At 37.6% G+C, this 144,179-nt stretch overlaps 4 protein-coding genes across 5 annotated transcripts in view; 2 read left to right on the top strand and 2 right to left on the bottom strand.

The window, feature by feature from the left end:
* The window catches only part of LOC150083367 (solute carrier family 12 member 2-like), a 451,471-nt gene extending 435,914 nt beyond the window's left edge, over nucleotides 1-15,557 (top strand). Inside the window, exon 25 of the mRNA XM_090377993.1 lies at nucleotides 15,529-15,557. The gene's annotated coding sequence lies outside the window, so the exon portion shown is untranslated. The remainder of the gene's footprint in view (nucleotides 1-15,528) is intronic.
* Nucleotides 15,558-32,895: 17,338 nt separating this feature from the next.
* On the bottom strand, nucleotides 32,896-71,779 carry LOC150083366 (uncharacterized). 2 transcript variants are annotated; one of them, XM_090377216.1, is made up of 3 exons: nucleotides 71,315-71,779; nucleotides 48,972-49,138; nucleotides 32,896-33,126 (listed from the first exon to the last, which is right to left on the bottom strand). In XM_090377216.1, exons 1-2 carry the CDS (start codon nucleotides 71,659-71,661, stop codon nucleotides 48,994-48,996), a joined length of 492 nt encoding a protein of 163 aa, XP_090233342.1. In that variant the 5' UTR covers nucleotides 71,662-71,779; the 3' UTR covers nucleotides 32,896-33,126; nucleotides 48,972-48,993. The 2 variants fall into 2 exon arrangements, with proteins under 2 accessions (XP_090233342.1, XP_090233343.1); XM_090377217.1 differs by lacking the exon at nucleotides 32,896-33,126 and adding an exon at nucleotides 35,173-35,308.
* Nucleotides 71,780-87,863: 16,084 nt separating this feature from the next.
* LOC150083365 (polyamine-modulated factor 1-like) lies at nucleotides 87,864-122,686 on the bottom strand. Its single transcript, XM_090378487.1, has 4 exons — nucleotides 122,423-122,686; nucleotides 116,054-116,263; nucleotides 106,161-106,359; nucleotides 87,864-87,971 (listed from the first exon to the last, which is right to left on the bottom strand). Exons 1-4 carry the CDS (start codon nucleotides 122,599-122,601, stop codon nucleotides 87,864-87,866), a joined length of 696 nt encoding a protein of 231 aa, XP_090234613.1. The 5' UTR covers nucleotides 122,602-122,686.
* Nucleotides 122,687-140,658: 17,972 nt separating this feature from the next.
* The window catches only part of LOC150083364 (ribitol 5-phosphate transferase FKRP), a 14,580-nt gene continuing 11,059 nt past the window's right edge, over nucleotides 140,659-144,179 (top strand). Inside the window, exon 1 of the mRNA XM_090378486.1 lies at nucleotides 140,659-141,684. Coding sequence (XP_090234612.1) covers nucleotides 140,890-141,684 — 795 coding nt within the window. The 5' untranslated portion in view covers nucleotides 140,659-140,889. The remainder of the gene's footprint in view (nucleotides 141,685-144,179) is intronic.

Raw genomic sequence — 144,179 nt, 5'->3', positions numbered from 1 at the left:
TATGACAGATATAAGGGACATTTATAGGGGTTGTATAAGAATTACCAAAAAAAAAAAAAAATCACATAGCAAATCGATACAAGATGCTTAGAAATGTGGTCATATGGCATCAGTATGGCATATGATCCCCCTTCAACAGCTAAACGGGCCTGACAGCAGTGAACCATGCTCGATATAAGGATGTCTATAAGATTCTGTGGCAACAAATCCCACTCTTCCACCAGCACAGACCTTAGCTCACCAAGTGACCAAAAAGTTGACTGTCGGTATCCAATGCGATGCCCAAGGGCATCACACACATGTTCAATTAGATTTAAGTCTGGTGATCATGCTGGCCATGGCAGTCATTGAATATCTTCCTTGAGCTCAATGTGCAGTGGAGTCGTGCATGAAAGAAAGTCTTGGCCAAACACACCCCTAAAATGTTGCACATAGGGTTCGGGGTCTCTGTACAGTTATAGTACTGCTATCAAAAACATAAAGGGTGCAGCCGATGTTCCGCCCCACATGAGAATGCCTCCACCATAAGTGTCACTTTTTTTTCTGATGTTGGAGGGATGGTACCACATGAAATAATGTCTAGAATCTGTTTTTGGGCTAAAATGGGACTCATCAGAGAACAGAACTATACTCCATTTGTCAGGCCTCTAAATCACATGTTCGTGGCACCAGTCTCGACGAGTTCTGTGGTAGTTTGGGGTTAATGGGATACAAACCACTGGCTTTCTTGCATAGAGACCACTTGAATTGAGCCTTCTTAACACAGTCTGTTGAAAATGTTTTCACCAGTGGCTGCATAATCTCAGGAGACAGCTGATGACAGGACATCATAGGGTTCCACCTTGCTGTTAGAGCCAGATAGCAGTCTGTTTTGATTGATGTAGCCATCAGGTGACCTTGGTCAGCTCTTCTTGTAATGGTTCCTGTCTCCTGAAACTGCTTCCATAGTGCCAAGACAACACTGCGTGACACATTAAGCCAGCGTTCCACCTCCACCTGTCCGGCTTCAAGTAGTCTAACAGCCCCACCGTCTCAAAGAATCATCTAAACGACTGCTATCCCAAGTGCTGGAGATGTGACTATCCCGCCGAGCAAGCCAAAAAATGGAAGTGAAGTGATGTGGTTGCAATCTGTTTTTATAGGCGTGAATAATTTGCATAATGTGAAGTTCTGTAAGGTGTTGGATCGATTTCTATTGGCTACTTGGAATTTTCATGCTAGGATGCTTATAATATCAAATATTCACCATTACTACTACTACTATCAAAAATAGTAGTAGTAGTAATGGAAACATGTGATGCCAGAAAGCAAGCATATGAGCTTGTAGCAACAGCCAAAAAAAAAAACAATTTCACACATCCATTCCCTCTAACAGTTTCAGTTCCACCTTGAATTTATTTAAGCTATCAACTTCCACAATAACACATGGAAGTTTGTTCCAGCCATTAACCACCCGCTGGCTAAAGGCAAATTTTGGCTCATCTATTCTACAACTCTCTTTCCTCAGTTTGAATTTATGCACCCTCAGGTTCATAAGCTGAATAATCCTATCAGAATTCAGCAGGCTCAACCCATTCAAGGCCTTATACGCCTCAATCAGATCACCTAGTCTCCGGCCGCTGCAATTTGCAGAACTTAAGCCTTTCTTGGTAAGAAGACTGCTTTGTTCCCCTCACCGATCTTGTTGCCCTTCTCTGTACATGCTCAAGCAACTCTACATCATTCCTAAAATGAGGCCTCCAGACCGGTATGCAGTACTCAAAGCATGGCCTGACCATTGCCTTATACAAAGGGATAATCACCTCCTTTTCCCTACAAGCAAAATTCCTGAATATCATTTAACCTCAAGGACTTACATCTGGTGAGTATGGTTGAATGAGCTGCATTGCTACAATTTTCTCACAAGAAATGCGACCGAATACCAATGATACTTAATGTAGATTTCAACATTAATTTTGAAGATACTCAATCCAAACCTTTGATTAATTTCTTAGAAAATAAATTTGGACTAATGTTAAATATCTTTAGATCTGTATCAACTACTAATCATGGAACTATAATTGATGCTGTGTTTCAAAGACATTTACACTCTTTACAATCTCAAGTGTATCATATTTTAGCTATCACAAACCCGTTGTAAGTAAATTACCTGTTGAACATTTATTGCAACCTCAAATTTATGAAACTCGAAAAAAAAAAAAAAAATGGTTTAAAATGTTAAACATGTTTGGATTCTTTTCATACTAAACCCCTTTAACCTCGTCCAAGCCAAGGATGTTTTCACATAAAATAAAACTAAAACATCTTTTGTGCACACCCTGTGTACACAGTTTTTTTTTTTTTTTTTTTCATCGAGTTCTTTGTAACCACATCATAGTATCCAATCAAATTGGTCAGCCAAGTCTTTCCCTTAACAAACCCATGCTGTGTCTGAATTATTACGGTAGAAAGTCAGTTATCTCGAATAATTTGAAAGGCTGATCTTTCTTCTTTTTTTTTTTACTCTAATACAGGAAGCTCCGGTTGTAGTGATCACGTTTGCAAATTGAATTTTGATTATAATAAGCGAAAGATCGAGTTTACTACCTGTTTATAACAGATTGTACAAACAAAAAGCACAATAAACTGAAAACTGCAAATTTTATGGTTGTAACCTTCAGAATAGAAAAATATCGGACTCCTGGGTTTTCTCGGAAACCATGAGTGAATTTCAGATTAATTTAGCTAGTAAGAATAATATGGCCTGAACTATAAGATTTATTATTTTTCTCAGCTTTTTGCAGTAAAATGCAAACGAAAAGAAAACGCGTAGTTTTAACATTGCAACAAAAAACAGAAATTATTAATAGAATTAGAAAAGATGAAAATTTAGGAAATCTCTCCAAAGAGTTTAATGTGGGGACTAAAACAATTTACATCAAGAAAAATTCCAATGCTATAAGAGAATTTGTGTCGATTATAGCAATGGAAACAGTGAAAGGAGTGAAGGTGGAGTTGGGTTTCTGGTCCATAAAGATTTAAAAAACAACATTTTGGAATTCAAAAGTACATCACCAAGGGTGTTAAGACTAATACTTAAGACTTCTAAGAGGTACAAGCTAAAGGTTATAATGATTTATGCACCAACATCGAGCCATGATGATGAAGAAATGTACACTGAAATTGAGAGGCTTCTAGATGAGCAGAAAACCCACTACACTATTATTATTATGGGGGACTTCAATGCTAAGGTTGGAAAAAGACAAAACAGCACAGAAAGGGGAACTATAGGAAATTTTGGAATTGGTAAAAGAAATGAAAGAGGCGAAAGACTTGTGGAATTTGCAGAATCTCAAGGATCGTCAGTAATGAACACTTTTTTTCAAGAAAAGGGTGAACAGAAAGTGGACATGGAAGAGTCCAAATGGATTAATAACTAATGAAATCGACTTCATCCTCACTAACATAAGATATATTGTGAATGATGTTACCGTCCTGAATAAAGTAAATGTTGGAAGTGATCACAGAATGGTAAGATGTACACTTGATATAGATGTAGGAAAGGAAAAAACTGACTCGAGTAAATAATACAAAGGTCTTTGAAATAACAGAAGAGGAGAAAAAGCAGTACGTACTGGAACTTAAGAACAAATTCGAGCTTCTGCAGACTGGTCAGGACAAAGATATCGACGGGGAATATTACAACTTTCTGGAAGTGATAAAGCCCAAGAAACCTATAGGGAAAAAGAAATCCAAAGAAGAAAAATTTAGTCAAGAAACACTTATGATGAACCGAAGGTGAAAAATGAAGAGCAAGATAAACACTGACAAGCATAAAATTGAGCATACTTAGTTATGCAAAGCCATTAGAATCAGACTCAGAGAGGACATAAGAAGATTTAACACAAGAAAAGTAGAACAAGCATTAAGGGAAAACAAAGGATTTAAATCAGCAGCCATGAGCAGTAATACAGAAAGACAAATGATACTAAAACTGAAGAATAGTGATGGTGTACTTATAAACAGCAGAGAAGGCATAATTCAAATAGCAGAAGACTACTATAGAGAATTATACAAGGAGCAAGGGAATGATGCCAGCAATGGGGAAGATGGATTGCAAATTAGCAACACATATTAGCATTAGCATTAGTAGAGGCATTTGATGCAAGAAAGCAAGCTTATGCAACATCAGCCAAAAAAAAAAAAAAAAAAACCACTTCCACTTCACCCCTCTGTTCGTTCAAAATACCTGTCCAGCTGAGCCTTAAACTTATTTAGGCTATCAACTTCCACGACAAGGGATGGAAGTCTGTTCCACCAACCAACCACTCGCTGGCTAAAGGCAAATTTCCGCACACCCATCCTACATCTGTCCTTCCTCTATTTGAATTTATGACCTCTCAGGTGATTATTCTCAGCGAGAGGAAGAATCCCATCAGCATTGCTCAAACCATTCAATGCTTTATACACCTCTATCAGATCACCTCCCTGGTGCCTAGTCTCCAGACACTGTAATTTGCAAAACTTAAGCCTTTCTTCGTAAGAGCACCCCTTTGTTCCATTCACTAATCTTGTTGCCCTTCTCTGTACTCGTTCCAGCAGCTCTACATCCTTCTTGAAATGAGGCCTCCAGACCTGTATACAGTACTCTAGGTGTGGCCTGACCATTGCCTTATACAAGGGAATAATCACCTCCTTATCCCCGCTAGAAAAATTCCTATATATCATTGACAATACACCATGAGCTACTCTTGCAGCCCGTCTGCACTGCTCAGAGAACTTCATATCTGCCTGCACAACCACCCCCAGGTCCCTTTCATTCTCTACCACTGTCAGTGTAGTACCACAGAGTTGATACGTTGCTCTGGGGTTGCTGTTTCCCATGTGTAGTACTTTACATTTGTCAATGTTAAACTTCATTTGCCACCTCTCAGCCCATCTGCTCAACCTTTCCAGATCCTGTTGCAGCAGCATAGTGTCAGTAGTGTCCTTGACAACCCTGCCTACCTTTGTATCGTCTGCAAACTTCGACATTAAGCTTGATATACCATCATCAATATCATTTATGAATACAGAAAACAATAATGGACCCAACACTGAGCCCTGAGGGACTCCACTAATAACATTAGTCCACGACGAGCAGTGTCCATTGATTACCACTCTCTGTCTTCTCCCCCTCAGCCACCCCTTTATCCACAGCAGCAATTTGCCTCCAATGTCACACTGCTCCAATTTGTGCAGCAGTCTTCCATGTGCAACAGTATCAAAAGCCTTTCTAAGATCCAAGTATATAATATCAAAGTTATTCCCTGCATCCAGTTCCTTTGTGACTGCATCATAGTATCCAATCAAATTGGTCATGCAAGACTTCCCCTTAACAAAACCATGCTGTGTCCGAGCTATAACTGAAGTCTTGTCTAAATGATCCTGCAGGGCTTCTTTAACTAGTGCCTCCATTAATTTTCCTGGAACAGAAGTTAAACTCACAGGTCTATAATTGCTTGTGTCAGCCTTTGATTCTTCTTTGTGAATTGGAGTCACATTTGCATTTAAGGGAAAACAAAGGAACTCCCTGAGTCCAAGGAAGCTCTCATAATTATGGCTAAGGGTTTGCTTACTTCCTCTGCTGCCTCCTTTAATATAACTGGATAGATCCCATCCACCCCGGGTGCCTTTCTTGTGTTTATCTTCAACTATTTCTCCTCCACTTTACTCTCAGTTATTACAAGATTCTCTAGCTTACTGCTAGAGCTGAATACACCTCTAGCTTTCCCCTCGCTAAATAACTCATGTGTGAATGTCGAAGCAAAATATTCATTTAGTTTGTTAGCTACCTGAGCAGGATCATCAACAGTTGACCCATCGATATCAAGTGGACCAATCTGATTCATCCCCTTCCTTCTAGAGTTTACATAAGTAAAGAACTCTTTGCTGTTTTTCTTTGCATCCCTTGCCAAAGATTTCTCGTAATCTGCCTTCGCCTGCCTAACCTCCTTTGTAACTTGGTTACAGATCAACTTGTATCTATCATAGGATTCTGTGTCATGTGTTAATTTGTATGTATCCCATGCATGTTTCTTCTCTGCCATATGCCTCATCAGTTCATCTGACATCCATTTAGGCCTAAACCTTGAACAATATTTCTTAGTTGGTATGTAAAGCCTAGTAGCTTCCAAGATAAGTTCTTTGAATGCTTCCCATTTTGCATTTGCTGTTGGTAACATCATCAGTTGGTCCCACTGTATAGAATTTAAATACTGTCTCAGTCCATCGTAGTCGCCTTTACGAAAGCAATAACCCTTCCCTTTACCCCTAATGGTAGTTACCTCTTTGAGTAAATCCCACTTCAGCACACTGTGATCACTGCCACCTAGTGGTTCATTTATCTGCAGATTCTTAATGCATGAAGAATCACTGCTGATAATCAAATCAAGAGTATTCCTCCCTCTAGTTGCCTCCCGAACATGCTGATGTAGAAAACAATCATCCAATAAATCCACAAAAGCCTTGCTAGTGTGTGAGTGACCAGCCCCCAAATTCCAGTCAATATCTGGGAAATTAAAATCTCCCATTATAAGACTCTCTGATTTACTGGCCCACTCTATTTCCCTGTACAGTTTCTTATTATACTCATCAGAGTCATTAGGCCTATAGCACACTCCTACTCTCAATTTTGATCTCCCAATGCTTATGTCACACCAAACTCACTCGACACTGCACTGTCCAGCGATGTCCACTGGCTTCACTTCCTTGGATTTTATGTATTTCTTAACTAATAGCATAACCCCTCCTAATAGATAACTAATAGATATCCCAACAATATCTGCCTTTGATGTTTTGAGCAATACCTCAAATTCATCAAATTTATTTACTAAACTCCTAGCATTGGTGTACACGCAAGTATATACAGGGTGTTTCAGTTAAACGTTTCAGAACTTCTAAGAGGGGTAGGGTACATCCTGACAACTCGAAATAATATAGCAATGTGGGGTCGGAAATGCTTTCCTGAAGCGGTGTTGTACACAGAAGCACCATAAAGAAAAGAGACCGTAAGTGAGAAATCGTTTTAATAATACATGAAAAGAAGCAAAAGGTACATGGATTAAAGTAAGTGCTCGAAGTTTCTTCCGCGGGCTACAATGCACGCCTCACATCTCCGACGCATGGACATCTGAACATTCTGGAATACTCCAGGCGAATTTCGAATTTCTTCGGCAGCTACTGCGATTCTTGCAACCAGCTCCTCAGCATTGTCAACAGGGGTGTCATAAACTAGCGATTTCATATGACCCCAGAAATAAAAATCAAGACATGATAGGTCGGGTGACCGAGCAGACCAACGCACGGGACCACCACGTCCGATCCACTGTTGACCAAATGTGACATCCAGGTAGTTACGAACATCTCCGCTATAATGGGCAGGGGCTCCATCGTGTTGGAACCACATTGTCTGTTGCGTCGATGCAGAAATCTGTTCATCTCTCAAAAGTTGTGGCAATACTTGCTGCAGAAAGATCAAGTAGATAGGTCCGGTTAGACGACACGGTAACAGGTAAGGTCCGATGAGGTGATCTCCCATAATACCGGCCCATACATTGACCGAAAATCGAATCTGTGCTGCACGACGTCGTATTGCATGCGGGTTCTCGACCGCCCAGATATGGTCGTTATGCGTGTTGAAAATTCCTTCCCTTGTGAAGGATGCCTCATCGGAAAACAACACTTCAGCAGGAAAAAGGGGATTTGTAGCACATTTTCCAAGGTACCACTGTGCGAAAGCAATACGAGGTGCATAATCCTCCGGTTGCTGTGTCTGGACACGCTGCACGTGAAACGGATGCATGTCTTGTTCTCGGAGAATCCTCCAGACGCTGCAATGGGAAACCCCGACTGCGTTTGCTAGACTTCGTGTACTCGTTCTTGGATTCCCCTGTACATGCTGCGGCAGATTCTGTTCGACGGCTGGAGTCCGTGCTGTTCTTACCCTGTCCCTGTCAGCTCTTTCAAATGAACCTCTCTCAGCTAACCTCTGGTGCAGTCTTGCAAAGAAATTATGACTGGGAATACGCCTCGTCGGATATCGTTCCGCGTACAAACGCTGTGCGGCTGGCCCACTACAATTTGCAGCCCCGTACGCCAAATGCATATCGGCTAACTCTGCGTTCGTGTAATCATCCATCCTACAAACTTGGCGTTCTTGTTCAAGAAATTTGAAATTCGCCTGGAGTATTCCAGAATGTTCGGATGTCCATGCGTCGGAGATGTGAGGCGTGCATTGTAGCCCGTGGAAGAAACCTCGAACACTTACTTTAATCCATGTACCTTTTGCTTCTTTTCATGTATTATTAAAACGATTTCTCACTTACGGTCTGTTTTCTTTATGGTGCTTCTGTGTACAACACCGCTTCAGAAAAGCATTTCCGACCCCACATTGCTATATAATTTCGAGTTGTCAGGATGTACCCTACCCCTCTTAGAAGTTCTGAAACGTTTAACTGAAACACCCTGTATGCACCTATTTCTATTCTTAGCTACCCTAACACAACCCATGTGTTTACTTGTACCGCAATGACTCCCAGCAGTCTCTGAAATATCCTGAATCTTGTTTTTCAGGCTTCTGCTCATTCCAATAGAAGCAGTGCAAGAATCTCTTTCACCTCTGCCAGTGGCTACTGTTAATCTATTTGTCTTTGTATCCCCCCAAGCTAGCAGTTTTCCGACCCACCTAACACTGCCTCGATAGCATCAGCAAATATTCTTGCACCCTTTCTATTTAAGTGTATCCCATCCCTGTAGAAGCAATCTCTCCTGTTAACAAGTACAGTCCAGGCTGAAAAAAATTCTACCCCTTGAGCCTTGCACAATCTTTCCAGGGCCGAATTGATCGACAAGGCTCTCATCATATACTCCCTCCTATCATGTCTGGACAGAATTGCAGACACTTTCAAATTTCACCATATTTCACGGCTTTTTTTCAACAGTGACCTGTACTTGTTAAGCAATTCTGCCGGTCTCCTACTCTTGATATCGTTAGTGCCAACGTGTACAACTATATCACCTTTTGTGCCCTTAAAAGATGATATCTGCTCTACAACGTCATCAACCTTTGCCCCTGGCAGACATACCCTGGACCTATATGACATACCTATATTCTTCCTGATGAGGTAGAACATGCATTGAAGAAAATGAAGAATCAGAAAGCCCCGGGGTAAGATGAAGTTACTGTAGAGTTGTTAAAATTGGGAGGAAGAGACATAACACAAAAACTGGCAAGGCTCTTCACAAAGTGCATTAGAAAAGGTGTGATGCCTAAGCAGTGGAATAATGCAATCATAGTTTTGCTGCATAAGAAAGGAGATAAATCAGAAATTGGAAATTATAGACCAATTAGCTTGTTATCCCAAATCTACAAGTTGTTCACAAGGGTCATTACTAACAGATTAGAAAGAATACTTGATGAGAATCAACCGAAAGAGCAAGCTGGCTTTAGGACAGGATTCTCAACTATGGATCACCTTCACATAATATCACAGCTAATGGAGAAAGCAAATGAATATAAAACACCATTATGCCTAGCATTTGTGGATTATGAAAAGGCATTTGACTCCATACAGCATAAGGCAATGTTTCGGGCACTGGAAAGACAAGGCATAGATACCCCATATATTATGATTTTGAAGAAAATATATGAGAATACTACCTCCTTTATTAGATTAGACTAGACAAAGACAGTAGGAAATTTAAAATCGAGAAAGGAGTTCGACAAGGAGACACAATATCTCCAAAGCTGTTTACTGCTGCCCTTGAGGAAGCTTTCAGAAGATTAGACTGGTCGCAGCAAGGAGTCAATGTGAACGGAGAGTACCTAAACCATTTACGATTTGCAGATGACATTGTGGTCATAAGCCACAATCCCAAAGAATTGGGGGAAAATCTTAATCAGTTATGCACAGTTAGTAAGGATTTTGGACTAAAGATGAATATGGCTAAAACAAAAGTAATGATGAACAAGTATGCCACAGAAAGGGAAATAATGATTGAAGGAGCAGTAATTGAAAAGGTGGAGTCATATACTTATCTGGGACAAGTTATTAGCTGTAATAATGATAAATGGCTGGAAGTCAAGAGAAGAATAAATTTTGGATGGATAGCATAACTTGGGCACTCACCAAAAGAATGGAAGAGAAGCTGAGAACTACACAGCAAAGAATGGAACGAATTATATTGGGAATCAGACTGCTAGATAAAAAGAGAAACACATTGATCAGGCAGCAAACTCAAGTAAAGGACATTCTTATCACAACTAAAGAACTAAAATGGTCCTGGGCAGGACACATAGCTCGAAGAAATGATGACAGATGAACTAAGAAAATAACAGAATGGTACCCAAGAGGAGCTAGAAGAAAACCTGGAAGACACAGGCGGAGATGGATAGATGAAATTCATGAGTTTGTGGGTAGTAAATGGATGGCCAGTGCTCAAAACAGAAGGAACTGGAAAGTTGCTGGAGAGGACTTCATCCTGCAGTGGATTGAAAACGGCTGATGATGATGGATAGTGAAGGAGGGTCTAGCAGGAAAAAGGTGATGTCAAAACCTGAAAATGCCACTTTAGAGGTTTTTTTTTTTTTTTTTTAGTTGTTGGCGCATCAGCTTCTGTGGCCATATTGCACCTCCCAAACTTTTTGCATTTTGTACTCTTATCCAAGCCCGAGGCGGGATTCAAACCCACGACCTTGGGTTGCCAGGCAGGCACTTTACCCACTCGGCAACTTTAGAGAGTGCACTCACTTTATTTTATTTTTTTTCAGAGTGAAGTTAAGTTGAACCAATGTCGTGTAAAAAAGCATTGGATTTTAATCAAAATTTAATAGGTAATGAAGTTTTTAAGGTAATCAGGTTGGCTGAAAAGCTTTAAACTGAGACTTGGTATACGTGAACTAGATATTCAAGGCGAGAAACTTTCTTCAAATTGCAGCAGTGTCCTTTGAAAAGTAAGTTTGCTTCAGTTATAGCAAATTAAGAGAAAGAAAACGTTTATAATGTTGTTGAGACAGGAATATTACGGAATGCATTACCGAGAAAAACGGTAGCCACTAAAAGAGAAACGCCTGCACCAAGTTTTATGATGAGAAAAGAGTGAGTTACAATTGCTATGTGCGCAAATGTCACTGGGACGCACAGATTGTCCGTGCTTGTTATTGGTAAATCGAAAAAACCAAGAGCATTTAAAAATCTTTCTCTAATTTTCTTGTTTTGTATAAAAATGCCTGGATGAATGTTTCTGTTTTCTGTGATTGGTTTATAATTTTTTTAATTTAATTAATCATATTTAATTTAATCTTTCAAGAAAAATTATCTGGAAAATCTACCAGTTCGATTATCCGGAAAATTTGGCTATCCTGAAGAGGTCTGACAGCCATTATTCCGGATAACTGACTACTGTACTGCAGTCTTGTCTAGATGATCCTGCAATGTATCTTTAACCTGAGACTCCATTATTTTCCCTGAAACAGAAGTTAAAGTAACAGGTCTGTAATTATTCGTGTCACCCTTAGATTCCCCTTTGTGAATATGTTTGCACATCTCCATCCCAGGTGGAAGTCCTGAGTCCAAGTAAAAAAAAAAAAAAAGTAGAAAGTGCAGCCATTATCAACCCACTGCAGGATAGAAGCCTCCTCAACAATTCATACTGAGGGAAATGGACCATAATCTGCCACGCTGGTCCAGTGCAGGTTGGCAGATCGACCGTATTCAGCAGTCAGGGGCTTGAACCCTGGTCTACTCAAAGAGCGTGTGCTACTGCACTCCCGCTCCTGACCACTTGGCTACCGAGGCCGTAGTATGCTCTCATACTGAGAGCAGAGCTCTTGGCTACTGAGTCCAAGTACTCTCTCATAAATATGGCTAAGGGTTTGCTTACTTCCTTTAATATAACTGGATAGTCCCATCCACCCCAAGTGCCTTTCTTATGTTTAACTTCGCTTCTCCTCCACTTTGCTGTTATTACAAAATCATTAAGCACCCTGTTACAGTTTGATAAACTTCTGGCATTTTTCTCCTTTAACTCCTCATGTGTGAATATAGATGCAAAATACTCATTCAGATTATCAGCTATCTGAGTAGGATCATCAATATCAAGTGGACCAATCTGATTCATTCCCTTCCTTCTAGAGTTTAAGAAATCCTTGCTGTTTTTCTTGGCAGCCAAAGATTTTTCGCAATCTGCGTTCACTTGCCTAACTTCCTTTATGACTTGATTACAGACTAGTTTATATCTGCCATAGGCTTCTGTCACCTGGTAATTTATATGCATCCCATGCATTTTTCTTCTCTGCCACGAGTCTCATTAGTTCATCTGACATCCATTTAGGCCTAAACCTTGAATAATATTTCTTAATCAGTATTAAAAGTCCAGTAGCTTCCACGATTAGTTCCTCAAATGCTTCCCACTTAGAACTTGTTGTTGGTGACATCATCAGTTGGTCCCACTGTACAGAAATAAAAACCTTCTGAGACCACTGTAGTCACCTTATGGAAGCAAAAACCCTTCCCTTTACCCCTGATGGTAATTTTATCTTTAAGTAAATCTACATCGGTACACTGTGATCACTGCCACCTATTGGTTCCCTTATCTCCAATTCTTTATACATGATTTACTGGCCCATTCTGTTTCTCTGTACAATTGTTCATTGTATTCATTAGACCTATAACACACTCCTACTCTCATTTTTGGTTTCCCAGTGCTTGTCACACCAAATTGACTCAACACTGCACACCTATGTCAACTGGATGCACTTCCTTAGATTTTACGTTTTTCTTAACAGCATAACCCCTCCTATCCTGTCTGTACACACTGTACTCCCCAAATTCCAATTCTGCATCCCTTATATCTGTGACACCATGTCTCTGAATCCCAACAATATCTGCTTTTGGTGTCTTGACCAACACTTCAAATTCATCAAAGTTATTTACTATACTTCTAGCATTGGTGTATATGCAAGTATACATGCACCTATTTTTATTCTTGGCACCTCTGTAGCCAGGTGGGCAGGAGCAGTAGTGCGAAGCACATGCTTCTTGATTAGACCGGGGTTCGAACCTGTGACCACCAAATACGGAGGATGCAAAAAGGTCAGTGAATGACCACCGCATATCCCCGGAGCAATATGGCCTTAGTTGCTAATGCTCCTAAAAACCAAATAACAACATTCTTAGTTACCCTAACACAGCCCATGTACAGGCAGTTTCCGCTTTACAAGTTCCCCCCCCCCCCAAATATCAACAAAATCGAAAATATAAAGATTAATTGCAAAAAATGAATGTTAATCATTCATAAATCCCACATTTCAAACCACACAACGTAGCTATACAATATAGTGCACCCCACTTTACAATATTAATCCATTCCAGGGAGGCCATCGTATCGTGAACCGAATAACACATTGTTCTTTATTCATTCCAAGACCTCGGAAGTTGAAATTTTTGCCGTATGACTAAGCTATTTCTCTCTGTAAAAGGTCATTTTATAATGTTAATTATATTAGTTACCAATTCAAATCATTAAATGCTCTACTTTCATCGTTATCATATGTCCTGTTATAAGAATCAGTTTTGAATTGCTTTGTGATATTTTTCTAAAGCTAATTTCTGGAAGTTGCCATAAAACAAAAACAATTTGCCCTTTCCATTTTATTGGGCTTTTCTGTTGAGTGCAATAAATTATAAATGGGTAGGTAGTAAACTCGATGTTATTGTATTTGTGAAAATACTGATAGCTGGAATTGTATGGGTTTTTACGTTATTAAGGTGAAATGTGTTTCCCCTTCACTGCAATCGGCAATCATATAAAAAAAAATTTTCAGAATCTCCCCTTTTTTTTTTTTAAGCTTCATAAACTTGTTACTCTTTGCAAATTATGTTAGTTGCAATCTCACGCGTATCTTGTTAGTTATTTGCAATTTGTGCATGCCGTTAAAAAATGCTTATGCATGCTATCGTGAAATTTAAAAAGAAAAGAGAAGATTATTTTGGAAATAAACGCCTCTCAAAGCATTTCTGAAGACTCCTCCTTGCGCAACAAATGAATAACGAGTGCCGAGCATCAACAAGTGTGCATTTAGTCGATGATGAAGAATAAAAACATTCTTTAACTAATTCTTAAATAATTTCTTTAAATTATAATTTACTTGGGTTTTACAGGCTATATTTTCATTGTTGAGAATGTAAATAGACAATGTTAAAAACATTGTCTATGGGAAAAAATTCCCGCTTTACGAGCACACACTAGAAACGAATTAACTCTTAATTGGGAACTACCTGTATTTATTTGTTTCAAGATGACTCCCACCATTCCCTCCACGCTGCTGCTCATTCTATTAGAAGCAGTGCAAGAATCACTTTCATCTCTGCCTGCGGCTACTATTAACCTTTTAGTCTGTGAATCCCTCCAAGCTAGCAGTTTTCCGACCCACATAACCTTGCCTCGATAGCATCAGCAAATATTCTTGCACCCTTTCTTTTTATGTGTACCCCATCCCCGTAGAAGCATTCTCTCTCCTGTTAACAAGCACAGACCACACTGAGAAAAATTCTACCCCATGAGCCTTGCACAATTGCTCCAAGGCTGAAATGATTGACAAGGCTCTCATCATATACTCTCTCCTATCTTTTTTTTTTTTTCGGTAGTTGTTGGCGCATAGGCTTCATAAGCCATAATGCACCTCCCAAGGTTTTTGCAGTACTTTGATCCAAGCCCGAGGCAGGAATCGAACCCGCGACCTTTTGGTTGCCAGGCAGGCACTTTACCCATCCGGCTAGCCCGGTCGGCTCTCTCCTATCATGTCTTGGCGGAATTGCACACTCTTTCAAATTTAACCCTAACTCAAACTTTTTTTCAGCATTGACCTGTACTTCTTAAGTAAATCTGCAGATCTCCTACTCTTATTGTCATTAGTGCCACCGTGTAGAACAATATCACCCTTTGTGCCCTTAAAAGATATCTGTTCTACAACAACATCAACTTCTGATCCTGGCAGACATACCCTGGTCCTATTCCACCCGTCTCCCTGACAATAACTCCTGTGGGACCAGTGCCTTGAAGATTGCCGCTGCATTGCCTGATGCACAATAATGTAATGAGTGATTGAAATTGTGGAAAATCTTTGTTAATACAATATTGGTTTATAGAAAGTTCTCCTTTATATAAACCAATTTCATTCATAAATCATTCCTATTTAAAAGGAATAGGCATTCTCAAGTTAAAATATTTGTTTAATACAAAATAAAGTTAATATGTATTATAAAATTATACATTTTACACCACGGGTAGTATAACTATACATTTCCATCTGCTGAATGTACAGTTAGTTTAAATGCTGATCACAAAGCAATACCTAACTGTCAAGGTTGCTTTGTCATTTCAGGAGAAAGGGAGGTCTTATCTGTCAGTTTAGTTTGAAATATGAGAGAAGTTACACGAGTCACATAATTCATGCCCCAGCTGTTTGGGAATTGGCATAATAAAATTAATTTTCTGCTTGTTTTTCAGGACGACCACACCACAGTCATTTAAGCATGTGTACTTTCTAAAGTCAAGTTATTCTATGCAAGTGAGATTTCCACATTTTATATTACTATTATTTTTTAGTTAAATAACCATTTGGGTTTGTGCCAAAAGGAAAATTACCCCTGTTCAACATGGATACAAAGCAAAAATGAAAAATGTTACACTTGGATACTAAATCCGACATCATTGAAGAAGTTAAGATGGAAAAATAATTTAATATTCTGTTATCAATGGTGTTAAAAAAAAAAAAAATACTTCTGAAGCTAGAATGGCACTAAAAAGAAGAAAAGGCATACATGTTGCAAAGCATAAAGATCTTGAAGAAAGAATACTGCAATGGTTCCACTTGATGTGGCATCGAATTTGCCAACATCGGGTCTCCTACAACAAAAGGCTGAATGTTTTGCACTGAGCCTTGGTAGCAATGGTTGGCTGCAGCACTTTAGAGTGAAACAACTTAGTCTCACTTGATATCCACAGTGAATCTGCAGCAATTTCTTGGTGAATATGAAATACATTTTTAATGTGGATGAAACAGCAATGTTTTACAATTTGCTCCCCAATAAAAAAAACACTTGCTGCTCATGGTGAAATCTGCCAACACAGATTAACTGTGCTGCTGTGTACTAATGCAGATGGCACTACAAAGCTTCACACCCCTACTCATCAGCAAGTCTTCTCGGGCAAGCTATTGTAGAGGAGTGATCACTCTACCCTGTGAGTATGAATCAAATAAGACAGCTTGGATTTCCACTAAAATTTTCCATTCATGCATTATAAAATTAGAGGAATGCTCAGGCAGGAAAGGAAAATTCTGATTACCCTGGATTGTTGTGCTGCACCTTCTATTGGGGTGCTCTTTCTGCCTTCAAATACCACAAGTCTCATACAGCCACTGGATCATTCATAGCTTGAAGAAAGTCTACAGATTGCACCTTGTGCATTATTTAATCCACCACCTTGAGATTAAAACAGCTTGTCCCAAAAATGTAAAGTGGCTTTATCAAGAAGAATGTAGACCCTCTTCGAGAAGATGAACCTGGCCATCAACTGAATGAATGGGAGGAAACAGAAACCTCCAAGAAGAATTTCAAAACCATATTCGTGAGGATGACTCTGTTGCCACCACTGTTGACTCTGTTGCTACACCATCAAAAGATGATCTACTAAACACTCAGTACGTTGACAGAAGTGAAAATTAATTAATGAAGTTATACAAGAAGATAATAATGTAGAAGCTGTGCATACATTACCTAAAAACTCCAATGTCTAAAATGCATTGAACATGATTTAAAATGTACTGGTTTGCAGTGATGTTAGCAGTAAGGTGCTAGTAGGCTTTGATCACATTTATAATACAGTAGAGCATCAGTTACCCGGAATAATTAATGTCAGACCTCTTCCGGATAGCAAAATTTTCCAGATAATTGAACATAAGGTAAAATGAAATAAATTCTGTTATAATATATTAAGGTAAAAGAAAAATACTTAATAATAATTTATAAATAAAAATTTCCACATTTACATGTTTATTCAGATAGGTATTTTACTGCAAATTTTATGTGGAAAAAATTTAAGTAATTTTTTTAAAATAACATTCGATCATTTTTTGTTATGACCTTTTTTTTTTATCTGTGAAATCTCTCAAGTTTCTTAATATCAATTTGATTATATCGTATTCTTCCCGATTTTCTGCCCATTTCAGTGCTATTTCTTTTCGTTGAAATTTTACTGTAAAAAAACGGAGAAAAATAAATCGCAGTTATTATTCTGATAATATTCTTACCGAATCTGGAGCTAAACTAAACATAATATGAAATGAAGAGAACAAAATATGTAATGGAAAATTGGGTTCATGGAAGTGAATGACTAAATTCTATCACTCGTGGTTTCCACGAAAACCCCCATTAGTCCTAATAAAGCATTTCACCAGATATACACGTAGAAACAGAAATAAATATTCTTGTAGCATAATAAACATTTGTCTTAAATACTACCATTAATAAAAAAAATAAAAAGAAAAATCAGCCTTTCAAATTATTCCAGATAACCGACGTTCTACTGTACTGTTAAAAGAAGTTATAAAACAAAGTATTCAAAAGAAGTTGAATTGTTCTTTTTAAGACAATGTAAAGCTATTTAGTTAATTTAAATATTGAAACATATAAGTTAACCAGTGTATTAACTGATGAACAAGTACTAGTATGATTTTCTCGTAACTAAACTAATTTTTATTTTTTACAATTCAAAATTACGAGTACCTTTTACTGCTTGCTCAATCCTTTAAATCCTTTATTTTATATGAATCCTTAATGTTTATTACTGAAAACCTTGACCATTTTAATTAATTTTTTTGATGTAGTCATTAATTATGAATTCAATTAAATATTTCATTTCTTTCAAGTATTAAGTTTTATTTTTATATTCTTGAATATACTAAAATGTGTAATATTGCAACTGAAGGTTTAATTAAATTAAATTATGAAATAAATTAGAAAGCTGATTTTGACATGTCATTTCACAAACCTTATTACAAAGTGAGAAAACTTAGGTCCCTTGAAGTTTGTATTAACGAGGTTTTCCTGTATATTGAGTAAGTCACAATGAAGAGAGTAGGAGGGGGGAGGAAAAGACGTTTATTCATAATCATAACTAATTTTCCACAGGTTACTGATGTGGTGCATACCAGTGCCTGAGCTGCACAAAATATAACACTCTACTATGTGAAGAGTAACTTTAAAACAACTATTCCAGTTACAAATACATTTTCCTCCCCCTCATCTCTTGTATTATCTCATAATAAATGTTAGTTATTACCATACAAGTGTTTTAGAATTATAAAGAAATGAAACACATTCAAAATTATTTTATGCACATTTTATAAAAATTTGTGCTTTAAATTTCATCTACACAGTGTTAATATATTACACATTGCATTTTTACTTAAATTCTTTTCCCTGGAAAAATTTTCAGCATTACTAATATTCAGTATAATAAAAAAAGTAAATTTTTTATACTGATATTAAGTTTAACAAATGAAATTTATAAATATAATATAACAAACAGTTATCTCTCATGACTAGAATAATTCAAACAAATTATTTTTGAAGCTGTGAACTTGAAAAGAAAGGATCATCTCTCTCTAGTTGTACACACAAAAATATCCCAGATTTTTTTTTTCCATAATAATGCAAATCTGTATTTTGAAAAGAATCATTTTTAAATAATCGTATCATTTTTTTTACATTATTATTAAATCAATTATAAAAGAGAAGCTCAGCCTGTTGAAACTGTGCAATCATTTAGAGCAATCAGTATCATCACAAACATTGTTTCATACATGTAGATACCACAAAACGCTTCATGTTTAGTATTTACTCATGCAAAAGATGGAAAAAACAGAGCAGTAAAAGTTTGTCTATTAGAAGAGGACTGCAAAATTTTTATGGTGAATTAGTATAGCTGCATTAAATATATTTATTTACTTAAAATGAGATATTTATATTTAAATAAATATATATAATTATAAATAATTTAAAAATCCATCATTCAGTTAAGAAAGATGCACTCTTGCTTTTACTCTCACCATTTTAAACAAATAGTCAGTATATTAATGACACATTATGAGCTAAAATTCAAGCAACTGCTATTTAACCTGTAATTCTATAAAACCCCAATTAAAAAATTTTAAAAATCAAAGACCACTGAAGGGTATTTTTCATACATTTTTATGCTTTATAAAATTTACACAGTTGTTTTATAATAGTTTGTCTTTCCAGCCTTGTGATTACTAATAAAACAGCACACCTATTTACATCTCTCCTTTGAATGACACTAAGTTATATGAGAAACAGAATGATTCACACACAGTGCATTGTGAAATATAAAGACTAATTTTAATTACGTGAAAAAAAATATATATATAATATATTTATATGAAATCACAATGGAAACAGACATTGTCTGAATGTTTCTGCTGGATGTGCTAATGAATGTCCCACACAGGTGACACTGTAGTAGGAATAAAATAGGTTTGTTGCTATTTGGTGAGGATGAGAACTAAGAATGGCAGGCAGAAACTTTCAGTGAACCTGTTTGATTCACTGTGATTACATTTTTGTAACTATAAATTAAAATCCCTTTTTTTTCTTTTCTTTAGTTTACACAATGCTAAACAAGTGAAATTATTCTATTTCTTGTTGAAAGTCTGTCATATTATACACAGCTTACATTCCTGAAAACACATTCTATCAAGACTTGAAATATTGCAATGGCAATGATGATAATCATCCATTCATACATGAAAAATATGCATTTAGTATGTTCCTCTTATAATGAGCCTAGGTTCAACATACATGGAATACTTATTAGTAGGAGCAGCATAAGGTTCAGAAGATTATATTATATTTTCCAAGAAATGGAAAATTTGTTAGTGTTATAATATCAGTTTTGATCTTAGAAAAGATCAAAACTGATATTACAAATAAAATATTTAAAGTGTCTATGAGAAATGTTTTCATCAATAGTTTAAAGTTGAGGAGTTTCCAGAGAAGGGATCCCTTTCATCACACTGCATCACCCCATAGGGTATGCTAGTTTCATGATCTTTAACAACATGTGTTGTCTTTACAAGTGCATGTTCATAGAATAATTTGCATGTCACATGGGCTGATAAGTCCAGAATACCTTATTGGTGGAGAATCCCACTCCTTTTGCTTGAGTTTAGCTAACTACAGCTATAAATAAAAAGACCTTTAAGAAATTTTTCAGTCTCCAACAGGTTCTGAACCCAAATCTGTTCAAATAAGCAACAAGCTCAGTATTATCAGAGAGAAAAACAGTTTAAGGTTTGTTTTATGTAAGAGTAATGTATATGATAAAATAATGTTTTTAATGACAAAAAGTCTTAATGTTTCCTCCCCTCCCAGAGAAGATAACAAAATGGGACATACATGAAATACTTATGATTAGTAGGACCAGCACAAGGACAACTGGAAATTTCACAAAGATGCCTCTTAACTTTTAATTAAAAGATAAAGCCCAAAAACCTTAATATCAATTATATGATTAAAAATTCAAAATTAGCTTAGTAATAGCCTTTCAAAAAATAAAATTCAAAAATGAGATAAATCTCAGCTTCTCAGGGGAAATGAAAAGTGAAAAGGATAGTTAATAATGAAGGAAACCATAGTATATATGTACTTTGGTTTCCTTCCAAACCATTAAACTTTGGTAAGTTTAATGGTTTGAAAAGATATGAAATTTGAAATTGTAATTTTAAACTAACAAAAGTTTACTTCAACTGTGGATCCAGGGGTAGGGGATTTGGAGGTGATTATGCCAAGGACATTTCTTGCATGCTCTACTTTGCATTATCTGTAAACAATTTTCCTAAGCCATTACCTTCCCTTCAAAATACAAAAGCAGGATCTGACTTTGGTAAGCTTAAAGACATGAAGTTATTCTCACTGGTACCACTGTTGTATACAAATAATTATTCTGGAGAGCAGCCCTACACAGAATAGATAGATTATATAATGTAATCTCTCTTCAGTACAAAGTTGTAATTAATGCAGCACATGACAACAAACATATAAAGCAACAATAATGATTATGGAGTATTATCTATTAGACTGCATTATGTGCAGTCTAACATAATACTCAAATTAGTATCCAGACAGAACTACAGAGTGACCCAAATCATTTTGTAGTACCCAGTCTGGATGCTTATCGGAATATTTATTTAATAACTGAGTAGATATCTCTCTCTACTATTATATTCAAACCAATCATGTCAAACAAAAATTTTTGTTCAGATAGTTAAAACATTTTATAAAGATGCACCTTGAATTATGAAAGACATTTCTGTACAAAACAAAACTTTTATAAAGTACAGTAATCTTCTGATTTATAAATATCTGATCTTACAAGAATTTTTGACAAATTAAACTTAACAAACTTCTCAGCTTCAACTCCACAGTAATGAAATACTTTATATAATAAAAGAATCAAACTGATGAAATACCTTAAACATTTGTGTATTTAACCTGTTTTTATACAGACATGTACAATACATTATGGAAAAATTTTGTTTTGTAAACAGTGTTACTTCTATATTTGCTTTCTTTTTAATCTAGCATTAAAGGCTGGCATAAACTTTTGTGATATAAGAGCATGAAAATTCATAAGACCATAAATAATTTAAGTGTTTATTAGTTTTATTTAATTTGTAAGTATAATCACTTTTGTGCAAGGCCAAGGATAACTGCTTCCTTTGTTGCATTATTCTGTTGGCTGTCTAACATAGAAAATACTTTCCTGATATTCACATGTAACACATAGCATATTATATCATTACAACTGAAAAATTAATACAGTATAAATTCTCAAATCCAGCACTCTACAGGACAGAGTATTGCCTGATTTCAGGATGAAACCTTAAACATCTCTTATATTGCCTTACTGATCACAGTGCAATATATCTGTATACTGTGACAGTACTGTGTTATATAAAGAAAATGAAGTACACCATATGCATTAAGCAAATAGTAAGAATGATTATTAAAAAAAAAAAGGCAAAAAGCAATGCATTTTATATCAAACCAAGAGCATTTCATTTCTGTGCATCCACCATACTGTCCAATCATCCCTCCAATCAGCAGTGACAACAAACATATCTAGTGTTTCAACCAATATATAGTATATGAATAGTCTGTGACATGTATGACAAAAAGCAACAATAATTGCTGGATTTCTATTGGTCTAATTTTAGTGAAATTTGGGATGGCTTGAGAAATTGTTCTAAAAAGATCCAAATATAAAATTTCATAAAAATCCATCCACGAGAGCAAAGTTATTACATTCAGATGAACAGACAGACAAAGAAATAATTGCCAGATTTCTACTGGTCGAATTTTAATAAAATTTGGGAAGGCTCGAGAGATCATTCTAACAGGGCCAAATATAAAATTTTATGAAAATTCTAGAAGCTGAGTTATTACAAGTGTACAAAGAGATGGATGGGCAGACATGGTGAAGAAAATGGGCACTTTACACATATGATAACACAACTAAAAATGCATCAATCAGTGGCTTCACTGCATCATTTAGCCACTAATACTAATAATACAGTTCTCAAATGAATTCTTAGTATTAGAGTTGTTAATTATTACCTAAAAACTCCAATTGTTAAAGTTTTTAATAATACAATTTAAAAATTGTATGAACCATATTTTGTCCAACCAGTATTTTATTTCTACTCTGGTTTGCTTGATTGCTGTCTTAATCAAAATAATGGTTGGCTGTTGTTCCAAACCTGCACTTTATTATTGTGAGTCCCTGGTTTTTTCAACTTTGAAGCATGTAGCAATTTTAAAAAGATCTTTTCAGGACAGGAGGAAGAAACATTTCTTTTGATAAAATATCTTATAATTAGATTTCAAAAATTAAGTTCTTTTTGCAAAATCAGTTCCAGTATATTATTGGAATGTTAGGAATCTATACAGCAAATTGTAGTATTTTGCTATCTTGGCTAAGGCTTCCTATTATTTGTTATTTTCCAGAAACTTGGTCGAAGCCTAACAGTTGATTATGCAGTTGTGAATCATTTTAGTTAAAACTGTGTTACACAATGTTGAAAGGCAAAAACACTGGGGAAGAGACAGAGTGATTTTTCAAGTCCACTAGATGAATTCACACAGTAGGGGAAAACTGGATTGTTTATATGTTCTTTGTTAAAATGTTTAAATATACTTTAACTATTATTTTGGCCAATTTTGCATCCACCAGTTGTTTACATTTTAACTTTTTATTCAGTGGCTCTATTTTTATCTTTCTTCCACCCCCCAACAAAGTTATTCTTTTGGACAATTTTAATCTGGAATCAGTGGAGCTTACTTTTGCAAGATCTGAACTTGACCGATTTAACTGGCTATTTCCACCACCAACGCACAGAATCAAGTAGAACAATTCAATAGGTTATTTTCCAATATTCTTATTAAAAATACCGCATTACTAATTTTTTCTCAATCAAGTCATTTGCCATCAGTATTTGACCTTGTTCTCCCCCAACACTCTTATTATTCACAATTTTCAGAAGATAGTTAAACTCCAAATATTTAATATGCTAGCTGCATTATCCCTTTTTCATCTCTACCCTTGGAATGTATTTTCTAAATCTTTCTGTAAGACTTGGGAGGGGAAAAAAAAAATTGTTTTTCAAGTTTCACAAGAAATATCCTTCAGATTTTTCTAGACAAATATATTTTATGGACAGAAATGACTTCAATTCTTACCAAGAATAATGTCATTCACTTATGTCTCACAACATACCAGACTAAGTAAGCATGATTCATGTCAAATAAAATTTGAGTGGCTCTATTTTTATCTTGCTCCCCGCCCCCAACAAAGTGATTCTTTTGGGCAATTTTAAAAATAGTCACTCATATTATAAAGTATACTCCTTTTGAGATTGTTAGTGATTGCAGAACTTTGAAATCAGTAATTCAATCTTAAAAGGATGAATCAGCTATTCCTCATGACTGTAATCAGAATTCTTGTTTAAAGACAGTCTAGTTTTTACTGGTTATTCATGATATATTTTACTGTGGGTAGTTTTTGCCTGAATAATCCATTTATTTTGCAATTCCTGTTCAAAAAAAAGAAAAATGTAAAATAGTCTCCAAATTTAGGCCCATCTCAGTTTCCTCACCTTTCTTGAAAATTTTGGAGAAATTGTCTCAACAAGTCATTTTTTGTTTCAGATTACAAACCATTCACTACAGCATAGTTTCAGATATTGAAAACATCTGAAAATCAGTGAATGGCCAGGATCTATGGCACTCAGCAAAATAAGATTGGACTTTGTTATATTTTTTGACATCAGTATTACTTTTGATGCAGTTCACACTGAAAACATTTACTGTCCTCACTTAAGTATTACCACCTATCTGGTTCTTTTTTTCTCTTTGCTGAAACTGTTTATGACACGAGTAATGTTCAAGATAAACATGTACCATCTGAGGTGTGTGCATTGGTATTCCTCAGCAGAGCTGGGACCAGATACTTCCATAACCAGAGCAAACAACATAAACGTACCTCTGAACAAATTCAGTATAATTTAAAATATAAATGCAGATTTACATTGGCATGTGACTGTGGTTTGATTTGTTACAAGCCTATAATCTGAAACACTTCAGATTATAGGCTTCCATTTGAAACAGTTATCTACAAAGGATAACTACAACTGCCTATCAGATACCACACTGAAAAACTGTGCCTACATTGTCAGTGAACTACAGTGCAAACAGTTTAAACTATTCCACAAACCAAAGTGAATATTCAGAAATGAATAGTAGTTTCCCCCCCCAAATGGAGGTAAAAAATTCTATAAGTTTTGATGATAATGAGATTAAAATGAATAACTTATCAGATGCAAACTATATCCAACCAAGAACTGAGAATGAAATAAGAAAGTAGTGACAGTGAATTTAATAATGAAAATACACTATCATGATTTAAACAAAATATCAACAACTTATTGAAAAAATACTATAAGTTAATGTTTGGAAGAATGGCCAGCTTCAGTTAAATGTTTCTTTGTTCAAAGGTGACTGCAACCTACATGCTGACATGGAATACAATTTATATTTCAGATTTCTTTTCCCAAAATGCAACACACTATTGAATACAGCAAGAATTCTGTTCAACCATGACTACAAAACACTAACTTTATGAAGAATGATATCAGAGAGTTCTTAGGGTAAACCTTCTGTTTCTTATCCAATTACCATCATATTAAAAATGAGGTGTACAAAACTAATCTTTAGGGTTCAGGAACTGTTACCTCTATTTCAATGATTCAACATAAACTGGAGAGAGAGATATGAATATAACAAATAGTACAGGACAGTGTGATTAGTAACATGAGCTGGTCTTAATACCTGGTTTTCCTAAGAATAACAGCTTTTTACAGATGAGCAAATTGTACCTGCAAGAGATATACACAACTAGAGTAATACAACCTGGGGTTGGGGGAGAGAAGAATCATAGTTATAAAATATTCATTAATAATGAAGTTTCTACCTTCAGAACTAATGACACTTGGCTTGGATGCACAATTTATTTAGGAATAAGAAGTAATGTTATCATCCAGTTGATTCAATTTGTCATATGAATCACAGTTTTTTTTTTTTTTTGTTTGTTTACACTTGACAACTATACTTCACAAAAGAGAACATTCTAACACTGGAAACTACATTTATTTGCATAATAATAGAATAATTCTCAAGAATAATCTTTTAGAAAATGTTTCAGAATATTTTACATTTGGAGACTAATGAAAATATTCTCTATACGCATCACTAGATCTGCAAGTGTTAGCTTCCATTTAAAAAGGAAATTAAGCAGTGCAAATGTCATTCATGCACTAAGAGACAATGGATGAACAACATGATATGATTATAAGACGAGAAAAATAATGAAAATTTTCATTTGGGTTATCATGTGATCTGTTGTCATTATTTGAAAAATAATGATAACAGATCACATCATAACTCAAATGAAATGAAGAAACATTTTTTGTTTCCAAACAGAAACAAAAGATAATTTTTTTCCACTCTGATTCAAATAAAGTAATCATAAAGAATGAACCAAAGTTGTTATAATCATCAAAATGGCAATTTCAGTCTTATGAAACAGTTTAATATTTATAATTGCTATAACTGCTATTTTGAAAAACCAAGTTTTAATTAAGCATATCTGTATTTCTTAGCCAATATGATGTCTAACTAGCTAGAATCAGTTCTACAAATCCAATAAATAGTTGCTCTATTATCACTCCTCCACACATATACACACACATAAAATATGCAATATAACTAAGATAAAGCAACTCAGCTCAGTTGCAATAAAACTGCATTTAAAAAAAAAATACATACATTTTTGAGATAGCTTTACCCCCCTCCTTTAAACCTATCCCTACATGACACGAACTAACCAGCACTACAAAAATCAAGTTTTTCCCATTATCAAGAGGATTTAAAATTAATGACTAAGCAATGGAAGCACAAAAAGAAAATCTTAAGAATGATTTACATCGTTCACTGTCTGAATTCTTCAACGTTGCAAAAATTTATAGGTTATAAGATTTCATTAATAATAAAACAATGACAAAACATTTATTACTGCAAAGCAAATTAAGATAAATAAAATTAAAAAATTATTATTTTATGGCATCTAAGTATTTTAGTATTATTTAAAAAAATTGTCTTTAAAGGTTTCACCTATTAATAAAAAAACTTCATTTGCCAAAATGCATACATTACATATACAGCAGACTCTCAATTTACAGGGATCAGATTAACAGGGACACTTCTATGTTTTGCAAGTCATAAATAAGCGACAAGAAGCGGCGTTATAAGTCATCATTGGGAGATTAGTGTACCTAATAGTGTTGTTGTTATTTGGTTTTTAGGAACATTAGCAACTAAGGCCATATTGCTCCGGGAATATGCGGTGGTCATTCCCTGACCTTTCCGCATCCTCCGTATACCTAATAGTATAACGTATTACCTTTGATCCCCCACTGTTTTCACAGTGGGGGATCAAAGGCATCAATAGTGCATCGTTGATTGTTGTGTTCCGTCACACCACAAAAGGGCAAATTTTGTTTCATTATTTATGTCAGGGATGTCGGAATTTTTTTTTTTAGAGTAACTTTTTTTTCTATTTTTGTTTAGAAATCGCGAAAATGATGGGTAAACGTAAGAATTGTACTTTCAAAAACTCAAAATTATTCAAAAGTTTGAAAACGGTGTATCCATTAAATCTCTAAAGAACCATTATAATGTTGGTGAACAAACCACACGTGACATTGTAAAAAATAAAGAAAAGCATCATATTGAAGATGCAAGTAGTGCATGGTAAGCTTTTTTTTTGTTTTTATCTATCGCCATACTTTTTTATATAGATTGCTGAACATTTTTCGATACAATAAGTCACCGACTTACGTAACTTCAGATTTACGTTAATGTTATTTATATATTTTTTATTATGACTGAATATTTCAGTGAAAGGGACACACATTTCACCATAATAACGTAAAAACCCACAGAATTCCAGCTATCGGTATTATCACAAATGGAATAAGATCGAGTTTACTACTAGTTTATAATGAATTTCACTAACAGAAAAGCCCAATAACCAGCAAAGTGCGCACAAACTGTTTTTATTGTTTTATGGCAATGTGCTTTAGTAAAATGTGAACTTACGTGGGATGATATAGTGAGTTTTTGCCTTAACCCCGTGAAGTTCTTTCCAGAAAATTTTATTTTGACTGTTTTGACGGTGCTGACTAAGGAAAATATGTGACAGCGGTACTAGTAAGTCTTTTTTTTTTTTTTTTTTTTTTTTTTTGTGTTTTTGTATGGACAGCTCCTAGAACAAAAGTTCATCTCCACCTCATTGCTCTGTTCAGTTTTTAGACTGTCAAGGTAAGGCCAGTGTGTAGCGTGTAAAAAAAAAAAAAAAAAAAAATTTTTTTTTTTTTTTTCATTCCACAGGAATATCCCATGCTGGATAACAATAGATGAAAAGGAAGGAGAAAGAGAGTTTGAAAGTTTTTCATCTCGCACGGGAGAAAGTGATAGGAAAGCAAAACTGTTTGTGAGCTTATGTGTGTGTTCTGTAGTGGGATGCTGTGTTTTGGCCACCTGAAAGCAGTGAGAACCTGGACGACTTCCTCCAGGTACTCGTCCCTCCTCCCTGGGGAATGAGTTTCCCCGGAGAGGAAAGAAAAAATCTTATATAAGATGAAGAGAGGAAAGGAGAAAAGAAGAGAAGGACTATCAAGAAAAGGAAAGCGATTAAGATGGATCAGAAAATTAAAATAATAAGAATGTACAAAAATGGCCAAACATTAACTAGTATTGCGCGGAATTCAGATTTGTCAGTGGCAACGGTGAACACAATAAAGGAGAAAGGCAGAATACGAGAAGCGCTGAAGCGATCAGCACCAATGAAGTCAACTATAATAACTAAGGCTATGAAATACATATCAGTTTTTACAGTACAGTATAACATGCATTTTTTCTTCCTTTTATGTTTTCTTTTCTTATGTGCCACTTCACCGCTGTCCCCAGATAAAGTTTTTAATTGAACTAATTAAAAATACATAACTATTTTTCTTCATTCTTCTGAGGATATTATGTGGTTTTTGTAATTTTGGCATATCAGGGATATAGCAGAAATATTTTATTAGTCATTCCCGAGTTACATAAAACTCGACTTACGTAATAAGTCCTGAAATGTATCTCTTATGTATGTCAGGTACTTACTGTATTTTTGGATTAACCGGAAAATCGATTATCCGGGATTTTTTTTTACCATCTATCCCGGAAAATAGAGTCTACTGTATACATAATTGCATATAAAATAAGTATACAAAACAATTAACAGTGTTATTCAATTAATTCTATGCTAATATTTTTAGTAAACACTAATAAACAAACTTTCTCTGTTGAAATTTGTTTTTGCTGAAAGCACTGTGTGCATTGCAAAAATTTGCATAATATAATTTAACCTTTCTCAAGTTTCTGCCTCACCATTAAGTACAAGTAATATTTTGATTTATCCAAATATTCTTATTTAATTCCAAACACCTTCCTGTCTCCTCTATCTAAAAATGAATGTTCTTTTTAAAGACCTCAATGTATATATATGCTAACACCCACACCTGGGTGTTAGCATATATATACATCCCTTTTTCATTGATTTGATCAAATCAATACATTTACACAACTGTATAAATATGGACATTCCTAGTGAAGTCAAGCTGGTCAGTTGCCCTCACCCCTGAAAATTATCACTTGCATCAGTAATAGATGAAAATCACTGGTAGAAACACCTTTCTATAAACCAATTAAATTAGATACTATAGTCAGCTACAGTTTGGATTGACAACTTTAACTGAAAAAAAAAAAAAAAAAAGGAAATGGGGTGATTTTTGGGGAAGGGAAGATGCTTTTGACATGCAACATATTCTGACCTTTAAAACTGTGGCAAAACATGGTTTGGTAATTTCTGCCTCAAATGTTCGTTAAAATTTTTTTTTTTTTTTTTTTTTAAATAAAACCCATACCATCCAGGGTACTATAACTTATCAAAAGTTATCATGCTAAAGCTTTGGCCAACACTGCAAAATACTGGAAGAAAATTACTCCCAAATATGGCTGGCTAAACTCCCCCCCCATGACCCCTCCCTCACTCAGATGCACAAAAAGCCCAATTCCTTTTTGCCCACACTATATTTATACTAAATTGGGAACAAAACTTCAATTGTTCATTTAGTTGAATCTAGTTGCTAAAGGAGTTGACTGTAGTCCTAAAGTTTACATTTATACTTACAAAAACCTTCCTGGCAGTCAAATTCAACTACAGGAACCACTAGTATTATCACAGTTTCCAATTTAAGCATAAGGCAACGATCTTATTATTAATGCTATGGCTAGAATAGCAATATCACCCCTTGCAGATAACAGTAGAGATATAATAGCACTCATTCTTTTGTTTACTCTATTGTTTATCCCAAAATTTTTATTTCAGTTTTATATATATATTCTTGCACTTATTTTCTTATACTTTTACTTCACCTTGAAACATTACTACAGTATTTGGTATACATTACTACAGTATTTGGTATATTTGGTTGAATCTATAGTTGAAACAATAGATTCAACTATTGTTTGCACCACCATAATATGCTCTGTTACATCCTCATTGCTGCTTGTGCATGTTGGTGACAGTAACCTAAACCAGTGGTTCCCAAACTGCACTCCCGCATATACCAAGGGATCCATGAAGACATTTCTGTAATGGCTACTTTGAATTTTACTTATTTTTTTAATTAAAGGAATAATGTTTAGTTAAAAATTATCAAAACTTCTTTAATTAACAATCTTTATTTTGCATGACCATTAGTATATCTAGTTAAAAAACCCCTGTGCCGACAAAACAAGCAAACAATTAGTTTAAGGTGAAATCATGTAATGCATTGTTACATATGCTGCTGATATATATTCTTAGCTATCTGATTACAAAGTATGTTGCATGTGGACACAAAGGAAATATACATGTTAAATTAACAAACTTGCATTTTTGCACCTGCTACAGATTTTAATAATCTCTAGCTGTGACATCCACTACCATGGATCACCAGTTCAGTTCAGTTGTAGCTCATATAGCATAAATACAAGGGAAGTGAAGTAATTATTTTTATTAGCTGCAGTGGTGTCAGTGAAATAACATGCAGTAACAATAATGTCAATTTGTTTTTTTATTTATCATGGATCAGAGGCTAAAAAGAGGTAGTTTAAGTATGCAATCAAGTACTATTACAGTAAGTACAGGTGTAACCATGTTGTAATTTTACATCGCCATCCAGTATCGATGGTACCAGAACTGCAGAAAGTAGTAAAAAAACAGAAGTAAAATGATTCCTCTTTGTCTCTGGGGTTTACATATACAGATGATGAAATTGCGACTGAATGCCCTATGTGTGTTGTGCAATAAAGTGTTATCAAACAGTTCTACGTTACCTGCCAAACTTTGTAGACACTGTGATACTAATCACCCTAAATATAAAGGACAACGATATTAATTTTTTCAAGCATAAGCTTGAGGCACTAAACTGTCAGAGCCTTATGGTGAAAAGTTCAAAAACTGATAATGAAAGTGCTACCAAGGCCTACAACAGGATAAGTTACCATATTGCACTTTCAGGAGACACCCACACAATTCCAGAAACCCTAATTAAGCCATGAGCAGCAATGGCAACTTTTGTGCTTGGTGAGCAGTCGAAAAAGAAACTTGAAACAGTTCAGTTATCTAATAACTGTTAAACATTGCATTCAAGATCTGTCAACAATTGGTGTGGCAACTTAAATCAAACTTTGCTTTTTCGTTGCAACTTGACAAATCAACAGACGTCTCAGGACTAGCAGTATTACTTGTTCCAGAACAAAATATAGGAAGATTTACTACTCTGTGAATCTCTTGAAAGTTGTATGACTGGAGAAGAAATGTTTAATGTCATAAATAGTTATATGATAGAACATGAAATCGGTTGGAAAAAGTGTGATGTGTGCACTGATGGGACCAGAGCAATGACAGGAAAAATGGCTGGGGTGGTGGCACATATGAAAGAGTTGGTGCCATACTGTTCGAGTAGTTACCACATTAATACCACAGACACATCATATCAGTGGGGATACCATAAATTATTTTCATGTCGCATGATCGTAATAAAATGCAAAACTTTAAATCACAAACCACTGCTTTCTCTCTAAAATTAAGAGCAATTGGGAAAATTAAACTATTATTTTAAGCCATAAAAGTTCAGTTTTGCTTTAAAACTCACGATCGTTAAAGCCTGTCTCTGTATTAATGCTATTTATTAGTTCATATAACACACAAGGAAAAGAACTTTAGCTGCAGTTTGGAAAATCATTACTGGAAAGCAGAGTTGGCAATTGCACACAATTTGACTGCCATGATCTAACTAATAATGTAACACCCAATTAAAAACAAAACCTCATGGTTATTTACAATTTGCAATCTTATGCACAAAGCGGACAATTTTACAGCTTTGTGCATGTAAATTTAATTATTGTGTTTTCTTTTATATCTCATTAGCAAATAATAGAGGAAAATTAATTATATGTCAGAGGAAAAAAAATTGCACTTTTTTGCAGACAACAGCTTTTCCGATGCAATCAAGTACTATTACAGTAAGTACAGGTGTAACCATGTTGTAATTTTACGTCGCCATCGCCATCCAGTATCGATGGTACCAGAACTGCAGAAAGTAGTGAAAAAAACAGAAGTAAAATTAAAGACAAGAATGAATGCACTTTCACAAATATAGGTAGAAACGAATGTGTTAAACAACTGCCATTGCACTTAAGCACAGCATGAAAAACTACAATCACAGTATTTTGAACTTTAATATTTAATATTCTTCATGTGCATACTGGTTTAACCAATTCATTATAAACGACAAAAATAAAACTGTCACAATTCCACAGTGACAGGAACTAAATAATTATTAAACAAAATCCCTGTTCAGAAAAATTGAAACAAAAAAGCATATGATTCAGTTTCCTAAACACAAAGCTTTATATATAATGCATAATTCCATTTTAAGGTTATATCAAAAAGTTATACGAACTTTTTTTACTTCCTTATCTCAATGAATTAGAATTTTCTGTGTGATGCAACATTTTTACACATACATGTATATACATACATACATTACCTTCAAGTAGCATTCTACTTATATTTTATAATGGGTAATTTATTTCGGTCTTCCTGATTGCAAAACCTGTACTTATTTTGAAAATGAAGTATGAACATTAGGTTACAGTTTATGATATGCTACCAGCAGCATTTACAAAAATATTAAAACCTACTGTTCATAATCTAATGTCATCTTCATCCCAGATTTACAAATTATATTCAAAAGATGAAACAAGATATAGTGAAAACTATCACAGTTTGGCACAGGTCCCATGTTCAACCCTGACCCTAAAAAAAAAAAAAAAATTAATTAATAAATAAAACGAAACAAATTCCATATGCATTTATACAACACTAATATGTACAAAGTACAATGTAACATTTCTGTGATTGTCAACAATGAACTATCCTGAACAGTTGTTTTATCGATATAAACAGAAAAAGCAAATAAAAAGCAAACTACAGTAGTATTCATCAAAACATAATGCAATATAGATATATAAATCAAGAAACAATTAAGAACAAACACGATAATTTCCATTTCAACTTTTAATTTATAACATTAAATTTTAATCTACAATAAAAAGCCATAAATAATCTACATAATTATTTATACTGTACTTCAATGAAAATTATAATATTTAATACAGTAATACCCCGAAGTTACGCGATAGGTGGGTCCGACGAAAATCGCTTAAGTCGAATTCGCGTAAGTCGGGGTATAACTTTGCATATAAATACATATAAATTTTGTTTAATTAGGACTAAGGACTAACAAAAACACTAGTTTAGAAGAAAAATATTTAATAAAATTGCAGTTCTTTATACATATTAATACAAAATATGTATTAAAAAAATAAATGAGTTACGTAAAAAGTTATTTCGATGTCGATGGCTTCATAAAATCTAACAAATTCGTCTGACGACACAACGCCTTTTTTTCCGCAGAATTTCTTCGTAGCAAGCTAATAATTTTTTTATTCCTTGCTTTGTAGCTATAACGCATTCTTCGTTGGAGTCTATGTTTTCTAAAATTTTTAAGGCCTTTTCAATTGAGCTGAGACCTTCTGTCAAGCTTGCAATTGTCATGTGCTTTTCTGGTGGAACTGGGTCTGAAGTGTCGGATACTTCAGTGACGTTTTGCTCACGCATCTCTATGAGCTCATTGACATCATCACCATTGACTTCCAAATCTAATTGCCTGGCAAGATTAACAACTTCTATCACATGAGCGACATGATCAGTTTCTGGCGTTGTTTTCATCTCGTTTTTGAAAAAAAATGGACAAAGTTTCTTCCAGACACCATTCAATGTTTTTTTGTGAATTTCATCCCAAGATTCTTCAATGATTCTTATGGCATCTAAAACATTGAATTGTTTCCAAAAGTCTTTAACAGATATCTCACTATTTTGTCTCATAGCTTCAATCAGACGTGCAAACGAACGCCTCGTGTAGTAAGCCTTCAATGTTTTGATGACTCCCTGGTCCATCGGTTGAAGCAAGCTGGTTGTGTTTGGAGGCAAAAACACAGCTTTAACACGTGGGTCGAAATTAATTAGGGTGGCAGGAGGGTGACTGGGTGCATTGTCAATAAGAAGCATCACTTTAAATGAAATCTGTTTAGACTTGCAATAACATTCGACTTTGGGTATGAAGTGGTGACCAAACCAGTCCTCAAAAACGGAAGCTGTCACCCAAGCTTTATGATTTGATTTCCAAATCACCGGTAAGCTAATTTTAGATATACACCAAACGAAAAAATCAAGAACCGCGTAACTCCGAGTTCGCGTAAGTCGGGGTATTACTGTATAATATAATATAATATAATATAAATACAATACAGTATAATATAATATTTATTTAATATAATATAACAAGTTTAATATAGTATTTATGTTACTCTTTATTTTGCATTGTATAACTTCTACATCGGTACCTCCCGCGCATTAATACTCTCACTTATAGGAATATATATACAAGGCGATTTTTTATTTATTATACCATTTTATTCATCTGATATTGTTTGGAAATAGACATTAACACGAACTACACTTAACAGTGTTGGGAAATCCATGCCACAACATGTTCATTGCATCCTCTGTGTTTATCAATAATGTGACACAGTTGGAGTGCAAAGTTGTGAAGAACATGCTCCAATGTTTCCTCTGACGCACAAAAAATTTCATCTTCAATTGTTTTTTTCAGCATGGAAATGGTTTGTAGATTCTTCTGAAACACTATCTTTGCAATAATCCCAGACACAAAAAGCACATGGATTTAAATTCAGGTGACTTAAGAAACCACACCCATCCTTTGCCATACAATTCAGGATAGCATAAATTACCATGTCAAAAATTTCATCCAGGAACTCCACAACAATTCCTGCAGTATTCATTGTTGCCAACAAAATCTCCCAGCCTTTTTCTACACAGTAATGGTGTTAATATGAAAAATGTAAAGCTTGCAAAACTGCAAAGAAAAGAAATATTGTGATATTACACACACACACACACACACACACACACACACACACACACTACATTAAGCAAGATGGGAAACTATTTTTCAGTCTACTTACATTCATATTTCCATAATTAAAAGTAAGGTATTATTTCAATATGAAATAAAAAAATTAATATGCAAAATTTTATATATACACACACTACCTGAGTTATCTTTGCATTAGCAACACTTACTTATGTAAGAATCAACTGGTCAGTGATGGCTGATATAAGATTCTAGTTTGCACACATAGCAATCAGTCTGCTTGTCTGCAAGGAATAATGGGTCAGTGTCAAGATCTTTCAGATTTTGAATGTGGAACGATTGTGTGGAGCAAAATGTGCAAGTACCAGTACCTGAATAACAGCCAACATGGCTAAGTGCTCCTATTATGTAGCACCATGAGTCTACTGTGAATGGCTCAACAATGGTCAAACAACCAGCCAAAGTTGCACATGGAACAGCTATATATGGCCGATGCCCATGGTGGGTATTAAGTATATCATCTTGTAACACAGCAGCAACTGGCCCAGCTAACCACAATACAACGTAGGAATAGCAAGACCAGTATACAATTGGACTATGCACCACACATTAGCTCGTACAGGCTATGGCAGTCGATGGCCATCACACTGCACATGCTCACTGCAAGACAAGAAACACCTTGCATGGGTACATCAGCACCAACAGTGGCCCACCAACATGTAGAAATATGTCATGTGGTCTGATGAATTCCAAATCTATCATGATGATGGACTTATCTATATTTCAAGAAAGTAACATGAGGACATGGCACCTGGAAGCACTGTTGGTGTTCAGCAGGGCTAGAGGTGGTGGTTTTATGGTTTGGGGACTGTTTTCTTGGCATGCCCTGGGTCCTCTGATCACCATTACTCAAAGACAATGCCTACCTTTCATCACCAACCAAGTACACCCCTTCACGATGATAGAAACGTGACAATGAATTCTCTGTCCCCCTACGGTTGTCCAACTCACCCAATTGTGCAGGTTTGGCATCTACTGGAAAAGGACATTTGATGCTATGATCAATCCCCCCCCCCAAAACATGTAAGAATTACTGGACACATTGTGCAATGCATGGATAGCATTACCACAGGAGACCCTGCAACACCTTGTGGAGTCTGCAACATTAACTTTTAATTTTAAAAAAAATGGGGAGGAAAAAAAAGCTAGGTACCTTCTTATGCTATTGGTAAAAATTTTACTTATGATCTCACCATTACTGTCAAATACAGTGGACTACAAAAATTTGCCACGAAACATGGCCATAACACATGTGGAGAGAAAGCAAACTCTGATAGTAAGAAAAAAAAGCATGCTTGACTTTCACATGTAAAACAGCTCTAATTGAAAATAAAAAGTAGTCTCCTCCTATTTTGAAATTTTTTTTTTTTTTTTTAACAACAACCCTGCATACAGAAATAAACGTTAAAAGCTAGATCTCCTCTTATACCATTGGTAAACAAACTTCTTAAATGATGTGACAACAAAAAGGGGAAATATAGGCATAGCTGATGTAGTGGGAGAATGAGTTCTAATGGCAGATAAAATCCAGATCCATTTGGAAATTTACACATTTGCTGAATGAAGTGACATCTTTAGTAAATATAAAGAAATGTCACTTATGGCATCAACACACTAGCCTATAAACAGATAAAATCATACAAAAGATGACAGTCAACTCTGATATGATTTAGAGATGGGCAATGCAACACTACTCTCCCCAATGGGCAAGTAACAGGAAACCAAATACAATTAAGCAGTATCTCTTATTCAGATTGTACCACAAAACCACTTTAGAAAGCAGTAAAGATTTAACTAATATAAAGATTAATAACTGCTGACAGAGAAGGCAGCCTTTACTAAATTAACAAGGGAGAAACAGTTTTGGTTCACATTTTTAAATTTAATTCTATTGACAACACAGTTAGAATTGTCAGGTGTATTTATCTGCTTTGAAAATTAATCTTTACTAATATAAATTTTTTATTAAAGACCAATGAGAGAGGAGTATAAATGTCATAAACATCACTTAGGTTGATAGATAACAAAAAATATTTTACCCTAAGTGTTTTTACATACAGTGAAGGTAGGCTATATTTATATGTAATTTTGAAAAAATAATAAACAATTAAATGTACAAGTTAGTGCATTTGCATCATTTCTGTACATAGCCAACTACATAAGTAGTTATAAATTGGCATCAGTAAGTATATCTCATTGTGAATACCTTCATGAGTTGCCATGATATTGCATTACCTCGATTAAGTAACGCTTCACCATAGAAGACTATTGTTACTTATTCTCAGCGGATACTATTACCCATACAGCACTGTTTCGGAGCTTATTGGTTGTAATCTAAATTACTCCACACCATCAGGCATCTCTCATATTGTGGATTTATACTTCGCAACTGAGTTGTCATCACTGCAACACCAGGGTACCTGCCCACCCACTGATGAGGAGTCAATAAGCTCCGAAACAGTGCTGTATGGGTGATGGTATCCGCTGAGAATAAGTAACAATAATCTTCTCCTATGGTGAAGTGTTACTTATTCGAGGTAGTGCAATATCATGGAAACTCGTTGTGAAGGTATTCACAATATGAGATATGCTTAATGATGCCAATTTATAACTACTTATGTAGTTGACTATGTATAGAAATGATGCAAATGCACCAACTTGTACATTAGTTAAACTATTTACGTAACTCGAGGCTTTAGCCCTAAACTATACTGTAACAATTAAATGTAAAATTAATTGTTACGGTATAGTTTAGGTGAGCTGCAGACTTTCTATCATGAGTAAGACCATAGTTTGTTTACTTTTTTTTTAATGAAAACCCCAAACATGGGTATTAGAACCTACAGTACTTAACACCGTGCATGGGTTGAAGGTTGAGAAGATGAAAGAAGAAACTTGTTGATATTAGACTTGAACTTCTGTAGATTGCAATTTTCAATAAATACATGACAGAAGGTTGGTCCAGAAAAAGGAAGTTGAATGCATAAACGATGAAGAAGAAAAGTTGGTTCTGTGAGTTTGAAGTTGGACAGTAAAAGGATGCTGACTGGTTGCGGCAAGTGTTCGAAATGCTTTGGAAGAGAGAGTGGGAATTACAGAAGCCAACTCAGAAGAAACAGTGCTCATGGAAGTATCTACAGAAGAGGCATATAACAGATACAGAATGTCTATGAGACAGGGAGTGAAGAGACTGTTAGAGATCACTCATTAATTGGTCAACTGCCCTCTTTTGAATGGAACCTAGAAACTTGAGGTTTTGGGAGCACTGCCCCAGATGTCGGAACAATATTCCAAGGTAAGGCAGATTTGCAGAGTGAACACCTGTTTGGAAGAACAGGAACACCGACAGCGAAAGAGAAAACCAGTTTTTTAGATGCAGAGGATCCAATATTTGTAAGGTGCTTATACCAAGTGAGATTAGAAGTCAAGATAATCCCAAATAGAGATAGTTGATCTTGCGTAGAAATCAGAGTGTCATCGAAGGTAAGCATAGGAACAGAAGAATCCTTTTTACACAATATAATACAGGACTAAGTTTTAGAAGGACTGAAATCAACTAAGTTATCTTTGCCCCACTGGAGAATTACCTGGAGATCAGCATTTAAGGAATTGGTAGTAGATATTCAAGAAGTTAAAGCTGTTTGTGCAGGGCAAGGTTTCTCAAACTGGAAGATGGAATGCAATGTGCTATCATCAGCAAAACTATGGATAGGATTTCCAGTCAATGGAAGGTCATTAATATACAAGAGGAAAAGAGTGGGAGAGAGAACTGAACCTTGGGGAATATCAGCATTAATGGAGAAGTTAGAAGACAGTCATCTCCAATCATCCATGGTGAGCAGTCAGAGAGAAAACTGGATACCCAATTACAAAAAACAGTTGGCAAAAATTAAGAAGGAAGCTTATTTAGAAGACCTTTATGTGAAACTAGATCAAAAGTCTTTCAAATGCCAAGAGCAACTGCTTAAAGTTTGAAACCAAACTTTACCACTGAATTTGTCCACAGATGGGTAACATAAGCCAGAATATCAGCAGATCGACACTGACAGAATCCATACTGGTGATCATTGAACAGATGGTAGGTTTCTAGATAGTTTAAGAGTTGGTGGTTAACTGATTTCTCCATTACTTTAGAAAGAGTAGAAGTAAGTGCAATGGGACAATAAATGGATGGGAGGGATTTGTTACCCTTTTTAGAAACTGGCTGGATAGGAGCAAATTTCCATGCAGAAGGAAAAACACCTTGGGAGTAAGAAAGCAAAAAAAGGTGACACAGAACAGGAGTAAGTTCAGGAGCACAGGTTTTGAGAACAAGTAGAGAAATACTATCAGGACCTGGAGCTTTCTTAACTTCTAGATTGTTCAAAATCCTTTTGACTGAAGACCATAGGAGGCAATGAATGGAGTGTACTGGGAATTCTAGGAGGTGGTTTACCAAGATCATCAATACACGAGTTGGAAGAAAAGGATGCCAGCAGGTCAGCTTTTTCTTTGGCTGAAATGGCAATAGAACCATCTGGTTTTGACAGAAGTTGGTGCAAAGTTGCAGCCAAAAGCTTTGGCATGAGACCAGAATGATCGGCTACCATTTGGGCAAGAAGAAAGTTTTCAACTGTTACTGTTTGAAATCTAGTTTGGATTGATAACTGCTTTACAATTGGTGAGAGATTTGGTATAGGCAGAAAATGAACCTTGGATACAAGCCAGTTCTGATATACAGAGTGTCTCAAAAGTACACGGCATAACTTCAGGAATGAGTTCCTCATATGTAGACAATAAAAAATATTTTATATCAACATAGTTCCGGAAATGCTTGGTTTCCGAGTTTTGAAGGTCTGTCTATGACACTTAACTGTTCACATCACCTTATAGTAATTGCTGAAAATGTCCACCTTCTGCCTGAATACAGGCCTCACATCAACGTCTCATGGACTCGCGAAGACAATGCCAAATTCTTGGCATGTTTCATATTGTCTCACAACCTGCCACAATTCGATTGCGGAGAGTTTCCACATCAGCTACCGGAGTCGAATACACCAATGACTTTAAAAGGCCCCACAAGAAGAAATCTAGTGGGTTTAAATCAGTGAATGTGGAGGCCAGGCAGTTGGTCCACCTCTACCTATCCACCAACCAGGAAACCTTGGATTCTGGTAATTACGGGCTAGGCTGAAATGTGCTGGAGCGCCATCGTGCACAAAGTGTGCTTGTTGACGAATGATCAGTAGCGTGTCTTCCAAGAAATCAGGCATGTTGTTTTCCAGAAAGTTTCTGTACGCCTGCCCTGTGAGTTTGTTTGGAAATACATGGGACCCAAATAACTTATCACCAAAAACACCTGCCCAGATGTTGAGGCTGAACCGCTGTTGATGTGAGGGAAGAATTGCATGTGAGTTTTTTTCAGCCCATACATGCTGATTGTGAAAGTTTTGGATTGTGTCTTGTGTGAACTGTGCTTCATCTGTGAATATCACTAAGGCAGGAAAGTGAGGAGTTGTACCACACTGCTGCAAGAACCACTGGCAGAACATTACTGGTGCAGGATAATCTGCTGGTGACAAAGCCTGTACCCGTTGCAGATGGTAAGGATACAGTTGGTGTTCTCGCAACACTCTCCAAATAGTCGAACATTGAACAGCCAGTTGCATTGCTATTCTGTGTATGCTGATTCCAGGAGTGGCATGCACAACATCCAAAATCTCCTCCTCTACTTCAGGAGTCGCAGATCTTGGTCATCCTCTGTCGGCAGCACGAGGTGTAAAGGTCCCATGTTAACAAAGGCGGCGATGGCTACCTTCAAATGTTTTCCTGTCTGGACAACTTCGTTCTGGGAACCTTTCGTGGTACAAACGACAAGCTTCCAGAGTGTCCGCCAAACTGTACATAAAGTGCATATCCGCTTGCTCCTGATTTGAGTACATGGTCGGAATGGAAAACAACCAGATTCTGTCAGTACCTTGTGATGAAGGAAATCACCTGCGGGAGATAAGACATTCCGGTTAATAACTTGGGAACCAAGCATTTCCGGAACTACGTTGATATAAAATATTTTTTTGTCTACATATGAGTAACTCATTCCTGAAGTTATGACGTGTATTTTTGAGACACCCTGTATATAACATTCTTATCGTGAACAGCCTTAGCTAGCACATTTATTGGAAAACCATGGTTTATATAAAGGACGAGATTTTAAGGTGGAGTGTGGAATAAAGGATTCCATCCCTACATGAATAATTTCGCTAACACAATCTGGGCAAACGATAACATTATTATTATTAGCCATATGGTGCAAGGAATCCTGAGACTTATGCTGCACCAGCCAAAAAAAAAAAAAATTCCCACATTACCCTGAGAGAGAGAGAGAGAGAGAGAGAGAGAGAGAGAGAGAGAATCACCAAGAAAGAGAAGAATGATGATATCAAGCTCAGAACCGTGGGTTTGCCAAGCCCATACTCACCGGATGTGAGACCCTGGGGTAGGAAAAGTGTTGAAAGAGTAATCTAAACAAGGAAAAAAAAAGTCTCCAGAACATCTCATTTTGCATTCTTGTAATGCCAAACAATACAAGGTTGAGATATGCAGTGCCCAAGCATGTTGGCTGCATGCTTAGGATTGTCTGGTATTCTGATAGCCAAATGAACAATCTGCACAAGGCCATTAGTAATCGCAAAAGCCTCACATCTTTACCAGCTGGGGGTCGTCTGACTAGAAAATGGAAGCCAGCTGGAGCTGGAACATTTAAATCACCAAGGAAAATTACCTCACTGTTAGGAAAGTGCGACTGGAGAAAGTTAAGTTTTGAAGAGAGGAAGTCAGAGTTCCAAGCGATTAGCGAAGTTGGGGGAATGATAGAGGCAACAGATGAATTTAACAGAATGTGGTAGAGAAATTTTAAACCAGACAAGGTCAAAATGAGGAGATTCCAAATTACACATTACTAAGTCTCTCACAGGGAATGTCAGAACGAATATAAGCACAAGCACAATGTTAAGCAAAAGGATCATACAGCAAATAATTCAGACACCTGAGATGAGCAGTGGTTGAATCATCCAGTAAATCGGATTCTGTCAGAAAAAGTGGAATTGGACATCATTGAGATTAGAACTGAGATCAAATATATTTGTGAAATGAATGAGGAGGTGTTTGGGAGTTCAGATCTTTTTGCAAATAAGTTTGTTCTACTGGTTTTGCAAATCATGGAGTATTCAGTAGTAAGAAAGGGTAGGAGGGAGGAGGACATGCTGTATGACGTAATGAAATTTTTGGATATAGCATACGAATGGTAAGAATATACCCAGCTCCTTGACATAACGTAGCCTCCATATGCCCCCACATACACACTACTCTGACTCACTCCAGTCACTACTTGGCAGAGTAGAGACAGCAAGATTATACACTAGCTGATCCAGAAGCCTCCCAGAGAATTACCAATAGGATCAGTCCAGTGGACTATTTAGCAGCTGGCGTGCAAACACCGTTTTACGGCTGCACCATCGAAATATAAGGAAGGTTGGGTTTCATCATGATGTCTATCATAACCTCAAAAGGCATCACTCATACTGCATGATGGAAGAGATGGGGGAGTGTTTACCAGAACTTTGCTCTGGAGACTAAACATGGGTTCCACTACTTCAAGCCTCCAATAAGCAAAGTGGTGGCATTGCACTGGTTGATTAGAATCATATACCACCTAGTATTTCCTGGTAACACAGAGAGGCAGCATTCCTTGGCTATGCTCAATTACCAGGTAATTTTTTTAACTGGTAATTAAGCATAGCTGTTTTTACAAGAGGTGATGAATCTGAAAGCAATTCGACTTTTGTGAAATTTTGGAACGAAATATATATAAGGAAAACTAATTATTCATGTTCAATTTTTACTAATAGCCAGTTTTTTTTAGAAATGATAGCAGGTGATGAAAGAGCGCTCTGGACCCTGGGTGTGCCAAGCTCATACTCACCAGCTGTGAGCCCCTGGGGTAATATCTGGGGTTTTGTTAGAATTAAGCTTCCATCACAACTCACCACTTGCTAAACTCTGCTAATAAATAACCTTGATGTTTACGCAGACCAGTGGTCACAAAACTGAGTAGAGGCAGTTTCATTTGAGAAACGTGTTCATATAAGTTGTGAATTGTGCTTTCTGTGGGAGGCTTCTTTTTTAAAAATAATCTATATAAAAGGATTTACAGATGAAAACAAAATTGTTGGCAGCTTTATCAACCAGAGTAATAATAAAATGCTCAGGTAACTCTTTCAAATGAGCTTTAATTTTAGCCAAAATTATAATGCTTTTAAGCATTATAATTTGGCTAAAAGTAAAGCTAAATCATGAACCCTATATGAACCTAAAGGGTTCATGATTTAGATATACAGAGTAGATATTAGAAAAGTGATATAAAAGATCTGCAAGGGCAACAGTGAGCCACATATGGAGAAGGCTTCAACATGGATATTATTTTTATACAACACAGATATACAAAAATGTTTCATCTCTATTAAGAATAAAAAGGATGAAATTTGGTTTTATTTTATTGTTTCTTAGGGTATACAGTTTTTGAGTGTGATTGTATTCCCCCTCCCAGGAAAAATAATTTCTTAATTCAAAAAGCAGAGAGGTAAAATGGATGAATTACTTTAAAATTCATATGTAATGATAAATACTTTAATATCATGTTTCAGCTATACATGCATTTTCAGTTTATCACATATTAGTACATATTAATGGACCTGGTAACTTAATATATTCTTTTAATAAATCCACTTGCAATTGTGACATATTATAAGCCTCTACAGTGAAAGACTAAAAAACTGCATCCTTTTACAGTCAACATTCCCAAATAATAATCCTCTTTAATATTCAAAGTTAAATACATAAGATCCTCCAGGAGGTTCCAGAACAGACCAACAAAACCTTTACATATTAGCATTAGTAGAGGCATATGATGCAAGAAAGCAAGCTTATGCAGCATCAGCCAAAAAAAAAAAAAAACTTCCACTTCACCCCTCCCCGTTCGTTTGAAATACCTGTCCAGCTGAGCCTTAAATTTATTTAGGCTATCAACTTCCACAACAAGGGATGGAAGTCTGTTCCACCAGCCAACCACCCACTGGCTAAAGGCAAATTTCCGCACATCTATCTCATATCTGTTTTTCCTCAATTTGAATTTATGCCCTCTCAGGTGATTATTCTGAGCAAGAGGCAGAATCCCATCAGCATTGAGCATGCTCAAACCATTCAAGGCTTTATACACCTCTATCAGATCACCTTGCCGGTGCCTAGTCTCCAAACACTGTAATTTGCAAAACTTAAGCCTTTCTTCGTAAGAGCAACCCTTTGTTCCATTCACTAATCTTGTTGCCCTTCTCTGTACTCATTCCAACATCTCTACATCCTTCTTGAAATGAGGCCTCCAGACCTGTATACAGTACTCAAGGTGTGGCCTGACAATTGCCTTATACAAGGGAATAATCACCTCCTTAACCCTGCTAGAAAAATTCCTGTATATCATTGATAAGACACCATGAGCTACTCTTGCAGCTCGTCTCCACTGCTCAGAGAACTTCATATCTGCCTGCACAATTACCCCCAGGTCTTTTTCATTCTCTACCACTGTCAGTGTAGTACCACAGAGTTGATATGTTACTCTGGGGTTGCTGTTTCCCATATGTAGTACTTTACATTTGTCAATGTTATACTTCATTTGCCACCTCTCAGCCTATCTGCTCAACTTTTCCAGATCCTGTTGCAGCAGCATAGCATCAGTAGTGTCATTAACAACCCTGCCAACTTCTGTATCGTCTGCAAACTTGGACATTAAGCTCGATATACCATCATCAATATTATTTATAAATACAGAAAACAATAACGGACCCAACACTGACCCTGAGGGACTCCACTGATAACAATAGTCCATGATGAGCAGTGTCCATTGATTACCACTCTGTCTTCTCCCCCTCAATCACCCCTTTATTCATAGCAGCAATTTGCCTCCAATGCCACACTGCTCCAATTTGTGCAGCAGTCTTCCATGTGTAACAGTATCAAAAACGTTTCTAAGATCCAAGTATATAATATCAAAGTTATTCCCTGCATCCAGTTCTTTTGTGACTGCATCATAGTATCCAATCAAATTGGTCAGGCAAGACTTCCCCTTAACAAAACCATGCTGTGTCCGAGCTATAACTGAAGTCTTGTCTAGATGATCCTGCAGTGCTTCTTTAACCAGTGCCTCCATTAATTTTCCTCGAACAGAAGTTAAACTCACAGGTCTATAATTACTTGTGTCAGCCTTTGATCCTCCTTTGTGAATTGGGGTCATAATTGCACATCTCCAGTCTACGGGTACCTCCCCTGAGTCCAAGGAAGCTCTCATAATTATGGCTAAGGGTTCGCTTACTTCCTTTGCTGCCTCCTTTAATATAACTGGATAGATCCCATCCACCCCAGGTGCCTTTCTTGTTTTTATCTACAACAATTTCTTCTCCACTTTACTCTCAGTTATTACAAGATTATCTAGCTTACTGCCAGAGTTGAATACACCTCTGGAATTCCCCTTGCTGAATAACTCCTCATGTGTGAATGTCGATGCAAAATATTCATTTAGTTTGTTAGCTACCTGAGCAGGATCATCAACAGTTGAACCATTGATACCTGATATCAATGGTTCAACTGATGATGATCTGATTTATCCCCTTCCTTCTAAAGTTTACATAAGTAAAGAACTCTTTGCTGTTTTTCTTTGCATTCCTTGCCAAAGATTTCTCGTAATCTGCCTTCGCCTGCCTAACCTCCTTTGTAACTTGGTTACAGATCAAATTATATCTATCATCGGCTTCTGTGTCACGTGTTAATTTATATGTATCCCATGCATTTTTCTTCTCTGCCATATGTCTCATTAGTTCATCTGACATCCATTTAGGCCAAAACCTTGAACAATATTTCTTAGTTGGCATGTACCGCCTAGTAGCTCCCAAGATAAGTTCTTTGAATGCTTCCCATTTTGAATTTGCTGTTGGTAACATCATCAGTTGGTCCCACTGTATAGAATTTAAATACTGTCTCAGACCATCGCAGTCACCTTTACGAAAGCAATAACCCTTCCCTTTACCCCTGATGGTAGTTACCTCTTTGAGTAAATCCCACTTCAGCACACTGTGATCACCACCACCTAGTGGTTCCTCTATCTGCAGATTCTTAATGCATGAAGAATCACTACTGATAATCAAATCAAGAGTATTACTCCCTCTAGTTGCCTCCCGAACATTCTGATGTAGAAAACAATCATCCAATAAATCCACAAGAGCCTTGCTAGTGCGTGAGTGACCAACCCACAAATTCCAGTCAATATCTGGGAAATTAAAATCCCCCATTATAAGACTCTCTGATTTACTAACCCACTCTATTTCCCTGTACAGTTTCTTATTATACTCATCAGAGTCATTAGGCCTATAGCACACTCCTACTCTCAATTTTGATCTCCCAATGCTTATGTCACACCAAACTGACTCGACACTACACTCTCCAGCGATGTCAACTGGCTTCACTTCCTTGGATTTTATGTGTTTCTTAACTAATAGCATAACCCCTCCTCCCTTCTATCCTGTCTATCCTTTCTGTAGAAGTTGTACTCCCCAAATTCCAGTTCTGCATTCGTTATATCTGTGTGACACCACGTCTCGGATATCCCAACAATATCTGCCTTTGATGCTTTGAGCAATAACTCAAATTCATCAAATTTATTTACCAAACTCCTAGCATTGGTGTACACGCAAGTATACATGCACCTGTTCTTTTTCTTGGCTACCCTAACACAACCCATGTGTTTACCTGCACCGCAACGACTCCCAGCAGTCCCTGAATCATCCTGCATCTTATTTTCCAAGCTGCTGCTCAGTGCAAGAATCACCTTCACCTCTGCCAGTGGCTACTGTTAATCTATTAGTCCTTGTATTCCCCCAAGCTAGCAATTTTCCGACCCACCTAACACTGCCTCGATAGCATCAGCAAATATTCTTGCACCCTTTCTATTTAAGTGTATCCCATCCCTGTAGAAGCAGTCCCTTCTGTTAACAAGTACAGACAAGGCTGGAAAAAATTCTACCCCTTGAGCCTTGCACAATCTTTCTAGGGCCGAATTGATCGACAAGGCTCTCATCATATACTCCCTCCTATCGTGTCTGGGCAGAATTTCAGACACTTTCAAATTCAACCCTAATTCACGGCTTTTTTTCAACAGTGACCTGTACTTGTTAAGTAATTCTGCCGGTCTCCTACTCTTAATATCATTAATGCCAACGTGTACAACTATATCACCTTTTGTGCCCTTAAAAGATGATATCCGCTCTACAACGTCATCAACCTTTGCCCCTGGCAGACATACCCTGGTCCTGTTCCACCTATCCTTTTTACAAAGCATGTTCCCCGTTTCCCTGACAATAGAGTCACCAACAACTACTAGTTCCTGTGGGACCAGCGGATTCTGCCTTGGGGGTTGCCGCTGTGTTGCGTGATGACCAAGTGCAAGCTCTGGCGTTGATGTGGGCAGCTGAGAGCTTGATGGACCCCTCTCTTTAGATTCTTAATATAATGAAATAAAGATATAATGAAAGGCAACAATTAGAGGTTCAAATTATTACTTTAAGTTTACAGAAAGCACAATTCACAACTCATATGAACATGTGTTTCTCAAACAAATCTGCCTCTACTCTATTCTGTGACCACTGGTCTGCATAAACATCAAGGTTATTTATTAGCAGAGTTTGGCAAGTGGTGAGTTCTGATGGAAGCTTAATTCTAACAAAATCCCAGATATTACCCCAGGGGCTCACATCTGGTGATTATGGACTTGGCACACCCAGGGTCCAGAGCTGGTTAACATCATTCTTCCCTTCCACTTCTCTCTCTCTCTCTCTCTCTCTCTCTCTCTCTCTCTCTCTCTCTCTCTCTCTCTCTCTCTCTCTCTCTCTCTCTCTCTCTCTCTCTCTCTCTCTCTGTGTGTGTGTGTGTGTGTGTGTGTGTGTTCATTCAGAATTTTTTTTTGGCTGGTGCAGCATAAGCCTCAGGCTTACTTGCACCATATGGCTAATAATAATAATATTAAAATGATTAATTCTCCTGTCACTTGTTTCACCACAAAATTAATCTTACTTATAAAGTAGTGTACAAGAGGGGAAAAATTAAATCCCTCAAGTAAAAAAAAAGTGAAATCTTCATGGTGTACAGTGAAACTCAACCACATACTCAACCAAGATTTGGCACTTTTAGGGAATTTGCGGGTGCCAAATAAGAGCTTGATGGATTTGGGAGGTTCCACTGTACAAACAATTTGATTTTAACACTTTAAAGCTTGCTTAATTTGTAAGTTTGTAAGAAAAATAAGTGTCTAAATGTTAATATAATCAAATAAAAATAATGAAATTCTGTTGTTTCCATATATCTCTTAATCTAATAGTAACTTACTGTATAAATTGCTGTTAGCCTAAGTCAGATGCCAGCATGAAAACAGACAAGTTTCATCATCTAAAACCACTACATTAGAGGATGGCGGGAAATTTCTTTAAAAAAATATGAAGCAAGAACTTACACTGATAAAAATCCTCTAAATGTTACTTCATTCTGTATTTATGATTACGGGCATCAAACAAAGTGGTATCTTCCTCTTCATCATCTCCTTTTCCTAAAGGTTCCATCTCTAGATCTGTAGATGTTATTACTCCATATTTACGTGTTTTACTTTTTCTCTGCCGAACTCTAAGAAAAATTCACACATTATACATTGAAACTATTTTTCAAATGTATTTTTATCTTTATATAAACCATCTATTTTACTTTAATCCTATGTAAGTCTAGTAGAAATCATGACACCAAAACCTGTATTTATGTAAAATAAGGAGGGTTATCAGTGACAACCACTCCCACTTGTACCTACTTTTGTTTTGCTTCTCCTAAATAGTCAATATGTATTTGGTTTTCAAGAAGCCAAATACCACTATTTTAGACAAGCAGTTATAAAAATCATTACCTTTTAGCTATAGTTAACACAATGAAATTCAGAAGTAAAACTTGGTGAATTAACTATCTCAGGATTACATCACTCTGTGTGAACAGTAATAGAAAGAAATTTAAATACTCAACAACCACAGTATATTCAGAGTATATTGTGGCTCTTTCATATTTAAACAATGGTTCAGCCAACAATTTTAATTATCCCATTTGCTCATTCATTTTCAATCTCAAAATAGATTTACCAAATAACTTCATGAAAGGCATTCGCATTTCAAGTGTGAAAAAGCCACTTTTGCATATATGTTCATCAATGGCTACACCGATGATCCCAAACATTATAACCAGTGAGTTATTATGCAAATTGAAGCAACTGCAGGTGAATTACGGCTTGTGCACGGGTCAGGACACGGTATAAAAAAACACCTGATACTGAGCTCCATTAATCAGTGCTACTCTTGTTCTTCATATGCGAAAGGCAGCGGACTTAAACGAATTTGACAAAGGCCAAATTGTAATGGCCAGACAACTGGGTCAGAGCATATCCTATCAGAGCATGCTCACAGTCAGCCATAGTTAATACCTACCGAAAGTGGTCAGAGGAGGGAAAACCCACGAATCACTGGCAAGGTGTTGGACGACCACTGCTCATCGATGCTATGTGAGCTATGCTCTCCTGGATAGTATATGGCAACAGAAGGGCAACTGGCACAACTCGCCAGTAATTGGAATGCTGGTGATGGGAGTAATGTGTCACAATACACAGTACATCGAACCCTGCTGAAAATGGGGCTGCATAGCTGCAGGCCACTCCGAGTGCTTTCGTTTTTTCGTTTTTTTTTTTTTTCGGAGCATTAGCAACTAAGGCCATATTGCTCTGGGATATGCGGTGGTCATTTCCTGACCTTTCCGTATCCTCCGTATTTGGTGGTGACGGGCTCGAACCCCGGTCTAATCAAGAAGCGTGTGCTACGCACTACTGCTCCTTCCCACCTGGCTACGGAGGCGCCACACTCCGAGTGTCCATGCTAACAACAGCTCACTGGCGGCAGCGCCTACAATGGGCACGCAAGCATTGAAACTGAACCTTGAGTGATTGGCAGAAGGTCGTCTGGTCCGATGAATCACATTTCCTGTTGCACCATGTGGACGGCTGGGTACATATGCATCGTTTACCTGGGGAAGTGATGGCACCCGGATGCACCATGGGACGGACGAAAACAAGCCAGTGGCAGCAGTGTCGTGCTTTGGGTGATGTTCTGCTGAGATACCCTGGGTCCAGTCATCCATGTGCCAGGCACTCTGACATCTACCACCTACCTAAACATTACACCAGAGAGGTGGCACTACTGTTCCTTCTCTGTGCTGATGCTATTTTAACTGCTCTCGTAAAAGCTGGATAATACTTCGGATTACTGAGACCTCGGACTGCGTGGACCATACCAGTGGATGTAGCATTGCTTTCCTTACCTCCAGGTAAATTTTCATAATTTTTGGATGTGGGAAGGCCATATTACTAGCGAGCAGATTTATCATTATTTGCACTATGGAAATCCACGTGGTAACCATAACGAAAACGTTATAAGGCAGTGAAGTCATATTTAACGCCGCTGCTCTTGTAAAATCGAAAATTTTACTGGGATTGGTGTTTGCCTTAGAAACTCTTGACTGGGTACCTCACATATATGTTTATTTAGACTTGGGTGTTAGAATTGCCTAGATATAAACCATGTGTTTTGCCAGTATCCTTTGTTCACTGTCATATTGCTTTCTACTAGTTGCTCTAAATATTTATTTCTGAGAATAGTTTTGGGGCCCTCTGCATTCTAGTTGCTTTGGAGGAAAACTACAAACTCGACTTCTACTTCGCATGATGAGATTTTGACACTTGATAACACTGCCTCAACGCTGGACAGTGACCATGGCCCAACTATTCCCACCAAACAATGTAATTTACTGGAAACAATGAAATCTCTGTTCTCCCCACCTCCTCTACCATAAGCTGACCATAGTGAGAAGCTGTTCTCTGTTCCTCTGTTAATTTCAGCAAAAACAATGCCTCCAACTTCTTTGCCACCATAAAAAACTCCCACAAGAAATTAACCCTGTTCTCCTAGGGGGATTTTCATACTTGGCTGTTTCCCCCCCAAAGTGTCAGTGGGGATAGTATAAAAATACTAAGGCACACCAGAAGCCTTCAAATTACACCACGAACTTTTGGCAGGCACCATTCGCCAGCTTTTTCACAGCTATATCCGGCCATCACAAATTAAACCCGATAATCCAAACTTTCCCGGTTATCCGGAATACAAGTATGGAAAGAAGAGCTGAAAAATCTAAGGACTCCCAGGAACTAAATGACGATCCAGTCACAACGGACCCCCAGAACGAAGTGGAGGATCCCCGTTCTGGATCCCAACCTAGCAAGCAAAAAAATCGCAAACAGGACGGTCCCAAGTCGGAGCGGGAAACATGCTCTCAGACGATGACCAGGGAACACACAGAAATCACTGTATCCAAAAAGGATACAAATGAAGATAAGCAGCAGGGCCCAGCCCTTGACCCTGCCATACCAGAGGGCTCTATATATGAGCCCTCAAAACTGCACTGGAAAATATATTCAAAGAAAATTCAAATCGAGTGTCAACCAGCCTGAGGTTGCAAATTGTGACCATTTTTCACAAAATGGAAACAATTCTCCACGACATGTATCTCGACAGTAAGAGAGCAATCACACGACTATAAGCCTATAAGGAATGTGGGACAAACCAAATGCCACAGCGTGCGCCCACATACTCCCACAAAAGTCAAACTGCTGTAGAACTAAAGAAGCAAGTCATCACCAAACTCCAAGACAAACTTTAAAACACACGAATAAGAGCGGTCAGGAAGACCAGGAATGCTGGAGTCCTGATTGAGACTGAAACAAGAGAAGAGGCGGTAAAAATAATACAAAATGCCAAGATGCCTGACTTAGGACTGTCTGCAACTTCCCCGAAAAAGAAAGGACCGGCTATAGTGATCTATGACCTGGAAAAAGATGCAACTCGAGACCAAATCGTAGAAGAGATATACCAACGGAACCTTGTGCACACCTAGCAGGCCAAGATCCTGAAACACTGCTCACTCCCAAATACAGTACGCCATCGAAAAACCCATCCAGAGTAAACTGGATATTAGACCTCACCCCGGGGGCTTGGCAGTCTCTTGCCAGACAGCCCAGGATCTTTATCAATTGGAGCAGTCTCCGCTTTCAGGAACAGGTGGTGATCCCCAAATGTTTTAGGTGTTGCAAATTTGGGCATAGCACCCACAACAAACTGACCTGTAGCCACTGTGCTACCAAAGGGCACTCCTTTGCCAATTGCCCAAACAAAACTGAAGAACCTGCAACAACTGTAAAAGTCTCAAAATGGATGCCAAACACTCACTCAGGGACAATAAATGTCCAGTGTACCAAAAAGTCAAGAATCTCTACCAAGCCCAACTAGACTATGGGGACACACAATAGAGCATACAACAGGTCACCTTTCTGCAAATTAATGCACAAAGAGCCAGAGCAGTGGCTGATCAGGTCAGAGTAAAAGCGGATGAGGAGAATATTGACATCCTCATCCTATAAGAGAGCCATATACTGCTTTCAAGGCAGTCAGAGGATACCCCCTGAACTATAAAATTATTCAAACGGAAGATGACACCCCATGGGCCACAATAGTGGTCAGGAACCCAGACATAACTGCAACAAGGATCACACATCTCTGCACAGCTTGGGCGGCCTGTGCCCACATACTCACCGCTCTGGGCTCCTACTACATCGTTGCTTTATACTGCCATCCTGGGGAAGATATCACCTTTGTGGTCAGGTACCTCCAAACAGTCCTGGACACTGCCAGGAACACTGATTATTTGCACTGATGCAAACTGCAAGTCGCCAGTTTGGCACAGCCATACAGCAGACCGACGGGGAACCAGAAACGGACAAAGGCTGGAGGAGTTCCTGGCAAACTCCCCATCACGGTCCTGAATAAGCCTAACAACCTCCCAACCTTTTGTAACACCATGGGAGAGACAACCATAGATGTGACAATGGCTACCAGAAACATAGCAAGTAATATTAATGGGTGGACAGTGCATGATGCATGGACCACCTCAGACCATCGAGCTATCACCTTCCATCTCAACACAGTTAACCAACCTCCTCTCACAATGCAGATTCAAAGATTCTCCATCCTGAAGACAAACTGGGAGACCTTCATGGCAACACTGACTGCTTAACAACAGAAACATCGCAAAGAACTACTGACCGAACAGGACTCCAACATATTACAAAGAAGAATCACAGCACTGATCACACGAGCTGGCAAAGCGGCAATACCTAAGAAAACTGTGGAGTGGGAACTGCAGCGACTTAGGAAGGAGACCCAAACCAGACGAAAGGCTTTCCAAAGGGCAAAAAGAACCTGGCCGGCTGCGGAAGTAGAGACCATGAGGCAAAATTACAGGACCTCAAGAAACACATACACTGCCCAGATACGAAGAGCCAAACAGGAATGCTGGGAGCACTTCGTTCAGACCACCGGAAATGGCAACCCTTGGGAAATTGTGCACAAAGTTACTACAAACAAACTCCCCAGGGGTGAGGTAGTTGCTGCAACCCGACTCCCAAGTGGAGACACAACTACATGGGCGTGTTCAATAACAAACATCCTAAACACAATCTTCCACCCTGCAGTCCCACTGATAACCCAGGAGCAGAAGCATCAGTGCCAACAAAACAATGCCTATCAGACCCAGGAAGCAGAACCATACTTCACTGAATAGGAACTCACTGATAAAATCAAACAAATGCCCAGGACTAGACCTGCTTGAACCAGAAATGATTAAAGAAGTGGTCGAGATCGCCCCAGACCTGCTCCTCAATCTCTATAACAACTGCCTTTAAACAGGAACCTTCCCAACAGATTGGAAGAAGGCTAACGTAAAATTAATCTTAAAGAACTATTCCAAACCTCCAGGCCCATACAGGCCTATCACCCTTCTCACTGTAGTAAGCAAACTACTAGAACGCCTTCTATACTCCCGACTCTTGAAACATTATAACAGGGCTGGGCTTTCCTCCACGAACCAGTTTGGTTTCAGATGGGGGTCCTCAGCACCTACTGGATAAAGTAGCCACATGCAACAAAAAATACTTCCTCATGATCTCTGTGGAATTCGCCAGGGCATTCGACTCCCTTTGGTGGCCGAGCATCCTGGCGAGGTTCAGGGCTGCTAGTGTTCTGGGAAACCTCTACAATCTCATCCAAAGCTACCTCTCAAACAGAGAAATCACAGTGAAAGCCCGCTTCCAAACACTGACTAGGAACATTTACAGAGGCTGCCCACAGGGCTCAGTCCTGGGCCCTGTGGGCAGCTCAGTACTGTGGAACATCGTACTGGACGGCTTCCTTACCTTAGCGAGGTCAAAACTCAGGTTTTTGCCGATGACCTCATCATTACCATTACGGCAAATTCACAAGCAGAACTGGAAAGCATGGCCAACAACTCCCTGGACAAACTGCAGCAATGGGCTCGACACAATCAGCAGCACATCTCCCCAGCAAAGACCAACTCAATGTTACTCAAAGGCACCTTACAAATCAGACGGCCCCCACAAATAAAGATAAACAATACAACCATTAAATACTCTGCACAGATCAAATATTTGGGTGTGATCCTACACACCAAACTAACCTTCAGGGAGCATATAAAATACATCCGCAAAAAAATCAGATCCTACTCAGCCATGATTGCGAGAGTCACCCGAAAGGATTGGGGCCTCACCCAGCGCACGCTCCATCTTTTCTACAAGGCAGTGTACATCCTCATCATAACGTATGCCGCGGGAGTGTGGTTGCAAAAGGCCACACTCGCTTCCAACAAGCGACTAATAGACTCCACCCAACGAACCATCTACTGTCCATCACCCGTGCGTGCAATACTGTCAGTACCCACGCTCTCCAAGTCATTGCAGGAGTACTCCCACTGGACCTGGAAATAGTCAGATGAGGACTTCTATACCACAATACCAAGGGCATCTCAAAAACCTGCCTGGACTTCACAACAGACCCAGACGCTAATCAGAAAACAGAGAAGAGACTGAACGCGCATCTAATACAGGTGTGGCAGGAGGGATGGCAAAACTCCAGTACTGGGGACATCACGAGAAAATCCATACCTAATGTGACTCATGTATACCCCACATCACCCAACTGGTTCTCCCCTGGCTTACAATCAACTTATCTATTCACAGACCTTGGGGCCATTAATGCAAAGTTATCACTCCTTCGGATCCAAGACGACCCCACCTGTGTTTGCCGAGGATTAGAGAGCTGGCAGCACCTCATGTATGACTGCCAGCTCTATGACGACCTACGCATCACCCTAATCACCAAGATCAGATACCAACCAAGAGGCCTTGAACAACACCTCCTGGACACCAAAGATGAGTACCTAGCGTTCACTGATTTTGCCCAGAAATTGTTTGCAAGACAGAGAGCCAACTACGCCATTGCCCAAAACTGACAACACTCCCAGGATAAATTCAATCCTGACTAAAGTAACTGGATCAGGATAAATCTAAGCCCCAAGGCACATACCTTGACAGTAACCAACGAGAAAAGCCTGGAACTAATAAGGTGAAATGAAAAGGAAACCCCAGTGTCCTATCACAGACGAGACCCCGACTGAGGACAAATGTCAATTCACGAAGTAGGCGAACAGCCTTCTACTATAAACACAACAAAAGAACAGATAAACACTCGGGGATTGCCTGAACGGATGAGACCCCGACTAAAAACAAACTGGATTGGACCATAGGTACATCGACTGTAACAATGAAGAAGGAAAAACAAGAACACCCACGAAGTACACGACTAGTCGCCTACAACCACAAGCAGAACCTGAGGACATCCACGTAGCTGGAACAAAGGGATCCTTGCTCCTGTTCCAGGACAAATACCGGACCGACAACTTGGACAGAGCTGACGTGTGTGACATGCAGCCCAGCTGCTGATGCCACATGGGGATCTGAGCCAGGCAACCTAGCCCAACTCTCTTTAAATTCTAGTGTGGAAGGGCCCCACCCCTCCTTTCCTTCTGGTGAGGCATGTGCATGCCTCACTGATCTACTGGGGTCACCTACTCTATTATCCCCATACTTCTGCCTTACTCCCCAAGTCTACAGTCTCCTCCCCTTCTATCTTTACGCAAGCGTATGCCCCCACACCAAAACATTAAACAACTCCAAATTAACTACGCCCACTTTCGGCCTTTTTACATCTAAGTGATATTTTCTCATGCAATTGAAGACACGCATATATGTACATATTATACACACATATATATTTTATATGTGCGTGTGTATATGTATATATTTTTATATATATATATATATATATATATATATTTTTTTTTTTTTAGGTCCTAGCCACTGAAATCTCAGGAAATTAGGCAGCAGGACCTGCCAGAGTAAAATTAGTCTACTAGGTTCCTGGTCTGCCTCCATGGGGCATAAGTGGCACAATGTTGGGCCTCAGCAGGGGTCTAGCGGCTAAACGACCAGATGAACAACAGTACACGACATAACACAAATTCAATACCCACACACTTTTAAATCTCTGGCTTTCCCAGCAAACTGGCACACCCACAATGTAAGCAATGCAGAGATGGGGGAAACCCCTGGTGCCACTAGATAACACACTTTACCCTTTACCTAAACATCATTGCTGACCAGATACACCCTTTCATGGCAACGGTCTTCCCCTCTGGCGGTGCTGTCTTTCAGCAGGATAATGCGCCATGCTACACCACCCAGATTGTTCGAGACTGGTTCGCAGAACATGAGGAAGACTTCCAGGTATTGCCCTGGCCTCCAAATTCCCCAGACATCAATCCCATCAAGCATCTGTGGTTTGTGTTGGAACAACAACTCCAATCTGCGGCATCTCAACCATGGACCTTACAGGAGTTAAAGGATCTGCTGGTTACATGTTGGTACCAGATGCCACAAGACACATTTAGAAATCTTGTAGCGTCCGTGCCTCACTGGATACGAGCTGCTTTAGCTGCACTTGGAAGACCAACATCATATTAGGTAGGTGGTCATAATGTTTTGGCTCATTGGTGTATACTAAAAAACTAAGGATGGCAGCTAGGCAGGGCACACATTTCCTTCACTTCTAACTATAAGTGGTCTTAGTGGTGCCAATTTTGAATGCAACCAATGTGTCACCTGCAGAGCATCCTATGGGCTAAAAGTAAAATTTCACAGAATTACTTTGGAGCCCAAATGAAATTTTATTTTTATTTATTTATTATTTTTACAAATTCCTAAACACAAAATGGTATTTACAGCTTAGTGCTATGCATGGGTTGAAGGTAGGGGGGAAAATATCGTTCACATTGGACATGAATCTCAGTAGATTGTAATTTTCAGGAAATACATGTAAAAGAAGGTTGTTTCAGCAAGCAAAAGCAGAAAAGACAAATGAGGAAGAGAAATTGTTAGTTCTGTGAGTTTGGAGTTGCACAGTGAATGCATCCTGACTGGATGCAACATGGGTTTGGACAAATTTGGATGAGAGTGGGAAAATTACAGATGTCAATTCAGAAAAACAGTGCCCATGGAGGTATCCATAGAAAAGGCATGTGGCAGAAACTGAGAGCAGAGCATGGAAGACAGAGCAAGAGAGATTAGTCATTAATTAACTTGACTACTCTCTTCTGAATAGAGACCAGAAGTTTAGGGAGCACCACTCCAGATGTGGGAACAGTATTCCACGGTACAGCAGCAGTTGTTTAGAAGAAAAGTAAAGCCATGAGCAAAAAAGATAACCCAGCTTTTTTTAATGCAGAGGAAGCAATATTTGTGATGTTCTTATGCCAGGAAAGGTTAGAAGTCAGGGTAATTCCTAATAGAGATAACTGATCTAGAAATCTGAGTGTCATCAAAGGTAACCATAGAAGCAGTTGACTCTTTATAAGAGAAAAAAAAGACAGGACTGAGTTTTAGGATTAAAGTTAAACTTTCTTTGCCCCACTATAAAATTACCTCCAGTTTTCCATTTTGCGAATTAGTGGTCAATATTTGAAGTTGAGACCATTGGTGCAGGCAAGGCTTCTCAAATTGAAAGGTGGATTGTAGAGTGCTATCGCCAGAAATCAGCAAATAGGATTTCCAGTGTGGAAGATCATTAATATACAAGAAGAAAAGAGTGGGAGAAAGAACTGAACCTCAGGGAACACCAGCATTAGTGAAGAAGACAGAGAGAGAGAGAGAGAGAGAGAGAGAGAGAGAGAGAGAGCCATATACCATCACCAGCAAATGATCAGTCAGAAAAAAAACTGGATATTCAATTGCAATAAACAAATGAGTAAGCCAAAAGATGGGAGCTTGTTTAGAAAACCTTTAAGTAAAACACAATCAAAAGCCTTAGAAATGTTATGGTAACTGCTTGAGTTTCAAACTCTGAATTTGTCAAAAGATGAGTAACTTAAGCCAACATCACCAGTAGATCAAAACTGATAAAATTTATATTGGCAATTAATCAGATTGAAGGATGAGACAGGGTAAGTCGGTGATTGGATATCTCTTGTTACTTTGGAAATGTAAAAGTGCAATGGGGCAATAACTGTGCAGGAAAGATTTGTCACCCTTTTTTGCAATACGAGCAAATTTCCAAGTAGAAGAAAAAAACACCAGTAGAATAAGAAAGTGTAAAAAAAGAGTGACATGGAACAGGAGCAAGCTGAAGTGCACGGTTTTGAAAACAAGTGGAGAGATGCCATCAGGAGCTGGAGCTTTCTTCACACCAAGATTATTCCAAATTCTTCTTACATCCTTCTGTTCAAAAGATCATAGAAGGCATAGAATGCGGTGTACTGGTATGGCAGGGGGCTTGTTTACCAGAATCATCAATACACAAGTTAGTAGAAAAGCATGACTGCTATTGAGTCAGCTTTATATTTAGCTGAGGATGCAATAGAGCCATCAAGTTGTAACAGAGGTGGAAATATAGATGGACAGGAGTTGCAGACAGTAGCTTTGGTAAGGGTCCAGAATGTTTGACTACTATTTTGAAAGTGATCAAAACCTGATCAAAATCAAGTTTAGAGTGATAAAAATGTTTTTCAATTGTTGTGAGCTTTAGTGCAAGCAGAAAATGAAATTAGAGATTTGGATGCAAACCAGATGCAGTATACAACATTATCTTGAACAGCCTTGCCTCATTTATTTGAAAACCAGGGTTTAGATAAAGGACGAGATTTTAGGGTTGATGCAGAATAAAGGATCTCATTCCTACAAGAATAATTTCCCTGACACAATCTGAGCAAAAACTGGATCAGATTTAAAACAGTAATCCAATCAAGGAATAAAAGAATAGAAACCACACAGACAGATCATCTCATTTTTCATTACTATAATGCCAAATAACATAAGGTTGAAGATGCCACAAGAGAAAAAAGTTCCACAGGAGAAGAGACCAACAAGCTGTGATCTGAGGTACCTAGAAGACTAACACTGACCATGTACTTTGAAGAAATGCTGGTGAGAAAAAGGATGAAGATTGTTAGGCATATGGTTATGACTACCTGGTATTCTGGAATAAGCCTCAGCATTTTAAACAGATGGATCTGTTTAATTTTGAAAAGAAAACAAGACAGCTGCTGTTATAAACATTAAAATCAGCAAGTAAAATTACCTCACTGTTAGGAAAGTTATACTGAGAAAGTAATTTCAAAGAAAGGAAGTCAGAGTGAATATGGAAGAATGATAGAAGCAAAAGATGAATTTGACAGAATGGAGTAGCAAGAGTTAAAGTCAGAGGTGATCAAAAAGATAGTTTCAAATCAGGAAGTCTCTGACAAGGAACAGAGTGGACATATACACAAGTACCACCTTTGAAACAAAGGAATCATGGAGCAAATAATTAAGAAAACAGATGTGTAATGGTTACGGAAACTAACAACTGGAATTTTGTCAGAAAAGTAAGTGAGGCTTGGCAGATTGTAGACAGAAATAGACATCACTGAGACAACATATATATTTGTGAAAAAAATTAGGAAGTTGTTGGGAAGCACAGATCTTTTTTGCAGATAAGTTTGTTCTATTAGTTTGATTATTCATGATGCAATAGTAGATAGAGTGAATATGCATGATTCAAAAAATTTTTGGATATGGCATATAGACGGAAAGAATATACCAAACTCCATGACAATGATGCCTCTCACATACAAACTAGTCAGACTTCTCTTATCATTAGCTGTCCAAGTAGAGGCAGTGAGCTGATCTAGATGCCTCCAGATTCAGTCCAGTGGGTTATCTGCTGGTAAGCCTGTGAAAACTGTTTTAAAGCTGTACCCTCAAAATGTAAGGAATACTGGATCCTACCACATGATGCTTACCATAACCTCAAAGGACATCACTCTTATTACAAGATGGAAGAGTTATGGGTTGCCAGACAGACTATACTTTGCTCTGGAGACTAAACATCGGTTTCACCACTTCAAGCCTACAATGGGCAAAGTGGTAGTATTGCACCAACTGATGAGAGTCATCTACAACTTAGTATTGTCTATAACACAGAAGGGGAGGCATTCCTCTGGTGTAGATGCCAGATCTTTGACTGCTGCTTATACTGGTTTAACATTTGGGTAGTTGCCTCCAAAATATACTAGGTGAAGTGTGCAGAATGACCAGATTTCCCCAAAATTTGGTCCACCTGACTCACAAATGGCACCCAAATATCAGTTTCCTCAGTGTTTTAGGTTACCAGGTAGCAAGCTGTAGCTGCCATAGCCTGTATCATAGTGGACTATCTGCATTGCACTCTCCACCGATCTAGTTCAAGGATGCTATGTCATTTTCAATTCTAGTTAATCTAACTTCGCAATTTTGAGAACTTTGTTCTTTAGGAGATACATATAACAAGTTATTAACACATTCAGAAACTCAATGGTGAAGTTTATACTGGACAACTGATTGAATATTGAAATTTTGTGAAATATTTTTTGATGGCACTATTTCTGTAAAGAAGTAAAGCCTAAAAAAAGCACTAAAATTTACTGAAAAATTTTTGAACTGCCATTAAGTGAATGCTTATTTCCATGTTATGCATAGTATACTTGGCATATTCAATAAGAAAACACTAAAACTTGAATATTCCAAAAATTGCATAAGAGGTCACGAGTTACATGGATTAGACAATCGAAATTATGAAATTATGCATTGGAAAACTGTTCCCTCAATTGCTTGCACTTCAACAATCACATTCTGGATTAAAAAATGAAATCATAAAAGGATGAAATAAACTGATGTGCAATAAATGACTTTTAAATGCTTAGAAAAATTGAACCATTGAATAAATTTGAATAAACAAAACAAGATGCTTTTAGAAATACAGTAAACTCTTGCTAAACCAGATTAATTTGGGGGGGGGGGAAGTCATTCGGATTAATAAAGCAAAAGATAGCCCTAAAAGACAAAAAAAAAACTTAGAATACAAATAAATGGAAACTAAATTAGCAGTACTGATGAAAATAAATAAAAAGAATATATCACTGTAGAACCTTTATTTAAAAACTATAAAAAGACAATACATTTATCCATCAATAGATGACTCAGACGTACTTGTTTTTGGAAGTAATAATGCAGGTTTGAAGAAACTGTCAAGTTTTGTCTGAACAGACCTTTGCTGCTGTTCTTTAATTAGAATCTCCCTCACAGTTCTTAGGTGTTCATAATACCCCTGCAATTTTGATTTGTTGAAAAGTCCACAAAATTGATTACTGAATCAATGCCATTTCTTGAAGAGCTAAGAATTTTCTTCTTAATTGTAGATTCTTGTAGTTCATTCTGGATGAACCCTTCTCCTTCCATAGCAGAATCCTGCAGCAATTTCTTCCTCTCTCCAGGATCTCCTTCTAGTTCAAGCCAATCTTGGATATTTTCTTGCATTATTTTAGTCTCGCCAGCTACCCTCAACGTAGTCTGAAAACCCCCTGGCTCTAATCCCTTAAAGTCAATATCATCTGTATTTTGTAAGTTTTTTCCAGCCATTCACTAAAGTTTCCCCTTTTAGTGTCCCTCCATGCATTGGCCCAGTTGAAGATTGCAGACCTAATACTGTATAATTTGATATTTTTGCTCTGGATTTCCAGCATCCTTCTTCATCTTGTGTCATTATCTTCATCCATTCTGTCTTCCAACACTACCATCACCTCATCAAGGAACTTTGTGCTTGGTGCTTGTAGAGCCTCTTGCAGGCCATAATATGTTATTTGGTTTTTAGGAGCATTAGCAACTAAGGCCATATTGCTCCGGGATATTCGGTGGTCATTCCCTGACCTTCTGCATCTTCCGTATTTGGTGGTGACGGGCTCGAACCCCAGTCTAATCAAGAGGAGTGTGCTACGCACTGCTGCTCCTTCCCACCTGGCTATGAGGCACCTAGGCCATAATAATCCCTTGGTCCATGGGCTATATTAAGGCAGTTGTGTTTGCAGCAAAGCCAAGCACTTTATTTTGCCATCCTTACTGGACATATTTTTGATATCCGGATGTGCAGGGCATTGTCAAGGATTAGAAGTGCTTTAATCTGGTAATCTGAAAATTTCAACCCTTCTTTCTGTTTGGGTATGAAGTGGTCATGGAACCAATTCTTTTAATTTCTTGTGTGAACCAAGCATTTTGGCAATATGCACATACAGTTTTTTAGTGCCCTTGAATTCTTAGCCTTGCAAACCACAGCAGACTTCAGCTAATGAGTGCCATCTGCACTGGCACAAAAGTGCTGAAAACTTCTTGCTCTTTTTCCACCCTGGTGTTGACTGCTCTGCTTTTTTTTTTTTTTTTTTTTTTGTTTTTTTGGTTTTTTAGGAGCATTAGCAGCTAAGGCCATATTGCTCCAGGAAATGCGGTGGTCATTCCCTGACCTTTCCGCATCCTCCGTATTTGGTGGTGACAGGCTCGAACCCCTGTCTAATCAAGAAGCGTGTGCTACACACTGCTGCTCCTTCCCACCTGGCTACGGAGGCACCTGACTGCTCTGCACGTGGCTTGTGTATTTTCTGGTAGACCATGCCAAAACAGTCCCATTTCATCAGCTTATATATTTGAGAATAACAAAGACCTGATTGTATTATTATTTCATTTCATTTTTTTCTAAATGGCTCATCAGCACTTAGGGCTACACCACAAATTTTTATATTAGTGATACTTTGCCTTTGTCTAAATTGCCACAGCCATCCTGAACTGCAAGTAAAATTGTGTAGCCTGCAAATGTTTTGCAAACTTTTCTGCTGCTGCCTTTAGCTCAACACTACACATGCCAATGCCACTTGATCATTGATGTGAATACCACTTCTTTTGGCTTTTTTAATGTCTATCTATTTGATACACTGCTTTTATCACTCCAACATCGAATTTTAACACAAATGCCTTTATAGATTGTTTTTTAATATCTAACACAGTCTGTTGGCCAATACCAAATTCTTCAGCAATATTTTTTCCAGGTAACCCATTTTCAAGTTGTTCTATCACTTCGAGCTTGTTAATGATAGTAAAAGTAATGTGTTTTCTTTTTATTCTACTTTTCAATTCTTTAGAACCCATAATTATATGTATAAAAATATATTAACTTACATACTTATATATGTACAGTATAAAGAAGTATGCAAATGAAGCGATATAAGCAGTCTCTCTCTCTGTGCACAGTCAGAGTGACTCATCTACTTCCTAAATCCTGTGTTTTTCAAAGTACTCAACTATGAACAGAATTTTGCATATTTCGATCTGGATTATCCGACATCCGGATTAACAGTAACCAGATTAGCAAGGGTTTACTGTATGTATAAAGATGTTACTAATATGGGATTTCAAACTGGCAAAGACTTAGTTTTGTTTTAAAATTATTTAAGAAAGGCTGAAACGGGAATGACAACCGGTTTAATATATCTTGTTACAGTTGGTGGTGGTTGTTTTAAAAGTTTTTATTTCAAGAGTAGACCTTTGAAAGTGAATGGCTTTTTTGTTTACCATTTCACACACAATTGAAATGATGAAGGAATTTGGAAATTAATGTTAGGTGGCCAGATGAACAAAACCATCTGTATAAAAACCATTACTATAAATTTAATGTGTAAATATTTTCATAAGGTAAATCAATAGGCATATGATTTTTTATTTTTATTTTATTTTCCAAATTCATATCAATTGTGTCATGCTTTTTTATAACATTCCAGTGTAATTATATTATTTTGCATCATTTCTTTGATAGCACAAATGGCATCACAAAACATTTTTCTTAAAAACAATGCAGTTTTAGAGGGGGAAAAAAAAAAAAAGAAAACAATATTTGATTCCTTTTGATGTCAAAAACCCACCCACTACAGAATAGTGATATGCAATTTTGAATCACCCTGTGTGTTCATGGGTAAAATGAAACTGCATATATATCAATGCTTTATAATAAATAATATAGGTCAGCAATGGCAAACTTTTTCCAGCCTGCATGGCAAAAATATACTGAAAAAAATAATTTTTTTAACAAAACACGGAAAAAAGATAAATAAATAAAACTCACTAAATAGTCTTTACTGATATTACAGAAAGGTAACAATCTTGCAAGTTTCTAAATGAGAACTTTGCTCTTGCATAGTTTTTCACAATTTCTACTTATGGTTTTCACTGCTAAATGTGACAGACAAACTACATACTTGGCTTCAAATACAAAGCACTTTTTTATGGTATAAATTATTTATACAAGTGGCCCATGTGACAGTCATGTGTTCCTAAGCATACCACAAGTGCTGACTATTAGTTCGCCATTGCTGACATAAGTAATGGTAAGGTCATATAATAGATAACATAGGTAATGGTAAGTGAAATAAACAAATACACAGCAACTCTACAAACAAGATTGAAGTTGCCTTGACAACAAAACCATACTACACAGAACAAAACTGTTTAGTTACTGTGAATGCATTTTGTTGCTCAGCATAAGCTAATAATGAACATCCTCATTGCAACTCCCACCCAGATTCATTCTATCAGACAAATTCCAGATTCATTCTATTGTGAATGTGTTGTGTTGCTCAGCATAAGCTAATAATGAGCATCCTCATTACAACTCCCACCCAGGTTCATTCTATCAGAAAAATTAAATGTTATGTTTAAATTACTGACATTCATCAGTAGTTAACAGAAACTTATGGAGAAAATGTATGAATTTCCAGAGTGTAGCAAAGTGGTGCATGCATTTTACAAAGGGAGGATTTAGCATCCACAATAAAAATTGAATTGTAAGACCATATGTTATTGATGAACCTGATTCAGAGAACTGATGAAAGAATGCAGGAGGTGAACAATTCCTGATCTTAACAACGTTTCTCCAATATTTCAAGGTCACTGCTTCATTGAATTGTAAAATACCACCTAAATTGCCACAAATTGTGTGTCAGAAGAAAATGTTAACTGATGCTTACAAAGTAAACAAGGGACAAGCACATTAGATTTCCACAGCATTACATAGAGAGTGATTCTTTGTTAGAATAATGACCAGCAACTGAAACCTGGGTCAGCCATTGCACCCTAGTGAGTAAATACCAATCACTACCAATCAGAAGCAAACAGACTCACCTAGAACAAAGAAATTCAAACAATTTCGGGGAAAAATATTATGGCTACTATTTTCAGGGACAGATGTTTCATGGGTTGGATTTATGCCACAAAATTAAATAACAAACATTAACACACAGTATTTATGAAAAGCTATTCAGAAAAAAATCTGCAAGGGCTGGGAGTTTCCACTTTATTATTATGTACTGTGAATGTTAGAGTCCTAATGAAGTGACCACTCAGTGTGGATATATGTATTACACACACTATATGCTCAAAAGTATTTGGACACAAAGATAAACACACAGGTGGGTGCAGAAAGAGAGCTTTAATTAAAAAACCCAACACAAGGCAGGGCCATCTTTGTCCAGTGTAATAGCCTCAATCCTCTTAGGCATACTTTCTACCGACTTCTGGTAGTGTCAGTTGGAATAAGACTCCCATTTGGGACTAAACCTAATCCAGTGCTTCAATTCATCCCACAGGTGTTCAAGTGCATTAGAGGACCACGCTCTGAGCTGGCCACTCCAACTTTCTGATGTCACTGTCCATAAACCAGTCCTCTGAGGTTCACACTACATGAAATAGTAAGTTTTTGTACTGAAAATGAGCAGGGCCTATATCCATAGTACTGCTCACACTGTAGCAGTACTATATCCATAGCACTCTACAGTATGAGCAGTGCATAATTATTAAACATCCAAGTAGGTTGCAGATAAGCACATAATTGCTCAAAACATCCAAGCACTAGCACAAAGTCCAATCTGTCCAAAACACTTCCAAAGCATCAGACCACCTCCAAACTTCACGGCCAATACACTCCGACAAGAAGTGCTCTCCAAACTATCTTCATACCCAAAAACACTGCACAGAATGAATTGTGTAACGAGATTCATTATTCCATAACACCAGCCACTATTAGAGATCACATGAATATCAAGAATGACCACTCCAAATAGCATTCTGCACTGGTGACTGTGACATATGGCTTATGTACAGATGCCCTACTGGTGAACAATGAAGCTCTAGAGATGGATGTTCCTGTGGCCTATCAGACTTGCTCTGTGATCTTTCCTGCAGATGACATACGTGATTCATGAACTAACCTCTTTATGGGTGCTAAATATTCTGTAAGTTTGTGAGGCTGTCTAGACGTTTTATTTTTATTTTGGTATTGTCCATCTTCCAAAAAAAAAAATATATGGAACAAGTTACAAACTCAGAGCTGATGGGAAAAGACAGATACATCAGCCCTCCCTATTGATAAAATACAATATACAAAAGCTTAAGTTCGTTTGCCTGATTTGGTTTGGCTTACAAAACACAACCTAATATCTGCTACAGTAGATTTCGGAAGGTTTGGATGAGTTGCAGTTACACAGATGTGATTGATTCTGCATTGAGCCACCACCCCAAACTGAATCTATGGCCCATACTAGCTTCTAACCTACTGCTATTGCACAGGCAGTCCCAGGAGATTTATAATGGTAGATTTGAGCAGAGCAAATGTGCATGCACTAGGGACTTTGAACAGCACACTATTCAGGGTTGGTGGGGGTTTTCCAAATACTGTATATATACGTGCACACACAAGAAAGTAAATGATATTCAAAGTGCACAGTTCCAGATTTCTTGACATGTTGCTAACAATACCAAATAATGTACCCACTTGTGTATTTCAGTACGAGAGTTACATCAGCAAGCAAGCTTATACATGAAGTGTCATTATAAAGGAGAAAAATATACGGAATAAGTTACAAACTCGGAGCTGATGGAAAAAGACAGGTACATCAGCCCTATTGATAAAATACAATATACAAAAGCTTAACGTAGGCCTGACGTAGCCCAGTGGTCAGGAGCGAGAGTGCATAGCACGCGTTCCTTGAGTGGACCGGGGTTCAAGCCCGTGACTACTAAATACGATAAATATTTGTATTGACGATTTATTGTAAACTCTACTGACTTGGTTGTCGTGCCGGAGTATAAACAGAAAATTTATTTATTTATTTTTATTAAGTTGGTTGCCTGATAATAAGCTTACAAAACACAACCGAACAAACCTACACAACCCAAAATAATCTGTAGAATCCTCCAAAACAAAGTAGGTATGGGCTCTGATTGGGTGGAGATAAATACACAGCACAACCCTAGTATCCAGTAACAAGAGTCAATTCCTGGCCTCTAAGCTGTGTTGGGACTGAGTGTGTATGTGGGGAAATGTAGTGATATTAGTTACAGATGAGCATGACTGTTGCAGACCACTATCCCAGCAGATCTCCTGGGGAATACTCTCTACTGCTGGACTTCCTTATGATGAATTGGTGTTTCAGCTGCTGCCCCACCAAGGATGGGAGGGAATACTCCTGTTATTGGAATATTCCATTGGATTCCCAGGAACTCCAGAGAGCGTTTATGTTGCTGGTAGTCTGTCTGTCTTCTTCTGTGGTGGCTGGATGAAGACAGTCAACTGGGGTGGGGGAAATGACATTTAAATTTATTTCAGTTGAATTCGAGGAGAGGCTGGATTGCATCCACCAGGCCTGCACAAACTTCCCAAATTTTTTTTTTTTTGTTATTGATGACTGCTAAAATGTTGGTGTTATGGGTGTCGGCTGCATATTGTTCAAAGATGTGGTGGTTTGTAATGTCAATGACTTCCAGGTCCTTCAGTGTGAGAGCCACAGTGTTCTTACATGTGCAATTCTAAGTGTTGATTAAACTACCTGATGTAAGCTTTCCCACAGTGGCAGTCCATCTGGTAAACAAAATCCCAGGATTGTAGTGGGGTGGAGAAAACTTGCCTGCTTCTTATTTCTAGTAAAGTGAATTTTTTTGTGTTATAGTTTCCAGCCACCTTGGTGATTTTCTCCTCAATTAGAAAGGAGAAAAATCACCAAGGGTGGAAGAACAAAATTAAGGGGGAAGGGTATTATGATGGACTGCCATTGTGAAAACTTACATTGAGTAATCCTATCACTACAAAGAATTGAACATACAAAAACACTCCAGGACCCTCAGATTGGGAGACCTAGAAGCCAGTGACATACACCACATTTCTGAACATGCAGCTGATGCCCATAACCCAAACTTCCTAACAGTCATCTGCAACAAAAATTGCATGGATTTTGTGGACACCTAGTGGATGTCACCCCCTCCTTGAGCTTCTACAGAAATAAAGACATAATACCACACAAACTGGCAAGTTATTTTCAAGAAAGCATTAAACGTTCTCCTAACAACAGAAAGAGAATACAGACAAGAAACCACTCCCTCCAGAGGTCCCAGATCTCCCCCAATGGAATGCTTCCACAATAGAAATGCTCTCCTTCCAAGGGGAGGCAACAACAGCAGCATCATCAATCCATAAGAAGGGCTGTATAATACAGAGGGTCTCCCTCACACACATACACAACAAATTGAAGCTCCCCACCCCAGATCTGCCAGGATAATGAACTATAATAATTGAGATCATCCAAAACTGACATCACCAGACTACCCCCCCCCCTCAATTCCAACAGCTCCAATTCTATAAATCAGCTATTACTACTGAGTTCTAGGACTGTCTAGGTTTGTACACCCAAGTGTCAATAGGGGTTGTATTTTGTAAGCCTGTTAATCAGGAAAACCAGGTAATCATCTGAATATTTTATCAGCAGGGCCCACTTATCTGACCTTTTCCTAAATAAGTCCTAAATAATTTCCTCTTTCTAGATACTTATATTTTCCTGTTATTTTCTTTCATACTTCAGCCTAGAAGAATCCTCTCTTCTTTCTTTGTCTCTTTCCTATTCTAACTTGTGCACTTCTTATACTCTTCAACATTCACACTGCTGAAGTGTATAACCCCGGGGGCTCACATCTGGTGAGTATGGGCTTGGCACACCCAGGGTCCTGAGCTGGATATCATCATTCTTCTCTTTCTTGGTGATTCCCTTCTACTTTTGACTCTCTCTCTCTCTCTCTCTCTCAGGGTTACCCGGGAACTTTTTTTTTTTTCCTGGTGCAGCATAAGCCTCAGGCTTCCTTGCATCATATGGATATTAATAATAATAATAATAATTAGTACTAGGGGGAATAAATTAAAATTAAGAAAAGACAGATGTAGAACAGATGTGCGGAAATTTGCCTTTAGCCAGTGGGTGGTGAATTGCTGGAACAAACTTCCATCTGTCATTGTGGAAGTTGATAGGTTAAATAAATTTAAGGAGGAACTGGACAGGCATTTGGAGGGAATGGTGTGATTTTTTTTTTTTTTTTTTGGCTGATGCTGCATAAGCTCATACACTTGCTTTCTTGCATCACATGCCACTACTACTACTTGGCAAGAAGAGTTAAACTTGCAGTGCTACACAGTAGATCTCTAGCCTGGCTCCATATGCCAGGAATGGTAATTAGTCTGTTTCAGCTGGCTGGAGTGGACTAGGCGAAGTAGCCAGTCCATTCCAGCATAACCCAACACCACACTATATTGATTGGTCTTTATGTTTATGGTATCTACACATAATAACATGGAGTTGCCAAAGTTCGGCCGCATACACCAATAAATATATAAAGCCCGGAAAAATGAGAGAGGTGGCCCTCAAATCATCGACTAAACCACATCCGCAAAACAATGTTTTATAAACAAAAAAAAACAGGAATTTCTTTACATAAAAAAATTTTTTCGACGATGCGACTTTTTTCTTATTGGAACATTTCAGAAAATCGGTATTTTCTTCCCTAAATATGCAAACATTTCTGCTCAAATTAATATAAGGGTACAGGCCAAACAAGCAACAGTATTAATTCTGATTTCAGAATTAAATAGCTAAACTTCTTATCCTATGATGTCTGTCTTCTTAACTCTTATCAGTCCATTACAGAGGCCACGAAACAAAAAACAGAAGGAACAGAAGATAATAATATGGCTTGCAATGATAACTGCAATTCGAAATAATAAAATAACGCTAGTCAACGTGCCGGACTACTCTACACCGTACCAGCTGCAAACGACTCGTCATAAAGACGAATTTTTCATAATTTCAATTTTAAAATGAAAGTTTATATATATATATATATATATATATATATATATATATATATATATATATATATACACACACACACACACACAACTGTAGCACTGAGCCAGCCCATTTGCCAAAAAACACCCACTGAATAAATATTAATATACTATGTTTGCAAACATTTCAGTTTGAAAGGGATAAACAAATCAGTGTTTTATATATCAGATCAACGTTTTATATTTCTACAGCGAAAAATTTTACCTCACGGCTTTAATTACAAAGTACAGAACGACGACTGACATGACAGAAACAATGACATAAAACGTCCGTTTAACTGCACCGTTGTTCAAATTTGACATCCAGGCCGGAGACTGACGCATTAATCTGTCTTCGGAAGACCCTGTAACATTGACATGAGAATCGTTCCTTCCTGAACTTGTATCAGTTTCTTCTGCACTAACCGATAAAACATTATAAATGGATTTTGGAGTTTTTTCAATTGAAGGAGTTGTGGACGGTGACGCAATTGCAGATTCGCTCGAATTTGCCTTACCCGATAGTGCAGTTTCTAGGAAAATAAACAACAAAACTATTAAGCCGTGGAGCATTTCAAAAACTTTTGTATGAAGCAAGCTAGAACAGAACAAAACCTAAAGGCGAACTGCAAAACATAATCTCTGGATTACAATCATACGAGAATTCACAGCATTACTTGCGCAACATCAAAGCAATCATAATCTCAAATGCAGCTGCTCGAGCAGAGGACTCAATACGCATGACATAGGGGTTCGTGGTGACTGGGGGGGGGGAAGAATAATTGGGCGCCACTAAACGGAAATTTTAAAAATTAAGAGTTAAAAAACAATGTCCAGATACTAGGGTGTTTATAGGATATGATATTATTTCAGATCATTTTTTAGTGGCTTCAAAAATAGAGTTATGGGCTAAATGGAAGAAGAGAAAATCTATTAAAGAGGGGAAGGAGGAGTTGGATTATAAAGTATATCTACTTCAAGAAGAAAGTATACAAAATTTATATGAAAAAAGGATTAAAGACGAAATAAGTAAACATCGGAGAGAGAACAAATAGAAGAAGAATGGAATAATATACGAAATATAATTCAAAAGATAGCAAAAGAGCCACTAGGACAATTCAGGAAAAACTATGAGAAGAGGGGGATAAAGATATGGAATGAAGAAATAGCTAAAGCAGTACAAGATAAATATCTTAAATATATATCTCAAAACAGGACAAGTGAGAATGAAGAAATATATAAACAAGAACGCAATACAACTGAAGATATAATAAGGAAGACTAAAGCAGAGTCATGGGATAGATTTATAAACACAATAGAACATGACGTTCATGGAAGACAAAATTTGCATATAAAATGATGAAACACTTGAATAGCACAGAGAAAGAAACTTCAAGAATAAATATAATAAAGGAAGACCAATGGAAAAAACATTATGAAGAATTGTGGAAAGACCCAACATATCAAACAGAAGAGATACAATTAGACCCAATTAGTGATATAGATCCGATAATGAAGATATGATATGTAAATATCATATCGAGGTTACATATCATATCCTCGATATATATATCGAGCATATGATATGTAAATGAAAAGAAGAAATTAATACAGGTATATATCTAAATACAAAGAATAGGATTAAAACACTGTTATTTGCAGATGATCAAGTAATTATTCAAGATAGTGAAGATAATTTACAAAGGAAAAGGCATTGAAAGCTACAAAAAATAGGAAAGCAGTAGGAATGGATGGCATAAATGCAGAACTGATCAAGTATGGAGGAAGTTTTTTAAAAGACAGGTTACTAAATTTATTTAATAAATGTTGGGAACAATATAAAATACCAGAAGAATGGAAGATAGCAAAAATTATTTCAATATTTAAAAAAGGAAATAGAAATGATACAAAGAATTATAGAGGGATTAGCGTACTAAATATAGTATATAAAATGTATAGAAAAATAATAAATAATAGAATTAAAATTATCTTTGATGAAATATTAATAGAAGAACAGGCAGGATTCAGAAAAGGATGATCATGTACAGATAATATATTTATATTAAGACAAATAATAGAAAAACGAAAAGAGTTTAATTTTGAAACGCATTTAGCATTTATAGATTATGAAAAAGCATTTGATCGAGTAAACAGACGAAAACTATGGGACATATTGAGTAATAAAGGATACCCAAAACATCTTACAAAAATAATACAGAGTTTATATCAAGGAACAAAAATAGTAATAGATACAGGTAATAAATTAACAGAAGAAAGTATAATAAATCAAGGAGTTAGACAGGGATGTAGCATTTCACCAACGCTGTTTAACATATATATATCAAGGATATGATATGTAAATGAAAAGAAGAAATTAATACAGGTATATATCTAAATACAAAGAATAGGATTAAAACACTGTTATTTGCAGATGATCAAGTAATTTTTCAAGATAGTGAAGATAATTTACAAAGAGCAGAATTTATATTAAACCAAATAACAGAAGAATATAAAGTTAAAATATCAAAGATGAAAACTAGAACAATGGCTTTTAAAGGGTGAGAACAAAAATCGTTATAGAAATAAAATATTAGAACAAGTGAAACATTTTAAATATCTACGATGTGATATTATTATTATTATTATTCATAAGGTGCAAGGAAGCCTGAGGCTTATGCTGCACCAGTCAAAAAAAAAAAAAAAAATCCCGTGTTACCCTGAGAGAGAGTCAGAAGTAGAAGGAAATCAGCAAGAAAGAAGAATGATGATATCCAGCTCAGGACCCTGGGTTTGCCAAGCCCATACTCACCAGATGTGAGCCCCTGGGGTAACATATAACATATGATGTCGAAGAAGATATGAACCAGAAATTGGCGAAATTTCAAAATATATGTGGAACAATAAAAAGAACTCTGGCTAAGAAAACAAGGAAAGAAACACAATTGAAATTTTACAAAGTAATGGCAATACCAACACTTCTTTATGGTTCTGAAACATGGATACCGAAACAAAGAGACATTAATATAATACAAGCTGCAGAAATGAAATTTTTAAGATATCTTAAAGTATGTACAAAATTAGATAAAATACCAAACGTAAATATTAGAAAGGAATTAAAGATTTACTCAATTAATGGAAATATTATAGAATATATACAAAGATGGAAAGAACATGTAGAAAGAATGAAAGATAATAGATTCCCTAAAAAATTAGTTTATACATAGAGCAAAAAGAAAAAGAGACAGGGGAAGACCAAAGAAAAGATGGGCAGACCTCTTCGAGATCGGAACAGGCGGATCGCCTAATCCATGAAGGAAGATAAGATAAGATAAAAGAGTTAAAAAATAATCTCACTAAAAATTATTTTCCATAAAATGGAACACACGAACATAACGATTTTCGACGTCGAAGGATACCAGCTATATTATTGGAAGCGGTGTGACCGGAGCCGAGTTTCACCCCCGGTGAAATAAAATTTCTCCCCAGCGAAAAATAGTAATTTTTATTTTATTATACGTTCAAAGACTGCGGAGGTTGATATTTTCGTCACATTTTTTTGTTTAATTTTAATTGAAATTTTTTCCTTATTGTGCTCTTTAGGGGCCATATTATCAGATCACACCATGTTACAATTATAAAACACAAATTCAATAAATTTATATCAAATAAATTCAACACAAAAATCTCAGAAACTTAAGTGGTGTACTCGTTAGCTGGTATACAGCGAAAATAAATCACTAAAATTCAAAAGACACGAAATTTTCAAAAAAATTAAAAAGACAATATTTCTGTCTGCACAAATTGTAACTAAAAGCTTCTATTTCAAGTGTCGCCATTTTCATTTTATGGTTCCCTTTATTTTCACACAAACCATCTCTTGATACAAACGGTCTACTTGCGACTAATTCTTTGTTTGTATATCGCAGACAAGTCCTACTGGTTCGTAGAAGTGAGTAGGTTCGCCTCAATTGGTCCCTCAGTGACGGATGCTATTGTAATTAGAAAGTGTCCCGCGAGTTCCAGTACAAGGGCTAATCGATATCTGTGCAGACAGAGGAGGGTACTGCAGGCACTATTTCAATCGTTGTCAGTTTCAATTTATGGTTTTCAGATTCCATTTCTTTGTTTTTTTTCTTTTAACTGCAAGAGTCTCTTTCTGATTAATTCTTACTTTGAATACCGCACACAAGACGGTTTGGTCGCAGCTTAATATTTTATAATCTTTTTTTTTTATATTGCAAGAAGATACATTTAAAAAGCCAGAATAAGTCATTGCAAAAATTGATAAATAAAGAGACTGATACATATGTAAAGAAAAAGCAAAGAAGAATAAGATTATTATAATCTTTCATGTTTGATTACAATTCCAATGATTTGTTTGCAAATTTTAATCGGTAATTTTCATATTATTAAACTGTCAATATTAGCATTAGCATAAGCATTTTAGCATTAGTAGAGACATAGGATGCAGCTGCTCACATCTGGTGAGTATGGGCTTGGCACACCCAGGATCCTCAGCTGGATATCATCATTCTTCTCTTTCTTGATGATTCCCCTCTACTTTTCTCTCTCTCTCTCTCTCTCTCTCTCGAGGTAATTCAGAAATTTTTTTTTTTTTTTTTTTTGGCTGGTTCAGTATAAGCCTCAGCCTTCCTTGCACCATATGGCTAATAATAATAATAATAAAAGAAACAAATTTATGCAGCATAAGCCAAAAAAAAAAAACCGCTCCCATTTCACCACTCCGTTCGTTCCAAATACTAGTCCAGCTCAGCCTTAAATTTACTTAGGCTATCAACTTCCACAATAAAAGATGGAAGTCGGTTCCACCTATCAAATATCCGCTGGCTAAAGGCAAACTTCCCCACATCTATCCTACAACTGTCTTTCCTCAATTTGAATTTATGACCTCTCACGTGATTATTCTGAGCAAGAGGAAGACTCCCATCAGCATTGAGCATGCTCAAACCATTTAAGGCTTTATGCACCTAAATCAGATCACCTTGCAGGTGCCTAGTCTCCAGATTGTAATAGGCAAAACTTAAGACTTTCTTCCTAAGAGCAACCCTTCGTTCCAATCACTAATCTTGTTGCAGTTCTCTCTACTCCAAGAGATAACTGCAACAAGATTAGTGATTCGAACTGACAAGACACCATGAGATACCCTTGCAGCCGTCTGCACTGCTCAAAAAACTTCATATCTGCCTGCACAATTACCCCCAGATCCTTTTCGTTCTCTTCCACTGTCAGTGTACTATCACAGAGTTGATACGTCACTTTGGGGTTGCTGCTTCCTATATGTACAACTTTACATTTGTCAATGTTAAACTTCATTTGCCACCTCGCAGCCCATCTGCTCAACTTTTCTAGGTCCTGTTGCAGCAGCGTACTGTCATTAGTGGCCTTAACAACCCTGTCAACCTTCGTATCGTCTACAAACTTGGATATTAAGCTTGATATACCATCATAAATATTATTTATAAATACAGAAAACAACAATGGACCCAATACAAAACCCTGAGAGACTCCACTAATAATATTAGTCCATGAAGAGCAGTGTCCATTGATTACCACTCTCTCTGTCTTCTGGCACTCAACCATCCCTTTATCCATAGCAGCAATTTGCTTCCAATGCCACACTGCTGCAATTTCTGCAGCAGTCTTTCATGTGCAACAGTATCAAAGGCTTTTCTAAGATCCAAATATATGATATCAAAGTTATTCTTTGCATCCAGTTTCTTTATGACTACATCATAGTATCCAATCAAATTAGTCAGACAAGACTTCCCCTTAACAAACCCATGCTGTGTCCAAGCTATAACTGAAGTCTTGTCTAGATGATCCTGCAATGCTTCTTTAAACAGTGCCTCCATTATTTTCCCTGGAACAGAAGTTAAACTAACAGGTCTATAATTACTTGTGTTGCCCTTTGATCCTCCTTTCTGAATTGGGGTCACATTTGCACATCTCCAGTCCATGGGTACCTCCCCTGAGTCCAAAGAAGCTCTCATAATTATGGCTAAGGGTTTACTTCCTTTTTTTGTTGCCTGCTTTAATATAACTGGATAGAACCCCTCCACCCCGGGTGCCTTTTTTATGTTTATCTTCAACAATTTCTCCTCCACTTTCCTCTCAGTTATTGCAAAATCATCCAGCTCACTGCCAGAGTTTAACTCACCTCTGGCATTCCCCTCCCTGAATAACTCCTCATTGGTGAATGTATATGCAAAATACTCATTAAGTTTGTTAGCCACCTGAGCTGGATCATCAACAGTTGAACCATCAATATCCAGTGGACCAATCTGATTCATTCCTTTCCTTCTGGAGTTTACATAGGTAAAGAACTCTTGGTTGTTTTTCTTTGCATCTTTGCCAAGGATTTCTCATAATCTACCTTTGCCTGCCTAATCTCCTTTGTGACTTGGTTACAGACCAGCTTATATCTATCACAAGCTTCTATGTCACATGTTCAATTATATGTATCCCATGCATTTTTCCTTTCTGCCACATGGCTCATTAGTTCATGTAACGTCCATTTAGGCATAAACCTTGAACAATATTTCTTAGTTGGTATATAAAGCCTAGTAGCTTCGGAGATAAATTCTTTGAATGCTTCCCATTTTGAATTTACTGTGGGTATCATCATCAGTTGGTCCCACCGTATGGAATTTAAATACAGTCTCAGACCACTGTAGTCACATTTACGAAAGCAAAAACCTTTCCCTTTACCCCTGATGGTAGTTACCTCTTTGAGTAAATCCCACTTAAGCACACTGTGATCACTACCACTTAGTGGTTCCTTTATGTGCAGATTCTTAATGCATGAAGAATCACTACTGATAATCAGATCATGAGTATTACTCCCTCTAGTTGCCTCCCGAAACATGCTGATGTAGAAAATAATCATCGAATAAATCCACAAGAGCCTTGTTAGTGTGTGAGTGACCAACCCACAAATTCTTCTCAATATCTGGGAAATAAAAATCCCCCATTATAAGACTCTCTGATTTACTGGCCCACTCTATTTCCTTATACAGTTCCTTATTATACTCATCAGAGTCATTAGGCCTATAACACACTCCTACTCTCAATTTTGATCTCCCAATGCTTATGTCACACCAAACTGATTCGACACTGCACTGTCCAGCGATGTCGAGTGGCTTCACTTTCTTGGATTTTATGTTTCTTAACTAATAGTATAACCCCTCCTCCCTTCCTATCTTGTTTATCCTTCCTGTGCACATTGTCTGCGCGGGTAGCACAGTGGTATCGTCACAGTCCTCCCCACACCGAGTGGAAAAGGCCTGGGTTCGAATCCCGTCGATGACGCGAGGAACTTTAATGGGCTTTTTTCACTCCGTGGCTGAGTTAGTTGGTCTCAGGCGTAGATAGCAAGGTTTTTCTCCCCAGTAACTGGGGTTTTTTCGTCCAGCAAAACAGGCAAATCAACCATAGAACATACGCAATTTACAGACACAAATACTGGTTAATGTATTTAATTACGGGAAACCCTAAAATAATAATTTGGTTTTTTTTTTTCCTGTGCACATTGTACTCCCCAAATTCCAGTTCTGCATTCCTTATATCTGTGTGACACCGCGTCTCTGATATCCCAACAATATCTGCCTTTAATGTTCTGAGCAATACATCAAATTTATTTACCAGACTCCTAGCATTGGTGTACCTGCAAGTATACATGCAACTGTTCCTATTCTTAGTTACCCTCGCACAACCCATGTGTTTTTTGAGCAGTGCAGACGGTCTGCAAGAGAAGTTCATGGTGTCTTGTCAATGATATGCAGGAATTTTTCTAGCAGGGATAAGGAGGTTATTATCCCCTTGTATAAGGCAATGGTTAGGCCACACCTTGAGTACTGTGTACAGATCTGGAGGCCTCATTTTAAGAAGAATGTAGAGCTGCTGGAACGAGTACAGAGAAGGGCAACAAGATTGGTGAATGGAACAAAGGGGTGCTCTTACGAAGAAAGGCTTAAGTTTTGCAAATTACAGTGTCTGGAGACTAGGCACCTGCGAGGTTATCTGATTGAGGTGTATAAAGCCTTGAATGGTTTGAGCATGCTCAATGCTGATGGAGTTCTTCCTCTTGCTCAAAATAATCATTTCAGAGGGCATAAATTCAAATTCAGGAAAGACAGATGTAGGATGATAGATGTGCGGAAGTTTGCGTTTAGCCAGCGGGTGGTTGGTTGGTGGAACAGACTTCTGTCCTTTGTTGTGGAAGTTGATAGCCTAAATAAATTTAAGGATGAGCTGGACAGTTACTTGGAACGAACGGAGGGGTGAAATGGAAGCTTTTTTTTTTTTTTGTTTTGGCTTAAGCTGCATAAGCTTGCTTTCCTGCATCATATGCATCTACTAATGCTAATGCATTACACACAGCTTGGTTGGCCATACCTCCCGAATGATTCCGACAATGCCACGTCAGATAGCTGCTGTAGTAAGGGCAAAAGGAGGACCTACGAAGTACTAGGTAGGTGGTCATAATTCAGTGATCACTCAGTGTTAAATATCTTCGTGTGAAATTAATATGAAGGAGTTTTTGCTGTAATAGTAAGTAACCCCAAAAAGAAAAGTATTACAAACTATTATACTCTAATATTACGTATGGGTTGAAAGCACAGATTGTAGAATACCTATTGAAATTGGACATCAGTATCTGTAAATTTCAAGAACTTTGTGTGTTTTAAAGAATACACATAAAGGAAATTTGTTCCAAAGAAAAAAAAAATAGAAGGAATACATCAAGAAACATAGATTTCTACAATGACCAAGGTTATACCATGTGAATAGTATTAGAGTTTATTTATCTATTTACTAAATCACTATGCATTAAGGTAACCTCTCCGGAACCTTGCCGGAAAGTGCAGTCGGAAGTGAGACACTCAGCAAGCAGAGAGCTGGCAACAGCCTATTATAGTTCTGGAAAAAGTTGCCGACACGTTACCTTAATACATAGTGATTTCGTTAATAGCTAAATAAACTACTTTAATATACAGGTGGTATAAGAGTGATCATTGTAGAAATCTAGATTCCATGGAAAACTACCATGTAACGTCCTTCTTCAAATATCAAACACAAATGAAAGTTAATTTGGTAAGTTTAGCCTTGAACTATGAAGGGTTGTTTGTTGCTGTTGTATTAGGGTTTTAAGAATAAAGGCGACTAAGTATATATTGCTGAGAAAAATCCTGCTACCTTCTCCTGAGAACGGCGAGTTCAGCTTCATTGTGAAAACAGCACACGAAAATCCCTCGTGCTCGATGAAGCTAAAACTTGGGTCTTTTCCAGCCGGTGTGAGTAGTTGCGATCACATCACTTCATCATTCCCGTTATTTGGTTTGCTCAGTGGGACTACATCTCCAGTATTGAGAACGGCAAATCATCGTCGTTTAGATGCTTTGAGATGGTGGGGCTGTTAGACGACTTGAAGTCGGTCAGTCGTATGTGGCAATTTGGCTTAATGTGTCACGCAGTGTGTCTCGGCACTGTGGAAGCAGTTTCAGGGGACAGGAACCATCACAAGAAGAGCTGGCCAAGGTCGGAAGATGGCTACGTCAACCAGAACAGACTGCTATCTAGCTCTAACATCAACACGAGACACTATTAGTACAGATAGCTGCTGTCCTAAGGTGTAGGTGGTCATAATTCAGTGATCACTGTGTAAAATATCTTCCTGTCTCTTGAGGTTCCTGTGGCTATAGGTGAAAACAGGGGCGGATTGGGTCAAAAATTCTTACAGGGGAAAACAAATAGAATGTATCGGAGGTCAGAATGCAATATTAAAAATCACATCGGCCATAAGACTTACCAGTTTCCCCGGTAAGCCTTATGGCCAGTCCACCTCTGGGTGAAAACATTTCCAATTGGACTGTGTTAAGAAAGCTCAATTCAAGTGGACTCTATGCAAGAAAGCCACTGCTTTGTATCCTATTTACCCCAAACCACAGCAGAGCTCATTCAAACTAGTGCCATGAAAAATGGGGTACAGTTCTGTTCTGTGATGAGTCCTGTTTTAGCCTACAAACAGATTCTAGTCGTTATTTCACCTGGTGACAACGAAGAATGCGGTACCATCCCTCCAACATCAGAGAAAGACACTTACGATGGAGGTGGTGTTCTCATGTGGTGTGGAATAATGATGAAAGGCAGCAACATATCTTCTTGTGTTTCCACCCGGTGTGGGAAGGACGGTGACGATACAGTGGTATCGTCACCGTCCTCCCCACACCGGGTGGAAAAGGCCTGTTCGAATCCCGTCGATGACACGAGGAACTTTAATGGGCTTTTTTCACTTTGTGGCTGTTAGTCGGTCTCAGGCGTAGATATAAAGGTTCCGCCCCCCCCCGGAAACAGAGTGCTGGACGAAAACCCCCATAAAACTGGTTTTCATCCAGCAAACAGACAAATCGACCACAGAACGCACGCAATTAACAGACATAAGACACAGCACGGCAAATGAATTTAATTACTCAATGGCCTAAATATAATAGTTTTTTTTTCTGCGCAACGCCATTGCACATAGAGCTCAAATGGCGGAAGAATATCTTTGAAATGAAGAAATCCAAAAATTGCTGTGACCAGCTCGATCACCAGACTTAACTCCGATCGAACGTGTTGGATGCCTGTAGCCATCGCATTGCAAGCCGACAGCCAACTCCTTAGCCACTTGGTGAGCCAATGTCTGCGTTTGTGGAAGAATGGGATTTGTTGCCTCTTATAGACACCAGAAATCGAGCATCATTCATCGCTGTCAGGCCTGTTTAGCCGTTGGCAAGGATCATATGCCATAATGATGTCATATGACCATATTTTCGACTTTTGTAATGTACCCTTTTGGAAATTCTTATATAAACCCTATAAATGTCTATTATACCTGCCCGAAGTTTCTAGCTATCTTCTCAATTCGTTATCCTGTGGTACACCACTGTACCAAATTTTGTCCTGCTTTGTAGCAAGCTGCACAAGTTACACCATTTTCTACGTGTTCTGTTAATTTTGTCAAGCAGTGTGTGCACAAGATGGCAACCATAGTTATAAACTGAAACTATTATATTAAGGCCACCCATTATTTCTAAAATATACCCATATATGTATTTTGTAAATTGTGTGTTCTGTGGGCGATTTGCCTGCTTTGTTGTACAAAAAAACCCGTTTCTGGGGGGGGGGGGGAATCTTGCTATCTACACCTGAGACAGACTACCTCAGTCACGAGGTGAAAAAAACGTTCCTCGCATCGACGGGTTTCAAACCCTGGCCTTTTCCACTCTGTGTGGGGAGTACGGTGACGATTCCACTATGCTACGGCACAGACAACCATAGTTATAGCATGTATTGTACTTAAAATGAAAAGGATGTTTTTATTGGAATTAGAAGTGGGTTCATTTATGCAATCAGAACATTAAAATAGTCACTAATTAATTGCGCATAAGCAACAAAATCCAAATGAGAAGTGTTTTTATTCTCTTAACAAAGGCAAAACAAGAAAACATGTAATGTTGAGATTTGCCTAAGCTGTTCAATTTTTTTCCGAAGCCTGCATAGGTAAATTATTATAAAAGCAAAGTTTGGTTCTAACATTGAACCAAAGAAAACTCCCATAAATATATACAGAACGACAAATACCATAAAAGGAAAAACGCAGAGCATATAGTAAATGGTAGCAGAGGTTGTTTTCTAATAGCGTGTTCTACGGATGTTTCTCTTGTCCTTTTTTTTTTATTTTTTATTTTGCTACATTTCTTTGCATTCATTGAAAAAAATGTTTTATTAGTATTTGTTATAGAATGAAAAGAAGGCAGTAGGATGTGTTGAACTGTGGGAGCAAGATTAATTTGGCTACCGTTGTCTGTTGGTTATTGGTGTGCATCTCACATACCCACCTTCCATTTAGGTTAAATGAGTTGTGTTAAGCAGCAGAGCAACTAATGCTATCAAGGGTCACTAGGTCCCTGTGATTAGCACAATGGTTACAACCAGTCTTTCCCACACCAGGTTGAAAAGGAAGTGTTCATAGCTGCCAATGACGCAAGTAACTTTTATGGACTTTTTTTTTTTTTTTCACTCAGTTGCTGTGTTAGTCAGTCTTTGGTGAGAACAGCAAAATTTTAACATTAGGAAACTTCGAGTTTTTGTTCAACAAAATTTATGGACATATTACACGAGCAGATGAAATAGTTTTTGAATGACCTATGGAATTTTTTGAGCAGTCACTATAATGTCTGTAATTGTATATCTTTGGTAGCTTTACTATTTGTTGGACGCAAAATGGAATTCCATTATAAAAAAAAAATGCGACCTTCTAAAAGTAACTCATTGAATCATGCTATGAAAAAACGTCCATAAAATTCTTGCCATCAGTCACGGTAATCGAAGTCAGACTGTTTTCACTGGTGTTATTACCACTGTGGTACTGCAAGGGCAGTTGCAGTGGCCTTTGTAACAAATTTACTTTTGTCAGTTCTACAGAGTGAGAAATGCCCTACCAGCAGTGTTGTATAATTCTCTAAGAGCCTGAGGCTTTTTCCCTAAATTTGAGATTTTGTAAAAAATCTCAATAAAGGACAAGAAACAAAGGAGTAGGTTGGTTTAAAAATTTTTCAAATTATCATTTGAATAGCACCAGAGATGTTTATATGAACATAGGTAAGTATACTGACTGGCCATATTCTTAGGTAGAACTACTGTTTTCATGAAATGGAGTGCTGCTTCAGTAACATCAGGCATTCCTACCATGGCATAAAGTTGGGCAGATGCATAGGGACACTACAAATGTGCAATTCAATTTGACAATGGGCAAGATGAAAGATTTAAGTGACTTTGAACCTAGTATGATAAGTCTACACTAGCATCTATATCTTTAAAACTAAAATCCTTCTGCATTAAAGCTATCTTATACCAAGATTACTCAAAAAGCCAAACAGCATCTGGCCACAGGCGATTTAATGGTCAAAAGAGCTCATTGATGTGAGAAGCGAATGGAGACTGACAAAACTTTTTAAGTGTAACAGAAACACTGCCAGCAGTAAAACAACTCAAAAGTCGAAATCAAAAAGACATTTTGAACAAAGAACTCATTGTACCTTTTCATGGATGATTTGATGTACTAATTACGTCAAGTAACAGCAGTAAGGGTTGGAGATGACAATGTAATGGTGTGGGGTGTTTTTGTGGTGCAAATAACCATAACCCCCCCCCCTTTTTTTTACCAGTTATTTGGAAATTTATTCTGCCCGGGCATACCCTTCATGGTACAGTGTATCCATCTGCAAATGGGTTCTTCCAAGATGATGTGCCATGTTACAAGTTCATGACTACAGAGAACTGGTTCCATGAATGCAGAATGGTTTGGCCTATAGCAGTAGCCTCCACACTCACTATTTCTCAATCCAATTAAGCACCCACGGGATGAGACAGAAAACAGTTGAGTGAACAGAGCTCCAGCTATTTTGAGTTAAAAGTGGATCTACTGGCTATTAGCAAGTGTAATATGGCCACCAAGTGCATATATATGCACAGTGCAGCAAAGAAAATAATGACTGAATTCATAATGATTTTAAATTAAACTGAATTCAGATATTTTCTTTATCTGTTTCCAATACTGGAGGAATCAGGCACAGATGGCAGGTACCAAAGAGAAAAAAAAAATTTACCTTTTCTGTAATATTTAAAATAATTGGTTAAAAATTTCTGCAAAAATAACTGTAAACTACCATTGTAATCTAATAAAACCACTGCTTGTTGTCTTCATTAATTTTTCCTGTGAAATGTTAACTTTGCAGTGTTGGCACCAAAGGTGTATTGCCCAAAAAAAATACTACCAGAACGCTTGTAAAAATTTAGTACCGGAACATTCTCGTTCTCCATAAGACTATATGATAACGCCACATCGACTGTACAGTAACTGAATCAGACTCACGGTTCATAGAACGACCAGTTCTAGCATTCAGCTCGTGGCAAATCAAAATTCAGCTTTCACCCACATCACAGCATATCTCATTCGTTGGATCTCTTTATCTAACACATTGTACTTTAGTAATAAACGTTCAAGTCTTATTGTGAAAGTTATATTTTTGTTTTTAAATAAGTTTTTAAAGAAATCTATTAATTTTAAAGATTACTATTAATATATATTTTTTGTAGAAATGGGTAAAATAGATATTTCTCTCTCCCCTTTGATTATGCCATTGTTTCATATTAAGTGTATAAATTTAAAGATTTTCTATTATGACATTTAGAAAAAAGTACCGGAACGTTGTTCCGGCCCAAATACACCACTGGTTGGCACTAAACAAATAACTCAAAAATAACAAGACCACATTAACTGCTGGCTGAAAATAAATGATTTTCTGTACCTTCCTAAACATACACAAATTTGTACTTTTATTTTCTGAATTATTTATCATTTTCCCAAAATCATAGCATAAATGCACCCAGCAGGTACAGCACTATCATATTTGTTTTAATTAACCCACAGTAATGTAAGCATGGGGCTGCTATTAAAGCTACAAAACATGGAATTGCTTGTTTATTGTCAAATTCTTTATAAAACTGCCACATGATCTGATGATTATAGACAGTTCTAGTGGTCAGTTTCATGTTTTTGAAAGATTTATTATTTTTGAATAACAAACATGGAAAGTGATGATTACTGCAGAAGTTAGTAACACGCATAATATTCAAATAAATTTCTATAAAATTTAAAAATATAAGGGAATAATCATATCTAACGTTTTTAAAAATATTTTTAAAACTATTTATACATATAAGCAGAAATATATATGCATGTGTACATTTTCATGTATTTTAATGGTTTTCTAAACTGGACAATGGGGAGGCTAATAGCACCCATCACCTTCACATTTATGCTTATAATTAATTTTCAGCAGAATTAGTACACATTGTACTTTTTTAAAAATAAAAGTTGTAAAAACAATATTTTTAAATATTTAATTTTTTTTTATTAAAAAAAAAATAATAAAATAAAATAAGCATTCCAATCCATTAAAAAAAGTTGAAATACTGACATTACTCCAAACAAAATTCAAAAATCACATGTTTTTTTCTAGTAATTAAAAAGAAAGTTTGCATCTGTCAGGTGTCAATGCCACCTTTATTATAACTACCACCTTACAGGGTTAACAAAATAAATATGAAGATTTCTAAAAATTTCGTATTGTCAAAATAAATATATTAATAAGGTTATTACTGAATAGGCCTGTTCTGGGGTTATCTGGATGTAATCCAAGTGTAATTCAGGTCAAAACCTGCACATTATAAATAAAACATTAACTCATGCCTAAAGAATTTTCACATATTTAGAATTAACTGTGCTGTCAAGCAAATATGCCTGCAAATTTTTGGCACAGAAACTAAAAAAATGGCAGCTAAAAAGTGCCTTTTTAGCTGCCATTGGCAGCTAAAAAGGCATTGGTTGTAAAGTTTGGTCAGTAGGCTAGGGATTACACCTCCACATCTAGTAACATAATTAAATTCTTTGTGTATCAATTTATAAATGCTATTTAAAAACACTATTCAAGAGGATATCTCCATTTTCTCTGCCTACGGGCACTGTAAAGCTGGAAACGCTACTACAGACTTGAAATTTAAATACTGTTTGCAGGATAATGGGTGTTATTTTCATGAGAAAGGTATATACAGTGGGTCCTATGTCTGTTTACTAACAGATGCAATTTCATTCCTTATCAGTGTTCTGCCAAGGGCAGATCCACTCAACATCTACTTCCCACATATTCCTATCATCAGCCCTTCTCTTCATATTCCCATATCCACATCACCTATCAGTTTTCTCTGGGTCTCTTTCCCTCCATCACATTGTGTATCAATCCTGACCACGTAACACATAACCAATCCACTTGAATTTCTTGCCTGCCTTATTATTTCAAACATCTCTTCAAATGTAAGAAGGAGGATGCAATTTATCAAGTAAATAATGAAAAACAGCTCGAAAAACTGATTTATATATAATAAATAACATCAGATAAATGTAATACTATGGGAGAGAAACTGACTTCGATTTAAATTATTTCTTGGTAAACTGACACATGGCCTACTCTGTACTTATGGATTTGAATTATCAACAAACTGCCCAATAATATCATACCATGAGTTTAACTGATATTGGAATATAAACAGTTTTGGTAAGTTGACATTATATGAATGAGAAAATAAATCTGTATATTCATTTTATTATAGGATTCAAGGAGGAGAAGCCTGTTCTGCATAATTGTTCTTCCAGAACATTTTTTTTTAAATCTAACTTTTAAAGGTGGCAACTAGAGCTTGAAGAAATTTTATCAAAGTCCAAGTTAATTTATAAGTTATTATAGCAGAATTCCAATCATTTTAATTTCTTCTTCTCTGTCTAGTTAGCTCTATCTTGAACAGAACCTAAAGAGGGTCCAAAATGTCAACCATTATATGTTTAAATCAATTTAGTTTGAGGAATTAGTCATGAGGTAACCAGTAAATTTTATTAGACTAATTAGTTAACATAATTTACATGTGTGTGCATTTCCATTAAGAATTTAATTTGTTTCTGCATATACCTTTCACATACGACGTTATGTTGGTTTATTTTGTTGGTTTTCAAAAACACCAAGGCAATCTAGGATAAGTAATTAAACCACACTGTAATGTTATTTATTAATAACTTTACAAAATAAGTATCAAAATATCATTGGTCAACTGATTTAAAATTTTATTTCATACCAAGTTTTAAAATGTATTTATTATTATTATTTTTTGTTTGTTTGTTTACACACTGCTATGGAAGAGGGTTTATCCACATCAAGTAGTGTCATCTCCAGTTCTTGTACCGATGATGCCTTGCAAAACTGGGACCACTGGAAGAGAGGCGGGGAGAGAGACCATTTATGTATGAAACCAAAACTATAATTAGATTTTTAAAAAATTGACAATGTTCTTGGAGCAACAATTAACACACAGAAAATTATTTACAAATAGTTAGGAATAATAAGGATTATTTTAACTAATCCTTAAGGATTAGTAATATGTAAGATATGTTTAAAGTACAAACATAAAATTAAGAATCTGCAGATAAAGGAAGACTGGGCGATAGTCATCACAATGTATTGATGTGGGAATTAATTAAAGATGTAACTACCATCAAGGCTAAAGGGAAGGGCTTTTGCTTTTGTAAAGGTGACTACAGAGGTCTCAGACAGTTTTTAAATTCTGTACAGTGGGATCAACTGATGATGTTACCAACAGTGAATTCTAAATTGGGAGCCTTCAGGGACTTAATTTTGGAGGCTACTAGGCTTTTCATTCCAACTAAGAAATACTGTTCAAGGTTTAGGCCTAAATGGATGTCAGAGGTATTAATGAGGCTAGTGGCAGAGAAGAAGAATGTATGGGATGCATAAAAAGTATCAGGCGATACAGAAGCCTATGGCAGGTATAAACTAGTCCGTAATCAAGTCACAAAGGAGGTTAGGCAGGCGAAGGCAGATTATGAGAAATCTTTGGCAAAAGACGCAAAGAAAAACAGCAACAATTTCTTTACTTATGTAAACTCTAGAAGGAAAGGGATGAATCAGGTTGGCCCACTTAACGTAGATGGGTTGACTATTGATGATCATGCTCAGGTAGCTGATAAACTGAATGAGTATTTTGCATCTACATTCACACATGAGGAGTTATTCAATGAGGGGAGTGCAAGAAGTTTATCAAAAATAACAGGGAGCTAAGTGATTTTGTAATAACTGAGAGCAAAGTGGAGGAGAAGTTGTTGAAGTTAAACCTAAGCAAGGCACCTGGGGTGGATGGGATCTATCCAGTTATATTAAAGGAGGCAGCAATGGAAGTAAGCAAACCCTTAGCCATAATTATGAGAGATTCCTTGGACTCAGGGGAGGTCCCCATGGACTGGAGTTCTGCAAATGTATCACCAATTCACAAAGGAGGTTCAAAATATGACACATGTAACTACAGACGCGTTAGATTAATTTGTGTTCAGGGAAAAAAATGGAATCACTGGTTAAAGAAGCATTGCAAGATCATCTAGACAAAACTGCAGTAATAGTTAAGACACAGCATGGGTTTGGCAAAGGGAGGTCTTGTCTGATCAATTTGATTGCTTACTATGATGTGGTCACAAAGGAACTGAATGCCAAAAATAATTTTGATATCATATACTTGGATTTCAGGAAAGCTTTTGCTACTGTTGCACATGGAAGACTGCTGTACAAATTGGAGAGGTATGGCATCAAGGGTAAGCTGCTACAATGGATAAAGGGATTATTAAGTGGGAGACAACAGACAGTGGTAATCAAAACTCAGCAGAGACTGCTTCTACAGGGATGGGATAGACTTAAATAGAAAGGGTGCAAGAATATTTGCTGATGCTATCGAGGCAGAGTTAGGTGGGACAGAAAACTGCTAGTTTGGGGGGATACAAGGACTAATAGATTAACAGTAGCCACTGGCAGAGGTAAAAGTGATTCTTGCACTACTTCTATTGAAATGCAATTGAGCAGCAGCCTGGAAAGCAAGGCAATGGGAATTTCCAGGATTGCTGGGAGTCATAGTGGAACAAGTAAATGCATGGGCTGTGTTAGGGTAACTAAGAGTAGAAACAGGTGAATGTATACTTGCATGTACCCCAATGCTGGGAGTATAGTTAATAAATTCGATGAGCTTGAATTGCTAGTCAAGACATCAAAGGCAGATATTGTTGGGATATCAGAGACAGGGTATCACACAGACATAAGCAGTGCAGAACTGGAATTTGGGGAGTACAATGTGTACAGAAAGCATAGACAGGACAGAAAGGGAGGAAGGGTTATACTGTTAGTCAAGAAACACAAAATCTAAGGAAGTGTATGCAATTGACGTTGGTAGACAATGCAATGTTGAGTCTGTTTGGTGTGACATAAGCACTGGGAAAGGAAAAAAAAGAGTAGGTGTGTGTTATAGGCCTAATGATTCTGATGAGTATAATGAGCAATTGTGCAGAGAAATAGAGTGGGCCAGTAAATTTGAGTGTCTTATAATAAGGGATTTTAATTTCTTGGATATTGACTGGAATATATGGGTTGGTCACACACACACTAGCAAGGCTTTTGTGGATTTATCGGATGATTGTTTTCTACAGAAGCACGTTCGGGAGGCAACTAGAGGGAGTAATACTCTTGATCTGATTATCAGTAATGATTCTTCATACATCAAGAATCTGCAGATAAAGGAACCATTAGGTTGCAGTGATCACGGTGTACTGAAGTCGGATTTACTCAAAGAGGTAACTACCATCAAGGGTAAAGGGAAGGGTTATTGCTTTCGTAAAGGCGACTACGATGGTCTGAGACAGTATTTAAATTCTATACGGTGGAACCAACTGATGATTACAGCAAATTCAAAATGGGAAGCATTCAAAGAATTAATCTTGGAAGCTACTAGGCTTTTCATACCAACAAAGAAATATTGTTCAAGATTTAGGCCTAAATGGATGTCAGATGAACTATGAGACATGTGACAGAGAAGAAAAATGCATGGGATATATATATAAATTAACATGTGACACAGAAGCTGATGATAGATATAAGTTGGTCTGTAACCAGGTTATAAAGGAGGTTATGCAGGCGAAGGCAGATTACGAGATACCTTTGGCAAAGGATGCAAACAAAAACAGCAAAGAGTTCTTTACTTATGTAAACTCTAGAAGGAAGGGGATGAATCAGATTGGTCCACTTGATATCGATGGTTCAACTGTTGATGATCCTGCTCAGGTAGCTAACAAACTAAATGAATATTTTGCATCGACATTCGCACGTGAGGAGTTATTCAGCGAGATGAATGCCAGAGGTGTATTCAACTCCGGCAGTAAGCTAGATAATCTTGTAATAACTGAGAGTAAAGTGGAGGAGAAATTGTTGAAGATAAACACAAGTAAGGCACCTGGGGTGGATGGAATCTATCCAGTTATATTAAAGGAGGCAGCAAAGGAAGTAAGCAAACCCTTAGCCATAATTATGAGAGTTTCCCTGGCCTCAGGGGAGGTACCCATGGACTGGAGATGTGCAAACGTGACGCCAATTCAGAAAGGAGGATCAAAGGGCAACACAAGTAATTATAGACCTGTTAGTTTACCTTCTGTTCCAGAAAAATTAATGGAGGCACTGTTTAAAGAAGCATTGCAGGATCATCTAGACAAGACTTCAGTTATAGCTCAGACACAGCATAGGTTTGTTAAGGGGACGTCTTGTCTGACTAATTTGATTGGATACTATGACGTAGTCACAATGAAACTGGATGCAAAGAATAACTTTGATATCATATATTTGGATCTTAGAAAGGCTTTTGATACTGTTGCACATGGAAGACTGCTGCACAAATTAGAGCAGTGTGGCATTGGAGGCAAATTGCTGCTATGGATAAAGGGATGGTTGAGTGCGAGAAGACAGAGAGTGGTAATCAATGGACACTGCTCTTCATGGACTAATGTTATTAGTGGAGTCCCTCAGGGTTCAATATTGGGTCCATTGCTGTTTTTTATATTTATAAATGATATTGATGATGGTATATCAAGCTTAATGTCCAAGTTTGCAGATGATACGAAGGTTTACAGGGTTGTTAATGACACTAATGACAGTATGCTGCTGCAACAGATCTAGAAAAGTTGAGCAGATGGGCTGAGAGGTGGCAAATGAAGTTTAACATTGACAAATGTAAAGTTGTACATATAGGAAACAGTAATCCCAGAGTGATGTATCAACTCTGTGGTACTACACTGACAGTGGAAGAGAACAAAAAGGACCTGGGGGTAATTGTGCAGGCAGATATGAAGTTTTCTGAGCAGTGCAGACGGTCTGCAAGAGTAGCTCACGGTGTCGTGTCAATGATATACAGGAATTTTTCTAGCAGGGATAAGGAGGTGATTATCCCCTTGTATAAGGCAATGGTCAGACCACACCTTGAGCACTGTATACAGGTCTGGAGGCCTTAATTTAAGAAGGATGTAGAGCTGTTGGAACGAGTACAGAGAAGGGCAACAAGATTAGTGAATCGAACAAAGGGTTGCTTTTACGAAGAAAGGCTTTAGTTTTGCAAAGTACAGTGTCCGGAGACTAGGCACCTGCGAGGTGATCTAATTGAGGTGTATAAAGCCTTGAATGGTTTGAGCATGCTCAATGCTAATGGGAGTTTTCCTCTTGCTCAGGATAATCGCCTGAGAGGGCATAAATTCAAATTGAGGAAAGATGGTTGTAGGATAGATGTGTGGAAGTTCGCCTTTAGCCAGTGGGTGGTTTATTGCTTGAACAAACTTCCATCTGTCGTAGAAGTTGATAGCTTAAATAGATTCAAGGCAGAACTTGACAAACATTTGGAGCAAGTGAATGGGTGAAATAAGGATGGTTTTTTTAATAAGCTTGCTTTTCATGGACAAATGTTATTAGTGGAGTTCCCCAAGGTTCGTTGTTGGGCCCACTGTTGTTTTGTCTATTAATCAATGATATTGATGAAGGTATATCAGGTTTAATGTCCAAATTTGCAGATGATACAAAGGTTGGCAGGGTTGTTAACAACAGTAATGACAGTATGCTACTCCAACTGGATCTAGATAAGTTGGGAAATGTGCTGAGAAGTGGCAACTGGAGTTTAACATTGACAAATGCAAATTACTGCATGTGGGTAGCAATAACCGACGAGAAACGTACCAACCGGGTGGTACTACACTCAGGGAAGTGGAAAGTGAAAAAGACCTAGATGTAATTGTGGAGCCAAATATGAAGTTCGCTGAGCAGTGCAGATGGGCTACCAGGGCAGGTCATGGAGTCTTGTCAATAATATATAGGAATTTTGCTAGCAGGGACAGGGAGGTGATTATCCCTTTATACAAGGCAATGGTCAGGCCACACCCAGAGTACTGTGTATAGGTCTGGGAGCCTCATTTTAGGAAGGATGTAGAGTTACTAGAATGAGTACAAAGAAGGGCAACAGATTGGTGATGGGAACAAAGGGGTGCTCTTACCAAGAAAGGCTTAAGTTCTGCAAATTGCAGCACCTGGAGAGTAGGCACCTTCGAAGTGATCTGATTGAGGTGTATAAGGCCTTGAATAGGTTGAGCAAGCTGTATGCTGATAGGATTCTTCCTATTGCTCACACTGAGAACCTGAGGGGGCACAGTTTCAAATTGAAGAAAGATAGTTGTAGAATAAATGTGCAGAAATTTGTGTTTAGCCAGCAGGTAGTTGATTGGTGGAACAGGCTTCCATCTTTTGTTGTGGAAGCTAATAGCCTAAATAAATTTAAGGCTGAGCTGGACAGGATTTGGAACGAATGGAGGGATGAAATGGTAGGGTTTGTTTTTTTTTGGCTGATGCTGCATAAGCTTGCTTTCTTGCATCGTATGCCTCTACTAATGCTAATAACATACAAAGCATAAAAGATAAGTAGAAAAAAAAAAAAAAAAAAAAGAACCAATGAGCTTAGTAGGGAGCTCACTAGGCTATTTAAACTCAAAGCATATTATAATGTTCACTTCCATTTTTCTGCATCAAAGTGATGTCTTGTGATGCACACATGCAATCAATTAACAAGTGCTGTATGAGTAAAGGCACATGAAATTAAGAACTGCTCTACAGTGGCACATTGAGTGAACTCTGCACTATTTGTAGCAACTTTTTTTTAAATAGTCTGACATGCTGTAAAGGCTTGGTACAACTTTATTTAATTTTTGTTTCTGTTGAGGTTAGTTTATGCATATGGAATAAGCTTTTTATAATTTGAAAACTCAATTTTATTTCACGTATATAAACTAACCTCAATACACGCAAAAAACTATTAAACTGTATATCAAGTATTTACAGCCCATGGTTCACAATATAAAAAAATAAAAACAAAACAAAAAACAACAACATTACTCCAAATAGTTCAAGTTTAGTTAGTAAGTTTAATTAGTGATAATTAGTTCAATTAGTTGTAAGTTTATTACAGGAATAGTAATCAATTTACACAAAAAAGGCTCCAGAAATAACCCTAACAACTACAGAGGGATAACACTGCTGTCAACTGCTGCAAAGCTATACTCTAATATACTAAAGAATAAACTTAATAAACACAGTGAACAATTCTTAGAAGAAGAACAATGTGGGTCCAGAAAAGGGAGAAGCACAATAGATGCCATTTTCTCACTACAACAAATTTTGGAGAAAAGAAGAGAATTCAATCTACCAACATTTCTGCTCTTTATTGATTATGAAAAAGCATACGACAATGTAAACCGGGAAAAAACTTTGGCAGATTCTACGTGAAGAAAATATCCCAACCCAACTCCGGAAAGCGATCCAAAGCCTATATAAAAACTCAAAAGTCTATATAAAATATTCTAATGGCCAACTATCAGACCCAATTAACACCAATAAAGGAGTGAAACAAGGATGTGGACTATCACCAAATTTATTTAATATCTACATCAATAAAATTCTTAAAGAATGGAAACAAACAATTAACAATGGAATACAGTTGAACAACAGGAATAAAATCCAAACTATATTATATGCTGATGATCAAGTTATAATCGCAAAATCCGAAGATGAACTACAGATAGTGTCAAATGAACTTAATAAAATATGTAAAAAGTACGAGATGAAAATCTCCACCTCAAAAACAAAATCAATGAGATTATGTGGAAAAAACATACAAAGAGTCAAAATTGTTATTGATGATAAAATAATAGAACAAATATCTGACTTCACCTATTTGGGAAATTTAATATCAAATGAAGGGAAAGACATCCACACTAAACTACAAAAATATAATAAAATGAATGGAACGATTAAACGCCACTTCGGAAAACAAATGACAACTGAAACAAAATTACGACTGCACAACATCACTTCAAAACCAGCCCTCTTCTACAGCTGTGAGAGTTGGGTCATAAATAAGAAAGATGCACACAAACAAACTAGAAGCAGCACAAATGAAATTTTTAAGACCATTATTAGGCTTTATAAGGCAAGAGTCAGGCCACACTTTGAGTACTGTATACAGGTCTGGAGGCCTCATTTTAAGAAGGATGTAGAGTTGCTGGAACAAGTACAGAGAAGGGCAACAAGATTAGTGAATGGAGCAAAGGGTTGCTGTCATGAAGAAAGGCTTAAGTTTTACAAATTACAGTGTCTGGAGACTAGGCACCTGTCAGGTGATCTGATTGAGGTGTATAAAGCTTTGAATGGTTTGAGCAGGCTCAATACTGATGGGATTCTTCCTCTTGCTCAGAATAATCACCTGAGAGGACATTAATTCAAATTGAGGAAAGACAGCTGTAGGATAGATGTGCGGAAGTTTGCGTTTAGGCAGTGGGTGGCTGATTGCTGGAACTTCCATCTGTCATTGTAGAAGTTGATAGATTAAATAGATTCAAAGCAGAACTAGACAAACATTTGGAATAAGTGGATGGGTGAAATGAGGTTTTTTTTTTTCCGCTGATGCTATATAAGCTTGCTTTCTTGTGTCATGTGCCTTTACTAATGCTAGTATATCAATATCAAACAGCTGTTAATTTCATGTGAGTGCTTTTTTAAAACATTTATTGACAACTTAAGAATGACCTGCATATGTGCACCACGGCACATCACTTTGGTGCTATCTGATTCACATATGCATCAGCTGCAGTGAATGTGTTAAGCTCAAAGCTTAATGAGCAAATATCGGAATGCAAAGATAGTACCAAAAGCTGTAAAGCAATGTTGAGACAACTGAGAACAGGAAGCTTTCTTATAACTCAGTGAGAAGTTTTTCAGTGTTTGTACAATTCAAATTTTGTACAAAATTTTTGAAAGCCTTGCTCACATGACATTGTTTATCATAGTCCCAGGATCTTTAAACATGTTCAGCAGTCAATGACACATCCTTGTGTCCTGGATACAGAGGTAGATGGATGTTATTCGCAACAGCTACCGTAATGTAAAAAAAAAGTTAAACTAAACATAAACGAAGATAAAAAAAAAATTTGCAAATTCTGACAGTTTTCAAACACTAATGGGAAACTGTGGGGAAAAAAAAAAAAAAAAAAAAAAAAAGGTGACTTCTTTTTTTTTTTTTTGTTTGTTTTGGTCCTGGAGTTTTAAAGATCCCTAAATGTATATATATAATTATGGAAAAATTCATATAGTTTCAATTCACTTTTTGAAATTTTGTTTAAAATTACCTGTTTAATTTTTTTACACATTAAAAAAGAAAGCTGTGAACAATATACAATTCATATTCTTAGAATGATACCAACTTTAGTAGAAATTATTAATTTTGAAAAAAAAAATAATAATAATTCAACAAAAACAACTACCCAATTTTAAAATGAAACGAGTAATCTGCAATTGATAGACATTTATTGTTATTGCAATTTAATAATATATATCACAACACTTATGTATATTATTAAATAATATACACAAATGCTTTGATGCTTTCTTCAACTTTCTTCCCTTAAAGTGTCTATGGAAAGTCTTGTGGTATGTACCATAGCATTGTAATGTTGAAATCAGAAATTTTGCAAGATGACTCCTTTTTGAAGATCCTCTCTTACAATTTCTTGCAGCATATTTACACATAGCACTGAAATTACAGTGACAGACAGCTGAAAAATTAGAATTTCCATAAAAATATGGACTGATAATAAAGTGAGTAATTATGGACCTGTAAGTTTGGTTTCAGGAAAAATAATGGACTTGTGTAAAGAAGTACTGCAGGATCATCAAATGCGGACACCCCACACTAAACTAACTTTTTGGGCGTGAAATAGTTATTCATGAAGGATGAGTATTGATTTATGATGATGTATTGATGATCCTGTTCAGGTTGCTGACAAACAATAAATATTCTACTTTATATTTATGCATGAAAATATCTTTAGGGATGGGAATAGCAGAAGAATGCCAAGCTATAACTGGGAGTTAATGACTGTGTGATAACTGATTTAAGCTAAAAAGTAAATAAGGCCCTTGGGGCTGATAGAATGTATCCAATGATATTACAGGTAGCAGCAAAAAAAGATAAGCAAACCTTTGGCTATAATTATGAGAGCATACTTGGATTCAGGGTAAGCCCCTATACATTGGAGATGTGCAAATGGCTCTCCTATTCAAAAATAAAGTGAGTAATTATGGACCTGTAAGTTGGGTTTCAGGAAAAATAATGGACTTGTGTAAAGAAGTACTGCAGGATCATCTTGATAGGAATGCAGTTAAACAGAACTCATAGCATGGATTTGTAATGAAAATAATGGCTGACCAATCTGATTAGCTATTATGCGGTAATAACAAAGGAATTAGATTTTAAAAAAACATTTATATCATATACTTCAATTTCAGTGAAACCGTTCACATGGTTCTGCACGAAAAACTACTGTATAAGTTGGAGCAATGTGGCACTGGAGAAAGTTAGTGCTATCAGTTAAAAGGATGGTTGAGTGGGTAGTCATAAATTGGCAGAGGGTAGACATAAATTGGCACTGCTGTTCATGGACTGTTATTAGTGGTGTTTCTCATAGTTCAGTGCTGGCCTCCTTACAGTTTTCAGTATTTGTTAATAATAGTGATGAAGGCATATCAGCCTTACTGTCTAAGTTTGCAAATGATGCAAACATTGGCAGGGTGGTTAATGACAAAAATCAAAACTACTACTACTGCAACAAGATACAGGAAAATGGGCTGAGAAGTAGCAACTGAAGTTTAATATTGGTAAATGCAAGATACTGCATATGGGCAGCAGTAATCCCAGAATAACATAAAAATTAGGTGGTACAACACTCAAGGTGGTGGAGAACAAGACACCCGGGGGTAACTGGACAGTCTGATGTGAAATTTTCTGAGTAGTGCAGACAGGCTGCTAGATCAGTTCATGGGGTTTTGTCAATGATATACAGGAATTTTGCCAGCAAGGACTGGGAAGTGATTATCCTCAGTGGTGAGCTGTAATGGGATCACATGGGCTTGTGAGAGCCCATTGCTATTTTTTTTGAAAATATGCGAGCTCATTGTTGAAACAATCATTTATTTTGCAAATAAAATCCTGAATTCAATTATTGAGTATCTATAGCCGGACTATGGTGGGGCAAGCGAGGCCCCATCCCCAGCATTTTATATACAGCACAAATTAGAGAAAGCAAAAACCAATCCTGGGAGTGCCTGGTCTCCACCACTGGAAACAAGGACACTTGGAGACTTGTATACAAGCTCGTCACCAACAAACTCCCCAGAGAGGAAGTAGTTGAAGCCACTAAAATGTTCCAAGGATACATGACTATGACTTGGGAACACACCATTAACAATATCCTTGATGTTGCCTTTCATCCAGAGATATAAACAATGACAGCAGAACATACCCGAGTTTGCCAGGCCAACGAAACACCAAACGGCAACAAAAGAGCACTCTTTCGCCATGAAAGAGATCAGCAATGCAGCAGCCCTAATAAAGGGAAATAGATGCCCTGGACCGAACCTTCTGGAACCCAAAATTATCAAAAAAAATGGTAGGGTGCACCCCGAACTTACTATTAAACCTATATAACCACTGTCACAGTGAAGGCACCTTCTCGTCTTCCTGGAAGATGGTGAATGTTAAACTCGTCCTAAAGAATCCAACAAAGCCACCACACCTTCCAGACTCCTACTGGAAGGTGTGGTGCGGAAAGTGCCATTGCACTTTTGATAGTTATCAGTAAGCTATTTGAATGACTACTCTATACATGGATCCAACGTTACTAAGATGAGGCTGGCCTGGCCTTGGCAAACCAGTTCGGCTTCAGGCGGAGCACCTTCACCATGGACACCCTAACTCACCTCCTGACCAAGGTCAACAGATGTAATACAAAGCACTTCCTAGTGATACCCGTTGATTTCGCTGGGGTGTTCGACTCACTTCAGTGGCTGAGCGTCCTGGCAAGGCTGCACGAAACCAACATGCCAGAAAACCTCTATAACACCATCAAAAGTTACCTAACCAACAGAGCCATCAAAATCACTGCCCCCTATGGCACACTCTCCAGGCGTGTCCATCGGGGCTGCCATCAAGGTTCGGTCCTTGGCCCACTACTGTGGAATATCATCTTGGACACCTTTCTTAACACTGATCTCCATGAAGTACAATCTCAGGCATTCGCAGACGATCTCATTCTGACGATACAGGCAAACTCAAGAGCAGTTTTAGAGGTCCTCGCAAATCGGGCCTTGACCACTCGCCAAGAATGGGCAAACTGAAACCAACTCAAAATATCCTCCTCAAAAACAAACTCCATCCTACTAAAGGGACACCTTGATCTTAGGCAGCCTCCAAAAATAAAAATTGGGCAGGAAACAATCAAATTCTCTAATCAACTGAAATACCTAGGCATGATATTGGACCAAAACCTGTAATTTCAGGACCATCTGAAATATCTCTGTGAAAAAATAAGACACTACGCAGCCATGGTTGCCAGGGTCACACAAAAAATGGAGCTTGAAAAAGCGAGTCCTTCAACTGTTCTACAAAACTATCTTCACTCCAATCGTCACCTACGCATCCAATGCATGGTTTCAAAAAACTAAAACAGCAGTAAACAGACGTATCACAGACCAGATTCACAGATCCATCCTCCTAACCATCTCCTGCGCCTGCCGAAAAGTGAGCACCCATGCTCTGCAGGGGCTCACTGGCACTCTCCCACTGGACTTAGAAATCGTACGTCACGGCCTACTGTACTACCTAGACAAAGGTACCCCACAGACTTTTCTGGGGTTCACTATTGATCTAACCAGCAACAGAAATGTGGAAAAGAGGATACAAACTAGCCTGCTGCACACATGGCAAGAAAGGTGGAGCACCTCTCAAAAGGGAGACATCACAAAGAAGTTTCTACCCAATATTGAACGAAACTACCCAACCTCACCAAATTGGTTCTTCCAGGTCTACAGTTAACTTACCTTTTAACTGGACACTGAACGATTAATGCCAAACTGTCTCTACCTGGGATCCAGGATAATCCAACTTGCACTTGGGGGGGGGGGGCAACTGAAGAGCTTCTATGAAGACCTACGTGGTGTTTTATTCACCAGGATCCACTACTTACCACAGGGACAAGAACATCACCTCCTAGACACGGAGGAGTATCAAGCCTTCTCAGATTACGTGCAGGCACTGTTCGTGAGGAGGAGAAACCAAATCGCCACAGTGCTCAGTGGGTGGGGGAGAGGTGACAAAATCGCGAGCGTGGATGTTTCTCGCTAATCCTTGTTCAGTATGTGTTATGCGCTTGTCGTGGAAGGTTTTGTCGTTTGCTTTTAATTTATATGCTTATAAATTGATATGCTTACAAAAGTGATAAATCTACCGTTTTGCAGTGTAAAACAGACTTTTTCTAGTGTGTTAATGGAAGAAAGTGACTTTATTGTGGACAAGTTCTTTCTAACCTGTAAAAAAATATAGCTACGAATAACAAGGGAAATGTGAAAAGATCGAAGAAGGTGATGACATTAGCGAATAAAATTGAGTTATTAGACAAAATTTCTAATGGTGAAAGTGTCTCCTCAGTGGCAAAAAACATTATAAAATCAATGAGTCAACGGTACGATCCATCAAAAAATCGGAAGAAAAAATCCGCCGTAGTGTCCGTGAAAACACGCTAATTGCTTCAAAAATTTGCTCTGTAACTCGTGATGTTAAATTAGAAAAAAATGGAAAATGCCTTAAATCTGTGGATAGAAGACCGAACTCAAAATAAAATTCCGTTAAGTTCACTCATCATTCGTGAAAAGGCAAAACACCTTTATCAACACTTTAGAGAAACCGGTGATAGCACTGGCGGGATAAGTTTTTTAGCTAGCAAAGGCGCTGGTTTGAAAGATTTGTTTGAAATTTCTAATAAATATTACATTTAATATTAAATTGTTTCTTATTTTCATTTCGATACCATATGCTTGCATTTCACTATGTACTGTCTATGTACATAGTCATATTATGAAAGTACATATAATACATACATGGACAAAATTTTAGACTAGTTTTTCTTATATATTTCATACTTTGGAACGGAACCCCTTTATTACTATGGGAGCCATAACTCAGTATTCGCGTTTTCGGTATTCGTGGCATTTCTCAGGAACGTAACCCCCGCGAATAGTGAGGGTTTACTGTATTTAGTTAAAGTTTTCAATTTATATATACACTGAAAGGACAGAATTCATGTGATACCTGGCTCCTGGGCAACACAACGCTGTCACCCCCTCTCGCTAGTGGACGAAGCCACTGCTGGCAGGTATATGGGCACACTGCATTCACGGAGACGATAATTTGATGTCAGTATGGATAAACACTGAGTTAACCGACTCTGAAAGAGGAATGATAGTGGGTGCCCGACTCATGGGTCACTCTACCACAGAGGTGGTACAGAATTTGCACTTTCACCATTCGACAGTATCAAGAGTGTATCGGGAATAGGCCATTATGAAATAACTCAGTGGACAGCACTGTGGGTGGAGAAAGGTGGTGGATGAGAGTGGCCATCGACGTCTGTCTCGCATTGTTTCAGCCAACCGGAGAGCAACAGTGGCACAAATCACCACCGACTTCAACGAGTGAGGTGCCAGAAACATCTCCACCAAGACCATCAGGTGATCATTAGCCGCAATAGGTTAGGGAACCACCGACCCATCAGAATCCCATTGCTAACATGATTACACAGGACTCTACGCCTCAACTTAGCGAAGGAACACTGGCACTGGACCTTGGATGATTGGAGACAGGTCTCCTGGTCCGATGAGTCCTGTTTACAGTTATTTCGAGCAGACAGGAGGTGTGTATCTGGCAGAAACTGCACAAAGCTATTACCCGTCGTGCCAACAAGGAACTGTTCAGGCAGGTGGACAGCCGATGTAAGATGACACACCCCAGACCAGGCTGCCATCCGTGCATGGTCTGGGGCATGTTCAACTGGCACATGTTGGGAGCTCTGGTACATCTAGATGCATCCCTGAATGGTCCAGGTTATGTGCCAATCTTTGCAGACCATCTGCATCCCTTTATGATCATTGTGCACCGATATGGCAATGGACTCTTCCAGCAGGACAATGTGCCTCCCCACAGTGCCATGGTGACTAGAACATGGTTCAAAGAGCATTCCACAGATTTTACCACCATGGAATGGCCTCCCCATTCACTGGACATGAATCTTGTGGAGCATCTTGGGGATGCTGTGGAAAGGTCTGTTCGAGCTTTGGATCCTCCACACCCAGGAATGCGACGGAATTATGGACAGCAGTGCAGTAAGCATGGATGGAAATACCTGTGGAATGCTTTTGTGAACTAATGGACTCAATGCCTCGCTGTGTGACTGCCCTTATCCAGGCGAAAGGTGGGCCTAACCATTACTAGATAGGAATCCATGATTTCTGCCATTCGGTGTATAATCCCAGTAATTGTCAGGATTAATACTTTTGCAAGATATTAATGAAATCAGCACAAAATTTAAACAATCACTGCACTTGAAAGTAACTATGATATGACTAGCTGACACAGGAAATGTTAACTGCACATATTGTGATATTCCTTCAACCAATCACAGAGCTGCATGGCATTCTGTGATGAATTGCTGCGGAGGAATAGCACACATGCTACTCAGCATTCTGCTGACCTACAGCCAAGAGGATGACCTTGATATTCACTTAGCCAAAGGGCTGCACAATATCAGTCAATTTTACATTCAAATAAATTTTAAATGAGAGTTTCTAAAAAAATAAGTGAGGGAAAGATTTTTTTTTGTTTTTGTAATCAGTATAAAAAATATTACTTGAAGGAGAATGTATTATTGTAGTATGATATCAGGAGAGTAGAAATGGCTAACTGAAATGAACTTATTAAAAAAAAAAAAATTCTAAAGATTGAAGTTTATATAACATAAGTACATTAACATCAGAGAGCAGCGCATTATAGCCTTAGTTGCTAATGCGCCAATAAAACCCAACAACCATCAGTGAGTAAAATTATTTATTAAAAATTAACTGCAACTGTTGGATAATGTCAGTCAATTTTACAAATGGGAGCTTAGAGAGGAACAGACATTCTCTGTGTTATCAGATACTGAATCTGAAACACTGATGGATTCAATATCTTTGTATTTTAGAAGATTTAGGAGAAGTCCGGTCGACCTGCCTCCCTAAAATCCACTCGTGCACACCCTTCAAGATTCCTGGTCTGCATGAAGAGGAAAAGGCCAAACTCTCCAGCACTTTATTAAATATAACATGACAAAACAAATGGCCCTCTGTCCCCAGTGGCCTTCACTCTCTCTCTCTCTCTTACGGCAGCGAGAGGATCAGAGTGGATGCAGAGGGTGCATGGAATCACTAGATATGACCAGACTGCCATGCAAGGAGACTGAACTTGGCCTGTTACAATGTAAGATCACTCATTGGTGAAGACAGGATATTAGAGCTGGAAAAGCAAAATGTGAATTGGAATATAGTTGAAATATAGGAATGTAGGCTTAGCCGAAACAAGCAGAAGAAATGAATCATAAGTTTATCAAGTGGAAATCTGATGTGCACCAATGGAAACAGTGAAAAGAGTTAAGGTAGAGTTGGCTTTCTGGTCTAACATAAGTCTAACATGGTAACAAAGATATCGAAAACATTTTGGAATTCAAAAGTACATCACTAAGGGTGTCAAGACTACTCGGCATTTCTAAGAAATACAAACTAAAGGTTATAACGATATATGCACCAACACTGAGAAATGATGAGGATGAGGTTGAAGAAATTTAAACTGAAATCGAGAAACTTCTAGATGAACAGAAATCCCACTACATCATCATTATGGGGGAATTCAATGCTAAGGTTGGAAAGAAACAAAACAGCACAGAAATGGAAACTATAGGAAATTTTGGAATTGGTGAAAGAAATGAAAGACTTGTAACTTGCAGAATCTCAAGGAATGTCAGTAATGAAAACTTTCTTCATGAAAATGGCTAATAGAAAGTGGACATTGAAGAGCGCAAATGGATTAACTAACGAAATTGACTTCATCCTCACTAACAGAAGATATATCGTGAATGATGTTACTGTCCTGAACAAGATAAATGTTGGAAGTAATCACAGAATAGCAAGATGCACACTTGATATAGATATAAGAAAAGAAAGGAAAAAAACTGACTTGAATAAATAATACAAAAGGTCTTTGAGAGACTTCTAGATGAACAGAAAATCTACTACACCATCATTATGGGGGAATAGAAAAGGCAATATGTACTGGAACGTAATGACTTTTCTGCAGACCTTTCAGAACCAAGGTATCGACTAGAAATACTACAACTTTCTGAAAATTATGAAGCCCAAGAAACTTACAGGTAAAAAGAAATCCAAAGAAGAAAAAATTAGTCAAGAAACACTTGTCATGATGTACCAAAGATGACAAATGAAGAGCAAAATAAACACTGACAAGTACAAAATTGAGTATACTGAGTTATTCAAAGCCATTAGAAAGAGACTCAGAAAGGACATAAGAATTAACACAAGAAAAGTAGAACAAGCATTAAGGGAAAACAAAGGACTTAAATCACTAGTCATGAGCAACAATACAAAAAGACAAAAGATACTGAATCTCAAGAATGGTGATGGTGTACTTATAAATAGCCTCTATAAATTATTATATAAGGAACAAGGGAATGATGCCAGCAGTGGGGAAGATGGATCACAAATTAGCAATGCATACAACATACCCGTCATCCTTCTTGATAAGGTATAACATGCATTGAAGAAAATGAAGAATCAAAAAGCCCCAGGTGAAGATGAAGTTACTGTAGAGTTGTTAAAATTAGGAGGAAGAGACATGACACAGAAACTGGCAAGACTCTTCACAAAATACATTAGGAAAGGCGTGAAGCCTAAGCAGTGGAATAATGCAATCGTAATTTTGCTGCATAAGAAAGGAGATAAATCAGAAATTGGAAATTATAGACTAATTGGCTTGTTATCCCACATCTATAAGTTGTTACAAGGGTCATTACTAACAGATTAGAAAGAATACTTGATGAGAATCAACTGAAAGAGCAAGCTGGTTTTAGGACAGGATTCTCCAACTAATGGAGAAAGATAATGAATATAAAACACCATTATGCCTGGCATTTATGGATTATGAAAAGGCATTTGACTCCATACAGCATAAGGCAATGTTTCAGGCACTGGAAAGTCAAGGCATAGACATTCTACACATTACGATTTTGAAGAAAATATATCAGCACACTACCTCCTTCATTATACTAGATGAACACAGTAGCAATTTAAAATTGTGAAAGGAAACAACATCTCCAAAGTTGCTTACTGCTGCGCTTGAAGTTACAGTGTAAAAGCATACCTTGAAGTATGCTTTTAGAGGATAGGACTGGTCGCATAAAGGAGTCAATGCGAATGGAGAGTACCTAAACCATTCGCAATTTGCAGGTGACATTGTGATCATAAGCCATTATCCCAAAAAATCAGAGGAAAATCTCGATCAGTTATGCAGAGTTAGTAAGGATTTCAGACTAAAGATGAATATGGCTAAAACAAAAGTAATGATGAACAAGTATGCCATAGAAAGTGATATAATCATTGAAGGAGCAGAAATTGAAAAGATAAGTCATATACTTATCTTGGACAAGTCATTAGCTGTAATAATGATAAATGGCTGGAAGTCAAGAGAAGAATAAATTTTGGATGGATAGCATTCAGGAAATATAGTCACATACTGAGGAGCAATATCCCATTTTGTCTGAAACATAAAATAATGAACCAAAGTGTACTCCCCCACCATGTTTCTGAAGTTTCTGGAGAGGACTTGATCCTGCAGTGTATTGAAAATGGCCAATGATTATAATGATGTTGGATAATGAAGGAGAATTTATACTAGTTAGATAGCAGTAATCAAAAAGTGTGAGAGTCATCATTTAGCATAGCATCACCTGGAGACATCTGATAACATCACCAATATTAATTTAACGGGTTCTACAATAATGGAATTAAAAAAAAAATAATAAAAAAATAAAAAAACCCAAACACACAACATACCTTTTCAAGTTGCTCTGCTTTTGCTTCAAGCTCTCTGTTCAGTTTTAAGAGCTTTTTACGACCCTCTTGTACATGGTTCTCAAGAACACTGTTTTCTTCTTCTAATTTGCACAATATTCTTTCTAATGATGATTTCTGGTGAAGTTTTAATTGATACACATGGTCTTGCAAATCCTCTTTGGCACTGCCACTAGGTCTCCTTCAACATTAATGAAATTTATTAAAATGCATATAAAGTCAATTTTTCTCTAAGAAGTTCAAGTCAGTGATAATACCATATAATAAACTTAAAAATTAACAGAATAAACACTGTATTGGAATAATGTAGTGTAATATTGTATTAATTCTTAAGTTAGCTACTAGATCCTCTCTAAATTTGAGCGATGCCATTTCAAAGAACACAATTCAAAAATCAAAACTAATTCAAGAGTCTATTCCAAGGAGAGTTCTTCTATTCAGTCATGGTTTAGCCCGTATAAATGGATTAAAAACATTAAGGTTTAATCAAATGGTTGTTATACCCAATATTTTTTAGCAAACACATAATAAAATTGTGTTTACTAATTATGTAAATTAATTACATAATTATGTGTAAACATAATTATGTGTTTACTAAAACACAAATGTGTTTTAGTATATACAATTTTATTAAAAAGTAAAAATTAACATAAATAGCTTTGTTTAGAGCACTTCATAGCTTTGTTTAGAGCAATCGCCAGCTGTTGCAAGAGCTGTAACTTGCATGGTTTCATCCTCTGATAGCAACATAACATGTTACACACTCTAAAAATACTTCTTGGCTAAATGCCTAAAAGTATGAAAAAGTTGTTTATACATGGGTACTGCACTTACATCATTTCTGCTACCCAGGTAGTATGAATGGGTCATTTAATTATATCCCATATTGTGAATACCTTTACAACGAGTGGCCGAGGTATTGCACTGCTTTGAATAAGTAACGCCTCACCAGTGGAGAAGACTAATGTTACTTATTCTTGGTGGATACCAGCACCCAACAGCACCATTTCAAAGCTTGTTGGCTTACTCATCGGCAGGTGGGCAGGTACCTGTTGTTGCAATAGTGACAACCCAGTTATGAAGTATAACTCCACAATATGAGAGATGCTGTGGAGTTATACTTCATAACTGGATTGTCACTATTGCAACAACAGGTACCTGCCCACATGCCGATGAGTAAGCCACAAGTTTTGAAATGGTACTGTCTGGGTGCTGGTATCCACCAAGAATAAGTAACATTAGTCTTCTCCACTGGTGAGGCGTTACTTATTCAAAGCAGTGCAATACCTCGGCCACTCATTGTGGTATTCACAATATGAGATATAATTAAATGATGCATGCATTCATACTACCTGGGTAGTATGAATGATGTAAGTGCAGTACATAACTCTTTCATGTTACACACTGTTGTCTTTGACATATTAAGCTCATGACTTGCATTTCATATGAATTTCCCTAGGATTTAAGCAAAAATTCCCCAACCAAGCTCCAATGTGATCTTATTGAATTCTCTTGGGCTACCAATTCTTCCAGGAATTGCACAAAACTTGCTTCTTTTATGAATTTGTGCTATCATCTACTGCAATTTTCCAGTTGGTAAATACAAATTTCAGGATGTCCTCTATCACCTGGAAGCAGTTTCAGATTTGTATCATGTACCACATTTGCACAATAATGTTTTGGTTTTGTAAAGGAGGTTTGTGGACATGGAAAATCCTCATGGGTTACTGGTCAAAATTAGGGAGGTTGAAAATAAAAGGACACATGCTAAAGTGCCCAGTCCCTATTAGAGAGAGAGGTCCTATAATGCAATTTCTAATACTTCTGTCCAGGAACCAAGCCTGTGTGTGTCCTTTATAGAGAGGTATCCATTAAGGGATGTTTCACTATACAACTACACAAACAATACATATATACAGGGTATTAAAAAGTAGCCTCAATTTTGCAAGCATAGAACTTGATGTATTTTGAACTTGTTGAATTTACTAGGCAAGATGAAACTATGCTCTTGAAGCTTTTATTGGTAACTGTTAATGAATTTCACTGGTAATTGGTGCATGCTTAATATAAATAAAAAAATTGTGACTTTTAGTGAAGCAGCAGTCAGAGTATGGTGCATTTTTATTTTTGAACAAAAAGTTGGCAAAACAAATTTACCCTTCTCACAGTAAATATTTCACTTAAAACTAAAACAGTAATTTTATTCATAAAAATTGTTCTTTGATCCATACCAAGAAAATAGGGAGCCCACATATAACTGATGAAATTATGGAAAACTAATGACAGCTTTTGTTTGAATACATACAAAATCAAATATGAAGCCAGTTGTTAATTCATAGTATCCCAGCCTGCCCAGAGAATTTCTCAAAATTCTCCATGTGGAATTTTTATAAAATGGTTGAGTTCCAAAATCATAACACATAAATGCCATATAGATGATTGCAAGAGAAAATATCATGATTTATGAAAATATCTTCATTATCTATCTGCATCAATATTTTGGTGCAGATGGGTAATGAAGTTTCCAGCCATTTTATCCTCAATTCAAGATCACTGACAAAAGTCAGTGATCTTGAATTGAGGATGAAATGGCTGGTGAAATGAATGAAAAGTTGCCAGTTGGGGAGGAGGGCAGCATACTAGAAAAGAAAGTCTTCTGAAACAACCATTGCAAAGTAAAATCAAGTCATGTGATGAGGTGAAAATAGATTGCCTTGCTTGTCAGCATTAAATTCATATACTGCCAACTTCTCAAAGCAGCCAATATCAATTAACCCTATGCTACAATGTTTGACAGTCCATTGATAATTAAACTACATATGAAAGTCAAAGGCTTTTAAGTTTCTTTACATGATTAATAACTTAAATTATGGATATGTTAAAATAATTATAAATTATATATTAACTAGTACCAGCATACCAAAACAACAGAAAAGATGATAAATAAACGAGTCTCTCCCCAAATTATAAACATCCGACTTATGATCATTGTCCACGTGAACTACACTTCATAATATAAACAGTGCGATTTTCCACAAGTGAAAAATCTTCAAATATTTACTTTTCCCTGATCAATTAAGTAGAATAAAGCTTGCTGTATTGATGATGAATGAGAAACTAATTATGATATGTTACCTTTAATATGTAACTTTAATTTTCACACTATTTTAGTGTAAGTCAGATATCTTTGATTAGACTATTATTCTTTGTCTTACTTTTTCAACAAATTATTACTGTAATTGGTGACCACTATTCCATTTACTGGCGCATTCCAGTTATTTGAGTGCCAGATAACGAGGCTTTTATAATATAAATATTAAATTTTGTTTTTTTAGATTTAATTTTAAAAATATACACAAGCTTATAATTTTGCATTAACTTTATACTTTTCATTACTGCAACTAAAAAGCTTACAGAAAAGGGTGGAAGAAGAAGAAACTGGTCAGGGATTAAAGCTTCTAATTAAAAAAAAACAAAAAAAACTGTGCCCTGGGCCTTTGAAATCATAAATTAGGTCCTTGGCAAGTGGAATATACTGAGCAATTTTTTTTTGTTTCCCTGCCTACTTTTAGCATTAGCATGGGCACATGATGCAAGAAAGCAAGCTTATGAAGCATCAGCCAAAAAAAAAAAAAAAAAAAAAAACACACGTGCGCACACACCCTTCTCATTTCACCCATTCACTCACTCCAAATGTTTGTCTAGTTCTGCCTTCAATCTGTTTAAGCTATCAACTCATACAACAACAGATGGAAGTTTGTTCCAGCAAACTTATGTATGTTAAGTAGGAGTACATATCACTAGTCTGACCAGTGATATGTACTCACACTTCACATAAGTATTGTACATTAGGTTGTTATAGGCATACCTGCATCTCCCATCACTGTTAATGGGGGGGGAAAAAAAAAAAAAACTTTTGTTGACATCCCATAGACCACATAATGGGAAACACTGACCTAACTGATTACAATCACTGAGTACATATTGTGTGACCCAAGGCCATATAGGCAGCTAAGTATCATGCCAATCCCCTCCCTACTACATGAGAACTAGCGTTACAAAATAGTTTCACACTGTCTGAAAATATTAGAACCACATAATAGGAATGTTATTTGTGTGATAATAATTGTTGCATTTTCTTACTTAATTATGAAGTGTAAAAAATTTAACTAAAAGTATAAAATGCTTACAAATTAAATCAAATCGTATTTTGAAAAATGCTTGTTTGTTTGTTATTTTGTTTTTAGAAGCATTAGCAACTAAGGCCAAATCACCGCATATCTGGGGATATGCGGTGGTCATTCCCTGACCTTTCCGCATCCTCCATATTTGGTGGTCATGGGTTCGGACCCCGGTTTAATCAAGAAGCGTGTGCTACGCACTGCTGCTCCTGCCCACTTGGCTATGAAGGCACCCTTTTGAAAAATGCATAACTGCCCACAACCTTCAACACTTATTCTGTTTTTTTTTTTAATTATTATTATTACAATTAGCCTTATGGTGCAAGGAAGTCTGAGGCTTTTGCTGCACCAGCCAAAAAAAAAATTTGAGTTACCCCAGACAGAGAGAGAAACAGAAGGGAATCACCAAGAAAGAGAAGAATGATGATATCCAGTTTAGGACCCTGGGTGTGCCAAGCCCATACTCACCAGATGTGAGCCCCTGGAAGAGTAGAAGATGAGAAATGAGAAGGATCTTATTTATTAACTGTACCAGTGTATGACTAATAACTGGCTGAAGCACCTAAAATCCATATGATGTTTTTTCCTGTTTCTTGCATTCATTTTATAATTTCATAGTAATTAAGTAGATTGGTGAGATGAGACTTTTCCTCCAGCAGCTGTGATCTCTTTATGATTCCATTCTTATTGAGATAGTCCTATTGCATCCTTAACCACAAATTCCATGACCTTGCCCAACACAGAAGTAAAGTCAGACAGAAGATTGCTTGTCTGTAGTTTCCCATCACTTATTTAACAGATTCATTATGAATTGGGAGTAGCACTATTCCATTCCAAGGGGATCATGCTAGATTATGATGATCCCAATTACAATTCCTAATGGTCTGATTAACAGAAATACTACCTCTTTAGATATAACTGAATATACATCATTATCCCTGGGGCCTTTCCCTCTGTCAGACCTAGCAGCTTTTCCCTATGATATTATTATATCATTTATTTACAGATAACTGACTTGTCATCATTGATTTCCCCTGGCTCAAACATTCTTTCAATTGAAATGATTGTTACAAAGTACTTGTACAATTCATCTAAAAATATTATTAGATGCCATGCCAAAATGGATTGAAAATTAATTGAAAATTAAGTTTTTTGTATATTTCACGGGCCCCAAGTTCCAGAACAAGTGCAAATAAACATATTTTGCCTAAAATTTTAGCTATGAATATACATAATTTATAAAAGTATGTATATACTTCAATATATTTAATCTCAAAGAAATGAAATATGAACAATATAAATAAATAAAAATAATTTTGTACCTGGATTAGTGAGATGGTTTGCCCACATTTTGTTAAAAAAAAAAAAAATACTTCACGAAAACATGTGTCCCCACTCCCAAAAAATCAAGTGTGCTCTGGGTGGGGGGGGGCAGCTTTTTTTAAAAATAAAAACTCCAATCACAAGGGGTTAGAACCAATAGTACAGCAATACCCCGCATAGCACTGATAATTGGTACCGAAACTATTCCGTGTTATGTGAAACCGTGCTGATTGAGGTATAATTATAATGGGTTTTAATTGAATGCGTACCAGAGAAAGTCTACAAATAAATTATAATAAATCTATAAACAATTTGCACTTGATAGCCAATTAAAAGGATTTGAAATTTAAAAAAACTATTGCAAAAATTTTATTAATGAAAAGGTACCATCATGAGAGATGAGAAAAGAGCTTTAAAAAAGCAGTTGCAAAAATTTTATTAATGAAAAGGTACCATCATGAGATGAGAAAAGAGCTTTAAAAAAGCAGTTGTTTATTTAGATATTTCAATAATGACGTCTGGTGAAGCCATCTCTTCCTTTTTTCAGTGTACAAGTCTTTGTAGCATCGAATCCCATCTTGTAAAATTTGCCGTATCTCGATGCTATGTTCAACATTCGGATCTTCATTCTTAATCGCCTCGCAGGCCATGTCAAACCCCCAGAAAACTTTCGCCAGTTTTTCTGTTGAAAATTGTTTGGTGGCACTTCAGTGTTATCCACTTCAGAATTGTTTTCCTCTTCTGTATATGCAGTTTAGGCCAAAATGGATGTCAGATGAACTAATGAGGCATATGGCAGAGAAGAAAAATGCATGGGATACTTACAAATTAACACATGACACAGAAGCCTATGATAGATACAAGTTGATATGCAACCAAGTTACAAAGGAGGTTAGGCAGGCGAAGGCAGATTACGAGAAATCCTTGGCAAGGGATGCAAAGAAAAACAGCAAAGAGTTCTTCACTTATGTAAACTCTAGAAGGAAGGGGATGAATCAGATTGGTCCACTTGATATTGATGGGTCAACTGTTGATGATCCTGCTCAGGTAGCTAACAAACTAAATGAATATTTTGCATCGACATTCACACATGAGGAGTTATTCAGCAAAGGGAATGCCAGAGGTGTATTCAACTCTAGCAGTAAGCTAGAGAATCTTGAAATAACTGGGAGTAAAGTGGAGGAGAAACTGTTGAAGATAAACACAAGAAAGGCACCCGGGGTGGATGGGATCTATCCAGTTATATTAAAGGAGGCAGCAAAGGAAGTAAGCAAACCCTTAGCCATAATTATGAGAGCTTCCTTGGACTCAGGGGAGGTACCCATAGACTGGAAATGTGCAAATGTGACCCCAATTCACAAAGGAGGATCAAAGGCTGACACAAGTAATTATAGACCTGTGAGCTTAACTTCTGTTCCAGGAAAATTAATGGAGGCACTGGTTAAAGAAGCACTGCAGGATCATTTAGACAAGACTTCAGTTATAGCTCAGACACAGCATGGTTTTGTTAAGGGGAAGTCTTGCCTGACCAACTTGATTGGATACTATGATGCAGTCACAAAAGAACTGGATGCAGGGAATAACTTTGATATTATATACTTGGATCTTAGAAAGGCTTTTGATACTGTTGCACATGGAAGACTGCTACACAAATTGGAGCAGTGTGACATTGGAGGCAAATTGCTGCTATGGATAAAGGGGTGGTTGAGGGGGAGAAGACAGAGAGTGGTAATCAATGGACACTGCTCATCGTGGACTAATGTTATTAGTGGAGTCCCTCAGGGCTCAGTGTTGGGTCCATTGTTGTTTTCTGTATTTATAAATGATATTGATGATGGTATATCAAGCTTAATGTCCAAGTTTGCAGATGATACAAAGGTTGGCAGGGTTGTCAAGGACACTACTGACACTATGCTGCTGCAACAGGATCTGGAAAGGTTGAGCAGATGGGCTGAGAGGTGGCAAATGAAGTTTAACATTGACAAATGTAAAGTACTACACATGGGAAACAGCAATCCCAGAGCAACGTATCAACTCTGTGGTACTACACTGACAGTGGTAGAGAATGAAAGGGACTTGGGGGTGATTGTGCAGGCAGATATGAAGTTCTCTGAGCAGTGCAGACGGGCTGCAAGAGTAGCTCATGGAGTATTGTCAATGATATACAGGAATTTTTCCAGCAGGGATAAGGAGGTGATTATTCCATTGTATAAGGCAATGGTCAGGCCACACCTAGAGTACTGTATACAGGTCTGGAGGCCTCATTTCAAGAAGGATGTAGAGCTGCTGGAACGAGTACAGAGAAGGGCAACAAGATTAGTGAATGGAACAAAGGGGTGCTCTTATGAAGAAAGGCTTAAGTTTTGCGGATTGCAGTGTCTGGAGACTAGGCACCAGTGAGGTGATCTGATAGAGGTGTATAAAGCCTTGAATGGTTTAAGCATGCTCAATGCTGATGGGATTCTTCCTCTAGCTCAGAAAAATCACCTGAGAGGGCATAAATTCAAATTGAGGAAAGACAGATGTAGGATAGACGTGCGGAAATTTGCCTTTAGCCAGCGGGTGGTTGGTTGGTGGAACAGACTGCCATCCCTTGTGGTGGAGGTGGATAGCCTAAATAAGTTTAAGGCTCAGCTGGACAGGTATTTTGAACGAACAGAGGGGTGAAGTGGAAGTGGGTTTTTTTTTTTTTTTTGGCTGATGCTGCATAAGCTTGCTTTCTTGCATCAAATGCCTCTACTAATGCTAATGTTTGCTCGTCAATTTCAAGGAGAGTTGCATCATCTAAGTCATTTGCATGCGAGTCAGCGCAGTAACATACATTGGCAGTGTCCAAAGTTTCGAATCCCAAGTCGTTTCTGACCTTCACAATGTCTTCGGAAATTATCTGAACTCGCAATTCAAAACCAGAGAAATCATTTACCAAATGGGACAAAACATGCTGCCAAATAGAATACATGTTGTTGGCAGTGATTTCTAGCCAAGATGCATATATATTTTCGATCGTATTTAAAGGGGTAAAAAATAAATTTTGAAATGAAAAGTTTGAAAAACTATCATGTCATCTCGTCAGGATGGAATTTAGAATACTGAACACTGTTGCACGTTGCAGCTGACTGCCTGAAGGGAGCTATTGTCACATGTGCATGGAAGACAATAGTTGGCACTGTAGCATATATGTATAGTACCTGGCTACGACAACGCAGGATATATGTATAGTACCTGTCTAGGCTATTGAATGAGTTTTAATATGTACAGTAAATTTTCGACTTAAACTTAATTGAAAACCGTGTTATAGTGGAAGCCATGCTAAGCGAGGTATTGCTGTACTTAGTACCATGCATGGGTTGCAGGTTGAGAAGATAAAAGAAGATACTTATTGACATTAGACTTTTGTAGATTGTAATTTTCAGGAAATACATATAGAGGATGGTTGTTCCAGAAACTGGATTTGTACAAAGTAAACAACTGTTTGGAAGAAAAGTAATGCCGAGTGCGAAAGAGAAAACCCAGTTTTTTTAGATGCAGAAGAAGCAATATTTGTAATGATTGAAAATATGCATGCCTCATACTATGGGAACCTCTGCCTTGCACCCATTCTTAAGTCTTCACAAGTGATTTTGCTTGTTTTGCCCACTAGTCTCTCTTTCTCTTATTAATCCTGTCATTTCTCTTGTCATCCTTATATGGTACTTCCCTAATGGAAAAAATTGTGACAGTTAATCTGAACAATGCTTGCATTGTTCAAACTGACCAATTATCATCTGAGATGCCCCTATCACATTAATTGAAAAATTTTAGTAACTCATGGGGAAATCCTACTCATTCCACCTGAGATTGGCTGGCTGCAGGCTTCAACTGAAAAGACTTCTAAGAATTTCTGCACATTTCTGACAGGATGCAAATACCTCTCAAAAGCATGACAAGTTACCCATAGTAGTCATAGAGAATTTCATTTTTGTACAATATTCACTATGACAATTAATAAATCCCAAGGACAAACATTTGAAATAGTAGGCCTCTCTTCACCTGAACCAATAATTAATCATGGGCAGCTAAACATTATATCCATAAAGGTTAAAATTGAACCTAACAGTAATCATGCTAAATATTGAATGTCATGCACAAGATATTTTAATAATCAAAAAAAGAAATTATGTTGAACTTAGGTCAAATAACCAGGGTTAAGAAATTTACTCTAATTTATGCCAATTCATGTAATTCATACTGACAATGATAGAAAAAAAATAAAGTCATATTATATTGTAAACTCTTATCATTCTTTTATGAAAAATAATCTTTTGTGAAAATTTTTCACGCAAGATACATTAGTTGCAATAATTTCAAAGTTAGTTTGTAGGTCACACTTACCAAGAAATTTTTCCAGTGCCATTACTGCTTTGCATAATCATGTCATCCAACGTGTTAAGTAATGACGTTAAATTTTCTTCTTTGTACATTAGTTGAAGCTCTTCTTTCATATTATCATGAAGCTGTTTAATAAACTGATCATATAAACATGTAAATTCTGTAGGATATTTTTTATAAATCGGTGCATACTGCTTGACAAAAGCTTGTAATCTAAAATAATAAAAATTAAAAACATTCTTGAAATTTCCCTTAATATCTTTTAAAAGAAAACCCAAATCAACTAAAAAAAATAAAACAAAAATGTTATATACAATATTTACTTTATCGTTAATTTGATACTAATGGAAGGGAAAAAATACTGAAGAAACAACATTGAACATTTCTTAATACTAATGCAGGAATAAGGGGGTGGTTGTCCCCTTGTACAAGACAATGGTCAGGCCATACCTTGAGTACTGTATACAGTACCTTGAGTACTGTATACAGGTCTGGAGGCTTCATTTTAGGAAAGATATAGAGCTGATGGAATGAGTACAGAGAAGAGCAATGAGATTGGTGAGTGGAACAAAGGGTTGGTGTTACCAAAGGCTTAAGTTCTGCAAATTGCAGTTTCTGGAGACTAGGCACCTCCAAGGTGATCTAATTGAGGCCTTGAATGGTTTGAGCAAGCTCAACTATTGGGATTCTAAGTCTTGCTCAGATTACTCACCTGAGGAGACGTAAATCCAAAGTGAGGAAAGACAATTGTAGAATATAAGTGGAAATTTGCCTTCAGCCAGCAGGTGGTTGATAGTTGGAACAAACTTCCATCTGTTGTAGTGGAGGTCAACAACTTAAAATAAGTTCAAGGCAGAACTAGACAAACATTTGGAGTGAATGGATGGGTGAAATAGGTGTTTTTTTTTCTTCTTTTGGCTGATGCTATATAAGCTTGCTTTTTTGCATCATAGCCTCTACTAATGCTAACTATTAAGAAATGTGTGCAACAATTCAATGCAATAAATCTAGAGAGTGTGACTTTGGAGCGTTCTGCAGACAATATAGAGGTAAATTTCTCTTATTTTATTACTAATTGACATACGTCAAACTTATTCAGCCCTGTTTGTTACTAATAGTACTAAGAGAATGTAGCAATTAGTATTACTACATCATACTAATACATAAGTACTGTTTTTTTTTGCATCTGTAAAATTTGTTTGGCCTTTCTGTTAATTTATTCAATACTGTTCTGATGTTTGTAAAACAAACATCAGCAACAATATTGACGGTAGCAACAATATAGCAACTGATGTTTCTTTTATTATATTTTCTTACTATATATATTAGCATTACTAGAGGCATACGATACAAGAAAGCAAGCTTATGCAGCATCAGCAAAAAAAAAAAACCCTCTCATTTCACCCCTCCATTCGTTCCAAATGCCTGTCCAGCTCAGCCTTAAATTTATTTAGGATATCAACTTCCACAACAAAACATGGAAGTCTGTTCCACCAATCAACTACCCACTGGCTAAAGACAAATTTCTGCACATCTATTATTATTATAATTAGCCATATGGTGCAAGGAAGCCTGAGGCTTTTGCTGCACCAGCCAAAAAAAAAAAATTCTGAGTTACCCTGAGAGAGAGAGTCAGAAATAGAAGGGAATCAACAAGAAAGAGAAGAATGATGATATCCAGCTCAGGACCCTGGGTGTGCCAAGCCCATACTCACCAGATATGAGCCCCTGGGGTTATTCTACAACTGTCTTTCCTCAATTTGAATCTGCGTCCCCTCAGGTTCTTAATCTGAGCCAGAGAAAGAATCCCATCAGCATTCAGCTTGCTCAGTCCATTCAAGGCCTTATACACCTCAATCATCAGATCACCTCGCAGGTGCCTACTCTCCAGGCACTGCAATTTGCAGAACTTGAGCCTTTCTTGGTAAGAGCACCCCTTTGTTCCCCTTTCCTATCTTGTTGCCCTTCTTTGTACTCATATATATATATATATATATATGAAAAGCAATTTAGCCAAAAACAAGTTGAAATGGTCATTCTGCAGGATTCCACCTTTAATAAGGGAAAAATAAGTGGAAGCCGTGAGAAAGGCAAATACAAAAAGGTTAAAAGAATATAAAGCTAATGATTTGATTATTGTAATGATATAATACTGATAATATGCAATTCAGAATACTAGCACTGATATACATACAGTTACGATGTTAATTTTTCTATATTGTAAATACTAGAACACTGCTGATAATAGCATTAGCAATGGCAAATGATGCAAGAAGGCAAGCTTATACAGCAACAGTCAAAAAAAAAAAAACCCTGATACCTCCCATTTCACCTATTCATTCTCTCCAATATTTCGTCTAATTCTTCCTTAAATTTATCTAAACTATCAACTTCCACAACAGATGGGAGTTTGTTCCAGCATTCAACCACCCACTGGCTAAACCCCAGGGGCTAACATCTGGTGAGTATGGGCTTGGTGCACCCAGGGTCCTGAGCTGTATATCATCATATCTCTCTCTCTCTCTCTCTCTCTCTCTCTCTCTCTCTCTCTCTCAGAATTTTTTTTTTTTTTGGCTGGTGCAGCATAAGCCTCAGGCTTCCTTGCACCATATGGCTAATGATAATAATAATAAAGGCAATTTTTCAAACATTTGTTCTATAATTGTCCTTCCTCAATTTGAATTTATGCCCTCTTAGGTTCGTAATCTGAGCAAGAGGAAGAATCTCATCAACACTGAGCCTGCTCAACCCATTCAAGGCCTTATACACCCCAATCAGATCACCTCGCAGGTGCCTAGTCTCCAGAAGCTACAATTTGCAGAATTTAAAACTTTCTTGGTAAGAACACCTCTTCTTTCCCCTCACCCTTCTCTGTATTCGTTTTGGCAACTCTACATCCTTCCTAAAATGATGCCTCCAGACCTGTAAGCAGTACTCAAGGTGTGGCCTGACCATTGCCTTCTACCAGTGGTTTTCAACCAGGGTGCCGCAACAACATTCCAGGGGTGCCACGTAATTTGAGGTTTAAGTTACTTAAACTTATTTTTTTTTATTTATGTTTATTTCATTATAAAACGGGGTGTACAGTATCTTTTTAATTTTGTGGTGATTTATAATTGATGTTTACTTAGTACCTCTATATAAAGAAGGCACCTCCGTAGCCAGGTGGGAAGGAGCAGCAGTGCTTAGCACATGCTTCTTGATTAGACTGGGGTTCGAGCCCTTCACCACCAAATACGGAGGATGCGGAAAGGTCAGAGAATGACCACCGCATATCCCGGAGCAATATGGCCTTAGTTGCTAATGCTCCTAAATAACAAACAAACAAACAAATCTATATAAAGAATAAAATTATTATATACTATATAGTTAGTTATTTTGGTTTTTAGGAGCATTAGCAACTAAGGCCATATTGCTCCGGGAATATGCGGTGATCATTCCCTGACCCTTCTGCATCCTCCGTATTTGGTGGTGACGGGCTCGAACCCCGGTCTAATCGAGAAGCGTGTGCTACGCACTGCTGCTCCTTCCCACCTCGCTACGGAGGCACCTATATACTATATAATTTGTATTATGAAATATAATAATTTTTATAATTATATTATTGTAATAACTATCATATAACACACATATACATATATATATATATATATATATACAGAGAGAGAATCGGATCTAACAGGCAGAAAATTGAGTATATTGAGTAGGGGTGCCGCAAAATAAAATAAATTACTTAGGGGTGCCATTATTAAAAAAAAAAGGTTGAAAACCACTGCCTTATACAATGGAATAATCACCTCCTTAACCCTGCTAGCAAAATTCCTGTATATCGTTGACAAAACCCCATGAGCTATCCTGGCAGCCTGTCTGTGCTGCTCAGAGAACTTCATATCTGATTTTTTTTTTTATGTAAACCCCAAACACGAGAGGTATTAGAACCAAAATACTTAGTACCATGCTTGGGTTGGAGGTTGAGAAGACGAAAGAAGATATTTGTTGATATTGGACTTGAACTTCTGTAGACTGTAATTTTCAGGAAATGCGTATGAAGGAAGGTTGTTCCAGAAAACGGCAGTTGAATGAATAAACGAGGAAGATGAAAAGTTGGTTCTGTGAGTTTGAAGTTGGACAGTAAATGGATGTTGGCTGGTGGCTGCACATGTTTGGACCATTTTGAAAGAGAGAGCAGGAATTATAGAAGCCAATTCAGAAGAACAGTGCCCATGGAAGTATCTGTAGAAAAGGCATGCAGCAGAAACAGTACGTCGATGAGACAGCAAGTGCACAATTACCCCCAAGTCTTTTTCATTTTCCACTACCCTGAGTGTAGTACCACACAGTTGGTACATTACTCTGGAGTTACTGCTACCCATATACAGTACTTTACATTCGTCAATGTTAAACTTCAGTTGCCACGTCTCAGCCCATCTGCTCAACTTTTCTGAATCCTGTTACGGTAGTGTACTGCCATTACTGTCATTAAGGACCCTGCTAACCCTAGAATCGTCTGCAAATTTGGACATTAACCATGATAGACCACTGTCAATATCATCGATAAATACAGAAAACAACAATGGGCTCAACACCGAACCCTGGGGGACTCCACTAATAACATTAGTCCATAAAGAGCAATGTTCATTGATTACCACTTCTGACTTCTCCACTTCAACTATCCCTTTATCCACTGCAACAACTTCCCTAATGCCACACTGCTTCAATTTATACAGCAATCTTTTATGGTGCTTAACCATGAATCTTTGCGACAAGGAGTGAAGAGCTGGTCTAGCTCCACCCACTGGTTTTCAGTGATTGGATGATCTATTCCAATCTAAACTTCATTTTCTAATTTTAAACCACGACTGTGGTGGGGGACAAAATTATTTCCTCCCTTTGGTGCTGCCTTGAATACTTTCATAATAATAAACAATATTGATACAATACTTTTATATTAACAATATAGCAAATTTTGCTATATTGTGAATATAAAAAAACATCACATAATAATAATCAAAACTAATGCAAGGCCTGGGATCTAAATTAATGGGTAAAATATCAAGGCTAGGAAGAAAGTAAAGCAAAATGGAACATCATAGCAAACCTAGTCAGGGGACCACATCCATGATCCATAATATTTTGTAGATTTCTGCCAATGCAGCAGATTAAAAAAGAAAATTAAGAAAACCAAACGAAACAAAATACCATGATTTTAGTATGTGCATTGACAAAAACGAGGATAGACTGCATGTTGATATAGCATTCTATTCCGATCTACTTGCAATGGAAAAAATATACAAAATGTTTGGGCTCCAATGGATCATCAGTTGTGGTCCCTCAAGAATGTTTTCTATAATGTTCCACTTTATTTCAACTACAACTGAATTTGCAATTTAAGGTTGAAATTTACTTTACGGTGCTTACCTGTGGATCTCTGCGACAAGGAGTGAAGAGCTGGCATAGCTCTGCTCACTGGTTCGCAGCGATATGGTGATCTAATACCGTACATAATTTGGTTTTCCGATTTTAAACCAGCACCAAAGGGGAGAAAAACCCTGAAACTATTTCCCCCTCCCTTGGTGGTGGCTTAAAATCAGGAAATTATTCCCCCTCCTTTTTACAGCTGGTTTTAAATCAGGAATAGATCGTGCAATTACTGCAAACCAGTGGGTGGAACAAAGCCTTCTCTAGGAACTAGCTCTTCTCTCCTTGTACCACGAAGTAAATTTTCAACCCAATTAAATGGCAACACGGTGTAGTGTTTATGTAGCTAATTGTGGCTTTAGGCACACCTAGTGTTACTTACCACTATACAAGCTTAATTCATCTGCAATGCAACCAAACAGTTCATGTAATTTCCTAATTTTTGTTCCTCACTTTGCAGGGACGAACAAAAATGTTTGGGAACCACTTAATTAGCATTTTCCAAATTTCCATACAATCATACAAATGTGACAGACTGTTGGTTAAAACTCAAGATTAGGGTACCCCGTCCAACACTGCGGCTAGCAAAAGAGTGGGAAAGCGGTGATTGACAAGTTGTGACTCCGCCCACTGGCCTCCTAGGTTGATATGTCTAGGTGTCCCCCCCCCACACACACTTGTCGCTGTTTTTAGATCGCGAATTCATTTTTCGATTCAAAAACGGCGGGATAAACACCCTACCTATTCGAAGCACCTCCCCCTCCTCGACGACACAAAACAATCAGAAAGAAACCGCCTCCACAATAATCATCCAATCACAGAACTCGACCGTCAATCAGAGCACCAAGTGGGAGGTGCCTTCACCTGTCAGTCACTTCTTTCTTCGCCATGTTGGACGGAGTACCCTAATCTGGAGTTCAGCCGAATGGTGAAGTTGGCCCGTTTATATTTTACCTGACGGCTTTCATGCAGTTTTTCACTGCCAGGTTAACTGCTTCTTTCAAATGCAGTGCTAACCTCTTATCATCTGACGACGACACTCTGCAGTCCACACTCACTGTATCATCACTTTCACTCCGATTTTCTGAATTTAATTTGGCACACACGCCACTAACACATTGAGAGTCACCCATGTTAAATTTCCCGCCGAACACAGTCAGAATTCAAATTGAGCACAATTCTCTATAAAATTACATTATACCAATCACAGAATAATAACGAACACTGCAATACTGAAGTTAATGACAGACACAACTGAATGAAAACTCGGATTTACATGTATTTATCGAACTGTAGCCGTATTCAATTGTTAGAGACACATTCGGGTAAAGACAACCAATCACATACAGGCACGTGACACTGCAGCATCACATTACATGTTTTGCCATGGCTAATGTAATATACACCACAAAGTAATACCTCTATGATATACACTACAGAACTTAGATGGCGTTAGGTGAGCCCATGTCCATAAGATGAAAAGCGAGACGTTTAGTCACCCATTCATTTGAATTCTGAATACGAAATTTATTATTATTTCAGTGTATATTTTTTCAATAATCACCAGAAAGGTGGGACTAACGTAGACTAGACATGGGGAAAACTGATTCAACTGTTTAAAATTATTGAACTTTAAACATTGGGAGGTTTCCCTCACATTAGCATTAGTAGAGGCATTTGATGCAGGAAAGCAAGCTTATGCAGCATCAACCAAAAAAAAAAAAATAATAATAAAAATAAAGTAAAATAAATAAATAAAAAATAACCACTTCCACTTCACCCCTCTGTTCGTTCGAAATACCTGTCCAGATGAGCCTTAAACTTATTTAGGCTATCAACTTCCACGACAAGGGATGGAAGTCTGTTCCACCTACCAACCACCCGCTGGCTAAAGGCAAATTTCCGCACATCTATCCTACATCTGTCTTTCCTCAATTTGAATTTATGCCATCTCAGGTGATTATTTTGAGCAAGAGGAAGACTCCCATCGGCATTGAGCATGCTCAAACCATTCAAGGCTTTGTACACCTCTATCAGATCACCTCGCTGGTGCCTAGTCTCCAGACACTGTAATTCGCAAAACTTAAGCCTTTCTTCGTAAGAGAACCCCTTTGTTCCATTCACTAATCTTGTTGCCCTTCTCTGTACTCGTTCCAGCAGCTCTACATCCTTCTTGAAATGAGGCCTCCAGGCCTGTATACAGTACTCTAGGTGTGGCCTGACCATTGCCTTATACAAGGGAATAATGACCTCCTTATCCCTGCTAGAAAAATTCCTATATATCATTGACAATACACCATGAGCTACTCTTGCAGCCCGTCTGCACTGCTCAGAGAACTTCATATCTGCCTGTACAACCACCCCCAGGTCCCTTTCATTCTCTACCACTGTCAGTGTAGTACCACAGAGTTGATACGTTGCTCTGGGGTTGCTGTTTCCCATATGTAGTACTTTACATTTGTTCAATGTTAAACTTCATTTGCCACCTCTCAGCCCATCTGCTCAACCTTTCCAGATCCTGTTGCAGCAGCATACTGTCATTAGTGTCCTTGACAACCCTGCCAACCTTCGTATCGTCTGCAAACTTGGACATTAAGCTTGATATACCATCATCAATATCATTTTTAAATACAGAAAACAATAAAGGACCCAATACTGAACCGTGAGGGACTCCACTAATAACATTAGTCCATGATGAGCAGTGTCCATTAATTACCACCCTCTGTCTTCTCCCCCTCAACCACCCCTTTATCCATAGCAGCAATTTGCCTCCAATGCCACACTGCTCCAATTTGTGCAGCAGTCTTCCATGTGCAACAGTATCAAAAGCCTTTCTAAGATCCAAGTATATAATATCAAAGTTATTCCCTGCATCCAGTTCTTTTGTGACTGCATCATAGTATCCAATCAAATTGGTCAGGCAAGACTTCCCCTTAACAAAACCATGCTGTGTCCGAGCTATAACTGAAGTCTTGTCTAGATGATCCTGCAGTGCTTCTTTAACCAGTGCCTCCATTAATTTTCCAGGAACAGAAGTTAAACTCACACGTCTATAATTACTTGTGTCAGCCTTTGATCCTCCTTTGTGAATTGGGGTCACATTTGCACATCTCCAGTCCATGGGTACCTCCCCTGAGTCCAAGGAAGCTCTCATAATTATGGCTAAGGGTTTGCTTACTCCCTTTGCTGCCTCCTTTAATATAACTGGATAGATTCCATCCACCCCAGGTGCCTTTCTTGTGTTTATCTTCAACAATTTCTCCTCCACTTCACTCTCAGTTATTACAAGATTCTCTAGCTTACTGCCAGAGTTGAATACACCTCTGGCATTCCCCTCGCTGAATAACTCCTCATGTGTGAATGTCGATGCAAAATATTCATATAGTTTGTTAGCTACCTGAGCAGGATCATCAATAGTTGACCCATCGATATCAAGTGGACCAATCTGATTCATCCCCTTCCTTCTAGAGTTTACATAAGTAAAGAACTCTTTGCTGTTTTTCTTCGCATCCCTTGCCAAGGATCTCTCGTAATTTGCCTTCGCCTGCCTAACCTCCTTTGTAACTTGGTTACAGATCAACTTGTATCTATCATAGGCTTCTGTGTCACGTGTTAATTTGTATGTATCCCATGCATTTTTATTCTCTGCCATATGCCTCATTAGTTCATCTGACATCCATTTAGGCCTAAACCTTGAACAATATTTCTTAGTTGGTATGTAAAGCCTAGTAGCTTCCAAGATAAGTTCTTTGAATGCTTCCCATTTTGAATTTGCTGTTGGTAACATCATCAGTTGATCCCACTCTATAGAATTTAAATACTGTCTCAGTCCATCGTAGTCGCCCTTACGAAAGCATTACCCCTTCCCTTTACCCCTAATGGTAGTTACCTCTTTGAGTAACTCCCACTTCAGAACACTGTGATCACTGCCACCTAGTGGTTCATTTATCTGCAGATTCTTAATGCATGAAGAATCACTACTGATAATCAAATCAAGAGTATTACTCCCTCTAGTTGCCTCCCGAACATGCTGATGTAGAAAACAATCATCCAATAAATCCACAAAAGCCTTGCTAGTGTGTGTGAGTGACCAGCCCCCCAATTCCAGTCAATATCTGGGAAATTAAAATCCCCCATTATAAGACTCTCTGATTTACTGGCCCACTCTATTTCTCTGTACAGTTTCTTATTATACTCATCAGAGTCATTAGGCCTATAGCACACTCCTACTCTCAATTTTGTTCTCCCAATGCTTATGTCACACCAAACTGACTCGACACTGCACTGTCCAGCGATGTCGACCGGCTTCACTTCCTTGGATTTTATGTGTTTCTTAAATAATAGCATAAACCCTCCTCCCTTCCTATCCTGTCTATCCTTTCTGTAGACATTGTACTCCCCAAATTCCAGTTCTGCATTCCTTATATCTGTGTGACACCACGTCTCTGAAATCCCAACAATATCTGCCTTTGATGTTTTGAGCAATACCTCAAATTCATCAAATTTATTTACTAAACTCCTAGCATTGGTGTATATGCAAGTATACATGCACCTGCTCCTCCTCTTAGCCACCCTAACACAACCCATGTGTTCACTTGTACCCCCATGATTCCCAGCAGTGTCTGAAATATCCTGCATCTTATTTTCCAGGCTGCTGCTCATTCCAATAGAAGGAGTGCAAGAATCACTTTCTCCTCTGCCAGTGGCTACTGTTAATCTATTAGTCCTTGTATCCCCACAATCTAGCAGTTTTCCTACCCACCTAACACTGCCTCGATAGCATCAGCAAACATTCTTGCATCCTTTCTATTTAAGTGTATCCCATCCCTGTAGAAGCAGTCTCTCCTGTTAACAAGTACAGAGGAGGCTGAAAAAAATTCTACCCCTTGAGCCCTGCACAATCTTTCCAGGGCCGAATTGATCGACAGGGCTCTCATCATATAGCATTAGCATTAGTAGAGGCATATGATGCAAGAAAGCAAGCTTATTCAGCATCAGCCAAAAAAAAAAAAAAAAAAACCCTCTCCCATTTCACCCCTCCGTTCGTTCGAAATACCTGTCCAGTTGAGCTTTAAATTTGTTTAGGCTATCAACTTCAACAACAAGTGATGGAAGTCGGTTCCACCAACCAACCACCCGCTGGCCAAAGGCAAATTTCCGCACATCTATCCGACATCCGTCCTTCCTCAATTTGAATTTATGCCCTCTGAGGTGATTATTCTGAGAAAGATGAAGAATCCCATTGGCATTGAGCATGCTCAAACCATTCAAAGCCTTATACACCTCTATCAGATCACCTCGCCGGTGCCTAGTCTCCAGACTCTGTAATTTGCAAAACTTAAGCCTTTCTTCGTAAGAGCAACCCTTTGTTCCATTTACTAATCTTGTTGCCCTTCTCTGTACCCGTTCCAGCAGCTCTACATCCTTCTTGAAATGAGGCCTCCAGACCTGTATACAGTACTCAAGATGTGGCCTAACCATTGCCTTATACAAGGGAATAATCACCTCCTTATCCCTGCTAGAAAAATTCCTGTATATCATTGACAAGACACCATGAGCTACTCTTGCAGCTCGTCTGCACTGCTCAGAGAACTTCATATCTGCCTGCACAATTACCCCCAGGTCCTTTTCATTCTCCACCACTGTCAGTGTAGTACCGCAGAGTTGATACATTACTCTGGGGTTACTGTTACCCATATGTATTACTTTACATTTGTCAATGTTAATCTTCATTTGCCACCTCTCAGCCCATCTGTTCAACCTTTCCAGATCCTGTTGCAGCAGCATAGCGTCAGTAGTGTCCTTAACGACCCTGCCAACCTTTGTATCATCTGCAAACTTAGACATTAAACTTGATATCCCATCATCAATATCATTCATAAACACCGAAAACAACAATGGACCCAACACTGAACCTTGAGGAACTCCACTAATAACATTAGTCCACGTTGAGCAGTGTCCATTGATTACCACTCTCTGTCTTCTGCCACTCAACCATCCCCTTATCCATAGCAGCAATTTGCCTCCAATGCCACACTGCTCCAATTTGTGCAGCAGTCTTCCATGTGCAACAGTATCAAAAGCCTTTCTAAGATCCAAATATATAATATCAAAGTTATTCCCTGCATCCAGTTGTTTTGTGACTACATCATAGTATCCAATCAAATTGGTCAGGCAAGACCTGCCCTTAACAAAACCATGCTGCGTCTGAGCTATGACTGAATTCTTGTCTAGATGATCCTGCAGTGCTTCTTTAACCAGTGCCTCCATTAATTTACCTGGAACAGAAGTTAAACTAACAGGTCTATAATTACTTGTGTCAGCCTTTGATCCTCCTTTGTGAATTGGAGTTACATTTGCACATCTCCAGTCTATGGGTACTTCCCCTGAGTCCAAAGAAGCTCTCATAATTATGGCTAGGGGTTTGCATACTTCCTTTGCTGCCTCCTTTAATATAACTGGATAGATCCCATCCACCCCAGGTGCCTTTTTTATGTTTATCCTCAACAATCTCTCCTCCACTTTCCTCTCAGTTATTACAAAATCATCCAGCTCACTGCCAATGTTTACTTTACCTACATCATTCTCCTTCCTGAATAACTCCTCATGCGTGAATGTAGATGCAAAATACTCGTTTAGATTGTTAGCCACCTGAGCAGGATCCTCAACTGTTCAACCATCAATATCCAGTGGACCAATCTGATTCATCCCTTTCCTTCTCTAGTTCAAGTATGTAAAGAACTCCTTTCTGTTTTTCTTTGCATCCTTTGCCAAGGATTTTTCGTAGTCTGCCTTTGCCTGCCTAATCTCCTTTCTGACTTGGTTACAGACCAACTTATATCTATCATAGGCTTCCATGTCACCCATTAATTTGTATGTATCCCATGCATTTTTATTCTCTGCCACATGTCTCATTAGTCCATCTGACAACCATTTAGGCCTAAACCTTGAACAATATTTCTTAGTTGGAATGTAAAGCCTGGTAGCCACCAAGATTAGTTCCTTGAATGCTTCCCATTTTGAGTTTGCTGTTGGTAACATCATCAGTTGGTCCCACTGTATAGAATTTAAATACTGTCTCAGACCATCATAGTCGCCTTTACGAAAACAAAAACCCTTCCCTTTACCTCTGATGGTAGTTACCTCCTTGAGTAAATCCCACTTCAACACACTGTGATCACTGCCACCTAGTGGTTCATTTATCTGCAGGTTCTTAATGCATGAAGAATCACTACTGATAATCAGATCAAGAGTATTGCTCCCTCTTGTTGCCTCACGAACATGCTGATGTAGAAAACAATCATCCAATAAATCCACAAAAGCCTTGCTAGTGTGCGAGTGACCAACCCACAAATTCCAGTCAATATCTGGGAAATTAAAATCCCCCATTATAAGACTCTCTGATTTACTGGCCCACTCTATTTCCCTGTACAATATATTATTATACTCATCAGAGTCATTAGACCTATAGCACACTCCTACTCTCAATTTTGATTTACCTATGCTTATGTCACACCAAACTGACTCGACACTGCCCTGCCCATCGATGTCAACTGGCTTCACTTCCTTTGACTTTATGTGTTTCTTAATTAATAGCATAACCCCTCCTTCCCTCCTATCGTGTCTGGGCAGAATTGCAGACACTTTCAAACTCAACCCTAATTCACGGCTTTTTTTCATCAGTGACCTGTACTTGTTAAGTAATTCCGCCGGTCTCCTACTCTTAATATCATTAGTGCCAATGTGTACAACTATATCACCTTTTGTTCCCTTAAAAGATGATATCCGCTCTACAACGTCATCAACCTTTGCCCCTGGCAGACATACCCTGGTCCTGTTCCACCTATCCTTTTTACAAAGCATGTTTCCCGTTTCCCTGACAATAGAGTCACCAACAACTACTAGTTCCTTTGGGACCAGCGCATTCTGCCTTGGGGGTTGCCGCTGTGTTGCGCGATGATCAAGTGCAAGCTTTGGCATTGGTGTGGGCAGCTGAGAGCTTGATGGGCCCCTCACTTGTAATCCTTCGAGGGCATCCACCCTGTCCTTCAAGCTCTCATATAGGCCCATAACTACGCTGAGTTGTCGCCTGATTTCCTTACACTCCTTGCATCGCGCACATACAAAGACATCCCCCATGGCAGTATCATGTCCCATACCTGACTGCCCGCAAACATCAAGCAAATAGTGCACATACATGAGAGCACCGAGTACTACTCTGTGCATGAGGGAATCCTTCCTCGATTTTTATTTAGAATAAAAACTGAATTTTATTTAGATTTAGAATAAAAACTAAAAACAAAACTGATTAATTCTAAATTTCACAGCCATTTAAAAACAATATTTTTGTATAAATATGAAATCGTGTTTTTTTCTTAAATATAGAATTGTGAAAATGAATAAAATTACTGTATACTGCCTGTGTTGTGAGGTCGATTTTCTGTTTGCTGGAAGAAAAACTCCAGTTACCTGGAGAAAAAACCATGTTGTCCTCTCCTGAGACCGACTAATACAGCTACGTTGTGATAAAAAGACCCATAAAAATTCCTGCTGTTACTGACGGGATTCGAACTCAGGTTTTTTCCATCCGGTGTGGGAAAGACGGCGATCCCACCAACTGTACTACCATGATGGCTTGTCAAATTGTATTCATTACTTAAAAAAAAAAATTTTGTATTTTATAAAGCTACAAGCTGGCTAAAGAGATTTTAAAATGTTAAAATTGCTGTTTTCCAATTTGATTTAAATTTAAAAAGGTTAAATGTAAAGGTTTTAATTTAATTGCTTTTGCAGCGAGTATGTAAATAGGCTACCACCCTTCAATTATTGAGGATAATGAGTCACCAATAGCGATCGGACGACTTCGGCCACAGACTTTTTTTTTTTTTTTTTTTTTTTTTTGGTAGTTGTTGGCGCATCGGCTTCTGAGGCCATAATGCACCTCCCAAGGTTTTTGCAGTACTTTGATCCAGGCCGAGGCGGGATTCGAACCCGCGACCTTTGCGTTGCCAGGCAGTCACTTTACCCACCAGGCCGGCTACAGACTAGATTCTTACCTAATCTGCGACTCTGGCCTGCTGCGAATGTCAATGTCATAATGGCGTTGTACGATTTGACGATGTACTAATTAGGGCCTTGTTGCTTGTTCTGTCTGCGGTTTATTATACGAGGGGCTTCCGAAAAGTAAGGTAACACATTTTTTCTCTCGATGATATTTAATAACACGAAGTTGAAATTACACACCAAGAAATAAGTGAACATGCACTACTTCTCTACAAAGCCTCCAGTGTTATTGATGCACTTGTCCCAACGACGGAGAAGATTATCAATATGGGCTTGGCACACCCGGGGTCCTGAACTCGATATCATCATTCTTCTCTCTCTCTCAGGATAATTCAGGATTTTTTTTTTTTTTTTTTTTTTTTTTTTGGCTGGTACAGCATAGGCCTCAGGCTACCTTGCAATTTATAGCTAATAATAATAATTATTATTATTTTGAAACCATCCTTTTTGTGTAATATAGTTTATTGTTGTTGTTGTTGTTGTTGTTATTTGGTTTTTAGGAGCATTACCAACTAAGGCCATATAGCTCCGGGGATATGCGGTGATCATTCCCTGAACTTTCCGCATCCTCCGTATTTGGTGGTCACGGGCTGGAACCCCGGTCTAATCAAGAAGCGTGGGCTACGCACTGCTGCTCCTGCCCACCTGGCTACGGAGGCGCCCTATTAATAATATAGTTTCTAACCGCCCCTTCTCCCTTATTGGAGACTTGATATTAGAGGCGGACGCTTAGGAAGCGATGTGATTAACTCATACTGGATTTTTCTATAGTGTGATTTTTATTCATTTATGTTTGAAAAAGCAGCTTTATCAACAAAATAGTGTTTTGGAGGGCCTCATACGTCACGTGACCACATTTTCGAGCATTTTGTTTTCTGTAATGTGACCTTTTTGATAATTCTTATACAACTCCTATAAATGTCTGTCATACTTGTCTGAAATATCTCACGTTGCCTCATTTCATCGTTATTCAATGGTACACAGCCGTATCAAAATTTTCCCCCCTTCATCGCCAGCTGTACGAGTTACACCATGTTTTCTACTTGTTCTGTTCATTTTGTCGAGCAGTCTGGAATAATTTTCGATTTGTTTCAAGTATGTCTACCAGGATATCGTACATTTTATAAATTTTATTGACTTAATTGACTACTCTGATCCTGGTTTAACAAACACACTGATGGCTAAATTGGAAGAGTTAAGAATGAACTTGAAAATGTCAAGTGGTCAAGGATTCGATAGTGACCCTAGTAGTTTGGTCATTTGAAGAGTTCTCAAGCACTTATTAAAAATGAACAAAAAGGCTTAATAGGCGAGGTACCCGTCACTGCCTACACCATGTGCTTTGTAAAGCATATACTGTTTCATGTACTTGAAATATATTTTAGTATAGTCACTGAAGTCATTAATTTTATTAATAATTGGGCACTTCGAGTGCTTTTGTTTGAAAACTCTGCAGTGTGCTATCCAGAATAAATAAATTAAAGCTTTTCGGTCAAATAAATTTGTGGCAAACAACGATGCATATTACTGACCGTCTTTTTTGACTCTTTTCACTGTCTGCTTAGACCTCTGATCTCTGTTCCAGATTGGCGCATTCAAAATAGGCGAGTAAGTCGATTCACAACAGAAAATAGCACAATCCACCGAAGAAAAACGTTCCAGTGCAAAATTCTTTTAAATTTTGGTCAGACAAAATTAGCAAATGATCTTTCAATTTCAGTGAACCTTCCTATACTTTCAAAGAAACATTTTTCCAGAAAGAGCCTTTCCGGAGATTCAGTAGAAGCATATTTCAGAAGCAGAAGGATAGCTTATATCCCGTTCTTAGATTTTTGTCCTACATGAAATTCAGCATCGACTTTTGAATTTTAGGGAAACAGCTTTGAAACTTCAATTTTTTTATTTCGAAATAAGTTATGAAAAAAGTACTTGGTCTTTCAATCAAGTATAGTCTGAATTAAAGTTTTACGATTTAGACAACAGAGGAAAGCACTGAACTCTAAACCTATTTTTAAATGAACCAGTCTATTTGACTTGGGAGCGTCAAAGAAACATTGTCATTCATGAAATCTAGGAACTCTGTTCTTTTTTTGTCAGTTCTAAATTTTATAAAACTCAAATACACATAGTAATCACTGAATTATGACCACCTACCTAATACTTCGTAGGTCTTCCTTTTGCCCCCAGTACAGCAGCTAGCCGACATGCCAGTGATTCAACAATATGTCGGAAGCGTTCCGGAGGTATGGCCAAGCAAGCTATATGTAATGCGGTTAGCAATGCAGGTATGAAGGTAATTGATGTATCCAGACGCCTGACATGCATTTCCATAGTGTCCCACAAGTGCTCTATTGGATTGGTATCAGTGGGAATTCGGAGGCCAATCGATATGCTAGAAGTCAGGCCTGTGTTCCTCAAACCATTCCTGCACAAGTGCCCGATGGCTCGGCGCATTGTCATCTTGGAAGAAACCATTGCCATTCGGGAAAATGTATAACATAGTGGGGTGTAAACAGTCAGCAAGCAGATGACGATAGCGGAGACCAATGATACGTTGTTCCACATGCACCAGGGATTCAAGTTCATGCCAGTGAAACATGCCCCAACCGTACAACCGCCTACACCGGCTTTCACTTTTGATACCATGCATGACGGATCAAGAGCCTCATGTTATTGACGCCAAATTCGTACACGACCATCCACGGTGTGGAGTAAATAACGGGACTCATCCGACCAGTTGTTGTTGTTATTTGGTTTCTAGGAGCATTAGAAACTAAGGCCATATTGCTGCGGGGATATGCGGTGGTGATTCCTTGACCTTTCCGCATCTTCCGAATTTGGTGATATTTGCAATAGGACAATAATTAGATGGGAGGGGTTTGTCACCCTTTTTAGGAACTGGCTGGATATCAGCAAATTTCCATGCAGAAAGAAAAACACCTTTGGAATTAGAAAGTGAAAAAAGACGGCAAAGAACAGGAGTAAGTTCAGGAGCACAGGTTTGGAGAACAATTGGAGAAATACCATCAGGACCGGGAGCTTTCTTTGCATCAAGATTCGTCAAAATCCTTCTGACGTCCTTTTGAGGGAAGACCACAGGAGGCATTGAATGGAGCGTGTTCGGAATGGTGGGATGTGTTTTACCCAAATCATTAATGCATGAGTTGGAAGAAAAATGGGATGCTAGCAGGTCATCTTTATCCTTGGCTGAGGTGACAACAAAACCATCTGGTTTTGACAGAGGTGGGAGCAATGATGGGCAAAAGTTGTGGCCAATAGCTTTGACAAGAGACCAGAATACCTTGGCTATCATTAGGGCAAGAAGCAAGTTTTCTTCTTTTAGCCTGTTCAAAGTCTAGTTTGGGCTGATTAATAACTGCTTTACTATTGTTGCGAACTCTGGTGTAGGCAGAAAATGAAACTGAAGAATTGGAAACAAGCCAATTACGATATGCAACGTTCTTCTCGTGAACAGCCTTAGCACATTTATTGGAAAACCAAGGTTTAGACAGAGGACAAGATTTTAAAGTGGAGTGTGAGATAAAGGATTCCATTCCTGCAGGAATAATTTCACTGACACGATCTGAGCAAACGTTGACGTCAGAAGTTTTGAGACAGTAATCCGACCAGGGAAAAGAAGAAAAGAAGTCTCGCAGGTCATCCCATTTTGCATTCTTGTAATGCCAAACAACACGAGGTTGGGAATAGTCATGAGATAAAGGTTCCATTGGAGAAGAGACAATCACCAAGTTGTGATCTGAAGTGTCTAAAGGACCTTTCACTTCGACCGTGTACTTAGAAGGGTTGTTTGTGAGAAAACGATCAAGCGTATTGGCTGTATGATTAGGATTGTCCGGTATTCTTGTAGGTAAATGAATAATCTGTGCTAGGTCATTAGTAATTGCAAAAGACTCAGCATCTCGATCTGCTGGGTCGGTGTGACTAGAAAACGGAAGCCAACTGGAGTTGCGAACATTAAAATCACCAAGGAAAATTACCTCACTGTTAGGAAAGTTGGACTGGAGAAAGTCAAGTTGCAAAGAGAGGAAGTCAAAGAGCTCCAAGTGATTAGTGGATTTGGGAGAACGGTAGAGACAACAGATGAATTTGACACAATGAGGTAGAGAGATTTTAAGCCAGGGAAGATCAAAGAGAGGAGATTCCAAATTGCCAAGTCTCTGACAGGGAATATCAGAACAGACATATGCACAAGTACCACCTTTGAGGGGAAAGGAATCATACAGCAAATAATTTGGGCAGCTGAGATGAGCAGTAGTTGAATCAACCGATAACTGAGATTCTGTCAGAAAAAGTACATGTGGTTTGGTAGACTGCAAGTGGAAATGGATGTCGTTGATATTAGAATTGAGACCACGTATATTTGTGAAATGAACTAGGAAGTGTTTGGGAGGTTAAGATCTTTTCGCAGATAAGCTTACTCTATTAGTTTGACAATTCATGGTGCATTCAAAACTGAGAAAAAGTGGGAGGGGTAATGCTGTAGAAAGTAATGAAATTTTTGGATATAGTGGACACATGGTAAGAATAAACCCAGATCCTTGACATAACGTTGCCTCGTCAATGCCCCCCCTCCCGGCATACTCGAACTCCCTCCAGTCACTATCTGGCAGAGTACAGGTAGCAAGATTATACAATAGCTGATTGGGAAGCCTCATAAAGAGTTACCAAGAGTTTCGGTCCGGTGTACTAACTAGCGGCCGACCTGCGAAAACCATTTTAGAGCTGTACCCTTGAAATGTAAGGATGATTGGATCTTGCCATCATGTTCATCATAACCTCAAAAGTCATCAGTCATACTGCCTGATGGAAGATGTGGGGAAGGGTTGACCGGAACTTAGCTCTGGAGACAAACATGGGTTCCAACACTTCAAGCCTCCAATAAGCAAAGTGGTAGTTTTTATACCGGTTGATGACTTCAGGACGAGCCTTAGAACTCTCTCCAGAGCTGATTGGGAAGCCTCCTAAAGAGTTACCAAGAGTTTCGGTCCGGTGTACTAACTTGCGGCCAGCCTGCGAGCACCATTTTAGAGCTGTACCCTTGAAATGTAAGGAAGATTGGATCTCGCCATGATGTTCATCCTAACCTCAAAAGTCATCAGTCATACTGCCTGATGGAAGAGGTGGGGAAGGGTTGACCGGAACTTAGCTCTGGAGACTAAACATGGGTTCCAACACTTCTAGCCTCCAATAAGCAAAAAAAGGTTCCAATAAGCAAAGCGATAGTTTTTACACCGGTTGATGACTTCAGGACGAGCCTTAGAACTCGCTCCAGAGTCCTCTACATAGGGATACTTTAATTTTAACCACCCTGTATTTTTCAAACTTCTGTATCTATTTTTATTATGTCTTACAACCAGGGTCAGATTTAGGGTAAGACCGAGTACACACTGACCGAGGGTCGCCAAGGTTTAGGGGGGAAAAACCTCTTGTACCCTCCTCCCAAAAACATTGCCTGCAAGAAAAATTTTGTGGATTTCATATGTTAACATAATAAAAACAAACAATATTAATTTCGAAATTATACCTTTAGGAATTAGTTTTATAAATTTTTAAACAATATTTCAAAACTGCCTTCTACCTTCTTAATTTGCGACTGCTATGTTTATTTAAGAGACTCAATAGGTACGAAAAAATTTGCATTCAAATTATAAAAATAGTTTCAAATTATTTACGGATCTTTCTTTTCTTTACTTATTCAAGTGTAGCTATTTGTATTTTTATATTTTATGTCTCCATCCAGAGGTTGACTACCGTTAGTCGCCACCAGCTTCGCATCTGTGCTTCCCTTGCACAGACTTCATATCAAAGGAAAGTCCATTCCTAAATGTTGGTTATACTGTTCTTTCTTTGTCGTCCTTTACTCCTCTTTCCTTCTCTCATCCTTTCCAAAAAAACCAAATTATGATAATAGGATCACGCTTAAATGATTACATCTACTCATATATTTATTTTGTCTGTAAATTGCGTGTTCTCTAATCGATTTGTCTTAATAGGTATGAAACTTTCAGTAGCATTCACGATTAATTCCTTGAATGCTTCCCACTTAGAATTTAATGTTGGTAACATCGTCAGTTGATCCCACTGTACAGAATTTAAAAACTGTCTGAGACCACTGTACTCACCTTTACGGAAGCAAAAAACGCTTTCCTTTACCCCTGATGGTAATTATATCTTTAAGTAAATCCCACATCAGTACACTGTGATCACTGCCACCTAGTAGTTCCTTTATCTGCAAATTCTTAATACACGAATGATCACTGCTGATAACCAGATCAAGAGTATTAGCCTCTCTGGTTGCCAGAAAACAATCATCCAATAAATCCACAAAAGTCCTACTAGTGTGTGAATGACCAACCGACAAGTTCCAGTCAATATCTGGGAAATTAAAATCCCCGATTATAAGACATTCTGATTTACTAGCCCACTCTATTTCTCTGTACAATTGTTCATTGTACTCATTCGAGTCATTAGGACTATAACACACTCCTACTCTTATTTTTGCTTTCGCAGTGCTTATGTCACACCAAACTGACTCAGCGGTGCACTGTTCATCTATATCAACTGGATGCACTTCTTTTGATTTTATGTTTTTCTTAATTAACAGCATAACACCTCCTCCCTTCCTGTCCTGTCTATCCTTTCTGTACACATTGTACTCCTCAAATTCCAGTTATGCATTCCTAATATCAGTGTGACACCACGTCTCTGCTATCCCTACATTATCCGCTTTTGATGTCTTGACCAACACTTCAAATACATCAAATTTATTTATCATACTTCTAGCATTGGTATACATGTACCTATCCTTATTATTAGTTACCCTAACACATCCCATATACCCACCTGTTTCACGATGACTGCCATCAGTCCCTGGAACCCCCAGCACCCCTCGCTCCAGGTCGCTACTTATTCTAATAGAAGTTGTGCAAGAATCACCTTCACCTCTGCCTGCGGCTACTTTTAACCTTTTAGTCTGTGAATCCCCCCCCCAAGCTAGCAGTTTTCCAACCCACCTAACACTGCCTCGATAGCATCGGCAAATATTCTTGCACCTTTTCTATTTAAGTGTATCCCATCCTTGTAGTAACAGTCTCTCCTGTTAACAAGCATAGACCACGCTGAAAAAAATTCTACCCCTTCAGCCTTGCACATTCCTTCCAGGGCCGAATTGATTGACAAGGTTCTCATCGTGTATTCCCTCCTATCGTGTCTGGGCAAAATTGCAGACACTTTCAAATTTAACGCTGACTCACGACATTTTGCAACGTTCTAATTAAAGTAATAAGTACTTTAATTAGAATATAATATGTGGTTTAATTCTGAGTATCACAGACCGTTTAGGTGAAACTAGAAATTGAATTATTTATGATCTTTTTTTTTTTTAATGTTTGAATTATCATTTTTACAGTAATAATTGGACCTGAAACATCGAATCTCCTATTGATCTCTTTGTGATCTCTTTTTGATCAAAGTTGTTGAGTACGTTACAGGAAAAAAATATTAAATGTTCAAACGATTTAAAAATCTTTATATTGTTGAAAATTAATATCAGATCCCCAGAATGATCTTTGGCATTAGCATTAGTAGAGGCATTTGATGCAAGAAAGCAAGCTTATGCAGCATCAGCCAAAAAAAAAAAAAAAAAAAAAAAACCCACTTCCACTTCACCCCTCTGTTCGTGCAAAATACCTGTCCAGCTGAGCCTTAAAATTGTTTAGGCTATCAACCTCCACCACAAGGGATGGCAGTCTGTTCCACCAACCAACCACCCGCTGGCTAAAGGCAAATTTCCGCACGTCTATCCTACATCTGTCTTTCCTCAATTTGAATTTATGCCCTCTCAGGTGATTTTTCTGAGCTAGAGGAAGAATCCCATCAGCATTGAGCATGCTTAAACCATTCAAGGCTTTATACACCTCTATCAGATCACCTCGCTGGTGCCTAGTCTCCAGACACTGTAATTTGCAAAACTTAAGCCTTTCTTCGTAAGAGCACCCCTTTGTTCCATTCACTAATCTTGTTGCCCTTCTCTGTACTCGTTCCAGCAGCTCTACATCCTTCTTGAAATGAGGCCTCCAGACCTGTATACAGTACTCTAGGTGTGGCCTGACCATTGCCTTATACAATGGTCATGTCTATGTGCTTGAATACAAGCTCAATAATATTACAGAAATTAAAGGTATACGTAAACCACCTGATTCCCCAAACTATATACAAACGCTGACTGGAGTGCATGCTGTCGAAGAGGTGTTGGATGTTATGTTGCAGTATGTCATTCCATGCCTGTTCATTTCAGCTCTCATTCTCAGGCTCGAAAGTGCAGGTATCTTATTTCAGTTCATTTCTCCCTCCAATCATCTCCCACACTTATTCGACTGGGAACAAATCTGGCGATGTTCGAGACCATGGGAAGATATTCGCGACTTGAAATGCCAATATGGTAATATTGGTGTTGTTTGGATGGCCATTATCGGGCAAAAACAGTGAATTGTCTATATTTGCCAAAAACGGGAAGACCACTGGGTTTGACATTTTGATTTCGGGCTGTCATACTGCCTGCCACGAACGAGAGTAATAAGAGTTGTTTTAGTATCAAATAGCGATAACCATTACACCTGGAGTTTACGTTGTGTGTATGTGTCTCGTACAGTGGAAAATGCCTCCCACGTTCATTTTTCTTACTGTATTCACCCAGATTGTAAGTAACTTCTGGTGTTTTGTTTCCTAGTGCAATACATTTCATTTAGAAGAATGAAAATCTAGTTGCCATTTTTCTAAACGTTTGTGCAACAGATCTAAGTCATTCTGGAGCAAAAATAGCCTGGTTGTTCTTGACAAGGCCTTGAATGAATTGAGCACGCTGAATTCTGATGGGATCCTTCCGCTTGTTCAGGTTACCAACCTAAGGGGGCATAAATTCAAATTAAGAAAAGACAGATGTAGAATTTACCCCCGGGGGCTCACATCTGGTGAGTATGGGCGTGGCACACCCAGGGTTCTGAGCTGGATATCACCATTCTTATCTTTCTTGGTGATTCCCTTCTACTTTTCTCTTTCTCTCTCTCTCTCTCTCTCTCTCTCTCTGGGTAAATTCAGAAATTTTTTTTTTTTTTGTCTGGTGCAGCATAAGCCTCAGGCTTCCTTGCACCACATGGCTAATAATAATAATAATAATAATAATAATAGATGTGCGGAAATTTGCCTTTAGCCAGCGGGTGGTTAATTGCTGTAACAAACTTCCGTCTCTCGTCGTGGAAGTTGATAGGTTAAATAAATTTAAGGAGGAACTGGACAGGCATTTGGAGGGAATGGTGTGATTTTTTTTTTTTTGGCTGATGCTGCATAAGCTCATACACTTGCTTTCTTGCATCACATCCGCTATTACTACTACTACATTAACCATCCTTCCTACCTTTAAATTACTAGGCAAACTTTGATAACTTCCCCTGTATTTCTCACCAGTTTCATTAAGGAAGATAAGAAACAGAAGCAGTCCCAACTTTGATCCCCGAGGGACTCCACTTGCTGTCATAGTCCACCCTGAGATATATCCATGTGTGACTACTGACTGTCTCCTATCTTTTAGTTAACTTGCGATTAGTATGACTCATTAAGTAACTAAGCTGTAAAAAATTGGAAGATAGGCCAACACGTTAATGTCGTATTAACAAAATGTTGTTTAAAACATGCTGGAGTTTGGTCATTTCTGAGGAATACGCCTTATATGTGACAACAAAAAAAAAAAAAAAAAAAAACAGGACACGCATATCGGTTATTCGTTAAGTTTGTTTTATTTTTGACTTATAGTGTAAATGAATACTGTACTCCACACATATATATTTATTTTTTAATAGTAATAATAATAATATAATTGTTATTTTATTTTGTTTGTTACTGTTTGTAGAAAAATGTTAGTGTTGATATTATTGAATGAAATTATTCGGTGAAGGAAGTATGTGCTTAGATAATTTGTAGCACAGAATAGATTTGTAGTATGGTCACTATGGTGTGCTTCCGTTTGTTTTTTTTTAGAAAAGTCTGGTTGTGGGATTTATTCGTGTTATATCTCTTACTGTTCGATGTTCTCGTGTACACGTTATTTTTTGAGTTCCGTAGGAAAAACATGAGAATATACAAAGTTTCGAATATATGTCGTGTAAATACTGATTAACTCTGAAGATGTTTGACTACATTTTTGGCACTTTACAGAAAAGTAGAAATGAATAGTTTAGCAAATCGTAGGAGTAAGATAAACAGCAGGACTGCTGCTTTTGTCAAAATATACTGCCAAACGAGGAAATGTAGCTAAGAAGTTCGTTTTTATATACCGTAAGAAGATGAGACGCATAATGTGGAAAACTGTATTGTTTAGTGCGTTTTTTATGAACTTTGTAGTCGTTATATTTATATGGTTGCATTTGGATAATCATTGTAATTGTGAACATGGCGAATTTAATGAATCGCCATCGGTCGAGTACTTGAGAGAAAGTTTTACTGCCAGTGAGGTACATGTGAAATCATTTAATAATACACACCTATTGCCTGCAAATTTAGCCAGGAAAATTTCAGATTCTGTTACGATTGTACTTAGAGAATTTGAATTCTTTGAAAATGACTTGATAGAAACACTGCAGTCCGTACTTAAAGTACTACCTCAAATTCGTATATATATTATTGTAGATAAGACGCCATACCCACCCTTACAGCTGTCAAAATTCTTCTCTAGTAAAAAGGTACAGTGTGTTACTCTGCATTCATCACTTGCTGAAGCAGTTAATATATCCAGAACTAAAGAGGTTATTACAACCCCATATGTACTATTTTTGCCTGATGCTGTAAGAATAACTGCAGTTTTTCAGCTAAATGAGATAATGAAACAATATTCTTCATATCCAGATCGTATCATTGCCGTGCCAGTCATTGGAGAAAAAACTAAGTGCATGAATCTTGATATAAATGTTAGACAGTGGACTATTCGTTATTCAAATAATTTATTTGATCATGAATGTGATGCATTAACTGGTAACCACTTGCTGTTTCTAAGCAAAGAACAGTTACTGCAGTTTGCTTATTTATTTATGCGTCCTTTCCCAGAAGCATTGTACATTCAGGCTGCTGTTAAAAATATCAAGGTGAGAATTGAAGTTGGATTCCAGAGTGAACTAATGAAATTATTTAACCTTCTGTTACTTGTTCCCTAAATGGGGAAATATGCTGGCATTGAATCTGTGAAATTCCATTTTTTTTTTAATTATTAAAAAAATTAGTTTAGCTTTTTTACTGAATTGAAAACAGTGTTCCATTAATTATGATTTTCTGAACTCAGTTCCAAAATATCAAACAAAAATAAACAAGAAAACAAGCTGATAATAAAGAATGTTTTATCAAATTTTTTAGAATTTTCAAGGTTACTCTTTGACCAAAATGAAATATAGGTGCTCATCTGGCAGTCCACATTTCTGTGAACTGTTTGTGTTAATTGGGAAAACCAAAGTGCTATGTTAACATTAAGTAGCCCTCACTGGTGTCTCATACCCTGTGAGAATGGGAGTTGAGTATAAGAAAGATAGATGCTTTTTTCTCCCTTGTCTTTTAAAAACTAAAGCAAGATATAAAGTAGATAAGAAAATAGACTAATGTGCTGAAACCTGTCTTCCATTTCTAATGCCTCCTGTGGATGCCTGTATCACTATCCAATGAGCCCTCTCCACAAGATGGGATACACTTAAGTAGAAAGAGTGCAAGAATATTTGCTGATGCTATCAAGTGTTTGGTGGGTCGGAAAACTGCAAGCTTGTGGAATACACAGACTAATAGATTAACAACACACAGAGGTGAAAGTGATTCTTGCACTGCTATTGGAATATGTAGCAGCGAGGAGAGCAAGATACTGTGGATTTCAAGGCATGTTATGGTCATCGTAGAATGAGGAAATATATGGGCTGTGTTAGAGTAACTAAGAGTAAGAACAGGTGAAGGTAGACTTGCATGTACACCAACACTAGGAGCATAGCAAATAAATGTGATGAATTTGAAGTGCTGGTCAAGTCGTCAAATACAGACATTGTGGGGATATTAGAGCAGGCCTGGTGTGCAAGTGAGGCACTTGCCACGGGTGCTGTCTAAAATAGGTGCTACGCCATTAATAAAATGTTTTACATATAACATTCAATATCAAATTTCTACTTTCTCTCTCTACCCATTTTACAACTCAAAATTGTGAAAATATGTCTAAATTTAGGAATTATTAATAAACTATTTTGTTAAACGCTTATTTTTTAATGGTTCTGTTGAGTGCAGATGCTTTTCTGTGGGGTGTGGGTAAATTTGCGAGTAATTTTTTCCAGGTTAATGCCGCAAACCGAAATGCTAAATGTGCTACTGCATATATATGTGTTAAGATACAATATGAATTAGGTGCCACAAATGCTAGCACTGTTCATATATCAGAGACGTGGTGTCTCTCAGATATAAAGTATTCAGAATTTGAATGTGGGGAGTACGATATATACAGAAAGGACAGGAGGGTGGGGGGAGAGGTTATGCTCTTAGTTGAGAAGCACATAAAATTTAAGGCAGTGCATGTCATCCTGTTGACACGGGTGGTCAGTGCAATGTTGAGTCAATTTGGTGTGACATAGCACTGGGAAAACAAAAATGAGAATAGTAGTGTTATTTGCCTAATGAATGTGATGAGAATATTGAACAACTATAAAATGAAATAGAGTGGTCTAGTAATTCAGATCATAATGGGCGATTTTAACTTTCCAGATATTGACTGGACTTGTGGGTTGGTTACTCAAGCACTCCTGAATTTTGGGATTTATTGGATGACTGTTTTCCTCTAGAAGCATGCTAGAGGGACAACAAGAGAGAGGGGGGGGGGTAGCAATATGCTTGATCTGATTATCAGCAGTGATTCTTCATGCATTAAGAATCAGCAGATGAAGGAATCACTAGTTGGCCGTGATCATGGTGTATTGATGTGTGATTTACTTAAAGATGTAACTAACATCAAGAGTAAAGGGATGGATTTTTACTTTCATAAAGGCAATTACAGTGGTCTTAGATAGTTTTTAAATTCTATGTCATGGAACCAACTGATGATGTGACCATCAGCAAAATCAAAATGGGAAGCATTCAAGGAAATAACCATAGAAGCTAGTAGTCTTTTCTTATCAATTAAGAAATACTGTTCAAGGCCTAGACCTAAATGGATGTGAGATGAACTAATGAGACTTGTTGCAGAGAAGAAATATGCATGGGATGCAAATAAATTATTAGGTGATACAGAAGCCCATGATAGATATAAACTAGTCTGTGATCAGGTCACTAATGATGTCAGCAAGCTGTAGCAGATTATGAGAAATCTGTTGCAAGGGATTCAAAGAAAAATAGCAAACTTCTTTTTATATGTAAACATTAGGCAGAAGAGGGGTGAATCACATAGGCCCATCTGATATTGATGGTTCTACTGTTGATGATTTGACTTGGCGCATTATAGTCTTAGATGCTAATGCGCCATAAAATCCTAAAACAAACAAACAAACAAACAAACTGTTGATGATCCTGCTGAGCTTGCTGACAAGTTGAATAAGTATTTTGCATCTACATTCACACACGAGGA

The sequence above is a fragment of the Mastigoproctus giganteus genome, chromosome 7, assembly GCF_048544385.1.
Source record: "Mastigoproctus giganteus isolate SK-2022 chromosome 7, ASM4854438v1, whole genome shotgun sequence".
NCBI lineage: Eukaryota > Metazoa > Arthropoda > Arachnida > Uropygi > Thelyphonidae > Mastigoproctus > Mastigoproctus giganteus.
This window is presented reverse-complemented; position numbering and strand designations above follow the sequence as displayed.

Coding starts and splice junctions, on each gene's coding strand:
- LOC150083366 (XM_090377216.1), bottom strand. CDS start 71,661: ATGCTCCACGGCTTAATAGTTTTGTTGTTTATTTTCCTAGAAACTGCA. Junction 49,139..71,314: donor TTTGTAATTAAAGCCGTGAG/GTAAAATTTTTC, acceptor AATTTTTCTTAG/AGTTCGGCAGAGAAAAAGTA.
- LOC150083365 (XM_090378487.1), bottom strand. CDS start 122,601: ATGGGTGACTCTCAATGTGTTAGTGGCGTGTGTGCCAAATTAAATTCA. Junction 106,360..116,053: donor GGCACTGGAAAAATTTCTTG/GTAAGTGTGACC, acceptor TTAATGTTGAAG/GAGACCTAGTGGCAGTGCCA. Junction 87,972..106,160: donor AAGCAGAGCAACTTGAAAAG/GTATGTTGTGTG, acceptor CCTCTCTTCCAG/TGGTCCCAGTTTTGCAAGGC.